This window comes from Diospyros lotus, chromosome 10 (assembly GCF_014633365.1).
Source record: "Diospyros lotus cultivar Yz01 chromosome 10, ASM1463336v1, whole genome shotgun sequence".
NCBI lineage: Eukaryota > Viridiplantae > Streptophyta > Magnoliopsida > Ericales > Ebenaceae > Diospyros > Diospyros lotus.
The window spans coordinates 23475855-23605933 of NC_068347.1; the positions used below are offsets into that span (position 1 = coordinate 23475855).

The 130079-nt window shown below is 36.8% G+C and overlaps 4 protein-coding genes and 1 pseudogene across 6 annotated transcripts; 2 read left to right on the top strand and 3 right to left on the bottom strand.

Annotated features, from left to right (window-relative positions):
- The window catches only part of LOC127810978 (WRKY transcription factor 6-like), a 2435-nt pseudogene extending 862 nt beyond the window's left edge, over positions 1–1573 (bottom strand).
- Positions 1574–28992: 27419 nt separating this feature from the next.
- On the bottom strand, positions 28993–36868 carry LOC127811427 (uncharacterized). Of its 3 annotated transcripts, XM_052351288.1 has the most exons (4): positions 36427–36868; positions 34708–34877; positions 33387–34199; positions 28993–30632 (listed from the first exon to the last, which is right to left on the bottom strand). In XM_052351288.1, exons 1-4 carry the CDS (start codon positions 36725–36727, stop codon positions 29169–29171), a joined length of 2748 nt encoding a protein of 915 aa, XP_052207248.1. In that variant the 5' UTR covers positions 36728–36868; the 3' UTR covers positions 28993–29168. The 3 variants fall into 3 exon arrangements, with proteins under 3 accessions (XP_052207248.1, XP_052207250.1, XP_052207249.1); XM_052351290.1 differs by having other exon boundaries at positions 33387–34549; positions 34708–36864; XM_052351289.1 differs by having other exon boundaries at positions 33387–34556; positions 34708–36864.
- Positions 36869–39934: 3066 nt separating this feature from the next.
- Positions 39935–105510, bottom strand: LOC127811403 (uncharacterized). Its single transcript, XM_052351228.1, has 23 exons — positions 105279–105510; positions 91784–91996; positions 90369–90399; positions 89981–90165; positions 88192–88351; positions 87558–87654; positions 85707–85876; positions 69379–69545; positions 68226–68414; positions 68021–68110; positions 65581–65661; positions 57342–57485; positions 57086–57168; positions 50391–50529; positions 50215–50298; positions 49730–49891; positions 49557–49644; positions 48478–48555; positions 43308–43371; positions 43131–43230; positions 41878–41994; positions 41740–41796; positions 39935–40267 (listed from the first exon to the last, which is right to left on the bottom strand). The coding sequence occupies exons 1-23, from the start codon at positions 105384–105386 to the stop codon at positions 40139–40141; spliced, it is 2736 nt and encodes a 911-aa protein (XP_052207188.1). The 5' UTR covers positions 105387–105510; the 3' UTR covers positions 39935–40138.
- A 4580-nt stretch (positions 105511–110090) lies between these two features.
- LOC127811188 (uncharacterized) lies at positions 110091–113683 on the top strand. Its single transcript, XM_052350894.1, has 3 exons — positions 110091–110787; positions 113298–113400; positions 113485–113683. The coding sequence occupies exons 1-3, from the start codon at positions 110091–110093 to the stop codon at positions 113681–113683; spliced, it is 999 nt and encodes a 332-aa protein (XP_052206854.1).
- A 153-nt stretch (positions 113684–113836) lies between these two features.
- On the top strand, positions 113837–115553 carry LOC127811189 (uncharacterized). The gene is made up of 3 exons (XM_052350895.1): positions 113837–114909; positions 115006–115248; positions 115337–115553. Exons 1-3 carry the CDS (start codon positions 113837–113839, stop codon positions 115551–115553), a joined length of 1533 nt encoding a protein of 510 aa, XP_052206855.1.
- Positions 115554–130079: the final 14526 nt, after the last annotated feature.

Sequence of the window (130079 nt, forward strand, 5' to 3'; positions counted from 1 at the left end):
TATCTTCCCTTCCAAACCTTTGGCCATCTCTACGTTCACCTTTATACGGATCAAATGGCAAAATTTCAGTCGATTTAGGAGAGTGTTCTTGAGCTCTTCCATCTGATATTGAAGTTTGGGCTGGCTCTGGATGGTCTTCTGATGTGGCGGCTCGCCCGAGATCCATCAACTGCAGCCTAGGAGCCGTGGCTAATGTTCCATCCAACACCTAAACAATCCATCCATCAATACATCGTACATGTAGTTAATTAGAAACAATTAATGCACATATCGAACTGTCTTAGATCATAAAGTCATGAGCCAGTTTTGTCAGCCGACACTGTGTAAATGACATTTTTATTTTTTTACTCCTGCTGTTAAAAAGGATATATATTTATATATATGGGCGGAGGGCTGCTTTTTCGTGTTTTACTTTTCATTATTCTTCTTAATTTTTAAAAATAAAAATGAAAACAATTTTTCAACAATAAAAACAAAATTGAGATCAATTCTCTGATCTGATCTAAGTTAAGATCAACTTTCAATTTAATAATCATGATTATGTAAACGGATTTTTTTTTTGGTTAATAACAATGAGAACTCACAACAACTAACAGAAGGGGTTGTTTTGGCTGAGAAAAAGGAGAAGTACCTGGTGTTTTTGGGGCAGCATGAGCTCTGAAATATGCATCTGCAAGGCATGGTAGTTGGAGTTCACTTGATTCAGCATACTTCTCAACCGCTGATTCTCTGTGTTCATCCTGCCAAGCTCAGCCTGCAGGATTTCTAGCTGCACCAATTAATTCAAATAAAACAACAAAATCATTTCAATTAATCTAGATCAAGAGCTAGCAAATTTCTAAATTAAAAAAAAAAAAAAAAAGGAAACCCAAATCATCATCATCATCATCGTCGTCATCATCATCAACTAATGAAAACTTTATTCTAATCAAATCTTACCTTGCTTTTGATTTGCTTCCTTTTGAAGTTAGGTGAAGCTTCATCATCAACCACGGACTTATCACTGTCAGTGTTCACCGATACCAGATTCAACCCGGCCTGCAGTAAATCAAATCAGATTCATCAGAAACGATCAAAATTCAATAAAAAAGAAAAAAAACAGAAACCCAAGATCCAAACTTAATTACATCAAGCTTCAAGCCAGCTGCTGAAGTCTCCTCCTCTTTCTTAACATCAAACCTGGAACTTTTCTGGGGATTACAGTGCTTGTTTCGGTCATCGGCGGCGGCAAAGAAATCCATCTCGCTGACGACTCGCTTCTGGCCGGAGACGGCGGCCGGAGAACGGAGATGGAGATGATGGTCGTGATCGTCCCATGCAGTACTAGAACTGTCCATGATCATTCGTTAGTTTACAAACCAAACTGGAAGAGGGTTAAATTTTTAAGAGGCTGAGAGCTAGATGAGCTTTTAATTCAAATCAGTCCCTCTCCTTGCTTGACCATGAAGATGATAATTCTCAAGCTTTTAGAGAGAGAGAGAGAGAGAGAGAGAGAAAGACTTTGCATTAATAAAGGGTAAGGGTCATTGACTAAATGGCAAGGAGTGATATCACGGAAAATGAGAAGGAAAATGAAGGAAAATGAGATTAGAGACGAAGGGAAAGCTGATGTTTGAGGAAGAAATCAGTGGCCTCTAGAAACCAGTTTTTTTTAATTATATTAAAATATATGTCATTGTTATATATATATATATATATAGAGAGAGAGAGAGAGAGAGAGAGTTTTGTAATTACTGAAATGTTTGGGTAAATTTTCTTCATTTTACCATGAAAAGTTTGGGATTTTCATTGTGCATTACAATGATATATAAATAAAAATATTAATAAAAAATAAGATAAAAATGTTAACACTAAATATGTGTTAAAGATTACATCAAATTAGTTGAAGTTTAAATTAATTAGATTATATTTCGCCTTTTGAATTAGGATAAGATTGATCTCGATCCTTGAATATCTTTTAGAATTTAAACTCTGCTATAGATTGAGTTAATTAAGATTACTTTTATTTTGGTTTACTTATAAATACTTTGTATTAATAATCGCATCATTCATTCAATTTTATTATTTTAGATCATGTGTCTTTCTCTACTATCAGAACTCGATTTATCAATGTTCTGAATATCATGTTTATTAACGAGATGCATGTTATCGAGCAAAAATTATGAAATAAGAAATAAGATCATACATAACAATATTGAAGTTTCACCGACACCTATTGAAGATTAAAAAAAAGTCATGATTCAAAAGATTTGTATGCATGAGAAGAAAATCAATAGAAGCGCTATGAGATATGTGCATGAAATAAAAACAAATTGGTATATATAGTAAAGAGGAATTACAAAGACCAAAAATAAAAATTAATGAAAAATCTTTAAATGCGGTATAATATATAATAACATTATAAATTATAGATATTTGAAGATCTAAAAATCATTCACATTATTGAAGAAGAATTTATAAAACAACATCCCATGCATTATGCATGTGAGCAATATGCCCAAAAGTTGTTTGCATTTTGTACAACAAATAATTCATCTAGCTTAAATAAGTCTACATTTTGGGATGATCGCCCTTTGCGCAACTCCTGTCATTCATGCTCTCGATTTCGGCATGAGAAATAAATTACAGGTGTAAGACTTTATCTTATTGCGCAAGGTAAGAATCGAATTAACTCACGACCCACATGTGTAAACCTGATATATCACTTATCCGATTGCTTGACCTATGTCTTGAGAACTAAATAAGTTTACATCTTGGTATATAGTTATGCTATTTTGTTAGAAAAATGGATGTCCGTTATTTATAATGACAATTTTTCCTAACTTACACACAATGTGAGATTGTTTTTAGTTAAGAAGATTTATGCCGATAGGTAAAAGTGTTCATTTGATCTAGATTCATCGAATTGAATTAGGATTAGACTGGATCGATATTGAGATATCGGAATTCTTAAAATTCCCAAATCGAAGATTGGACAAGCTAGGGACAAAACTAAACCAATCCAGAATATTATTTTTTTTGTTAAAATAAAAATATTTCATACAATATGCCGTCAAACTTTGACCATATTGTTGAGGCCCTTCACTTCAAAGAAGGTTGGTGAGAGTTGTAAATTTGTAGTAGTATTCTATTCTAAGACTATTTCTATGACTTAAAAACTTATAGATCTCATAATCACAAGATGGAGCAATTTTATTGCTATTTAAATAAATCATAATAATATTTATAAAATATTTTTTTTGAAAATATAAGTTATATTTGATATTTAATTTAACTTATAAAAATAGTACGTAAAAGATGGATTTTGGGTCACAGCCAGACTGTAGATGGGGGTTTCAAAATTGAGGTGTTTGAAAAGGCGATAGGGAGGGAAGAAAGTCAACGGTGTGAGAAGAGGGTTTGACTGCCGGAGGAGCGGAGTGGCCCGATTGGCCCGGCGCATCCCACGTGAGAACCACACCCCTAAGGTCAACCTAATTGACGGCAGGCGCCCCCTTTTCAACTCCTTCTGGGCCCCACACCAGAGATGATGCTTTGACCGTTCTCTCTGCTGCCTGCCTTGCCTTCTGCCCTATGACAGCGATGGTCTTTCGCCTAATTTGTTTTGGAAAAAATGTTGTTTATAAAATTTTAAAATTAAGTGTTTAAATTTTATTTTTGATTTCTTTGTAATAAATAAACTAAGTGATGGGGGTAGGGCCCGCTATTATAAACTCTAATCGCCCGTATCATATGGTGTGGGGGTAGGGGCCCCACTATTATATACGTTGTTGGAACTAAATAATAGGGTTTCATTTTCTTCGTAGTAGTTAAAAGAAGTTTCCAAAATATTTAAATATCTCTTTCTCTTAGCTATCTTTCTTTCTCAATTCATATCTTTACTAACGTAACTTCTTCTTTCCCAATTCTTACTCTCTTGTTTTTTAATTTAAAAAAAGCGATAATTGATGACCATCGAGACCTAGATTTAAAACTTGATATTTCTATTAGGATTCAATTAATATCGATGGTGGTTGGTCGCAACCATTTTTTATTTTTTTTATATTTTAAGAGATGAGAGAAAAAAAAAGAAATAAAATGATCATTTTATATTTTTTAACGATATCATAATTCCTTAAAAGGAAAATAATTCTCCATAATTTAGCCAAATAAAAATAAAGGTTTGTCTCAAGTTGTTGACAACCGACTCAAAATTTAATGGATAAATATTTAATAAAATTGATAAAAACATATTTTTATATGATTTAATATAAAATTTGTGTACAATACATATATATCATATTAAATTCATTTTTCATCACATGCACACCTTTTTTCTAAAACAAAATTTAATTTTTAAAACTCTTATTCTAAGTTAGAAATTTGTCATGCTCGTAATATTAAGGCAAAGGTAACGAGTCGGGTAATAATATCACCTGACGATTTTAATCTGTAACATAGGCATTAAATGAAAAACGAGTTTTGTGGGTCTCAAGCACACTCATAATTACTATTTGGTTAATAAATATTAACTAAGTGATTAAATTTTATTTATTAAGAAAATAAAATTAAGGGTTAGTGATGAGTGATGAAATTGAAATTTATTTTAAATCCAAATCTGAAAAAAATTAGTACATAATAAACAAACACATAACAATCATGGGTTATATTTTATAGCCAATTCAAATTATTATATATATATATATATATATATATGCTTATGTTTGGCCCGTGAGTCTGTGAGATTGAAACATTAATTGGCTTTATAATGGGAAGAGCGATGTTCCACCAAACTAATACTGACTTGGTATAATCCAATCTTGGGCCCTATTAATTTAACAAGAAATAAACCAAAGATCAACAAATAGCTTAATTTACGGTTACACTTAAAGATAACGTTTGTTAAAATGAGTAAGATAATGTTAAAATATTTTTCGGATCAAGATATAGAATGGTCAATATCAGATTCGAAAATATTTTAAGATCTTTATTAAACTGTTTATTAATTTTTTAAATGTATTGAATGACGTATATATTATTTTTTCTTATCTGTAAGATTCAAGATATATTTATCTGGAATGAAAGAGAGATAAAGCATGTCTAAAAAATATCAAATAAGAAGTCATGTGATTTCTTTTTTAAGAATTGTAAATAAATTTAATAAATATATTGAAAAGGATAAAAGTTTGGAATACTTTTCATATTTTATTTTTTTTTAATATATATTTTGATTAATAAACACTAATTGAATAAATATTTTGGGTTTTATAAATTTAGCATTAATGTTTTCTACCAACGATAAAGGGTTGAAAGAGGGGGATATGGGAGAATCTGTTGGTATTGGGCCACTGCCGTTGCCCATTGGAAAGAGAGAAAGTGAGATTTAGGAGGGCATTTTAAAAAACATTGGTAAGTGAGAGGGGCAAACTGATATAATTTTTAAATTTTAAAAATACTAAGTGCAATATTTGAAAGTTAGCAACTCAGCCTTAATTACCCTTACTAGTATATTTTACCTTCTAAAATATATAAAATTAGAAGGTAAAATATATATGGGTTAATTAATCATATTAATGAGTTAATCAGACATTTAAGAAACACCAAAATATTTATACATGTATATATATAATGACAACTGGACTAAGATTTAAAAATATTGACTCTAATTGCCCCTAAGACATAGCTTTGTTGGCAAAGTAAATACACTTTGGAGTGTTGCTTTTTTTGGTCTCCTAGTTCAGTGTTCGAGCCCTAACTAAGAAGGAATCTCAGTAATCAGAATAATCTTAAAAGTTAAAAATTATCTGTCGTTCTTACGTTTGTGATGAAACTAGGGATCGAACTGGCCGTTGAGTCCTATGATTTACTTCTCCTATTGATATCGTGGGGCCGAACAGTGGGGCGCTCGTGATGGTGCATTAATAAAAAAAATAAAAAATAACTCTAACAAAATAAAAATTTAAATAACTTATAAATCTTAATAATCGACCCCTCAACTTTAACTAATTAACAACGCCAACGTTATTATAACTCGTGATTAATCTTATAATTCAATATGTACAGGAAAATTTATTTCATCGATAATCATTTCATCTCTATCAAATAGCCATTTCTCTTAACCATTTTGGACAATTTATATCATTGTTCAATCTTTTCTTCTTCTTTTGTTTTGTTTTATTATTATTATTATTCATTTTCATTCTCCATTCCGGTTTGCCCGGCAAGCAAGAACACGAAGCCGTAACTTTCCTTTACTTTTCACTTTGATTTCCCTTGTTGCCAAACAAATTGTCAGTGTTCATAGACGTCTTCTCAACCCATTTATATATATATAGATATAGACTTAGCGGAGGCAGTGGCGTGTCCGCGGGGGTTTAGCTCTAAGAGCACGACAAAATTAGGGGTTCAAACGAACAAAAGGAACAAAAAAAAGTTGATTGATGCCTGCATGCGTTTTGACTCCGTTTAAAAGCTCAAGCTCTCTACAACACTCTACTCTACTCTACTCTACTCTATGCTGCTCTACACACTCTACACTATTCCCTCCCACTTTGATATTAACAACGCTATGAAAATGAAAGCATAATGGGTTAAGGCTTTGTTTTTCGATTAATTTGTTGATTGAGCCCGATGTGCATGGGTTCACTGCTTCAGACTGCATGGTAATGCCAGGGCAGGGCAGCCAAAAGTTTTATAGCCAGCCCAATATCAATATAATGTCTGGCTAATTTGGGTTTAGATAGAAAAAGCAACAAAGTTGGGACAACCAATATGAATTGCTGCTACTAAATTAGGTCTAAATTGAAAGACGTGGGGTTACATAATCAATCATGATATATCATGGGGTACGTATATATATATAGAAGATGTGTTGGTGCTGCTTGCTTGGACTGGTCCAACAGAGGAAACTACATTAAGGGAGCATTGATGTCGTATGCATCATTTTGTCATTTATGCCTAACCCCAGCCAGTAGACACACAACACAACATTGTAAAAGTCAGGCTTGTGTGGGTGCGTGTCGTGTCCGTGTGAAAATTTGAACAGATTCAAGAGGGGGGACCATAGGCATCATCACCCCCCCCCCCCCCCCCCCACAAGTCTCAAACTGAGGCGTTCCCTAATTGACAATTGCTCACCCTCAGTTGAATTCATTCTTTGGTTTGGAGTGAAGTTGTCAAAAACAAAATTCATTCTCTTTTTTACCAAATACATGCACACACAATTAATGTTCTTTCAATCAAAGATTCCTTCCTATTATGCCTACCACCACTTTATTCTGTACGAGCTAAAAATAATAATAATAATAATGATTTATGTATCTCATTTACAGTGGGATCAACTCGATGAACAATTGTGAGTCATAGGGATATTTAATGAGACGAGACCTCCAAAACATAAGGGATTGCCTCTCTTGTTATTCTATATATATATATATATATATTTGTTCCCTTCAAGTCTCTTCATTTAAAGTATTCCACTGTTTACTTACTTACGTGTGCATAGAACAATCAATCTTCTCATTTAAAGAAAATTACATGAATTTTAACATTTTGATGTTTAGCAATTATATATGTCATAGTCTAAGTCAGGAAATAACTATTTTAATTGTTCCGTCTTCTTCTAACAAAATGTATAAAACCCATTTCGAAGAATCAAGAAGGTGGCAAGACTTTGTAACATTATTAATTAAACCTAATGATTAATCAATTAAATCATTTAAATAACAAGATTAAATATTAAGATTTTTTCTTTTTTAAAACCATAATAACATCCATCCTGCAGGATGGGTGAATTAAAGGTAGCAACTGATTTGGTCATTGAAAGTTGACAATCATATTCCGATCTTGTTGCAAATTAATCAAAGTAAAAGAGGTTTAGAAAGTTCAGCATGGCAAATTAGCAATGGCGTTGGGAAGAGAGAGGTTATAAGGTTACAATCAAGGAGTTGGGAGCAGCGGCGGCTACGGCTGCCGCTACGGCTACGCTGCCTTAGGATTGGACGTCTAGCAACTACCCTCACAAATCTCACGCGCTGCTGCCTTAGTTAGTCAATGGTGTGATGTTGTGACAGAAAAGCCAGTCGACGGGAATCGCTTTCGGTTTGGGTGTGGACTAGTAAAGGACGGAGCAATTCAACCGACTGAGTTACCCCGTCGCTACGGAAATCCATAGTCTTCTAGCTTGGAATTCTACAAGGATGATTGGAATATCAGAAGCTTCCACATTATAATATTAATTATGAGGTCATTAACGCACGAGACAGACAGGTTTGGAATTGGAAATACAGATTTATACTTCAACTTAATTACTTGACATATAAGTTAGAATATTTTGTGATTTTTCATAAGAAATAGAGAGAGAGAGAGAGAGTGAGTGAGTGAGACAACCCTTGAAAGGGGTACCCAACAACCCCCCCAGGTATGGATCAACTTCACCTAGCTAGGGATGGTCTGTCTTTCCACCTTATCTTTGTCTTTGCTTTCGTCTTTGTTTGTTTGTTTTTTGTTTTTGTATTTTTATCTCTTTCCCCGGCCCCCTTGTGGTATAATCCATTTATTTTCTTTCTCATTTATGCTTCTGATAGGTGACAAGTCTTGATTGGAATATTCTTTACTAAATTAATTTATTTAAAATTTTAAATTGATTCTTTTTTGAAAAGTATTTTATGTTCTTAATTATGTTTTTTAATCGCCATTTAGATGTTTCACATCTTAAGTTAATATTATATTAAAAAAAACACACACACAATAATAAAGCTTTAGTTTTGTTTTTTGAAAAATCTTCGAGGGTTAAAAAATAAAACTAAATATACACTCAAGCTAAGCCTAAGCCTATTTTTGTTAAAGAACACAAAACACTCAACGAATTTCGTATATACCATTACTACTAAACTGTATTTGTGATATTTTTTCTATTGAACTGTTAGAGTGAGTGAAATTATATCGATTTTCATGTTTCCACACCTTGTTAAATATTATTGGATGGATTATGATGATGGATGACACCCCTTGCTTATGTCCATTTTGAACTCAACAACTAACTTTGGATGTTGAAATTTGTTTCCAATTTGAGGAAAATGTTTAAAGTCCTAAGAAGCTATCAGATGAAGTTTAATCCGCTCAAGTGCGTCTTTGGAGTAGTCCTCTGAAAATTTCTCGAGTTTATGATAAATAACAGAGGCATTGAAAGCCAATCCGGACAAAATAAGAGTTTTGCTCAACATGAGGTCGCCCGTAAGGAAAAAAAAGTACAAAGCCTCAATGGACAAGTCGCAGCCCTGAGCCGTTTCATTTCTAAGGAAACTGATAAGTGTGCCCCGTTCTTTGAGCTCCTAACAAAAAGGCGCAAGACTTCAAATGGAAAGAAGAATGCGAGTCCGCATTCCAGCAACTGAAGGAATATATGGGACGAGCCCCATTGCTCGCCATGCCCAAAGAAGAAGAATAATGAAAAAAACTACAACTCTGGAAGAAGAATTAGGGTACGGTAGTGGAATAGGCATCGTTTCGGCCGAACCACGAAAAATTCCTTGTGTCGACTCATATCCGTTATCTTTGTTTTCTTCTTCTTAGCATTTTTGGATTCACTCACTGCGGCCCAAAATGAATCACAGTCGACCAGAATTGAACGTCGACATTTTGGCTCTAGAGGAAGGAGGCCGCTTTGATCAGTAGCCATGGCAAGAGGAAGGAATACACAAAGCTCCGACGCGGTGGCCGACGCACCAAGAAGTCACCGCGATCAACTTCGAGATCTTCCACCAAATGGGAGGCCCATCGATCCGACAATGGATATCCCTTTGCCACAACCAACCGGGAACACTTTCGGCATGCCCCCGCGGGCTACCGTCCAACCCATTGCTCCAACCACCGAGATAGAGGTGATCCAAGACTGGTAGCGACGCCATGAGGTGTTGGAAAGTACAGTAATACAGCTTGCTGACGCGGTCAGGGCCTTGGCCCAGTCTCAAGCGTGGGCTGTCCTCGATCCACCAGCTTCGCCTCGAAGGGTTCATCAACTGCGAGAAGAAAGACCCCCACTAGCGGACGAAGATATCGGAGATAATTACCTGTTCTCAAATCACCATTCTCCGGATCAGGAAAGAAGTAGGCGATCACAGGCCCAACGATCTGCGGACCCGGACTCGACCGTGGAGGAATTATATCAAAGAGTCCGGTAGCTAGAAGCATAACAAGGAGTCCGCAGCCAAAATAATGGCCGAGGGGATAGGACGTCATTCACGAGAAAAGTTGAGCTCGAACCCCTCCCCCAAAGATTCAAAGTCCTGAGCATGCCACAGTACAATGGGGACAACGACCCCTATGATTACCTAGATGCATACAATGTTCAAATGGATTTGCAAATGACCAGTTCGATGGTAAAATGTCGCGCTTTCCTAGCGACCTTGGGCGATATCCCCCAAGCTTGGTTTAGGAGCCTTCCACCTCGCAGCATTGGCAGCTGGGATGAATTCCAACGTAGATTCCTCAATCAATATCTAGCGCTGAAAAGGCAACTCGCCCCACCATGTCACCTCGCCACAGTGTTCTAGAGAGCAAACGAGTCCTTGAAGGACTATATCGCCAGATTTAGACGTGAGGTAAGCAACGTCGATGATCCCTCCGACAAAAATGTCCTGACCGTGATCTCCGTGGGACTATGCAAAAATGGGAAGCTCTATGAGAGCATCTACAGGACCCCAGTTAAAGACTTAGGAAAATTCTACGGATGAGCTACTAGGGAGGTCCGATGGGAAGAGGCCTTTGGTTCAAAAAAGACCACCAAACCGAAAGAAGAAGCTGGGGTTTCCAACCAGAATAAGAAAAGAAATAATGGAGACGTCAGAAGGGAAGCTCGAGCAGAGCGTTTAAACAATGAGGTCTCCAAGTGAGCTCACAAGGCAGAGAAGGAAGAGCGACCAACGTGGTCGCGGCGTTTTGACAGCTACTGTGCCTTGTCTGATACCCAAGAGAGAATCTTTGCCAAGGAGAGAAACAAAGAGGAGTTTGGGAAGCTCCAACCCACTAATAACTCCCAATAAATTCAGAAACAAGGAAAAATTCTATACATACCATAACGAGACGGGCCACAACACCTCTGAATGCTGAGCCTTAAGGGACGCAATAGAAGACCTAATTAGAAGAGGTCAGCTGAAGGATTACATGGTACGACTAGCCAATCAGCCGAACCAACAGCCAACACAGCTACTGTCTCCCTTCGACGATGAACACTCGCCGGCAATACGAACGATCTACACAATTCATGGCGGACCCCACCTCGCTGGAACCTCTCACAAGTCTCATGACAAATATGTGCGCGAGGCCAACCATGTCTTTTTGACAAGGTCGAATGAATAGTTTCGCCCCTGCAAAAAGAGCCGGGGGAAACGCGGTCACGAAAAAGATCATTTTCTCGGAAGAAGAGGCCAGAAATGTCCATTGGCCACACAATGATGCACTTGTCATACGGGCCCAGATCGCAATTCCGATTCCGATGTACAACATGGTAATCAGTCAGGACAAATGTACAGAGCAAAAATGTAATGTACAACATGCTTTGATCAAATGCAGAGGAGCTCGTCCCCTTGAGATTATGGATTCACCACAGTGATGCAGTGGTCTGTCAAATGGATCAATCTTCCCTTTACTATTGGGGTTACGGATGGGGACGCGGATCGCCGGAATTCCTATTTATGATTGCTAAAGGGTTGAACGTTGGTACAACGTCGAACTCTAATGGGCTGAAGATCTAGATCTGGTCATCGACAGGTCGGTAAGGCCTAACGGCCAACCCCCCGACCCAACGGTAGGGTGCGTTGAGGTGAGCAACACCTCGCAAAACTTGCTATGAAGATGCCAAATGATGTAAAAATGGGGGCAATGAAAGAAAGTAAATGTCATCGAAAATAACCCTCGACTGATCAAAAAAAAAAACACGAATTTGGATCCCGCGAGGAAGAGTGTAAGGGCCAACTGGGTAAAAAGGTCAGTAATCTCAGAAGCGATCGAGACGAGGAAAGGTAGGAAGCTAGAAAAAATCTAGCCCCCGAGGTAAAATCCTAACTTACCGATTTCCTTAAAGCTAATCTCGATGTATTCACATAGAACCATGAGGATATGGTAGGAATAGCCCCCAGAGGTTATGATGCACAGGCTTAACGTAGATTCCAACTACAAGCCAATGCGCCAGAAAAAGAGTCCAATGACCCCCGAGCGTTATGCTGCTCTTAAGGAAGAAGTGGATAAACACCTGGAAAACAAGTTCATTACAGAGGCCCACTACCCAGTCTGGGTGGCTAACCCGATCTTGGTGAAAAAGAAAAATAGGAAGTTGAGGACGTGTCGACTTCAGACCTGAACAAGGCTTGCCCTAAAGACAGTTTTCCTTTCCCAAGAATCGATGAGCTCGTGGATGCAACAGCAAGCCACCAGCTTCTCAGTTTCATGGATGCCTATTCAGGCTACAATCAAATCCCATGAACCCCTCCGACGAGGAGCATACCTCATTCATTACCGACCGGGGGCTTTATTGTTATAAGGTTAATGCCTTTTGGATTGAAAAATGCTAGTGCGACCTACCGAAGATTGGCCAATACGATGTTTGAAGCATTAATCTGTAGAACCATGGAAGTATACATTAACGACATGCTGGTAAAGTCAGAACGAGTAGCGGACCATGTTTCTGATCTGAGGGAAATGTTTAAAGTCCTCAAGAGTTATCAGATGAAGCTAAATCCGCTCAAATACGCTTTTGGGGGTAGCCTCTGAAAAATTTCTCAGGTTTATGGTAAATAACAGAGGCATCGAAGCCAATCCAGACAAAATAAGGGCTTTGCTTGACATGAGATCGCCCGTAAGGAAAAAAGAGGTACAAAGTCTCAATGGATAGGTCGCAACCCTGAGCTGTTTCATTTCTAAGGCAACTGATAAGTGTGCACCGTTCTTTGAGCTCCTAAAAAAGGTGCAAGACTTCAAATAAACAGAAGAATGCGAGTCCGTATTCTAGCAGCTGAAGGAATATATGGGACGAGCCCCACTGCTCACCAAGCCCAGAGAAAGAGAATAATGGAAAAATTGCAACTCGGGAAGAAGAATCAGGATACGATCGTGGAGTTGGCATCGTTCTGGCCGAATCACAAGAAAATTCCTTGTGTTGACTCATATCCATTATCTTTGTTTTCTTCCTCTTGACATTTTCGGATTCACTCACTACGGCCCAAAACGAATCACAGTCGACCGAAATTGAGCGTCGACAAAGTTAATAAGAAATATCAGCAACAAACATGTGGTGATATTATGAGTTAAATTTAGATATTTTATCTATAGTATTCTTATCTTTCATATAGACATAGCGAAACATGATATTTAATGTTGTCTTTGAGATTTTCAAACTTGGTAATAAAGGGTTTATGAAGAATTTTTCAAACTAGATTTGGATAATGACAAATTTATCGAATTGTTTGACATTGATACTTGAGAGTTGACTCCGTTAACCTTTCTTTTGGATCTAAGTCAGATGTAGGATCACATAATATTTCTCTATTAATTATCAATAAAAACACATGGTGAGATTCAAAAGAAAACTCAGTCGGATGCAGGATCACATAATATTTCTCTATTAATTATCAATATATCTCTGAAAAACAATGAATCTCGCTATGTGTTTTTCCGACTTTTCCGACTTAAACACATGGCGAGATTCAAAAAAAAAACTTAGTAATTTCATTTTTTTTAAGTGTTTTCTGATCACTTGCCCCCACTCCACCATTGAGAAATCTATTCAATTTAGGAAGTGGTACAGTAGATTATTTTTTAGCTTGCTACTCAAGCCGTTTCTCTTCCCATGGTTGCATAATAATTAACCTTCCCAGGGTGTCTTTTCGATTCACGATCATAACAGTGCGTACATTTAACAGTAGAGCAATTGCCCTTGTCGACATATACAAGGCCTTGTCCTACCTTTGGGTTTTTTACTTGTCTTCTCTTCTTCCCGCACTCTAGTGGCTGCTTGATCATCAAGCGCGCAAGGATATGTCTCTTTAGCTCGGTTAGTATTCTTTCTGCTTGCTCGATTTTTATTATTTTTTACTCTCTTACTCAGTTAAGGGTTTATGGTCTTTTCCTTGCTCCCTCCCTTGTTCGATACTGAGTGCCTTTTGCTAAATCATCTTAGGTCTCCCCCCCCCCCCCCCCCCCCCCCCTCCTTCCTTCCTTCACTTGCCAAGCTTGGCTTCTCCTTTCCTAGTATTAATTATCATGTCTTCATTTGAGTCTGATTCGCAAAATCCTAGCTAGTTCTAGCTCGATTAGCCGCGAAAACTCCAGCACTTGGTCCAACTCGACCTTTGGTTCTTCTGTCCGGCCTTTAAAGAGATCAAGGGTGGAAGGCATGGAAAAGAAGCTGGTTTTCCTAGCCCATTAAGCTTAGGGATACAACGTTCGAGCTCAGTGAATGCGAGGGATCGATCTGAGCTGACCCTAGGAAGGAAATTGAGAGCCCATCAAGAACTTTCAGGTGGCATGGCGGAGTATGATCATGCACTGTGGGCCAGGTTAAGGTTCTCTTCAGTGGAACTTGTGGCTTAAGTCTTATCTTTAATTGGCCTATGTGTCTCCCAGCTTGCCCTGAATGAGTGGAGGAGTTTAGTTTCTTTCATTCTTTCTTGTCAAGTTAGGGGCATCATTCCTAGTACTCGGCTCTTTTTTAAGATGCTTAAGGTGTCCGCTATTGATAAGACTAAGTTAAGGGCATCAGTGGTCATTGTTAATAATTCAACACCCAAACTCTAATAAATCTTCAAATAGAAAGACTCCCAATGAACAATGCCCATTTTCCTACTCGATTAGAGATGGATGAATTCCACACCTTAGCCTTTAAACCAAAAATAAATGAAGCAGTGTTTTAAAATGTGCTAGACGTCGGACTAGAGCCTAGCACCTAGGTGTCGTCTAAAAAATCCTAAAATCCTATCAAAACACATTTCTTGAGAAGAGTTGCAAAAATCAAAACTTCTTTAAAAGAATTGCAAAAATGGTGAAGGAAGTTCTAAGCCTAGAAAGAGCTAAAAATCGAAACTTTTTGATGAAAGAAGCTAAACAAATTATGAAAGAGTTGAAAATCGAAGCTAGGCCTCAGATCGTACCAGAAAAAGAAGAACGAGAACCGACAGAGAGATAGGCAGCGAGAACGTGGCTGAGAAGGATAATTGGCGGGACAATGAAAGAGAGAAAGCAATGAGACAATTGGCGACGGAGTGGCTGAACCGACAGGGATATAGGCAGCGAGAACGTGATTGAGAAGGATGATTGGAACTAGCGACGACGAGAGACAGAAATTGACGAGTCCACCAAAGACAAACCCAAACCACGGCAAGAGGATATAAAAGGGAAAGGGGAAATCCAAACGTGTTTGGGAGACCTAAGGGGTGCCTCCACAAGTCCACCAGAGACCAACCCAAACCACTGTGAAATGATATAAAAGGGGAAATTTAAATGCGTTTGGGCAACCCAGGTGGTTAGGCACCGCTTGGGTCGTCTAGGTGTTGACTGTGCCTAGTTAATCGGGCTCAATGTTCAGGAGTGTCGATTTACAAGAAATCGCGATGCTCAAGAGCAACCTAACGCCTCAACGATCGCCTAAGCCACATTTTAGAATACTAAAATGGAGTAAGGAAGAAAGATATGCATGCCACCCAATGTTTGTTTATTGAATGGGGGATATTCTCAAGAATCCGAGTCCAGATCCAGAATACATGTCATCATCTACCTTCTCTACAACACCACTGATTGGCCCTCCAATTTAGTATACTTAACATTAAAATACACTTATATTAAGTGAGTAAATCTAAAAATAAAATACACTCCTCACTCATTCTTCTCACTAAGACATGTAAATTATGGGAGGAAAAACCAAAAGGGGTTGACGATTGACTGGGATTGTGATGACATCAGGCAGAATCATTGCCAGCGCACAATGTGGAAAAATTAGTTTGGTTTAGGTTTGCGGTTCGACCAGATCAGGTTGGTTGAGTCTTCAAGAATGGCAACTGACTTTGTAGATAGGGTATGCTTATTCTATAGGAGGATTGAATGTGACACTTTGGAAGCATCCTAAACCATAATTATATAGAGGGAAATACAACAACTTGCACATTTTGATTACGGAAAATAACTCAAATTATAAAATATCCTCACTTAATTTGTAAAATTATAAAAGCCTCTCCTTTGTTCTTTCTCTCTCTCCTCTCTTCTCTCATATTGCAATTCCATCCGTTGCCTTCACCTCGCCTCTCTCATGTTATCGTCGTTGCATCCTCAGCGATGGTCGACACACAAGAGACAATGGCAATGACGGACGATTGCTGGAGGTAACCATGAGAAAGAAAGGGGAAGAGGAAGAGGAGGTGACCATTTGTCGTTGGGTGAGAGGAAGTAAATTTGTAGAAAAAAAAAAAGAATATTTTCGTCATTTTGACATGTGTTTAACCCTTTCTGTAGCCCCTATGCATACATGTAACATGATCCAATTATAGATTAGATTATATATTAGTACTACATGATGTCCGACTGATTGTCTCTACCGCGTAGTTTAGTAAAATTCAATTGCCATTTAAATCAATATCACTTGCTAAGACTCCATTTTACACCTCCCCATTTTATTTTCTATTGTTGGGTATATACTGTATTTTGTTGTTCTGATTTTTCTTTCTATTCCATTTTCCATAACTTCATATTACCCTATTTCGTATTTGAGAGTGTTACATTCTTTTCATAAATAAAAAAAGGTTTAAGTTGGCCCCCACAAGCATGACGCAACGTTAAATCACTATAACATGATGTCCGACTGATTGTCTCTACCACGTAGTTTAGTAAAATTCAATTGCCATTTAAATCAATATCACTTGCTAAGACTCCATTTTACATCTCCCCATTTTATTTTCTATTGTTGGGTATATACTGTATTTTGTTGTTCTGATGTTTTCTTTCTATTCCATTTTCCATAACTTCATATTACCCTATTTCGTATTTGAGAGTGTTACATTCTTTTCCTAAATAAAAAAAGGTTTAAGTTGGCCCCCACAAGCATGACGCAACGTTAAATCACTATAAGATGTTAAAATAAATATTAGAAGTTCGAATCTTTGTGGAGGTAATCTTAGTGCATCCTATCGTCCTTTCGAGAGTTTCATCCACATAATGTAAAGAGAGATCTACAAAAAGGGTAACTACTTCCCGAATATCTATTTCAAGTGTGTATAAATTATTACTACATTTGAATTTATTTAAAGAGCGAATTAGAAAAGAAAATTGCTCTCTCCCAAAATTAGTTGGATGAAGTTCAAAACCTTGATTATAAAAAAAAAAAAATTTCAACCCGAATCTAGTCCATAATAGCTCGAGCCAATTTCGAACCAAACGGAAAATGACTTACCAATCACACAACAATCCTCTTACTCAATTTTTATAAAAAAAAGCCCATTAAGACATTGAATAAACCCTATTAACTTTTGATAAAAAAAATATTATTAACTCATTCACTCTTTAAACTTGATAAACTCTCCTAGTGTGTGAAACCATGTGAAAACCCCAAACTCGAAGCACTTCAACCTATCACTCAACAATTTGGGCAAGAAAAGAAAAGGAAAAAAAATAATAATAATAATTAAAAACAAAATTAAGTTATCAAATATATTAAATTCGCACTTGTAAAATTGAAAGCCAAAACTGAAATTAAAACTAGACCGAGAGAGGAATAGGGTCACATTTTCTGAATTGTTCCTCAATTTTTATACAGATCTTGTGTAGAAATGAAAAAAAAAAAAAAGAGCTAATTTCTCCTTGATTAGTGGGAATTATCTTTAATCTTTGTAATTGATACCCCAAATCACTTTTTTGATTGATAAAGTATATTGTAGGAATATTATATATATTTTTCTTTCCCTTGTACCCTTCCTATGTAAGAAAGAGAGCAATCAGTGTAAATCAATTCCTTGATTGATAAAATATATCCTAGGAATATTATATATATTCTTCTTTTCTTTTCCTCCTTTCCTATTATGTTATATTTTTTCTCTATAAAAAAGAGAGGAATTAATGTATTTGATATACAAAGAATTGAGAATTTATTTTTTTCCATATCCTTTAGTTATGACCTTTAGTTTATATGATATTAGAACACTGATTAAATCATAGTTATTCACTATGAAACCCTAGACAACCATACCTTCATCCCTCCGTTATTGCCCAAACACTGACTGCCACCTCACTATCGGCCGTTGTCATCACTCAGATCCAACCATCATCTAGCCTTAGGCCATTGTCGATCCTCAACAGTTGATGCCATTAAATCCGCGACAATTGCTGACACATCTAGATTTAGTCATCGATTAGTCTTAGGTTGTACCCATATCTAGTTTCCATCGACCATTGTCATTCTTCTCCAGATTTGATTGCCATCTACCATCTAATGTCGATCAACCTTTGTAATAAAGCCATCCAATGCAACATTGAACGTTGAGACTACTGTTATTAAAGGCACTAAGGTGCAAAAGGATACCTAAGGCGCAAGACCAGACGTGCACCTAATAAAAGTAAGCACATGCTAATTAAAATATATATATATATCATATTTGAAAAATAAGGTGTAAAATACGTCTTAACATATTTACAAATATGTTATCCAAAAAATTAAAAAAATTCAACATATGCTAATAAAAAGAATAATAAAAAATGTCAAAAGATGCAATCTAAAAGTCTTTAAATTAACTTAAATTAAATCTTAAAATAATTTATAAATCTTAAATCTTAGTCTAGATTAACTAATTATGTATTTTAAATAATCTAAAAATCATCATCATCATCAAGATCAAACATTTCTATATTTTGATCATTAAAAGCATATCTCTAATATCTTTTTCCACATCATCTCTGTAACGCCCCATAAATGCCAATTTAATTTAATTTTAGGATAATTTAAATTAAAAGAAATATCAAAATATCTTGTTGATATTAATAATAATAAGAAGTATATTAAAAGGGGAGTAATAATATATTAATAATAATATTTAACAATAGTTAATATTAAAAGGGGACCACGGCTAATATCTAATTAATATGTAAGGAATTGAGAGGGTTAATTTATAAGTTCTGGAATGTCAATTTGCTGGAATGTCAATGTGCTTGGAATTAATTAATAAGAAGTATAAAGCAAGCAGCAAACGGCCACTTTAATTTTAAGTGATAAGCTGAAGCAAATTAGCATTGAAGGCACAAGTGAACCTTTAATTCCCAACATTTGAAGCCAAAGCGGCGTCGTTTCCTTAAAGAGGCGGTGGCCTCCAAAGCTGGTCCAAGCAGCTGCCACGCGGCTGCTTCCCATCCATTCCTTTTGCTTATATTTAAGCCCAAATTCGGGCACATTTAACTGCAACAGAACAGCCAACAATTGGAGAAAAAGAGCAGCGTGCGCGGGAGGAAAATTGGAAAAATTGGTGAAGAAATCAAGATTTAAAAAGTTTAATTCAAGTTTTGATTAGCCAAGTATGTAGACAAGCTAGTAATAAATATTCTGTACGGTCAAAATTTCTTTTAGAACCCAATTTTATTAATTTTGGCAAATAATTAGGATATTGCAGTTTGTATAATTTTGACCGTGTTTAGTCAAAACGAGCCTAAGGATATCTTTGTTAAGGCAAGTTCTTTTCACCCACCTCGTCGTTACTTTCGTTGTCAATTTATTTGACCCCCCCTTCATTTGATTCGACTGTTAATAAATTATAGGAATTTAAACGGTGTGTTTTAAAAATTTAGTTTATTAACCGGGTCTCGAGGGTTTTATTCATTGATTTCCTACGGGGTTTGTACCACCCCCAGATCTATGGGAATGATGTCGTACTCACTCGGGGCTAGGTTCTTAGCTGTTGGGTATTATTATTGAATTTTTGGTTATTTATTGGCTAGAGCAATTGTGCAGTGGGGGCAGGGATTGGCTATTCGGTGTAGGTGTGACTGTCGTACGGTCTGTCTTAAGCCGTCAGATGGTCTCTCCTAGTCACTGACCGCTGACCGGTGCCAGGCACTGCCGACTAGCTCTGTCGTTATGTGATTATAGCATGCCTGTCTATATTTTATTCTTGTACATGGTTTGGTGTGCACATGGGTGCGGGCTGCATGTTGGGATTATCATGATTTGGCTATGCTTGGTCACGGACATTCTAGTTGGTTAGGTTGCATCCAGCACGGGCATATGCATCGTGTGTAATTTACTATGTGGGCAGAGCATGGCCTGATGCCTGGATGTATGGGCGCCTTGTATCATGTTGATGCTCATTACGCCATTGCATTTTATGTGCATTGCATGGATACTGGTAGTATTTAGTTCTCAGACGAGAGTACCGTTCCAAGGGAGCCTTTGGCTCGACTGTCGGGAGTACCGGCAGGGATACGGGTGACGGGAGTACCGACCCAAGACAGTGCGCACAGGCTTATGGACATATATGTTGCCTTTCAAGGCAGCGGCAGGTTGGTATGGGACTTGGGTGCCAGGTGTCTTATGTGAACCCCAAGGACCGGTATGTGCTTTTTTTTCGCGGCACTATTGTTTGGTTGCGTCACATGGCTTGTGTGTACATGTGGGTTTGTATTTGGGGTGATCTCTTCTTCGATTCATGTTATAGCCTTCCTTTTCATATAAACTTGCTGAGTCTTGCGACTCACCTTGCTATTATGTTATACAAAGAATTGAGAATTTATTTTTCTCCATATCTTTTAGTTATGGCCTTTAGTTTATATGATATTAAAACACTGATTAAATCATAGTTATTCACTATGAAACCCTAGACAACCATACCTTCATCCCTCTGTCATTGCCCAAACACCGACTGCCACCTCACTATCGGCCGTTGTCATCACTCAGATCCGACCATCATCTAGCCTTAGGCCATCGTCGATCCTCAACAGTTGATGCCATTAGATCCACGACGACTGCTGACACACCCAGATCTAGTTGCCATTGACCATTGTTATTCTTCTCCAGATTTGATTGCCATCTACCATCTAACGTCGATCAACCTTTGTAATAGAGCCATCCAATACAGCATCGAACGTTGAGACTAGTGTTATTAAAGGCACTAAGGTGCAAAAGGATACCTAAGGCGCAAGACGAGGCATGCACCTAATAAAAGTAAGCGCATGCTAATTAAAATATATATATATATCCTATTTGAAAAATAAGATATAAAATACGTCTTAACATATTTACAAATATGTTATCCAAAAAATTAAAAAAATTCAACATATGCTAATAAAAAGAATAATAAAAAATGTCAAAAGATGCAATCTAAAAGTCTTTAAATTAACTTAAATTAAATCTTAAAATAATTTATAAATCTTAAATCTTAGTCTAGATTAATTAATTATGTATTTTAAATAATCTAAAAATCATCATCATCATCAAGATCAAACATTTCCATATTTTGATCATTAAAAGCATCATCTCTAATATCTTCTTCCACATCATCTCCCTCTCCACCTTCATCTAATTCAAATTCAATTGGAACATTTAAAGTAATAATCCTCTTATTCATGTAGTTGAAGCAATATATTTAAACCCTAAATAATAAAAAAATAAATAAAGTAATAAAAAATAAAATAAAACCCTAAAAATAGTTTAAAAAGCCCAAGCACACCTTGATGGTCTGCGCTACTTCCAAGCACCCAAGGTGCGCCTTGCGCCTAGGCGCACCTTTAATAACACTGGTCGAGACCTCTATGATCTACCACTAGTGTTGTCTCTATTGCCACTTCATCCACCATGTCCGACACTACATCTACTACCACTCCAACCCATCAACCTCAGGCAGATCCTATTCAGTTCTGAATCCCTCATGTCTCCTCCAATTCACACCCAGTACATATTCGTATTGTTATGCCTGACAAAATATTGTAGCACCACGAAAATAAATCAAAAAATAAGCAAGAGAAAGAAACGTCATGTGGCGACCTGAAGATGCACCACGTGGTAGTTGGTGCAGCCCCAAGTGCCTTGGGTAGGGGTTACTTAGGGGTGGCAGAAGGCCGCACCCTCGAGTGCATCACACGGCCAAGCGTGGCCCTCACGCCTGGCCTCGCCACGCATCGACAAGGTGAGGGGCTATCCCCCTACATGGCCATATAGTTGCACCCCTGAGTGGGGTCACTCGAGGGTGAGGCACCCTCAAGTGAAGGCCACTCGAGGGTGGTCGCGCTTTAGCGAGCAGTCGCACGCTTGCAGGCATCCCCTTGCGCGTTCGCCCACCTACGCCCTTGTCCGCTCACACTCATGTTCGCCTGTGCTCAAGTCCACATTTGCCTATGCCCATGTTTGCACATGCCATGAGGGTTACTCGAGAGTACCACAATTGCATCTGTGCGCCCACACACTTGCACACCAACGCCTCTAAGAGACTCGGTCAAAACTACCCTCGTTAGACCCAGTTAAAACCTCATCCAAGGTTCTCGCCAAGAAGATCGGGTCACCAAACACTTGATAGCCTCTTCCATCACTATAAATAGGGAGGTCATCCCCCTCCTATACAGTACTCAAACTCTCACACTCATACTTACTTCTTGCCTTCAAGCATTTCATTTATATGATAAGCTACTTAAACCCCCTCCTATACAGTACGCAAACTCTTACACTCATACTTACTTCTTACCTTCAAGCATTCCATTTCTATGATAAGCTGATTTAAGCATCGAAGGGTTCGTGCGGGAACTCTTACCCGCGCCTCTAATAGATTTTATTTCCAAACAAGTCATCCATTGCTCGAATAAGTCATTCATCCCTCAGAGGAGCCACCCATTGCTCGGATAAGCTACACGTGAGTCACCATTCGACGATTTTTCGTCTATAAAATCATTGATGTAGTTGAGCAACGACAATTGACGCCATCTATGTGAAACCAACAAAAGGTTACGAAGCAACTCACTCGTCATGACATAGACCCGAAGTAGTTGTCAGACCTTCTCTTGTAGTGCTCAATCACCCCAATGAAAAACACTCTCTTGTGTAAAAGATCAACATCGATCCACCCATGAGTGCCAACTACTCCCCACTCATTAGTCCTCCCGTGAGGGTCAGCTACCCCTCATCCGCCAACCACCCCTCATCCATCAGTCTTCCTATGAGAGCCAACCACCCTTCACCCATCAATCCCCTCGTGAGAGTTATCCATCCCTCGCTCATCAGCAACCGCTCTTTCTGGGACCTCACCCATTGGGGATTAACTTCAACCGTCGCCCTTTAACACCTCGCATGCCATTCCAGGACTATTTTTTAGGTCACATTGGCTCAAGTATGCATGCCCCATCTATGGTTCCTTAGGCTGAGAACAAAGCATTACGGCAATAGCACGCCGAGAGGGTATAAGCACTTCATGAAATGGTTGAGATTCTGCAAAGCTTGATTCCTCATAGATCAATCCCACTCACCTTGAGAAAGTTTATATTCTTCTTTTCTTTTCTTTTTTCCTCCTTTCCTATTATGTTATATTTTTTCTCTAACAAAAAGAAAGGAATAAGTGTATTTGATATACAAAAAATTGAGAATTTATTTTTCTCTATATCCTTTAGTTATAGCCTTTAGTTTATATGATATTAGAACACTGATTAAATCATAGCTATTCACTATGAAATCCTAGACAACCATACATTCATCCCTCCGTCATTGCCCAAACACCGACTGCCACCTCACTATTGGCCATTGTCATCACTCAAATCCGACCATCATCTAGCCTTGGGCCGCTGTCAATCCTCAACAGTTGATACCATCAGATCCACGACTGCTGACACACCCAAATCTAGTCATCGATTAGTCTTAGGTTGTACCCATACCTGGTTGCCATCGACCATTGTCATTCTTCTCTAGATTCGATTGCCATCTACCATCTAACGTTGATCGACCTTTGTAATAGAGCCATCCAATGCAACATCGAACGTTGAGACTAGTGTGTTATTAAAGGCACTAAGGTGCAAAAGATACCTAAGGCGCAAGACCGAGGTGCGCACTTGATAAAAGTAAGCGCATGCTAATTAAAATATATATATATATATATCCTATTTGAAAAATAAGGTATAAAATACGTCTTAATATGTTTACAAATATGTTATCCAAAAAATTAAAAAAATTCAACATATACTAATAAAAATAATAATAATAAATGCCAAAAGATGCAATCTAAAAGTCTTTAAATTAACTTAATTAAATTTTAAAATAATTTATAAATCTTAAATCTTAGTCTAGATTAACTAATTATGTATTTTAAATAATCTAAAAATCATCATCATCATCAAGATCAAACATTTTCATATTTTGACAATTAAAAGCATCATCTCTAATATCTTTTTCCACATCATCTCCCTCTCCACCTTCATCTAATTCAAATTCAATTGGAGCATTTAAAGTAGTAGTCCTCTTACTCATGTAGTTGAAGCAATATATTTGAACCCTGAATAATAAAAAAATAAATAAAGTAATAAAAAATAAAATAAAAACCCTAAAAATAGTTAAAAAAGCCCAAGCGTGCCTTGATGGTCTGTGCTACTTCCAGGCACCCAAGGTGCGCCTTGCGCCTAGGCGCACTTTTAATAACACTGGTCGAGACCTCCATGATCTACCACCGATGCTGTCTCAATTTGCCACTTCATCCACCATGTCCGACACTACATCTACTACCACTCCAACCCATCAACCTCAGGCAGATCCCATTTAGTTTTGAATCCCTCATGTCTCCTCCAACTCACACCTAGTACATATTAGTATTGTTATGCCTGACAAAATATTGTAGCACCACGAAAATAAATCAAAAAATAGGCAAGAGAAAAAAACGCCACGTGGCAACCTGAAGATGCACCACGTGGCAGTTGGCACAGCCCCAAGTGCCCTGGGTGGGGGTTACTCAGGGGTGGCAGAAGGCCGCACCCCCGAGTGACATGCACTCGGGGGTCGTGCGACCAAGCGTGGCCCTCACGCCTGGCCTCGCCATGCATCGACAAGGTGAGGGGCTATCCCCCCACATGGCCATATAGCCGCAGCCCTGAGTGAGGTCACTCGAGGGTGAGGCACCCTTAAGTGAAGGCCACTCGGGGGTGTCGTGCTTTAGCGAGCGATCAAACGCCTGCAGGCGTCCCCTTGCGCATTCGCACACCTACGCCCTTGTCCACCCACACTCGTGTTTGCCTGTGCCTGGGTCCACATTTGCCTATGCCCATGCTTGCACATGCCAATACCACCAACACCCTCAAGTGAGGGTTACCCAAGAGTACCACGATCACGTCCGTGCACCCACACACTCGCACACTGCCTCTAAGAGACTCGATCAAAACTACCCTCGCTAGACCCGATTAAAACCTCATCCAAGGTTCTCGCAGAGAAGATCGAGTCACCCGACACTTGATAGCCTTTTCCATCGCTATTAATAGGGGGTCCTCCCCCTCCTATACAGTACACAAACTCTCACACTCATACTTACTTCTTGCCTTCAAGCATTTCATTTCTATGATAAGTTGATTTAAGCATCGAAGGGTCTGCGCAAGAATTCTTACCCGCGCCTCTAACAGATTTTATTTCCAAACAAGTCATCGATTGCTCGAATAAGTCATTCATCCCTTGGAGGAGTCACCCATCGCTCAGATAAGCTGCACGTGAGTCACCATTCGGCGATTTTTCGTCTATAAAATTATTGTTGTAGTTTAGCAACAACAATTGACACCATCTATGGGAAACCAGCAAAAGATCACGGAGCAACTCACTCGTCATGACATAGACCCGAAGCAATCGTCAGACCTTCTCTTGTAGTGCTCAATCACCCCAATGAAAAACACTCTCTTGTGTAAAAGATCAACATCGATCCACCCATGAGTGCTAACTACTCCCGACTCATTAGTCCTCCCGTGAGGGTTAGCTACCCTTCATCCATCAAGGCCAACCACCCCTCATCCATCAGTCCTCCTATGAGAGTCAACCACCCCTCACCCATCAGTCCCCTCGTGAGAGTTATCCATCCCTTGCTCATCAACAACCGCTCTTTCTGGGACCTCACCCATTGGGGATTCAACTTCAAACACCGCGCTTTAACACCTCACATGCCATTCCAGAACTATTTTCCAAGTCACATTGGCTCAAGTATGCATGCCCCATCTATGGTTCCTTGGGTTGAGAACGAAGCATTATGGCAACAGCACGCCAAGAGGGTATAAGCTCTTCATGAAATGGTTGGGATTCTGCAAGGCTTGATTCCTCATAGATCAATCCCACTCACCTTGAGAAAGTTTATACTGAAAACAACTCCGTCTAATAGGGCTTATTAGGAGGTACCAGGAAACGACTCCTATTGGGAGGCCACCCTCGAGACTCATGTTCAATCTGCCCCTCCTCGAAACAATCAACCAAGGTCTTCTATGAGAATGACTCATACTCAAGCTTCTTCCCATCAAGGAAATCAAGGAGGGACTGATCGTTGAAAGGTAGATAAGTGAACCCTCAAAAGGGGAGATACTTCAAAACAATGACCAGCACCCCCACGGAAAGAGGTTGAAATTCTCCTAAACCAGTAATAAGGTGAAATGATGAGTTTGAAAACCCTATTCCCTTTAGTGCTCGAGAGGCAATGGACATGAAGAAAATGATTGAGCGAGTGTTGTAATAAAATAAGTTATTACCAGTTCCAGATGAATAATCCCGAGGGAGACTACCATTTGTGGTGGAGGTAATAGAAAACTCCTTGCCAAGAAAGTTTAAGATGCCTCACATAACCCCTTATTCAAGCAAGGACGACATTTATGATCGTATATAAAATTATGAGTCTTTGATGATGCTCCATGGATAGGACAATGAGATAATGTGTACGGCCTTCCCACTAACCCTAGCTAGGCATTCTCAGGCTTGATTTAACGGTTTACTCGAAACATCTATTTCCTCATTTGGCTAATTAAAAACGGAGTTTATTAAAACGTTCATTATTAACAGTCAGAGAAAAAAATACACAACATATCTCCTTAGCATTTGACAAGGGAGCAAAGAGACTCTACGCCACTACGTGGATAGGTTTCGGAATGCCACGCTTGAGATTTGTAATTTATCGATCAAAATGGCAGTATTCGCTATGTTCCAAGGGACGATACTAACTTCCTTGCAAGAGTCTGTCTCTAGACCCTCCGAAATCTCTGGCAGACTTGTTTTTCAGAGCAAATAAATACATATTCCATAAAGAAGTAATGAGGACCGTAGGAGAAAATGAAGATAGGGAGAGAAAAAGAAAGAAACGAGATAGTGAAGAGGGCTCAAGTTAGCAAAATGAACTCGTGCCAGGAAATTGGATATAGTAGGACCCCAATTCAATCATTACGCTAGACTCAATCAATCTCGATTAGTTATATTAGCGATCGTAAAAGGATCAAGCCTCCTCCAACTTTCGAAAAATGTTGACCAGCCTATGGAGAAAATCAAGAGGAGTACTATAGATATTACCAAACACATGGCCACTCTACTAATTAGTGTAGGGAGTTGAAAAACTAGATTGAGGCTCTCATCCGAGAAGGTCACCTACAAAGGTTTGCAAGGGGTGAAAGAAGAAACGACTGAAAACGTTAGAGAAGGAAAGAAAGGCTCGAGGGTCAAGACAAACGAAACCCACGACAAAATGAGAGAAGAATGGATGACAGATTAGCAGTTTCCCCAAATAATGAGCCTACGCATCAGACCATTCATGTTATCTCTGGCAATGAGACCTTAGCCAGGGATATCTTTTTTTCTCAAAAAGCTTATGCCCGACAAACTTATCAGGTGAACTCTGTGATGGAGGTGCAAGACAATGAAGAGTCAATTATTTTCACTCCACACCTCATGATGATCCAATAGTAATTTCAACTGCTATTGCGAAACACTCTATCAGGAGAACCTTAGTTGATAATGGCAGTTCAAACATGTGCATATTTCCCCTGATCGGTTGAGAAAAGTTTAATTCATGTTGTACAGTTTCATTGGGGAGATAGTGTATGTTGCTAGTTCGATTCAGTTGCCATTCACACTAGGTTCTAATCCACTAAACGTGACTCATCAAGCGAACTTCATGGTAGTAAAAGCTTCTTCAGCTGTCTATAATGTGATCTTGGGGCGCCCCTTACTCAATGATATAGAGGCAGTGGTGTTATCATGTTACTTGTTGATGAAGTTCCCACACCCCAAGGGATGGGCCAAGTCTGTGGGGACCAAAAAAAACCCACACTTGTTATGTCTCTTCCATAAAAGTGACGAATAAGAGAAGACCTTGTCAATCGATGAGCAAGTCATACATAAATCTCTCGTTGGGCAGATCTCCACTTACTTATCAACTAAGGTTTTCTGTAACAAAATTGTGATTTTCATTGCCCACAATCCAGTACTCCATGACATAATGAAATATATAAAAGGGGATAAGCATTTTATCAAGCAAAAAAAATAACAATGACATAATTTAAATATCTTATATTTTAACAATTGATCAAGTTGTCGATGTTCTCACAAAAGATTTAAAAAAAATTAATTTAAAAAATTAGTGAGTAAACTTGCCATGAAAAATATTTTCAAACTAGCTTGAGGGGAAATATAGCAATGGAAAGGAGTTTATTTCCCCTTAATTTATGGAAATTATCTCCATTCCGCGTAATTGACAACCCCAAATCACTTCCTTGATTAATAGAGTATATAATATAAATATTATGTATATTCTTCTTTCTTTCTTTTTCTCCTTTCCTAACATGTACTCTCTATAAGAAAGAGAGGAATCAATGTATTTGATATACAAAAAAATAGAGAATTTATTTTTCTCCATATCCTTTAGTTTTGGGCCTTTAGTTTATATCTTGTAAAAGATAAGGAAAAATCTGTCCATTTTGGATTAGCAGCCTAATGGTGGCTTCCCAAATGAAGCTAATCCAAATGATGGCTTCCTAAGGGAAGAAAGGCTTTTCATTTCTCCCACGGCAACTGTAACTGAATTTAATGAGCAAACCAACAACTAATTGTGCTTATATAAAATGGGGAGAGAGAGCACCAGTAAGAAGAGTCTGGAAATATGATCCACAAGAGGGGACAAACTGAAACAAAATGCAGACTTTGATTACAGTATAGCAAACTCACAGTGTTGCCATCAGCATAGCTCGGATCTTGGCTCTTAGATCATCAGAAACTTCGGTACCTCTGGATGGCTCAGAGGAGCTCTCGCACTTTGATCTGAACTCCTTACATCCTTGGAAGCTTCTTGACCAGCATCCAAGATTTTGGAACTGATCTCCCCTTCCTCTAGCTCTTCTTCTGAGTGAGAAGCCCTCTTAAGCTTGTCAGAACTACTGCGATGAAGATGCTCATCATCAGATGATTTCTCATGCCTTCTGCTATGTCGGGATTCCCTTTTTTTAGACGAATGCCGGTCTTTGTGCCTATGCCTTTCCCTACTATGATGTGAAGAGCGATGAGATTTGTGCTTCTTCCTAGAGCGCTTGTGATGCCTTTCCTCTTTATAATCTTCTTCCTCATCCTCATCCTCATCCTCATGCTCATGTGATGAATGATAAGACCGGTGCTTTTTCCGAGAGCGCTCGTGATCCCTTCTGTCTTCACCTTCACCCTTGCCTTCTTCAAGTGAAGAACGATGAGAGCGGTGTTTTTTTCTTGCATGCCTGTGATCCTGGTCCTCCATATCTTCTTCTTTGCCTTCATCGCGAGAAGATCGATGAGACTGGTGCTTCTTCCTGACGTGTTTGTGGTCTTCATCTTCTTCCTCATCATCTTCATTTTCTTCTTCATGTCTGCTAGACCTTGATCGGTATTTCCTCCTGGATCTTCGTTCATGATATTCATCATCAGAACATTTCTTCTCAGATTTCTCTTTTTTATCCAAAGTACCAACATCTAGAGGAATGGAGCTGCTGTCTTGTTCTTTTCCAGCGAGATTATCAACCACATCACCAGAACCAGAAACTGCACTGTCTTGTGGTTCTACTGATAAGCTACGCGGGGTGGTATCAGATTTGGAAGGCACAGCTCCAGTCTTTAGCATGGCCACAAACATTTTTGCCCGTTTTAGCCTCTCAGCTCTCAGCTTCTGCTCTTTACTCATTTGAGCTTCAGGGGAGTCAGCCTGATCTGCAGCCTCAGGATATCCGGTCTTTGCGGCAGCTATCCCAGCTGAGATAGGAACACCCGGATCTCCTTTTTGCATAGGCTTTTGGATGATATTTTCTGGATGAGGGGAAAGGTGGCAGCCTGAGATCGAGGCCTGCTCACCCTCACTGTTACGGCTGCGTTTTTCACCATTCCATAATGTGCCCGAAAGAAGTCCCAAATTAGGATTCTTAATTCCCCTAGTGGCGGCCTGAAGAATAGCAGCTGCTGCTGCTGCATCAACACTAACTCCAAACTGTGGCTGGTTGGTTTTAGAAGGTGGGTCCTGTCCATCCTTCTTCGACTTTCCAATTACCATCCTGAACTTCTCTTTCTTGTCAGAATCACATGGTATATCAGAACCAGCAGACCCTAAGGACAAATTACTTTCTTTCAATTGGGTAGATTTCTTGTCTTGCCTCCGCAACGTCAAATCATCCTTCTCGAAATTGAAACTCTTGAAGGTTAACTTTGACTGCAAAAAAAATATGAAAACATTAACAAGAGTGTGGAAATGAGGGAATTATGCTTTTCTATTCAATTCATAAAAGGTCAACCATCAATTCACCAAATATGCACAAAAGGAGATACCTGCAGTCTAGATGTTACTTGCAAAATTACACACCAAAAGAGTATCAGAATGGAAATATATTCAGTTGGTTGCTGCCAGAAATGGATAGATCATTTCCTACTGGGGTTATGTCTAGCTGGGCTGGGTTATCCCAGACCTAGGAAGAGCTATAGCAAAGTCTGATATATCCCAGCCATCAATCCAATTACCAAAGTCAGACCCCTTTGCTGAATCCCCACCCCCCCAACCCCCACAAAACACCTTCCTCTCCTTCTCTTGGCTCACCTCTCATAGATCTATAGAAATATGCAGTGTTCTAAAACGCACTAGGCACTAGTCGGGCGCTAGGCTGGGGCCTAGCACCTAGGCGGGGCATAAAAAAATAATTTAAATAAATTTTATATTATCCTAAATACACATATATTCATATATATATATATAAACAAATCATATATATAGAGGTTATATATATAAATCTATCTCTATTTATATATATATCTATAAAATTATAAACACATCATATATATGATATACCTATATATTAATAGAATTATTAATTATATATATAATATTGTGTACATATAAACCAAAGGGGCAAGAGAGAGCAAAGGTTGAGACTCAGAGAGAGAGAGAGAGAGAGAGAGAGCAATCAGAGAGAGCAAATCTTCCTGCAAGCGGCGATGGCAACGTCGATGGTAGCTACAACTAGAGAGAGCAAGTGGCGACGGCGAGACAAGAGAGATAATGGGTAAGGGGGAAAAAACCCTAAATCAACTTATACTAAACTTAATGTGCAGTCGAGGCAATTCATGGGGCTAGGCGGCCCATGCGGCTAGGCAACCACCGTGGCCGATTAGGCGCCGCTCGGCACCGATTAGCCAGACCGACGCCTAAGGGGGCCAATGAGGCCAAAATCATGGCGGCCAAGGGCCGCCCAGCGCCTAGGCTGATTTTTAGAACACTGAAAATATGAGTTCATCTTGACGAAACAAAGAATCAGAGAAAGCAAATCTAAGCTGAAGCCTTTTGACAAATTAAAAAAAAAAGGTTACCAGAAGGCTGAAACTCTAGACAATTGACAACATCAACTGAACTGTTTCTGTGAAGCTCTGGTTGACAATTGATGAGGGTTATTATTTATTTCAGTCAACTAGGCAAGGTTCAGTTTGTTTTATGTTTTAATGACTTGACCCCAAACAAAAGAGGCTTATATCTTTTATCTACAAGGCGCATGATGCACATGATGCAGGCGCCTGCAAGGGCACCTCACCTCACTTTATCAACAGCGCACAGAGTTGCTCCTAGGAGAATCTCCTTTGACAAATATGGTTAGTTCAGTTTAACTCAGCATATTCCGCACAATGACGAGATGCCAAAAATATGGGCTTTGTCTCCAGTTCAACCTGCCTGATTTCCATCCTAATATTTCCAGCTTATCCAAACATTTGTTTCAAACAAGTGCAAGTATGTGTGGCTTTGTTTCTTTTCTTTGCGCACAGTGGGGAGCCTATGACAATAAGCAACATCAGGATAGAAAGAAAAAACCCCTATATTCAAATTGATTGACATGAATAAATATGGAGATAAAGAAGGCTGCTGAGAGTGTCCTTGGTAAACCCCAAAAAGAAAAGCTCATATGGTAAATTTCTAAATTGTGCTCATTTGGAAGGAAAAAAAAATTGAACAAAGAAAACAACAAGAAGTCAATCATTTTTTAATCAGACAGGGCTAATTCAGTGTACAAACCACGAGTTCACATTTGAATGCAAGCAAACCTTGCAATTATAACATGAATCTTTAGCTTTAACGATGTCATGCAGCAAAGCTGGTAAAAAAAACCTTAAGCTCAAGATTATTATTTATAAATGCAAGCTATCTGTGGGACTTGAACATGAACTTTTAGCTTTAAAGGATGTTATTAAGAAACAACACAAGCAAAATCCACTTTGATGTCTAGGAAGTTAACAATATGTTTAACAGCAATAAATAAGACAGACAGACCGCCTTCTGTGTTTAGACAGACCAATATAATAATTTAGAAAGCAAGAAAAGCTTTGATATAGCATAATTCAGGTACAGACTTCTGTTAATAGAAGATATGGGGTTGTTTGGTTGTGGCAAACAGCCACCACAAGATTACTCAAAAGAAACCAGAAAATGAGAAAACTAGTTCAAATACAAAAATTTTCCAAATAGAAAATGGTGATCTTGAAATGTGGTTTTCCACAATTGAACTAAAATTGGAAAACACCTAAAATGAGTTTTCTAAGTTTCCTTATTAATTTGGAGACTTGAAAAATGCAGTTCTCCAAGAATTTTGCACAAATCATCTCTATCTCCTTCTCCAACACAAGTTACACAAAATAAAATAAAACATCTATCATTTTTTAATACATGTTCCAATATTCTATATTGAAATTTAGTTTTCTATATTTCTAACATTTTAACGTGTTTTTAAAATTTTGTATGGAAAATGAAAACTAGAGATATTATGAAAATTTGAGATAGAAAACTGAAAATAATTTTCTATAACTAAACAGCCCTATATGTTCCTAACACCCAAAATTTAGTTTTAGAAACTATTTGCAATACCAGGAATGTCGGGCAGATATCAGCAGAAAATAAACATAGCACAACAAGGTACATGAAGAAAAGCACCTCTTGAGCTTTCTGGAGAACTTTTAGATAGTAAGGATGATATTGGTTAGATGACAGAAGGAATGGAAATCTCCCATGTTTGCTGTCTTGTTCAATAAGCACTGCCTCAAACTGCCTTCCATTTTTTAAAATGAACTCAACTATCCTATCAATCAATCTCTTTAACTCCGATGGAGGCTCCACAATCAATAGTTCAACCTTAGACACATTCTGTGTACCAGAAGACAGTGACTTGTCCAGAGGGATAGAAGGTAAACCAAGAGAATCACCTTCTTTTTTCACACCATTTGAACTTCCAGACTTAAATGCACTCGTGAAAGAATTTCTTTTTAATACTTGAACCTTTTCTTTTGGAGGGCTTGGACGATTGGCAATTGCCTCATCTTTTTGATCTCCACTCCTGGAAGATTCTGTTTTCTCAGCATCAAAAGTTGCACCACTAGCATCAAGGGTTTTCGCAGGCACATCTTTAGATTCTGGTGGGTCATTACCAACTGCACCATCCTCCTCCTCCCCGTACCCATAAACAGATCCCAGCAAGGACAGTGCTCCGGTCTCAACACCATCTGTCTGATTGTACTCAGAATCAATTTTCTTCTCATTTTCAGATTTTCCATCAATGCCAGGCTGCAAGAGCTCCTGATGATCAACAAGAAACCTGAAGTAGGCATGAAGGTGATGATCAGGCATCAAGAAGCCAAATGTTGGATTATCCCCCTGTTTCACCCTCAGAACAATTTCCGACTGTCCACCATGTTTACCAACAAATAAAGCAGTCCTTGCAATTATCAGATGTGCTTTCTCAGTCGGAGGCTGAAAAAACAGACAAAAAGGAAGGCGCATTTTTTCAACAATGTGAAATTTCATATAATATCAACGTACCAGTTATATAACATAAAAGGCAAAGCTTACTAGTAATACCAAGATAAACCCAATGAGTCTTACATATATCTGGACACCATAATGATCAAGCAACAAACTCTATGAAGACATGTTTCATCCAATTTGCTCTCAGGCAGTTAATGTTTTGCCGGTTAAAGTAAAGAAAAATTCTATATACCCTAATCCCACCTGCACAGCCCTTTGTCATGACATCAAAAGGAAACAAGGTGCCCACGAATGGCAACCTTAGATCACAAGAACTCGATCCCTGCTCCGAGCATCTGAAAACTTAAGACATGGTAAGCCTTAGAATAACACATGCACATTACAATTATCACTTGGCCACACTGGGTAAGTATGTTTAACAAATAAATAATAACATTATACAGGTGCAAAGGAAATGCACAGGGTAATAGAAAATCGATGATGTTTTACTTACTAGGCAATGAACTAAGCTTTCAGGCACAGGAAAGGGTGGACGATAGCCAGAATTCCCCACTCCAGCATCATGATTCTTTTGATCAGTAGACTCATCAATATTTCCATATGAAAAGGCAACAGCACGGTAACTGCCTGTATCAGCAGCCAGTTCTGCACCAGCATTTGATTCTATAGATAAGAAGGAAGATATCCAAATCAGTTTATAAGTGGCAGGTCAGCATTAACAGTTTCACAAGAATTACAACTTAACTAACCATTAGAAGATCACCATAGATATAAAAAAGGATCCAAAACAATATACCAGAGCAAGGTAAAGATAATCTTACTCATCCCCAAGAGGTGCAAGTGTAGCAAATTAGATTCCCCCCTGCAAACTTCAGAGACGTATAAAAAAGAAATATATTACCATTGCCAACTAGAGTCTAGATTCCAATTACTTGGTCCCATGGATCAATTCAGAACATAAAAATAGATAATGCCCTTCAAACAACTATAATTCCACCATAATTCCCCCATTACTCAACAAAATTTCATATGGGGTTTAGTCGTCAAACCGGTCATGCTGTTAATACCACTCAACATATTAGCTACTAACAAATCTACAAATATGCCAATATGTAACATTTGTATCAGTCAAAACACGTATAAAACCTATTAAAGGGGAAAAAGTTAAAAAGCAATTAATAGGTTTCATTTAATCGCAATTAGGATGGCATGCATAAAACTTTCTGCAGAAAACAAACTACAACAACTTTTTTTTCACAATTTTTATAAAATAAATAACAGCTCTATCCCAGACAAACTCATCTGTTGAATGAAAATAAGAATAGATATTCCAACGCCTATAAGCTAGATGCATGCAGCTTGGCATATGTGACAGAATAATGCAATGCAGAACTGGACACTTAAGCCACATACTTAAAGACAGTTATAGTATATTCACCATACACCATAAATGTCATGAATGGAAGATCCTCATATTTTTCTCTTACTGCACTTAATCAATTACCCACTTGCCTTATATGTACAATCCTCCTCACAAAATAAACCTAAAACTTCTAACACCTGTAACTCAATTCCTGAGCTCCAACGATGTCACTGCCATATTGAATACTTTTATTATAAAAAGGCAATGCCCTCTGATGCCAAAAAAAAATTTTAAAAAATAAAAAGAATATTAGGATCAAACTTATATGAAAAACTACAAATAAATGCATTAACACCATAAAACTAATACTAAGTCTGGAACTGGGTTTTTTCAGGCCAAGGCAAAATCAAAGAGAAACAAAATTTTTTATGCAAACACTCCCTGTAGATATTCATACGGAAAGATGAGTTAAACGTGAATTTAGCTTTTATAATAAACATTACTCCTCATTTACCAACCTAACAAAAAAATTAGGCAAAAAAAGCTTCAATCCTTAATTTGCGTTTCCATCTTTTCCTTCCGCTAGACCTAATAGTTTCAAACATAGTGAAAGTTTTCCAGGGAATATACTTCCATCAAAGGTTTATCAATTAAATAATTAAACAAATACTTTTCAACCTCTTCTGCTATCTTACACGGAAAACACCATTAAATGGATAAATCCCGTGCTTTTTTCCAGGAAACACTCATAATACCATTTCTACCAGTACAAGTTTACAATAAATTGTTTCCTACCAAACCAAACTACGACCCAATATCCGGAATTCCTATAAGGAAAAGCGAATTTACCTTGCTCATGGGACTCCGGCGGCAGATCGAGATATCGCTCATGATCTAGCTCGGACTCGAGGGAAGAGGCGACGGAAGGAGAGTGCACCCGCTGAGGGTTCCGCCGAACCCGCGGCGGCGGAGGACCAGAGAGAAGGTTGCGAACGTCGTAGCGGTCGATGCTGAGAGTGTTCCACTCGACGAGGGCATCGCCGGAGTTCACAAAGGACGCCGCAGCGTCGTCGTCGAAGAGGAGCGCATGGCGCCCCACCACCTCCAGATCCATTGCTTCTTGGAAGACTGATCGGTTGATTTTGCTCATTGAAACCCTAATGCGCTGCGCTCAATATTTGAAGAAACCCCGGAGAGAAAGAGGGGAAGGCATCGTGCTGTGGATTTTGCATCGAAGTCCTCTTACTTTGATTTATTAACATACTTCGCTCCTTGTTTCCTCGTAAGCCATTGCAATTTGGATCTTCTCCATCACACGCCTATGGTTTATTCTTTAAATCTCAGTCTCAACTACCTTTTCTGTTTTGTTCAGGACGCATTTCAATAAGCTTACCGATAAGCTTATTGAAACGGGGGCAAAAAGATCATTTTGTCCCATGCCTGCTCTCTTTTTTCATGGATTTCTCTTCTTTTTTTATGGATTCCTCCTCTATTATGCGCGTCTCCCCTACAATGGTCGTCGATCGCCTCTCCGTCACACTTCGCTGCAGTCGCCTAGTCTCGTCTCTGTCACCTCTCTACCATTCTCGCCTCGCTGACAATCTCTACATCGATTGTCGGCGAGACGATGGAGACGAGGCCAGGCGACTGAAGCGAGGCGTAGCAAAAAGGCGAACGGTGACCATGGTAGATGAGACGCACAGGGGGGCAGTGGCCCGCTTTGCAAATTTGCAAAGTGGGCAGGAGCAAAATCGTCTTTTTATCCCCTTTATGAGCCACTCTGTAGGCCCGTCAGGCCTTGTAGAATGACTCATTTTTAAATTTCTATAAATATTAGATTGAAAATCTATTTGATATAACTTTTTTAAAAAAATTGAAAAAATAGCATTTTTTAATTTTATTTTTAATTAATTTTTCCACAAAAATATTTTTATGAGAATTAGAAATCTTAGATTTCCATGACCTAGGAAATTTTTTTAACAAGACTAAAACACCCTCAATCTTTTTGCGATTATCTTTACCATAATTTATTTTTTGTTGTGGTTCTCACATGCGGCAGCCCTTATAACTTTTTTCGTTATATATTTATAGGACCATATTAATTGTACATTAAGGGTTATACTTTGGATTACACACACACAAATGACTAAAATAACTCTCGTGCCTCATCGTCTTGAGTAAGATATATTTTTATCATTTTAGTTATATTGTGTAGCCCAAAGAGTACAAATAACATTATATATATATATGAAAAATGTTATTGGTACATCATTATGTACACTTTGGGTGTACACAATGATGTACTAATGTCTACATAATATGTAAAAAAAATGATATTTTTTTAAAAAAAAAAAGGTTGTAGGTCCCAATATTTTATATGATAAAAATAATTTATTATTTTTAAATAAAAAAATCAAATAAAGGTAATTTTGAAAAAATAACATAAATTCTCATAAATGTTATATTTAAATCAAATATAAGAATTTAAGATTTCCAAAATGGAATACCTAACATTCCTGATAATCAAACATAAAATTACATAAATATTGAGAATTAAAGATTTTCAAAAATATTCTTAAGAATCATGAATTTCAGAAATTTAATTTTTTTTTTATTAATTTTAAACAAAAGATCAAAAAAGATAATTTTAAAAAAGTAACATAGATTCCCATAAATGTTACATTTAAACTAAATATAAGAATGTAAGATTTCCATAAACAAATACCTTATATTTTTTTATAATATTTAAAATTAATCAAATATAAAATTATATAAATTCTGTAAATCAAAAATTCTCAATAGCATTATCAAAAAAACATAAATTTAAAGAATTTAAAATTTTCTCCTATACAAAACGTCTCCTTGGTATGATTTATGTTCAAACATTAAGTTTAATCATAAATTTATGAATATTTTTTTAAAAGTCAACTCATAAAATGTCATTAGAATATTTCATTTATTAATGTAAAAAGTTAGTTTTAAAAAAGCTTAAAAAACAAAAGTTGAATAAACAAAGATCCATTTTATTAAAAAAATAATAAATTTAAAAAAATGATATATCATCGTTAACTGAAGTGAATTAAAATAACAAAGATCTATCAAAACAGAATCAATAATAAGAAGGTTTTAGTACAAATTTAAAATATTTTAGTAAATACAATTATTTTAATAAACATCCATTTTTATTTTATAATAATGGGAATTTCACAGATGAAATAATTCATTTTTTGGGGCTGAAATAATCATATATTTCAATCAATTTAATTAATTAATTTATTTAGTTAAAAATTAAAATACTAATATTAACAGCTAAATTAGGAATTTTTTAAAGCCAAAACCCAACCAAATCAAATTAAATAAATTAACCAAAAATTTAAGACAAGAAAGAAAAATAAAAGATACAAAAACAAAGATAGGAATAAAATAAAACCACATTGGGTCTAAACCTAACTCATTTTCATTCCCAACTACTATCTATCTTGCTCTTGTTAACGACCTTAATTAATTATCCTTTTTGAGTTCATTAACTTAAATAAAATATCAAACTCATAATCTCTAACTCTATCTCCTTAAAGATTTTTTAAAGAATCATGCTACTTGTACATCAAAAACTACATCTTAAACTACACATGTGCACAAATGACTAAAATATTTCTCGCACCTCACTATCTTAAATGAAAGATATTTTTGTCATTTTAACTGTATTATCTAATCCAAATAGTACAAATAGCATTTTCTTTTTTAAAATACTCATACGCTTGTTTGGGTGGTTAAACTTCTTAAATTCTTGTCATAACATTCATTTTTTTTATTAAACTTAATAAAATCAAATCATATCATATTATTAATCAACCTAAAATTTTGACCATAGTGAAAAATTTCAAAAAATAAATCATTTCAAAAGTTTTAAATATTTAAAATTATCTTTTATAATTAATTTTTTTAATACCTAAAACCCCTTAAATATTTTTTTTGTAGACTTTATATAGGGGTCGCAGGGTTACCAAAACACCCGCAAAACCGAGAAGAAGATATTGGCAACAACTGATTTTATTATGGAACAACTCACGAAACTTGGAAAATATATTGCCTATTTCTATAAAAAAAAAAAAAAAAAGGCAGTCACAAGTTAACAAATTATTGACTTTATTTTTCTTCTCACTCTTTAGGTGTTTTGCTAATTAATTGTGACTTATTTTTTCCCTTGTAATAACCAATAAGAAGTAAATAAAAAGACTGCTCTTGCCCTCATCATAATCTTCCTGTGAGAAAATGAAAAAAAAAAAGGAAATGTTAGTAATGGAATGGGATTATGGGAAGGTATTAAAGCACAAGTAATGCATTGAGCATTAACTGAGACCCTAAAAGAATTTATTTTAAGAAACAACAACAATAAGAATTACAAGCCTTAATTCTACTCAGTAGAGTTGACTAACAATAAAAGGATTTTAAAGATGAAGGTAACTTCATCATCAACACAAAAGCTAATTGAATTAGACAGCAACAAATCACATCTGATCTGAAGCTGCATTTGGAACTGGGTATCTTCTTCCCCCCTTCTTCAAGTGTCTTTCTGCAAGAATTTCTCTGCAAATTTCATGGTTGACTGCAAATATTTGTCATTGGAGCTTAAACATGTTTTTGCAGTTTCCATCAGCTTGGAGAAGAATGGCAATACTTCATCACTTGGCTGCCAAAATACAACCGCATCAAGACCTAACAATTAGGGAACTGAAGGAAAGCAATGGCTAATGCTGCTAACATAAAGAGTAAATTGCACTGGACCCTATGGTTTCACTAAATTACTGCATGTACCCTCACGTATTGGAAATTATACTAACTTAAACGGACGTTGAGAAATCTATGTAAGTATAAAAAACTTAATGTGGTACCCATGTAAAGCAAATCAAACGGTAGGAGAAGGGGGTGGGGGGTCATCTGATTCAAGTTCCTGAACAGTAAGGGTAGTCAATGTAACTTCCAAAATGCAAGGACTATTCCTTGTATTTATATCAAACTTCAAAGGTGCACGGCACATTTTACCTTAAAATAAAAGTGTTTGTTCTAGTCGAGCACAACATGATGCTAACTTTCTTTCCATGAAACTGAAGAGGAAATTACTGTCGGTATATGAGAAGGATTCATGAATGAAATTAGTGTGCAATTGATCTTAAAAAAAAAAAAAAAAAAAGCAAGCTTAGCCATTTCTAAAGCTTTAGAATCTTCAATTTGACAGCAGGCATAGAGGATTTATATGAAAATTCATGGTTGAAAACAGAAAATAGCAGATGAGCTGAAGAAAAAAAAAAACTGCAAGCAAAATCGATCCTTTCCAATGGTAGTTGGCAAAAACGATCAATCTGGCTTTGATCAAGGTAGGTAAATTTCCATGTCACACCAAGAAATATTGATCTCTGTCAGAACAAAATGATAAATTGATTTTGTATTTAATGCCATACTTCTGGAAACAATGAATGTTCATTAATGTAATGACTGAGATAACTCTTGTATGGTAAATCTCCAATGAGGTCATTGGAGATTCAAGAAAAGATGAGGTCACACGTAATAAAGTTGGAAGTGACTCCTATTCAAGAAAAGAAGCAGGAGTCATGATTGAGACAATTTGAACAAGTGAGAAGATGATTAATAGAATCTTCAATGAGGTGAGTGGATGAAATAGAGGAACTTTGTAGCAAAAAGAGGATAAGCAAAGAAAACTCGGTGGGGGAACTTTTAGACATAACAAAGCCCTTGGCCTAGCTCAACTCGGACGGTTAGCAGACCCAACTCCCCCCTGCTGCATATATGCAGCAAAATATTAAAAAAATAAAAAATGTATAAAAAAGGACTTGGTGGGCCCGCCCAACTGTGCTGTGACATCTATACATACGATATAATGGCCTCAGAGGATAGAAACAAAAGTTTTGAATTCATGTAATTGACTCAACTTAGTGGGATTAAGGCTTGACATTGTTGTTATGTGTTGGGCAAACCATGTTGACAATGATCTCATGTGCCATCCATTCAAGGAAGATTAGATCATGTCTAAAACCTCTCCATTCTCTTTCAATGTTTAAGAATTACAAGATGAGTTTGGTCAAATGAAATATGCTACTCTTATAGGCACAAAGCAAGTCTACTAAAACAGGTATTGCCACTTACATTGAAAGATGATGCTATACAGTTACAAGCCTCAAGAGCCATGGTTCCACGAGCAACCTTGGTGCCATTATTAATAGTCAGCATAGTTGTAATCAGTCAAAAAATGCAAAAGCAGCAGGTAGTAAAATCCAAACTTACCTGAGAAGGCTCCTGCATAACATAATCAACAAGGTTTTGAAGAATAAATGCAGAAAAGGACAGAAGCTCTTGTAGATAGGTTGGATCGCCAAAGAACAAACGGTCATTGCCCAGAAGCTGAATATAAAAACACAGAATATTTCAACTGCGATGAGATAACAGCAAAATAGCACATTCATATTCGGCCATTTGATTTTAGGAGCATCAAGGAATAATATTCTTCTATATGAAGCCCATTTGTTATATGGATTGAATTGGCAAGTAAAAACCATGTTATAGTTGAAGGCTTATGCAGACGAACAAAATGCACCCCTTCTGTCCCAACCAAAAAAAAATTTGAACAATGATCTGGACTTTTATCAATCACCCCACTCCCCAATCCCCACGTGGAAGAGTGTATCATGTTCACAGATCTTCTCAGGCCATTTTTGCTGAAATTCTTGTTCAAGGTTGGAAGGCATGGTGTACATTTTAAGGTAACTATAGTAGGATAAAGGTTTCGTATGTTTGTGATTCTTGTTTTATCAAAAAAACAATATCAATAGTTTAATTTTCTTAGTACTTAGAGGGGGGGCTGTTGCAATGCACGTGCAAATGAAAAAAAATAAAAATTTCAAATGGAGGTCCATTGGGTGTTGCTGCTTAACAATTGTAGTTTAGTTTTTTTTTTTTTTTTTCTTTTTTTGCCAAAAGTTTTAACAAAATAAGCCTTCATGTAGTGGTAGAATTGTTCGCAAATTCATTTTAATTCCGAGTGGTTATAAGTTCAAATCTTGTTTACATAAATGATTTTTGTTTCTCAAGTGAGATATTGGAGGGTAGTTTTAGAATAAGAAAGTTCAATAGGGCTTCACACACCAAATTTGAAGTTTGCATATTTAATAGAATAAATATAGTACATAATTGTGTATAACTGTATTAATACGAGAGCATTTATGTAAATTCATGTACTCATATGATAGATTTACTTGCACCTTCCTACATGGTATCAAAGCCATACAACCCCAAAAACAAAGATGACTAGAAAAGTATAAATACCCTCATACTTGTATATTTATATACAGCTCCTATATACTATATACTAACAAATTTGATTCATATCATGTAAGTAGCATTTTGATCACTTAACAGCCTCAACCGAGTCTCAAAAATGAAACTTCAAAATAGTCTTTTCTTTTTCAAACTTCGAATTTGCTTCACATTGACGAGTTGAAACGAGAAACTGCAACATAACAGGTGAGTAAACATTATACCTGCTCTAGATTTGCATGGTACGGAAGCTTTAATTGAGATAAGGTTGCAGCCAAAGAAACAATTGCACACAACACCCTTATCCTCATTCTTGATGTCATCCTACACCATTGTATTAGAACATCAAACCAGAAGGATAAAATGAAGGAAAGCTTTCAATTTGAAGAGCAAAATCTCACCATGGTTGGGAACTAATGAAGGTCAGCAAGCTCCTTGGAACATGAGTGACTCCTTGAGGATTACCTAAATTTGGAAACATGGCATCAAATATGGATAATCAGAGGACAGTGTTATGAAGCTACTTCCAATATAGAGTAATCCAGGGTTTCAATGTCTAGTACAGTAGGACCCTAAATCACTTTTGAGTCTAAAATAATGGCACCATTGACCATACACCAAATGGTAGATTGAGTTCATAGGATTATTACCTGCCCAAGCTATAATTGCATCACTTAAAATTTTCTGGACATCTTACAACTCAATTCAGTTTTCTTCAGCCACATTTGACGTAAAACTTCAACTTCAAAGTACCTTTAAACTTCACCCCGCTCCAAATGAATTTTCCAGTTGTGAAGAAGTTATAACTAGAACCACATCCAATAGTCAAAACAATTTTTTTTTTTTAAACTCTAGATTATTGGCTATATTCAAATAAAAAGGCCTAAGTAGTCCAGATTGATGGTCATATCCTGATAGTGTTTGAAGTTCTTATCCAACGCTTGTTTGCCACTGATCACTTACAATTTTTGTCTTCTTATGGTTTAAAAGCCCAGGGTAATTTAATAATTTCAGATTTGCTGGCAACTATAGTGTGAGCATGAGTTCTATTTTGGATCAGGCTCAGATGTAGTGTCATCATATGTGGTCTACATAACAAAAGAATATCATAAGTAGCTAAAAGGGCCTAGTTGAGTTGAGTACAGTAGCCAAGTTTCTTAATTCCTAATCTTTGAGTTCCAGGCCAAATAGAGTTAGGACAAGCCTGGCAGCCAAAGTGAGTATGAAACCATTCTATCAAATAACATATTAGTTTCATAAAATCAGGATTTGTTGTTGGATTTGGTGTCTTCATCTTCTTCTTTGCAAACTATCAAACACCAATCGATGATATTCTTCACAACCAGGAACAATTTCCCATCAATGCCAAAATTATCATGGTTTTCCTATCTTTTCCTCATTGGCAAATCATCCTATCCAAACATTAACAAACTGCAACCACTTCCCCTGTCCTTCACATCTAATTGCTCTGTAAAATCCTTAGGCCATGTTTAGTAGAATGGAATAACAAGTAGAAAGGAATGGAAGGTAGAAAAGAACAGCAAACAATTTCCCTTGTCTGCCTGCTGAATGGCATGGGAACAGAATGACATCCACAAAATGGTTAAAACTAATGTATTCCAATTCAAGATTGAAGGCTAGGTCATAACAATCAGGAAATGGCCTATGTAGGTCCGAAAGGAGTACCCTTGTTAGCATTTGGAGTTCTTCTCTACTGTTAGCTTGTCAAGGGTCACTAGCAAGCTTTGTTAGGGTTTTTGCGCCAAAGCCCACCTATGGATTCCTATCTAGTACAGTCCTGAGCCCAAAAATCCCATATAGATCAATGTAACCCAAGTCAGATTTCACAGACTTTCTATCCCTCAACCACATGGTAGTGGTCTTGGGTTAGCTATAATACCACTTGGTACCACTGTGAGATTGGGTTGTGACAAATTCCTCCTTTAATACATAGCGTCCTCACCAGGTTAAAAATCTCATATCAATCAACCTAACCAAAGTTAGATTCAGGACACTTCCCTAGCCCACACCCACACTATAGCGGCTTGGGTTGGCTTTGATACCACTATAGCACCACGAGTCCACACCTATAAGTGCTTACTAAAGGTGACTTACGGGCTCATGGAACTAAGGAATATACCCAAGACCTTCCTGGTAGACCATTAATGTGGGATTAGGTCATGACATATTTTCATTCCATTCATCGCTAAATCTCTCCAAAACATCTCCTTGTCTTGTGCTAACAAATTCAATATTTATAAGTTTACCTTTAATCTCATGGTAGTTCTAATACCCCAAAACTAGTATTTCCCAACAAACATATCTCAAGGGTTTAACAAGCTATGATACATGGTCATGCTTTTGTTTGATACACATGCTAAAGTGCCCATGTAGGAAAAACTAGAGATGGTTAACACTGTAGTTGTGACTTCCTTGACACTATGTTGCATATAACCAAAAACCTCAAGGATTGGAAGAGCTAAAGCAACTGACTTGATAACATATAAACATCATTCCTACTGTAAGTGCATATATGTTACAAGTCTTGTGACTTCATATAGGCTAAGCTAACCTCCAGTATGAGACATGCAAATTAATAAGAATGCCCCATAAAATTCTCACATGGTAAATGACTTCAGTGCAAAGTTCTGGTCAAGCATAATCATTTCCTTATTCTTCATGGTCAAGCAATTGTTCATAACCTAAGCATCTTTAGAATAGTGATATGCATTAACTCCATGACTAAACACAATGTCATGGATCTAGGGTTTAACCTAGGGTTTTAAGAGGAAAATTGGAAGAGATCGAGGAAGGTAGAACAGAAAGAGAGAGATAACAGACATAATTGAGAGAGAAACAGAATAAGAAGAGAGAATTAGAGAGGGAAATCAGAGGAGGTGAGAGAGGAAGAACTCGGAAGAAGAGAAGCTGAGAGAGGTCAGATCTGAGAGGGAGAGAACCTGGAGAGAGAAAATATGAAATCTGAATTTGATATATTTCACATAATCCTTTATTTACAGCTTTGGTAGCTTTATATAGCGACTTCTCCTATGTAGGAAATTCTGTTACAGAGTAAAACAAAAAATACAAATACCAAAATAACTACTGCTAACTACTATACTTACTTCATCTATTATATTTACTATTATATCCTTGGGGTCATGACAATTCCCCTCTCCTTGAGATATTTCTCGTCCCCAAGAAATTATAGCAACTAACCACCACTGTTTTATTCATCCAATCCCTGCTTTCACTATTTGTTTTATCCTTCTTTCTTTCTCTCTCCTTCTAGGCCTATTCCTCTTCGCTATTATGTTCTCACGATCAGATCCAGACACAAGTTGATCCATAACTTCAATAAAAGTAGCTTCACTGAATTCAAGCCCAATATAGCCACCTCCTGCAATAGCTATCCAATTAAGATTGAACTCCAATTTAAGAACATGATTGCTGGTACTCATGATTTGAGGACCTAGTATAGTGCCAAAACCTGTTAATATGTCCACGCCAAGTGCCTTTAATGAATTCCTTAAATTTTTACTAATTTTTGAAGTAAGATTACTGGCATGATCAACCACTCCTTGTCTGTCATAGTTAGTAGCTGAAACCTTTGATGCTGGTTGTTTGAGCCTAGAGGATCGTTAGCTACAGTAGAAAAATCCCAAACAGGCAAACTGCCTTCCTTTGGTACTCGCAGTGCCACATCAATTTTCATTTGTTGCAATAACTTCCATCTCCAGTAGTCAACAAACTCTAGCTTTTTCAAAGCACATTTTTCTTCCTGTTTGTCGGCGTACATCAAAGATTCACTTTCAATAGTTTCTCCACTAGTGGAGCCTCAATAACTTCTCTGGCAACTGCCATTCCCTTCTTGTCATCCTGAATTGCCTAATCCAATTCAAATATTTCCTCATTTCCTGCAACTACCATTCCTAGCCTTAGGAATCATTCTAACGACCAGTTTCTCTGGAGCCATTATAAGATTCTTCAGGTCCGAATTGCCTAATCAAAACTTATTTGTCTGTATGTGGAGCGTTAAAGACTTGATCAAGCCTAGAATAGATGCCTAGGGCACACTACTCATCAGAGGCATGAAAGATCTCTTCATCACCGCAGTATTGAGTTACAACCGATTGGTCCGCTGCAGATTGTTCCTCAGATTCCTGCAAACCATAAGTATGAGGAATGTTCCAGGCGATGTAATTGGACCTTCAATGAATTTAGAGATTTCTTTTATCTCTGAAAGCTGATTCCACAGTAGGGCAGTGTATGGATCTCCAACTGACGTCGACACTGGTCACTTTCTTTGGATAATTGGATCTGAATAATCCATAGAAAGTAATTCAGCTGGAAGACTAACCTGAAACTGTTTGACCATCATAATCATGATTTTGTCCATCTTTTGGTTGAAGTTAGCGCATGTTTCTTTGAGTCTTGTGTTCATTGCTCGCTCCCGAAATATCTCTGAATTGCTACTAACAATCGCTTAGGTCTAAATTCAGTAATCTTGACCCTCCTTGATCAATATATGGAATAGAGAAATCAACAATTGCCTATGAAACTGCCTCCAGCAAGTCGCCTAATTCACAATTCAGTAGCCTTGAAACAGAGGATCAATTAACAGCCTCTAGGAATCAGAGAACCGATTAGATCTTTCTTAGAACACAATCCTTAGACTCGCCTGGATCTGCCTCAATTAACAGCCAAGAATCAACCTCCTGTGACTCGATTAGTTCCGTTATAGCCTCCTGATACTGCTTGCTGAATTAGCTTCATTGAATTGCTGCTAAGATGCACCTGAATGTTAGTCGAGAACTGCTTTGCTCTGCTTCACCTTCAAAGGATCAGCTACTCTACTTGGTTACTATCTGTCTTTGATGTCTTCAAGTCGGATTGGAATTACATCCAAGAATCGTTGGCTTTGATACCATTTATCATGGACCTAGGGTTTAACTTAGGGTTTTAAGAGGAAAATTGGAAGAGATCGAGAAAGGTAGAACAAAAAGAGATAACAGACAGAATTGAGAGAGAAACAAAATCCTCCGAAGAGAGAAAGAGATCGAGAGGGACATTAGAGGAGGCGATAGGGGAAGAACTCAGAGGAAAGGAGAAAGAGAAGAAGAGAAGTTGAGGGAGGGAAGAGTAGTCAAATCCGAGAGGGAGAAAACCTGGAGAGAGAAAATATGCAGTCTGAATTTGATGTATTTCACATAATCCTTTCTTTACGGCTCTAGTAGCTTTATATAACTACTTTTCCTATGTAGGAAATTTTGTTACAGAGCAAAACAGAAAATACAACTAAAATACCAAAATAACTACTGCTAACTACTATATTTACTTCATCTACTATATTTACTGTTATATCCTTGGGGTCATGAGACACAAGTACAGCACCCACCTATTCTTTTAATAAAGAGATGTGTTGTTCACACCAGTCAAATACATATTCATGCAAATTTTCACTCAACATGAAACGAATGCAGAAAAACAGCCTAAAGCACAGAAGAGTTATAATCCAAAATTAGCAAACAAACTGAAAACATTCTGAGAAACTGGAAAATTTTCAATGACCTGGAACCAAAACCAAGATGCTGCATAGCTTTTGAATTAAGCAGAGGATCCCATCAGCATCATTTGATATTCTAGAGCCTACAAAGAACCAAAGTGATTCAGTATTCAATTCAATACCAAACACAAGCAGATCTGGCACAATGTACACAATGAGGAGGGAATTCTTTAAAAGCTTTGTTGATGCCTAGAGGCAAAAGTAGAAAAAGGAGAAGCAAAGATAAAGGCAACTCTTGACTGCAGAGTCTCAAAATGAAATAGCAAGAAGACTTTAAGATGGAAAATTATGTAAATTGTTGCAGCACAAATCATAGGTACTATTTTGAAGGGCTCAGATGTTTTCATTCAATAATCCTGTGTGCATGAGAGGATCAATGAAATTTCTTCCTTCTTCTAGAACCTCATTGCCTTCCGGTTGTCTTTCAATCCTTGAAGAAATAAACCAAATAGTGTATAACACAACGTCGACAAATGAACAGAAAAATAGAGTCTACTTCCAAAGAAGAAATTCTACAATATTAAGACAAACTAACTTGTATTATATAATATAATATTTGCAACCAGTAACAAGACTACATGCTAAAACTGCAGCTCCCCACAACTTTTTTTGTCAACACATATAAGACCATAAAATGCTTCCATACATGCTCAATAAAGTTGTCTTCGAAATTTCTTGTGATAAGGAATGACCTTACTATCAAATGTCTAAATGCAAGTATTTCCCTAGAGATTGCCACATGTAATCTCCTAACAACATCCTCCATGACGGAATCACATGTAAAATCTCATAAGATTAAATGTGAACCATCAGAATAGGTGCTAGATAATAGACAGCTCAAATTCCACAGTCCAGCACTGTCTCAAAATAGTTCCCAACATTATATAAATAAGATTGTTAGAATTTCAAGAAATGTTACCGTAACTTCCCAGGGCAATCAAACTTAGTTTGCCAAATCAAATAATGAAGAAATATATGGAATTATACTACACATATAAAATTTTATGTGTTCAGAACTCACTAAATAATTCTGATGCAACTATCAATCTCTTAAGAGTGTCAAATAACAAAGTAATGAACTAACCATCCATCGGATCCGAAGTTTGAAGACATTTGATAGCTGAATCTAGAAGTCCATCTGAATGAGAAACTAAGCCACCCACCAAAGCAACCTGCCATGTAGGCACAGGGGAATCAGCAAAGAATGCCATTAAGTTTATTTTATAAATAATTTACATAAAAGAAATAATAGACTACCTCAGCAGTTTCAAGATAAAGATTAAACTGCTTAACAACAGATGGAACAGAGGGAATTGTAACTTCACTAAATGCTATACAAGATTTGACAAAATTAAGATGCTTTTGCCCATCTTTTATTGCTTTAACTGCTAAACAGTTGCTGGAGAGAACAAGAGTTTCCTGCAAGTAAAATAGAACACTTAGATATTTGCTGGTGAGAAAACACACCTGCAGTCAGCTCTAACAATATTCAAATGCATCACGGATTAAAATGCAGCCTTTTCTTTCATTGTCTGGTTTTTCAAAATAATAACTGCTCGAAAGGGCAGACTGTTTGAGCTTCTGTAGAGAAGCCATTTTAGCGAAGAATGTAAGTGGTATCACAAAATATTTGAACAAAATGATTGTACAAACTAAGATGCCCAATTTTAATGTTCAGAATATGCACCTTTCTGTTAAAAATGTAAGAAAAAACAATCATAGAATTAAATACAAATACAAACCTTAAGTTCATTTATGCAGCCAAAAGCTCCACGGCAATCAATCAAGAAGACCAAATGGCGTTCCAACTCAGGCCCATAGTCGACCTAAAATGATCGGTCTAATTCATTACTACAAAAATTACTTACACAGAACCTAGTTCCAAGAAATATAAAACATCTGATAGTTGAAAAGTTACCGCATTTACAAAACAAGTTATCAGGTGTGCAGATTGTTGATTATCATCATCTCTCAGGCAGTAATCTATACCATTGTGCAGAGACTGAGAAACTTCAAAAAGGAACTGTATAATTCTTGGATCATAAATGCAACAATTCCTGTTCAGTACAATTGCCAAGTATAAATAATTACTGCTCCATTATACTTCCAGAGAAAAAATTTCTTGTCATAAATTGGCAAGTAGAAATTATCTAGATGCATTAAGGTACTGAAACCTTCCAATATTTGTGTGACTGTTACGGCTGCTAAAAGAATAATCAATAATGTCATAAAACATGTTAAATCCAGTGGCAGAGGGAGGGGGGTTTGCCCCCTCAATGTTTGACACTTGTATAGGTTTCATTCACAATTACATAAAAATGGTAAAATTATTGGATATGGCCACGCTAAAATTCCAAAAAATATATATATATACCTAGAAATAAAATACAACTTACTAAATTAAAATACTTTAGGAGTCAATGTTTATTGGATGAATGATAATTTGATCATATACATTGAGAAAGCAGTGTTCAAAAATGTTGGCAATTAGGCAATCATGCAATGATTCTAGATTATTAAGACTCGTTGAGGACAATTGAGCAAGATTTCTTAATTTCTTTTAAGAATCTTTATAATATTTTTTATTCAATGTCGTTGAGTTCACTTAAAAATTTTGGTTTCATATGATATAGTTGGAAATTCTTATGAAATTGTTTTGTCAACATACTTGTAATATATTCACAAACATATAGGCCCCTTCACCTTATCCCTCACCAAGAAAATCTTGCTCCCCCAACTCAAAATCCTGACTCCACCACTGGTTAAATCCTAGTTTCGATTGAACAATGGACCAATCTAACAGTTTCAACATAGGCTAATAATTGGTCAAATTATCTTGCAAGGCATGGCTAGGTGATGGTAAAAATTTTGAAACAAGAAGATGACTGAGCACTGCAAGGAGTATATGCAAATTTTTTACACAACTTAAAAATCTGACCAACAAACGAACAATATGTCTTAACAACATACATTGTCTCTGGTTCTTGAACCCTCCAAAAGTAAATTATGAGATAGATTTCACAAAGCCAAATAGAAGGGACCTTATTTAATATTATAAGTATCAAGATCAAATACATAGTCACTGCATACAGTTTAGAGTCTCCTTTCCACCTATGAGTTGAAATGATAATACAAAGTGTTGGAATGAACAGAACATTGATAACCCAGAAGCTAGGGTATCTCTTCTCTTTCAGACTTATTCCCACGGCTTTACGCGGTGTCCATGGATAAAGGGAAGAAGGTGGCAGAGTTAGGGTTTTGGGTGAATAACAAATGGTTTTGGTGCCTTGATTGGAGAAGGCCCCTTCTTGAAAGAGAAGAATCTATCCAGGCTGAGCTGCTGAGGGTTATTTCCAAAGTCCATTTGGAAAGTGGAAGGGGGGATCAGGTATGTTGGTCATTTGAAGGGGCTGGTTCTTTTTCGTCAGGCTCATTTAATGAGATACTTTGTTCATTGATGTTTGGATCCAACGTTCCCCAAATTAATTCTGTGGCAGCTTGTGTTTGGGGCAGTTTTGCTCCTCCAAAAGTGGAGCTGTTTGTGTGGCATGTCATTTGGGGCAAAAATAACACAAAGGACAATTTGGGTAGGAAAGAGATTCTACAAGGGGATGATCTACTTTGTGTCTTTTGTAGCTCTATCCCGGAGTTTGTGGACCACCTCTTCATTCACTGTGAGACTATCTTGTGCTTATGGCGGCAGATTTTTAGACGGTGGGGCTATAAGTGGGTTTGTCCAAGATCGGTTGGGGGACTATTCGACCAATGGGATTATTTTGCTTGGGGTAAAGGGCAAAGGAAGGTATGGATGTCTTTTCTTTATGCAACACTATGGACGGTGTGACTAGAAGAGAATAGGTTAGTTTTCAAGGATCGGGGGTTAGGTGCGGTTGATATCTTTAACTTGGTGCTTGTCAAGTTAGTGGCATGGCTTAGGGCTGTGGAGTCATCTTTCCCTTACTCTGTGGACCAGGTCATCATGTTTGTTTCTGCTCTTGGCCGTTAAGTTTTTCTCTCTCTTCTAGGCTAGTTGGCTATGAAGTCAATTTTGGGTGGTCATGGTCTCCCTAATTGCTAGTGTGGGGGCAACACCCCGGGGGGGGGGGGGGGGGGGGCTGATCGTTTGTATGGATTTCTCCTGTTTCGGACCATTGGTTAGTGAGGCCTGTGTTTTCTAAGAATTGCTGTATTTCTCTTATGATTTATATTAATATCATATATGTGCTCACTTATTTAAAAAAAAAAAAAAGGGAAGGAAAAGGGGGGAAAAATAACAAAGCATGTTCATAGAGTTTTTCATTACAAAACCAGTTGATTGCATTTTGCTAGTCCCCAAAAATATCAGAAATCATATAGCATGGAACATTCAATCTTGTAAATTTTGAATGAAAAGATGTCCTTTGCAAGGACCAAGACACCATGGAACTATCCAGACTTCTCACTGTCATAAACCAATCAGAATTACTAGAAACAAAATTAATTGAATAACTAGAAACTAAATCAATTGAATAGAATGCAAATTCAATTGACTAAGCCTCGAAGCAAATGGTTGTCCATGCATCCCTAACACTGAAGACTTGAAAATTACTCACATGGCATGTGCCAACAACAAGAACCATTGCGGCAGAAGAATGGTTAAGGACAAGAAATAGAAGCAATAGAATTGCTGAGGGTATTGAACAAATATTCTTGGAAGAAATTCCTTGATTTTTCTACCTCAAACAATCGGTTGTACAAAATATATATACAAGGGATCTTTCTATTCTAAGCTATACAAGAATATGAAACTACCAAAAACTAAAACAGAAAGTTGACCTAAGATAATTCCTCCAATTCAAGAATTTAATCCTTTCAATTATTCCCTCTAAATCAGGGAGTGGTTTCCTGATTCCAATACTCCCCCTCAACCTGGTGAATAGATATAAATCATTCCAATGTGCTTACAAATTCTTCAAAACCCAGTTTTGATAGTGCCTTAGTAAGAACATCAGCTTCTTGTGTCTTAGTAGGGATGTAGGATAGGATAATAGCTCCACTCTCAGTCTCTGTTTTGATAAAGTTTCAGTCAATTATCACATGTTTCATTATGTCATGCTAGATTGGATTATGAACTATATTGATAGTTAATTTGCGGTTATTATACAATTTCATAGGTCCTGTCCATGTAACTCTTAGATTCTATAATAATCTTCCTAGCCATATCAAGTCACAAATCCCTTGAGCAGTTGTTCTATACTCGGCCTCAACAGTGTTTCTTGCCATGACTATCTACTTTTACTCCTCCAAGTGACCAAGTCACAACAGTGCTATATCAAGTCACAAATCCCTTGAGCAGTTGTTCTATACTCGGCCTCAACAGTGTTTCTTGCCATGACTGTCTACTTTTACTCCTCCAAGTGACCAAGTCACAACAGTGCTATATCAAGTCACAAATCCCTTGAGCAGTTGTTCTATACTCGGCCTCAACAGTGTTTCTTGCCATGATTGTCTACTTTTACTCCTCCAAGTGACCAAGTTACCCCATAGTTTAGTATAGTAGCCAGTTGTGGACTTGTTATCCCCAATTGAACCTGCCAAATCTACATCTTTAAAGTGTTCAACTCCCCTATGATCATTCTTCCAAAACAAAAGCTCTTTTCCAAGGGTCCCTTTAAGATATCGAAGAATCTGGTTTACAGCCTCTAGGTGTCTTTGTGTAGGTGAGTGCATAAATTGAATCACAATACTTACACTATAGGAAATATCAGGTCTGGTAAGAGAAAGGTATATCAACTTTCCTGCTATGCGTTGGTATCTTTCCTTATCCACAGAAGAGTCATTTTTTGTGACCTTTTGTTTCCAATTTCGTTCTAATGGGGTACCAACAGGTCAACAAGTCTACAACCAAGTTTTCTAGTCTCATTCAAGAGATCAAGTGTGTATTTTCTTTGGGTTATGAAAATACCTTGTTTACTCCTTGCTATTTCCATGCCAAGGAAGTATTTACCTGTACCGAGATCTTTGACCATAAATTCATCCTGTAGCCAATTTTTTAGTCCATTTATCTCTTTAGTGTCATCACCTGTTATCACCATATCATCCACATACACTATCAAAATTGATATTTTCCATTTTCAGCTTGTTTAATGAAGAGAGTATGGTTAACCTGTCCTTGTTGATATCCAAATAGAGTCATAGCTACACAACCTTGTGAGCCATGCCTTGGGTGATTGCTTGAGACCAAAGAGAGACTTCTTTAATTTACAAACCTTACCTAAGACTTCAATGGATTCAAAACTAGGTGGAAACCTCATATAGACTTCCTCCTCTAGCTTCCCATTCAAAAAGGCATTCTTAACGTCCATTTGATAAAGTTCCTAGTCTAGGTTGGCAACTAGGCGTTCCTTAAGGCGTTCAACCTTCCCATCAGGACCAACTTTCACAGTATAGACCCAGTGGCAGCCAACAGTAGATTTACCAAGAGGAAGAGAAATCAATTCCCAAGTGTCACTAAAATGTAGAGCATCCATCTCATCAACCATAGCCTGGCGCCACCTTGGATCTGAAAATGTTTCACTGGTAGTTTTAGAAATAGTAATAGAAGATAAAGTAAACACAAAAGCACAATAGGGGGAAGCCAAGTGATGATAGCTAAGGAAGGTGTATATGGGGTGAAGGTTGCAAGTAGAGCATATACCTTCTCGAGTGGCAATGGGTTCAGGAGAAGGGTCAACAACTGGCTGGTCCGAGGCAGGTGAAAATGTCGAAGAATGAGGTGAGTTATTAGGTTCTTCGTCAGCAGCTACAGGAGGATGTGGACGATGATGATAAACCTGAAGGGGACGTTTAGGGACAGTAAGAGCAGTATCAAAGGAAGGAGAACAAAGATAAGGAGTGGGAAGAATCTCAAAAACTGGACGGTGAACGGTGACGGCGGTCGCAGGCTGTGGCACTTATAGTAGGAATGTACAATAATTAAGGCTAAAATTACTCCTAAAATTAAGGCCTAGTTGTCTACCTGTCTACTAATCATAGCTAGTCTAATAGCTAATTGACAACTAATCCAACATAATCTATTCCTATAAAATAGGAGAATAGTTAGGAGAAAAGTTAGCAGGCTTTTTCGCAAGTTTTTCAGTGGGGTTTTCCCTTAATTCTTCTACCTAGTTTCTTCAATAATAAAGTGGATTGAGTGTTACCTTGTTGAGCAACTGGGGATGTGCTAGTTGGAGGGGTAGGTTTAGTTTCCTTAGGCAGTTTAGACTGGTTCAACAATTGTCTAAAAGTTCCATCTGTTCCACTATAAAAGAAGCATCCAATTTTTCAAAAATGATGTTTGAGTCAATTATGTAGGCTAACTTATGTTGTGCTTGTTAACTTCTTGGCTTCCAATTTGCAAGCTTGCCATGAAGTTTCTGGCATGTCCCTAGTATGATGGGGTTTGTTGCAATACTCACACCAAAATTGTTTATCCTTGTGTTTCTAATTCTTTGAATGACATGTACTACGATGGACTGCCAAGGCAAAACTCTAGGAGCCCAAATTAGAGGACTAGTTGGAAGGGTTGCTAAGCATAACTTGTTTGCGGCTTCCCTCACGTCTAATTTCAGCAATGGCTTCTCTGATGGAGGAAAAGGGTTTGGTACCAAAGAGACAATCATGAACTTCATCAAGATCTTTGTTGAGGCCATGTAGGAAATCAAATATCCTTTCCTTCTCCAGCATTTTATTGTACTTAGCACCATCCTCAAGACAATGCCAACTAATATCATAGAAAAGATTCATCTACTGCCACAGTTTAGTTAAAATATTGTAGTATTCGAAGACAGACATATTACCTTGTCTAGTGGTATGAAGGGCATAATGATTTCAAAGCATTGGGCCGTGTTTTTAAGATTTGAGTAAATTTCTTGAACAACATCCCATATCTCCTTTGCAATTTTGTAGAAGAGGTAGGTTCACCCTATCTTAGGCTCCATAGAATTGATTAGCCAAGCCATGACAATAGAGTTTCTAGCATCCCAAGTTGAATAGTTATTGGCAGTTGGAGGTGGCATAGGAATAGCACTAGTGAGATAGCCAACTTTGTCCTTGCCTTTCATAACAAGCAACATAGATAGGAACCATTCACGAAAATTGGTTCCATTGAGTTTGTGTGTGGATGATTTGAAATTTTGAAGAGAAGGGAAATACAAGGTTGATGATAGGTTTGGCATGGGATTGGCTAAAGTGGTGGAAATAATAGGAGTGGTGGAAGAGTATGTTGAAGAAGAAATAGTTTCCGCCATAAGGAATTGACGTTGTGGTTCGGAAAAGACTGATGAGATGAAGGTCAAATTAGCATCAAACCTGGCTCTGATACCATGAACAAATATTCTTAGAAGAAATTCCTTGATTTTTCTACCTCAAACAATCAGCTGTACAGAATATATATACAAGAGATCTTTTTATTCTAGGATATACAAGACTAGGAAACTACCAAAAACTAAAACAGAAAGCTGTGATAATTCCTCCAATTCAGGAATTTAATCCTTTCAATCATTCCCTCTAAATCAAGGATTGATTTCTGGATTCCAACAGGTATGCCTACTCAAATTAGAAACTAGAATTTAGGCATTAATCCAAGAAACATACCTTGAGGCAATTTTAAGAATGTGCATATTGACCGTGTTTCGTGAGCTCCCATGCATTATATCTAAGATCTCAATGAAATAGGTCTGCAAAGTAATTGATGCAATACATTGACATTAGCAGTCCTGTTTAATGCTGTGTTGTGACTATACATTACAAAACTGAGAAACATGAAAATGGATAATATATAACAGGAAAAATCAATTTCAAGCTAAAGACATAGTACTATAGTAAACAGAAAAAAGACAAATATGCCTACCAGAGAAAATATGACTTCTATGTTATTGAAATGACCAAGAAGCTTTGACAGTATTGATTGCAAGCTGGTCAATTGAGTTTCACCAATCCCTTCATTGGATGCTCGCTTTATGATACCATCCATTATAACAACCAGCTGGCTATCCTGGAACAGAAGCGATTCATTTAGGAGGAAAAGATAGCAAATATAACACAGCTAGATCAGTTTCCAAACTGGAGACTATCATTGTTCACCCTCACATTCTTACATATCCTACGATGAAGCAAAAATGAAATAACCTTTGACTGCACTAAAAAATAAATCAACCTATATGAAATAACCATATAGGTTTCAGAATAGTTAAAACAAGAACTTGCATTAGATAAGGTCTGTTTTTCAGTAAGACATAGAGTAGGTCATTGCATACAAGCAAATTAATCTACACCATAGAACAATAAAGAAGCATCCCCATTGTACGAGACTCCGCGCTTGCAAATGTTGTTTTTGTATACAACCTTACCTTTGCTTTGCAAAGAGATTATTTCCACAACTTGAACATATGTTCCAGTCACAAAAAAGCAACCTTACAATTGTTAACAAGGCTCATCCTCTCCACTACAGAACAATAACTTTTGTGGAAACAGTAACAAAAAGCAGTTTGATCACCTACTAATATAAAATTTCATTTCACTCTTAAAATGACCTTATGCCACACACCCCCTCTACAGGTTGTGTGACCGACCATAAACCCTAAACCAAGACTTAAAGTTCACGAAACCTAAAAACTTGGCCAACAATATTCATAACTAATCCACTAAAATCCTTAAAAACTGAAATAACTAAAACAATAATCCACTAAAATCATCAAGATTTACATAACTGAATTAATCAAAAATAACTGAACACTTAAACTATCCAAAATTGAGTCCATTGGTAATCCCTCGATCTAAGCCCACGTCTAACCCCACTAATTCTACTCATCTAAAAAACATGTTAAGGCGAGTGGTGAGCTTAAAACCCAGTGAAGGTTATTACGTATGATATATCAATATTCAAAATTTTGATTTTGATACATATAATAAAGAAAATTCAATTTCAAAGTTTCACTAATATTCCCCTTGCAAAATGTACCACCAATAAAATCACATCTTACCATATGGTGTAGCTAAACATTTCCACAATCTATAAATGCCATTTATTCAAAGAAATCACAATAATATTCAATAATCAATTCAAACCCTAATAAATATCTTAGTGGGCAGTGTTAAAAGAAAGAACCAAACAGAATTCCAATCTCTTTATTCTGTAATCGTAGAGTACAGCATATATACATGTCAAGTAACCTTAATAGGCAGCTTTCTAATGAGAGAAAGCTTCCTAAACTACTGTAGGAAATATGAACAATAAGGAAAGATCTTACGAAGATAAAATACAATAAAATGCAAGGAAACAAATCAGAATAAAAACAGCATGTAATTAGCAGGAAAGTAAGTAGGAAAGAATCCACCATAGAAAAGAACAATCCATTCGTTGACTTCTAACACTCCCCCTCAAGATGGAGAGTGTATATCATGCATTCCCATCTTGCTTAATATTTTGGGAAAAACGGGACCCAATAAGCCTTTAGTTAGGACATTTGCTAATTGCCCTCCGGTAGGAACAAGGGGGGTGCAGATCAATCCGCTTTCAAGCTTCTCTCTGATAAAATGCCTATCAACCTCAACATGCTTGGTCCTATCATGTTGAACCGGGTTGTGAGTTATACTTATGGCAGATTTGTTGTCACAATAAAGTTTCATAGGTATTGCCCACTAAATTTTCAAATCTTTTAGAATGATCTTCAACCAAAGAAGTTCACAAATACCTAAGGCCATAGATTTGAACTCAGCTTCAGCACTTGACCTTGCCACCACACTCTATTTTTTGCTCCTCCAAGTAATCAGATTTTCACCCAATAATGTACAATAGCCTGAGGTGGATCTCCTATCTATAAGTGACCCAGCACAATCAGCATCCGTGAATACCTCTAAGGACAAGTTGCTAGCCCTTTTAAACAGCACACTCTTACCTGGCGATCCCTTAAGGTAGTGGAGAATTCTGTGCACAACCTTGAGGTGGTTTTCTCCAGGATCATGCATAAATTGGCTAGCCATACTCACATGATAGGCTATGTCGGGCCTAGTGTGAGACAAATAAATAAGCCTCCCTACCAGCTGTTGATAGGACCCCTTATCCATTGCCCCTACTTTAGAATCAGCCCCAATTCTATGGTTTGGTTCAATGGGTATCTCAGTTTCCCTGCTGCCAAGCATTTCTGTTTCAATTAAAAGGTTTAGCACATATTTATGCTGGGAAATAAAGATTCAAGCCTTAGACCGAGCTACCAAAATACCAAGAAAGTATTTTAACTTTCCTAACTCCTTGATCTCAAACTCTCTTTCCAAACAACCCCTCAAATGTTCCATTCCTTCTTTGTAGCCTAATCCAAGCATTACTTTAGCAAACCTTCCAAACTAGGCTCTAGGGGACTGTTTCATCCCATAGATAGCCTTTTTTAGCCTGCATACAATATTTTCCTCTCTTGTTTGCAACCCAAACCCGGGTGGAACTTCCATACAAATCTCTTCTTCCAACTCCCCACGTAAAAAAACATTTTTTACATCAAATTGGTACAATGGCCAGTCATACATAACTGCTAAAGACAACAACACTCGAACAGTGTTCATCTTAGCTATTGGAGCAAAGGTGTCCAAGTAGTCTACTCCATATGTTTGGGTATACCCCTTAGCCACTAGCTTTGCCTTGTACCTTTCTAGAGTCCCATCAGATTTGTACTTCACCGTAAACACCCACTTACATCCCACAGGCTGTTTCCCCTTTGGTAATTTAACCATGTCCCAAGTTTGGTTTTTTTCAAGGGCTTCCATCTCAACCATCATAGCATCCTTCCAACTCTCATTATTTAATGCTTCAAATAGGGTTTTTGGCATTGGAATGGAATGGAATTAAGGCTGGTCAAGAAAGTCTTATGGGTAGGAGATAAGTGAGAGTAGGTCATAAACAAATTAACAGGACGTTTTGTGCAGGTGCGAGTCCCCTTCCTGAGGGTAATAGGAATATCCAAGTCATTAGGCTTAGGTTCATCTTGAGTACAAGGAATTGAGTTAGGTTTGGGTGCAACCTAGTCGAGGGACAGAATAGGCTGAAAAGGGGATGAATCAGGTTTAGTGTTGAGGTTATAGGAATCTAGATTGGATGATTCAGCCTGCATTGGGTTATGAGCCATAGTCTTTCTCCTTGTATACACCTTTAGTGGACTGGTATAATGTTGGGGAGTTTCCCTATGTATCACATTTAGAGAATCTCTTAAGATGCTTTTCGACTGAGATGAAGAATCCTTTGAGGAAGGTTCGTAGAGAAGGGGAAGGAATACTTCTCTATTTGGTTCCTCCAAAAATTCAGTCTCCCCTTTAGGATAAGAATTACTAAAGTATGGATTTTCCTCCACAAAACTAACATCAATTGAGACAAGGAAACGTTTAGATGGAGGATGGAAACATTTATGTCATTTTTGGATGGAGGAATACCCAACAAAGATACACTCAAGGGCCCTAGAATCTAACTTACTTCTATGAGATGAGTGATTATGAACAAAAACCACATAACCAAACACTTTAGGACTGATTCCATTAGAAGGCTTGAAATCTAGAAAAGTTTTAGAAAGAAGCTGAATTGGACTATTGGAATTGAGACTCCTAGAGGAAGTCTATTAATAAAATAAGCTGCTATCAAGGCTGCTTCTCCCCCATGTCAGATCCTTGATCTGACAAGAGAAATTCTCTTTGATCCGAGAGGGAATTCGCAGGAATAAGGGAAGAAATATAGAATAGGGAGAGAGAAATAGAAAGAGAGAGAATGAACGAGAAGTGTTGGAGGGATAATTCAGATTCCAATTTCTCAAATCATGCCTTCACAATAAGTTGGGCCGATCTCTTATACGGCCTCAACTTGGGAATTGCGCTAAAACGGTTGCCAAGTCCCTTCTAGAACCAACCAAGTTGCCTAACTGTCTACTTACAACTTGCACTGCTTGGAACCTTCTACTAGCAAGCTAATTCCCTCCAAAAATTACAATAATAGCTATGAATAGCAACAAAGTAAAAGATAATAACAAAATAAAATGTCACAGCCTCGATACATGACATAATGTTTAGGAACATTATTGTGGAATAGCAAGGCCCTGGTAACAGCTAGTAAATGCCCATTTTTCCTCTCAGCTACCCCATTTTGCTGAGGGGTATACACACATGAAGACTCATGAATTATACCCTTTTGTTGAAAGAAACCATACAAAGTTTGATTGAAGAAATCCTTAGCGTTATCTATCTTTACTCTTTTGATTTCAGCCCCAAATTGAGTTTTGATCATATTAACAAAATTGGGAAAGATGGTGCACACTTGTGATTTGGACTTCAAAAGATAAATCCAAGTCACCCGTGTACAGTCATCAACAAACGCCACAAACTATTTAGTTCCAGATAAATTTGGGACTGGAGAGGGACCCCATATGTCATTATGGATCAAGTCAAAAGGATGAGAACTTTTATTATTAGTGAGAGGAAATGAAACCCTTTTGTGTTTAGCAAACTCACAAACATCACATTGGAAATTCCTAGCATTTACTCCCTTAAACAAAAAGGGATACATAACCTAGAGAACTTTAAAAGATGGATGTCCTAAACAAAAATGGTGAAGCCAAATTACATCCTTATTTGGTTTAGCTAAAAGTGATACAGTAGGAAAACACTGCTCCCTCTTACTATGCCCACCAAGATCTTCAAGATGATAGAGACCATCTTTTACCCTAGCACGCCCAATCATCTTCCTCGATTCCTTTTCTTGAAGCTCACAAAAGGAATGATAGAATATGACACGGCAATTAGCATCATGGATCAACTTTTGAATAGAAACCAGGTTTGTGCAAAGTTTAGGGACATGTAAGACATCTTTTAGAGTTAGGTTACTGTCAATGAGAATGTCCCCTTGGCCTGCCACGGTTGTTAGAGATCCATCAGCTAACACAATTTTCTTGATACTACGACATAGTTTATAGGATAAAAATTGAGTAGAAGAGGGTGTCAAATGGTCGGTTGCCCTGGAGTCAAGGACCCAAGAGTGTTCAAGAGCTATGTCTAAAGCATGTAAATTAAATGAGGTAGAAGTTATACCTATGAAGGCTAAGTTAGATGAACTTGGGCTTGCACCTGGTCCTTTTTCGAGACATCCCAACAAGCTCCTTAGCTTCTCTATTTCATCCTTATTCAGTTCCATTAGATCAGCCTGGTCTGCAGCCTCACCATCTGCACTTTGTTGGCTGCTTACTACATAAGCCTGCCCCTTTGATTGCCCTCCCTTAGTTGACTTACCATGAAGTTTCTAACACCTATCAACCGTATGTTTGGGCTTCTTGCAGTAGGTACACCATAGGTTGTCCTTATTGATGGTTTTAGCTAGATCTGGACTCTTTCTTTCCACCTTTGCCAATTTCTCCTAACCAAGACCCTTTAGAGTCAATAAGGCTGAGTTTTCCATAGGTTATACCTCCAACATTACTCCTTTTCTACCTTCCTCAGCCTTGACTATTGAAATTGTCCCATTTAATGAAGGCAACTCAGACTTACCAAGGATTTGGACCCTCACTGCATCGTATTCTACATTAAGGCCTGCAAGAAAGTCACAAGTTCTCTCATTTTTCACAAACTTCTTTTGAATGACAGCATCCTCAATACACTTCATTTGGATGCACTAATAGTAATCCAACTCTTGCCACAAAGTTTGCAATAGATTTGCATACTCGGTTATAGACCGAGTCCCTTATTTAGTGGCTGCCACTTTAGTCCTAATTTCATAAATTTGGGCAGCATCATTTACCTTAGAATATGTGATCTTCACAAATTCCCAGATCTCCTTAGCAGTGGAAAGAAAGATCACTGTGTCGCTGATTTCTGGAATCATCGAGGTTCCAGAGCCAAGATATTACCAGTGAGTCCTCCTCATCCCACGAGACATATGCTAGATCATCCTTCTTTGGTCCAGTTCCGAGCAAATGACTTAGTTTCCCCTTGCTTTTAAGGAATGCCCTAATTAGTTAAGACCACTTGAAATAATTTTTACCATTCAATCTGTATGCAACTTGTATATTCTGAAACTCCCCACTAGTGATTCCTCCAGTGACACCACCGCTACTGAAACTACCTGAGAAAGGAACCTCGTTCGTACTCCCAGATTGTCATGGCTCTAGGCTATGAGATAAGATTGGAATGAAGGATAAAGGAGATTTCGACTTTCAAATAACCGAGAAAGGATGAACTTGAATCAAAGAAAATTCTGATTTCAAGCAGTCGAAAAAAATGATAGGACCGTGTTATGGCTCTGATACCATGTTAAAAGAAAGAACCAAACAGAATTTCAATCTCATTATTCTGTAATCGTAAAGTACAACATATATACATGTCAAGTAACCTTAATAGGCAGCTTTCTAATGAGAGAAAGCTTCCTAAACTACTGTAGGAAATATGAACAATAAGGAAAGATCTTACAAAGATAAAATACAATAAAATACAAGGAAACAAATCAAAGCAAGAATACAAGGAAACAAATCAGAATAAAAACAGCTTGTAATCAGCAGAAAAGCAAGTAGGAAAGAATCCACCATAGGAAAGAACAATCCATTCGTAGACTTCTAATAGGTAGTATAGCCCTGGATTCAATTAATGTACAAGGGAACCCAACAATTCCCCTGGGATCTACCTCCAAGTACCTGGTGGAGCATGATTAGAATAATCAGATCATCTCCTCCCCATGAGAAACTAAAATTCCCATAGCACTACATAGCAAGTTAAATTTCAATTGCCAGAGTAACCCATGGACTTTTCCCCAATGGTTCAACGACATTTTATAACAACATGCTAACATCATTAATAATCTTTTCAAAATGATTTGATAAATCCCTATTCTCAATTTGTTTTTAAATCAACAATTCAAGCATATACATATCTATATATATCAAGTAACAAAATTGAGAACATATGTTTGTCAAAATAATTTTTCAACATGCATGGGATTAATTTTCAAAGCATACTAGTGCAAGAATAACCACTTACCTAACCCCTTTGTAGAGAAAATCCATAAATATCCAGCAGTTTACTTCTCACTCACACCCATATCTTAGTTTGATGATTTAATCCTCCTCTAAGCTTGTATTTATAACCCCCTTAGGTTTTATCTAGATCCCTTTCAGTTTCGAATTTGATTTCCCCTTTTATTTCCAATTCCCCAATTAATTATAATCCTTATCAAATCCTAACCGGCTAATATAAAGGTTTTTCTTGTTATTTATCCTTAAAATTTACATCTTTAATCCTAATCCCTCTTCAACAAGGAATTGGGTTGTTCCCAATTCTTTAATAAATCATAATTCTCATCAAATTCTCTTCCAATAATATATATCTGATTTTTCCCTACTTATCCTGAACATAATCAACTTTATCCTCAATTTAAATTTCCAGCCCAATCTAAATCTCTCCACAACTATGATGATCCCTCTCATCTCAATCACCATTTAGAATCTGAACTCAATTCCCAATTTCTTCAATATTATGATTAGATTATCCTAATCTACAACTGCTTCAAAAATCCTATTTTCTCTTGGATTTATCTCTTTCCAAAAAATTTGGGTGCTTCACCTTACTAGCAATGCAATCCATAATACAACTATACAAAACACATACATTAGAATAATTTTTTTGGTGTACAGATTTTACCAAATTCATAAATTTCCATTACATTTATAACAGAATTTCAATTTTATATAAATATCATTGAGATAAAATGGTAGTTGAATGTACCAATATCACTCTGAATTTAAAATACCAATGCATTTTACACAACTAGAGCTGTACTGAAACCTTCAATTGAAGACATTCCATAACAGCTATGTATTTATCAAAAATATTTGACAGCTACATAAAAGGATGAGGCCTGTAAAGACAATAAAAGATCTTGTCATAAATTTGACAAGTCAACATTTACAGGATTAAGAACTGATTCACAGCTTCAGAATATAAGAAGAGATCACTAATAAAGGGAGTTGGAGTGAAACCAGGAATTCAAATAGCCAAATCAGTGGTCCCCCTGCCCCGGCCCCCAACTCCTCAGAAGAATAATATATTAATAAAACACCACAAGGTATTCAACTTACCATCTGATTGTGAAGAATGATATCCATGTAAGCTTCCACAACCTTCAAGTACTTATCAAGGCTATTGTATTCAGAAGCAACCTGAAATTATTGAAACATCTAAGAAAAATTTTACAAGGGTCACATGACAATGAGGCAAACTCATCGAGTAATTTGATTGATAATCTATCACAACAACAATAATCACAAGCCCATCCCACAAGGTAGGTTAGCAATTGGCTACATGAATTCTAGATCCCCAACTATGTCTATCTATGGCCATAACCTTTATAAGACAATTAAATTCCATGTCATGTTCCCATAGAGTTTTCTTTGGCTTCCTCTTCCTATTTTACTACAAACCTCCTCCATTTCATTCACTTGTCTCATTGGTGAGCCCAATGTTTTAAAAACCAGATGGAAAGCAGCTGGTCAATCAGACTAGTAAAATCGGGAACTGATCATGGACTAGTTTGGTCAAACACCAAAAAATTGGCTAGCAAAAACCGGCCAATTTTTTTCCTAACTGGGCAAACCAGCTCAGTTCAACCACCATTTCCCCCCAAACCGGCAGAATGAAGTGAAGAAATGATAGGCCAAAGCACAGTAGCCATGACACACACACACGCACACACACACACACACACACAGAGGAGACAGTATTGAACAACAACAGTGAGAATCACTTCACCGTTGGCAATTCCATCTGCAGCCTCATCATCAGAGGTATCTCCAAAGGTAGCCATCACACACACACACACACCCAGTGTTGCAAAATGGCCTTTTGGTTGTGACGGTAGATATGGCTTCTCACTTTCTGTAAGAGTTTGGCATAGAGCATTTATCAAGGAGGTGGATGTGAGTTTTCATTTCTGCAAGGGTGGATTATGACAGAAAACTATGATGTGGCGAGGTATAGCAGTCGGGGTGGTTTGATGGGGTTAAGGAAGGGAAATAAAAATAAATTTTAGTGAGAAAAATTTGAAAAATAATATTTAAAAGTTAAAACTAAATATTTAAGTTCTATATTTTATAATAATAACAATCATAAAATTAGTGATAATATTTCTACTATTTTCAATAACAGAATATGATATAGTTTTTAAATACCATTTTCAAGATAATTGAATATCTAAACTAACAAATAATGTAAACAGTACATGTTTTAATTATTATATATTTATTTGATAAAATTACATCTCGCTTCGACTTGGTCCAACCATTGACCTTTGACCTTATCCCTTTTCCAGTTCAATACCCTAGTCTAATTATTACAACATTGGATGAATCTATTGATTTTGCTCACATGCTTAAATCATCTCAATCACGTCTAGTGCGTTTTTTCTTCAATAGGTGCTAAACTAATCTTATTGTACACAATCTCATTTTTTATTTTGTCTTTTCTTTTTTGCCACAAAGATAGTCTTATAATCATCAAATATAACATCCCCTTTTGCTTTAAAGACATTCAATGATTGAATAAAATGTTGGACACACTTCTTCACTTTAACATCTGCATTGATTCTGAGAGTAACATGCTAACATCCTCCAGAATCTCTCCTTCATTCTGAACAATTGATAACCTACCATTATAAATAAATTCCTGAGATATTAAATGAGAAATCAATTATAGGATGTACTTTTATTAGCCACACATCCAGCATAACACAGTGCAACCAATTCTAGAATGCCATGAGTGAAAAAATAAAAATAAAAAAGCAAAGAAAATCTCAATTTCCGAAGCAACTAGACAAACTTGCAATAAAAAAGTGGGGGATGAGAATAGGAAAAATGTCAAATAGACACGATGATGACTTTGGAGTCACTACAAAGGGAATAATGGATCAGGCACAGTCACTGATCACCTTAAATAACTAGTCCATTACCAAGTCTATCACAATGTTCCATGAAACAATTAAAAAGTAAGAGATTAAACCATCCATTTCCTTTCTATTAATCCCTCATACCAACATTTTTTTCCTTCTTTTTCTTGGAAAGGATACCAGTATGCAGTTCAACCAGATAGATACTAGATTGCACGATTATTCCTCAATTGGTCTAGCAATATTCTTAAAGAAAATCTACTTTTGCCTAGTTTCAAGAAGATCTACAGCAACTATGTCCACAAACAAGCATATGCAAGTCACAAGACTCACAACTCTACCTCCCCTGCCATGGAGAAAATGGACAACTCCATCTCCAAAAATTCTTCACCTTCACCAAAATTGCCCAAAGAAAGAAAGAACCATATAAAATAGCACGGAAAACATGAATGTGTTAGAAAAACCTTTCAAAAGCATTCAAAAAATAACAGAAAATTATTCTACATAGAAAGAGGTTAAGAGTGTGTACAAGGAAAGTCTTGAATCCCATCAGAAAGACCTAAAGAAGGAACTGGCAATGAAAAGAAACTACTCAAGATCAGCGCAAAAGTAAACAAGAATCACAAAATTCTGAATACCTGAATGACTTTATCTACTACTAGATTGATTGTATCCAATTGAGCTCCCCCTTCAGAAAGCCTAAACCCAAGCAGCCTGTAATTTAAGCACTGCATCTTTTATAAGTTAAAACTGGTTATAGTTCATAGTTTAAAGTCTGTAAAGGGCAACACACACTCTAGCACAATGGAAGTGCTATAGCATAAGGATCCCACATAAGAATACCTGATCAGAGGAATAATCTTTGCAGCCATCAATGAGTTCAAGAATCTCCACAGCATTAGAACTGACTAGTTCATTGGGAAGCTCCTTGAGTAGATGATGAAGAATAATTGATATAAAAGTAAGTCTGTGGAACAACTCATACTGATTCCTCCCTGATCCAAGCACCACCAATACATTGCCAGCTTGTGCCTTCCAATAAATATTTGGTGTTGTAAAGTTAGCTAGCATAAAAAACACTTACTCATCAACAGTAATATCCATAATGATGTAAATACATATTTCTCTTTTTCTTGAATAATGTGATGACTTCATTGATATAACACATGGTTTTCCCAAAGTAATTACCTCCTGGGTAAGACAAATTTGAAGCTGTCATTCCCTGATCCAGAGGCCAAAAGTTTCTAGAAAATAATGCAAAACAAGTCCTACTCAATTTTCAAAGAGAAGTAGTTACTCCTACTCTCAGCACCCTTTTTGAGAAATTCATGATCAACTCTCCATTTTAACTTTTGTCCATTAAGAGCATGATCATTCCCCTTCAATTCAGATAGAGTTTCCAGAGTCAAAACATAATGATTAGCAACCAGCTGTAATAAATTCACAGCCATCATGCCCAGTTCTACACTTCATTAATCATGACATGAGGCAGAACATTAGTTCACAACCATGAACTCAACATGCTGCAACCTCCAAACATTTTTCTCTTACATTAGAAGCAGAATCTGGGGATAATGCTCAACAATATGGTTGAAAAAAATCTAGGCATGAAGGTGTACTAAGGAATAATGCCTAATTACATTATGTACACATATCGCTGATGTATCAATCACAGGAAGAGCAATTGGTAATTCCAGCCATACAGTACAGTGGAAACTCAGTCCTGAAATTAGCACTAATTTGGAAAAGGTTTTTATGCTATTGCTATATTGTTGAAATGTGATCTTTAATCCTGAATTTTAGCCTCCTCTACACAAATTATGTTATTCAAATAGTCATACATTGAACTACTGATATATAAAATTACTGCATATATCCTTATCACAAAGATCGCATAACAGATGATCCCATTTAAAGGCAGGATATTAACAAATTTGCCTGCATAGAAATGCTATTACAGGAGGAGTATGATACCACATGATGTCTGATCACTTACCTGACATGAATCCTTAATTATACATTTTATAATATACTCAATCGTTGGTTCCATCAAACTGATAAGCAACCTGCTCTTTTCTGCTATCTTTTCATGTGTGGCTTCTTTTGCTGATAGCAACCGCGTAAATAGAATTTTTAAGTCATTAATGCAAATTATTAGATATCCTGTAACAGAATAATCAAACAATACATAAAATCAGTTTCTGAAATGAAGGGATATTAACAGCCATTTAGAACAGTTTTTCAAAGAACAGGCAAATGCTGCAACATGTTCAGTATGAACCAGATCAAATAACATAAAATCCAAAGCAGAGGCATGGCCAGTTCCATGACCAACTTTAAAGACTAGCCAATCAAGTCTCTTGAAGTACTGACCAAAGAAGGAAGCCAAAGATTTTGGAAGAGAGGAAAACCCACAATTCATAAATAAGAAAGAACTGTTGGAAAGAGGAAAATTATCAATAAGAAAGAAATTTGTTTTTAATCATCTATCAAAGAGCGAAATTGCCTCAATACTTACCCAGGGAGCCTGTTGAAGGAATTAAGGCTTGTTGACATCTTTGTTTGTATTCTGTTAAGTGTTGGTTTCAGTTGTTTGGTTAGAGCTTAGTTCATGTGTTGTAAGCTGTTATGTTTTAAGTGTTATTAGGAGGTTAAGCTTGTCATATAAATAGGCTTAACCTCTCTGTTTTGAATTCAATTGAACGAGGCATTATTTCAGAATTCTTTTTCTTCTCTCATCATTTCTCTCGAATCCTTTATCAACTTTACATGGTATCAGAGAGCCTTGCGACTAACGTCCATGGCTTCAAATCGTGATTCCAGTGCCTCGTCTTTGCCTCGATCAAATTATTCTTCTGATTCGCAAATCGATTTTCCGTCGGTTGCAAAATCTCTTAATTTTGTTCCGATCAAGCTTGACACCAGTAACTACTTGTTCTGGAAAGCTAAACTGCTAGCTACCATCTGAGCTTTTGATCTTGTTTCCTTCATTAACAAGTCTCAATCGCCTCCAAAATATGTTCAGATCTGAAAACTAGTGTAGATGTTTTGGATCAGACGATTGTGAATCCAGTGTACTTGACGTGGATTCGTTCTAACCAGCTTCTTCTTGGCTGGTTGTTCTCGACGATGGACAAAGAAGTCCTTGCACAAGTGATTCACTGTGAATCGTCGAATGAGGTATGGTCTTCACTTGAGACTCTATATTCGCAACAAACTGTTGCCAAATCTTTTTAACTGAAACAACAGCTAAGGTCAGTTAAGAAACACTCACTTTCAGTGAATGATTTCATTTTGTGTATCAAGACTATTGTGCATGCTTTAACTGCGATTGGTGAACCCCTAGGTGATAAAGATTTGTTGTTAGCCATTTTAAATGGATTGGATCATGATTATGACACTGTAGTGAGTCTAATTACCTATCAGATGGACGAGATCAATTTAGAGAAAGTGCAGTATCTCCTTCTTATGCATGAGCAATGTCTTGTTTCTAAGAATTCTGTTGACTCCTCATTTGTGAATTTTGATTCTGCTATTAATGTGAATGCTGCGACACATGGTGGTAGATCTAGTAATGGTTTTGTCAATAACTCTAGAGGATGATACATGTCTCGTGGAGGAGCTTTTGTGAGTCGAGGTGGTAGAGGTAGAGGCCGGTTTGGTGGTCGACGAATTTATTGTCAGTTGTGTGGCAAACCTGGCCACTTCGTTGAAAAGTGCTATCATCGGTTCGATAGAAATTTTCAGCATCCTTCTGGTCAAGGATTTGGTCAATCTGGTCGAGGAGGTGGAAGTGGTTTTCAGAATCAAATAGAGCCATATGCATTTTTGACTAGTCCTAGTGAATCTAACGAAGTTTTTATGGCTGATCTAGGTTCCACTTCCTCCTATAATTCTCAAACTTCTTATCCAGCATCAATTAGTCCTTATCAGCCTTCATCATCCAACTCTCCTTGGTTTGTTGATTCTGGCGCCACAAATCATATCACTACCAGTCTTAACAACTTATCTTTGTCGTCTCCTTATCAAGGCACTGATAAGGTTACTACTGGTGATGCCTATTTCTCATATTGGTGTTGGTCATTTACATACTCAATCTAATTCTCGATCGGTTCTTTCTTTACCTCATATTTTTCATGTTCCTCATATGAAGAAGAGTCTTCTTAGTGTCTCTCAACTCACAAGAGATAATAATGTTGTTGCTGAGTTTAACCCTACCTCTTGTTTGATTAAGAACAAGGACTCCAGGGCTGGTATTACTCCGAGGAACCCTTAGAGATGGTGTGTATCAGTTGGTGTCAACTTTTGACTTTGTTGTGCCTACATCATCTCAGACCATAACTTCTTTCAAGACCCCTGACATTGCTGTCAATAATTGTTTCAAGACCTCAGATGTTGTTTCTTCTTTTCCTAATAACAATTGTATACAGCAGAGTCTAATTTTACCACATCTGTCTTTGAATGCCAATATAGCTCAAGCAAATTGTATAGGACAGCAGTGGCATGCCAAATTAGGGCACCTTGCTTTTCATGTATTGAAGCATGTTTTGAATAAAATTCAAGTTTCTTGTCCACAATCTAATGTTTCTTTTTGTGATTCATGTAAGGTTGGGAAGTCACATCAACTTCCATTTTCTAATTATCCTATTTCAGCTAAACATCCTTTGGAGTTAGTTTATTCGAATGTTTGGAGTCCTACACCTATTGCCTCTGTTGAGGGTTATCGTTACTACATTGTTTTTGTTGATGCCTATACCCGAAGCTCATGGCTTTATCCTTTAAAATTAAAGTCTGATTCACTCCAAACTTTTATCAATTTTCATAAGCTTGCTAAGCTGCAGTATAGCTCTAAATTGAAAGCCCTTCATACTGATAATGGGGGTGAATTTAAAGCCTTTTTATCTCATCTACATTCCTATGGCATTTAGCCTCGTTTTTCTTGTCCTCACACACCCCAACAAAATGGTGTTGCAGACAGAAACCATCGTCACATTGCTAAAATGGGTCTAACCTTACTTGCTCATGCTCCCATGCCTTTGTCCTTTAGGGCTTAAGCTTTCCAAACTGTTGTTTACCTCATTAATCTTTTGCCTTCCGTTGTTCTTCATTTTCGTTGTCCCTTCGAGCTACTTTATCATAAACAACCAAACTATTTTACTCTTCAACCTTTTGGCTGCACCTGTTTTCCCGCTCTTAGACCTTACAATCGACACAAATTTGATTTTCATTCTTCTAAGTGTTTTTATTGGATATAGTCATGGTGATGCGGGTTATAAATGTTTGCATCCATCGGGTAGAATTTATGTTTCCAAACATGTTCAATTTAACCTTGATGAGTTTCCCTATCCTTCCTTGTTTCAGTCCTTTGGGAAATCTTCATCTGTGCTCCATCCTTCCGGACCTTCAACTATACTTTTTCATTCTCTTCCCTCATTTTCTTCCAGTGTTCCTCGGGTGCCTCAGTCAGTTGTCCCTCCTTTATCAAACTCTGATTCTGTTGCCTCAGCAAACAGCTCTCCAGTGTCTTTTAAGAACCCTGCCTTCTCTCCACACTCTTCTTCTTCTTCCTTTTCGTCCTCTAGTTCTCCTTCTAGTCCTTCTTCAGTTCAGCCTCCTCAACCTCCTCGTATACCTAAATACCGACTTCCTCCTGTACCATCGGTTCATCCTAATGCTTACTCAGTCTCAAGCTAGGAAGTCTATGGCCTCTTCTCCTCATGTTCTCTTGACTACCGTAGAACCTAGCTCAGTTCATGAAGCTCTCCTAGATCCTCACTGGACTAAGGCTATGCAAGAGGAGTTCATTGCTTTGCAGTCCAATCACACTTGGGATTTGGTTCCATTCTCCTCTGATATGAATCTCATTGGGTGCAAATGGGTATTTCGTGTTAAGTATAAATCTGATGGCTCCATTCTTAGACACAAGGCTCGTCTGGTAGTTAAAGGTTTCTTACAAACATCAGGCATTGATTATGGAGAGACTTTTAGCCCGGTTGTTAAGGCTCCCACCATCCGAGTTCTGTTTTCCTTGGTTGTTAGTTTTGGATGGGATATTCAGCAAGTTGACATAAATAATGCCTTCTTAAATGGAGACTTGACCGAGGATGTATACATGATACAACCAGAAGGTTTTACTGATTCACAGTTTCCTTCTTATGTTTGTAAACTTCGGAAGTCTCTTTATGGACACAAGCAAGCTCCAAGAGCTTGGTATACTAAGCTGCAGCAAGCTTTACATGGTTGGGGTTTTGTTCGGTGTGTCTCTGATAGCATCCTTGTTCATTAAACGGACTGCTAAGGCTGTGTTATTTCTCTTGGTGTATGTAGATGATATTCTTGTCATCGGATCTGATTCTTCTGCCCTTAAAGACTGCATACATGATTTGGATACCTACTTTGCTCTCAAAACTCTAGGGTCGGTTAACTATTTTCTTGGTTTTGAAGTGTTTCGGAATGAGACTGGATTATATCTCACTCAGTCCAAGTATACATTGGACTTGTTGCATAAAGCTGGCATGCAAGATTGCAAGCTGTGTGAGACACCAGTGGTTTTGGGGGTATCCTTTACTGATGAAGGTGATAATTTCTTGGATCCATCTCTCTATAGAACCATTATTGGTTATCTTCAATACTTGACCCATACCAGGCCAGATATCTCCTTTGTGGTGAATCGTCTTAGTCAATTTTTGTCTGCTCCTAAAGAGCAGCACTAGACAGCTTGTAAACAATTGCTTGGATATTTGAAAGGTTCTATTGGTTTAGGGTTGTTGTTTACACCTGCCACCTCTAATTCGACCTTGATAGTGTTCACAAATGCAGACCATGCTGGCTACAAGGTAACTAGAAAATCCACCAGTGGTCTTTGTGTTTTTCTTGGTTCTAATTTGCTAGTATGGAGTTCAAGGAAATAGTCGGTTGTCGCTCGGTCAGTAGGAGAAGCCAAGTATCGTGCCATGGCCCAAGGTGTCACAGAAGTTATGTGGTTGCAGTCTTTGTTTACTGAGTTAGGATATTCTTTGTCTCAAGTTCCTGTTCTATGGTGTGACAACCTAGCAGCAAGAGCACAGTCGAGAATCCAGTGTTCCATTCTCGTACAAAGCATATTGAGATAGATGTTCGTTTTGTTACAGAGAAAGTTGAGAATGGTGAGATTGATATTCGGTATGTGCCTACTATGTACCAGGTCGCAGATATTTTTACTAAAGGGTTGTCAGGGGACAAGTTTTCCTTTCTTTGCAATAAGCTAGGGCTTTGTTGGTCTCCTGTTCACTCTATTATGCCTGATGTGGATGAAGCTCCTCAGTTGGGATCTGCCACCACCAGGAGGTCTATATTCAGGGGGAATGTTGAAAGAATTAAGGCTTGTTGACATCTTTGTTTGTATTCTGTTAAGTGTTGGTTTCAGTTGTTTGGTTAGAGCTTAGTTCATGTGTTGTAAGATATTATGTTTTAAGTGTTATTAGGATGTTAAGCCTGTCATATAAATAGGCTTAACCTCTCTATTTTGAATTCAATTGAACGAGGCATTATTTCAGAATTCTTTTTCTTCTCTCATCATTTCTCTCGAATCCTTAATCAACTTTACAGAGCCATTGTACCATGCTCCTCCACATACAAATTTGTATTTAGTAAACAGAAAAAGGATATTTCTGATGAATCATTTCCTTCTAATAAATTTCAGGAAGAGTGGAAGTCAAGTTCATTATATGAAACAGAGAAGGTGAAGGAACACACAAGACACAACATTCTAAAACATAAAATCATGTTAAAAGTAGGTGCATGTGAGGGAAACAGTGAGATGCTGTTGAAGATTGTTGAAGACTTCTTAGGATTTATTCCTAAATATCTCCTTTCCTAAATATGTTGGAGATTTACCTTTCCTGTTTTAGGAAATAGAAGATTTCCTGTTTTTCTTTCTTTCTTTTTTGTCTTTCTTTCCCTTTTGCATATTGTCTTTCTTTCCCTTTCTATATATATATTGTACAGCATATACTCAGTTCAAGATACAGAAGAGTCATTCCTTTCTTCATGGTATCAGAGCCTTTTATGATTGTCCACTGTTATCCTGTCAGCCTTCATTGCTGACCTTTGTTCTTCCTGTCATTTCTTGTTGGCCTTCATCACATCACCTTCGCTGATTTGGCCTTCATTACCATTCTTGTTCCCTTCAATCTCCTTCATTGTTTTCTGGTTATTCCATGAGGAGATGTCTGAGACTTCCGAGAACGTGACATCCAATCCTGGAGCTGTTTTTGATTCCCCGTTGACTGGTTCAAGTGGAGAGCTTCAAAGCATGAGTGCTGTTTATCGCTTAAATGGGAAGAATTATCTGCAATGGTCGCAGATTGTGAGGACACTCTTGAAGGGAAAAGGGAAGATTAGCCACTTAGATGGGACTGGTCTGAGTAGTGATGACCCCAAGTTCCAAGAATGGGATGAGGAGGATTTGGTGTACTGGATATGGAATTCAATGCAGCTAGAGATCAGTAGAAATCTAATGTTCCTTCCTACAATGCGAGATATTTGGGAGACGCTTCAAAAAACCTACTCCATGAAGCAAGATGTTGCAATGATTTACGAACTGAGAACCAAAGTTTCATCTGCAGTACAAGGCACTCTCTCTATTACTAAATATTATAGCTATTTGAATGGTCTTTGGCTTGAAATAGATCATTATCAAGATCTTAAGATGGAGTGTGCTGAAGATACTAAAGTCCTACTTGAATTTCTTGAAAGGGATAGGATTTTTGGGTTTCCAGCAGGACTAAATATGGAATATGATTAAGAGTGCAAATGTTGGGAAAGGATCAGCTACCACCCCTTAGTGAGGTTTTCTCCATCATTTGAGCAGAGGAAACTAGGAGAAATGTTATGCTTGGGACACAACCAACCAAAGGTTCCACCATGATGTCCAAGATAGGTACAGAGGATGGAGGAAATAAGCCATATAATCTAGGACAAGGACAAAACAAGGTTGATTCCTCTAAACAGTCCAACCGAGATGGATTGTGGTGTTCCTACTGCAAAAAGCCTCGACATACAAGGGATAACTACTTCAAGCTTCATGGGAAGGCTCAAGTATAGGCTATGAATGGTAGATTCAAAGGACAAAAGCAAAGCAAAGCCAATCTTGCTAATAAGGAGGATACTTCTCAAGAGGAATTAGCTGTCAGTGGAGAAGAATTCAGCAAAAAGGACATTGAAAGGTTGAAAGGTTTGCTGAACTGCCTCACCAAGACTTCTGGTACATGTTCATTGGCTCAGAATGGTAAGTGTCTCATTTCTGATTTCTCTAAAGCTTCTGACATCTTCCATTCCCACTCATGGGTCATAGACTCTAGTTCTACCGATCATATGACTCACTACCCAAATAAATTTGACAATTATGTGCTTCTCCCTAGAAACAAAAAGATCCTTATAGCTGATGGATCAGCTATTCCAATTGCTGGTCATGGCAACATTAGAGTTACCCCTCTCCTTTCCTTACCTAATGTCCTACATGTTCCCAAACTGTTAACCAATCTTCTCTCCATCTCCAAAATCACCAAAGACCAGAATTGTACAATCAAATTCTTGATTCTCATTGTGTTTTTCAGGATTGGGCCACGGCAAAGACAATTGGATTTGCTAAGGAAAGGAACAGTCTGTACTATTTTGAAGGGACTAAAGGTGACTTAGACAGAATTAGTTGTATTTTGTATATCAGTTGTAGCATATGATTTCTGCAAAGGATAAGTTACAGGTTATAACTGATTTGTAACTGTTGATTGGTAAAGCTAACCAACATGTTTGGGGAGTCAATCAAGTACTGAAGTCAGTTTCTCATTTCTCTCTCAATTTTCTCTCTATTTTCCTCCACTTTCTCTGTGTTCTCTCTCCATTTCTTTCTTCCATTCTTCCTTCTCAATTCCATTCTAAAAAACCCTAGATTCAAGGCTAAGTCTTAACAAGCATGCACTCACACAGCCTACACACACACTTGAACTTCCTAATACCAGAGAACTCTCAAAATCCAAGTCATTCAAACCAGAACCACCTCAACTAGAACTAAAATCTCAAAATGCCACTCAGGAATAGCAGCAATCACAATTGAATCAAGCATCCAAAAAATTGAAAGTTTAATTGAAGACGTGTACAACACAATCCAGATCAAAGACAGATCAATGACTCTAAACCAAGTCTAGGTATTGAAATAACACTCTCTCTCTCTCATCTATTAGTAAGCAATTTGAACTTGATCTTTGCTAGAAAAATGCCGAGATTCCCATTATATTCAAGGATTATATTTGCTTGAGTTGTATTTCTATATTTCCTTTCTATTCCTCTCCCTAATCTTGACTGTATCTTCTAAATCTTTCCTATTTTCAGAAATAACTAGATTAGGAAACTGTCGAATGTAGAAGACTATTAGCCTTTACCAACTATATATAATCTTGTAAACCCTGCAATGAGGAATAAGATTGGTTTTTTCTCGGCTACTTTTGACATGGTATCAAAACCCTAGGTTCATATTCCTGGAGCCGACCATTATGTTTTCTGGTTGACTATAGCCGACATTGATATCTAGCCCACTTTCATAGCTATCAAAACCCTATAACCATGACAGATTCAATGGAATCCAGTGGTACAACGGAGGTACCCTTTCTGGAAATAATGGCATTGCTTCAAGTGGAGAACTACAGAATATTCAGGCTGCTTATAGACTGAATGGCAGGAACGACTTGAAGTGGTCCCAATTGATTCGGACATTTCTAAAGGGTAAGGGAAGCTTAGCCATCTACTTGGGACAGGACCTAAGAAGGAGGATCCTGCATACGCAGCTTGGGATGAAGAAGATCCATTGATCATGTCTTGGCTCTGGAATTCCATGCTGCCAGAGATCAATGACACGGTGATGTTTCTAAACTCTACTAAGGAGATTTGGGATGCTGTGAAGCTAATATACTCTAAAGTTCATGATGTTGCACAAATTTATGACATAAGGACAAAGGTGGCAGCCATCGAGCAAGGATCTAGGTCAATCACCGAGTATGCCAACCTCTTGCAGACCTTGTGACAAGAGTTGGATCATTATCAATGTATCCAAATGATGATGCAACTTTACAGAAAAGGTTTGTTGAAAATGAGAGAATATATGATCTTCTTGTTGGGCTAAACTTAGAGTTTGATGTAGTTAGAGTTCAAATTCTTGGAAAGGAGGATATGTCGTCTCTAAATGAGACGATCTCAATTGAGCGGGCAGAAGAAGGACAGAGAGGAGTGATGCATGAGACTTTGTCTACAAAAAGTTCAACAGTTGTGATGGTTGATAAGTGTCATTTATACACTTATTTAGGCATATAAACTTAGCATTTATTTATTTAATGGGCATGATTGCTAGTTAATTTGGTTTAATATTTGATTATGTAGGTGCAACTCTCATGTTAAATGAACTTGGAGCAAAAATGATGATTTTAGTGCATGATGGGAGTTGAACCAGGCATTGAAACCATGGTTGGATACCTTTGAGGGTCAATGTTGGTGATTTCATAAAGCGTCAGGAGCAAAACGTAAAAGTTGAAGAATTGAGAGTCGAGAAAAAAATGGCTCACGGCCTACCACAGCATGCATACTACGATAGGACCGCGATGGGAGAAGGTCACTGAAGCTCACGGTCTTACTACGGTATGCATACCGCAGTAGGACTGCGAGTGGAAACTTTTGCTGGAGCTCACGATCCTGTCGCGGTAGGACCGTGATAGGGCATAGAGCTTTGTCTAAAAGTGAGTTTCGGGCCTGTTTTCTTCCAAATTGATCAGTGATGAACGTCTTTCTGGTGCACGACTCTGAAACCCTAAAAAACACTATATAAAAACTCATTCTTCACAACTCAAGGGGAAACACGGACGGAATTGGACACAATCAACTTGAAGGAAGAAGGAGACTTTTCTGAAGAAAACTCAAGAGCTGGGTTGTATTTCTCTGTTCTTTCTCATATCCCAGATCATAATTTCCATATTTGTTATTCTTTTATCTGTTGAAATCATGTCTGGTTAAGTGTTTTGTAACTAGGGTGAATGATGAAACCTCGTATATTATTGGTTTAGTTTGACATTGTTCGTTTTTGCTATATTCTTGCCTTCTAGGTTGATTGTTTATTATACTCTTAACTTTGTTTTGATGTTTGATCACCATTAAAACATGTTTGTGATTTATATTGTTTTCGAAAGATTCAATATGAATTTAGCACATGGTAATAAGCAACATAAGGTCCTATAATAGATAGATATACTATTATGCCTTGTGAATTCATATTGGGATGATCATTGAGATTGAATGCATGTTTATATATTCCTAGGGTGATTAGAGATAATTAATCTCATATATATATATATATATGCATAGAATCAGATGACTATCAAGAAAGGCTTTCGGTTGACATAGGATCATTGATTTTCAACTCAGGACAAGAAGTAGCAAATTCGAGTAATGAAGGATTAAATCATATTAAGAACAATGGTGGATTCATGAACTCTAGTGTCGTAGATTATTGAGTTTGAAATCTAAAGAATTGTTTATGTGTCTATAGTTTGTTAATTAGTTCTAGTTAGTATAGAACCAACTGTTAATTATCCTATAATTGTGTGTATCTTGTTGAAGTTAAGTGTGGTTAAAGTGGAAATCAATAGCCAATTCTCGTAGATACGACACTCTACTTATCATTATATTACTTGTCACGACTCGTCCACTTGCGGGATAGATTTGATGGACAATAGTAAAGGGGTTCCAGCTTAGAAAAGCAGCCTAAGGAGGAAAGGAAGGTGTTTGATTCATCAAAAGTAATTAACAAAGACTCCTTATGGTGTAGCTACTACAAGAAGCCTCGGCACACCATAGAAAAGTGTTGGAAACTTCATGGTAAACCCCCTAAAGGTGGACAATTAAGGGGCCAAGGGAAAGCTCAGGTGGCTAGTAGCCAGCAATCTACTAAGGGAAAGGGCCAAGACCGAGTAGATACGATGGAGCTCAATAGGGAAGAAATTGAGAAACTGAGAAGCCTGTTGGGGTCCTTGGAAAAGAAACCCAGGATAGGTACTTGCACTCTAGCTTTCACAGGTATATCTTCCTCTTCTCTTGCATTTCATGCTTCGAACACAACCCTTCTAAATACATGGATTCTTGACTCTGGAGCCATAGATCATATGACTTGCTCCTCCCACCAGTTTATAACCTATACACCATGCCCTAGCACAAGGAAAATAACCATGGCTGATGGGCCATTAACAACTGCTGCTAGATAAGGAGATGTTTTACAGTCATCTCACCCTAAAAAATGTCCTACATGTTCCTCAACTTTTCACAAACCTTGTGTCTATTCAGAAGCTTACTATAGATTCTAACTGTAATGTCATTTTTTATTCCTCTTTTTTGTGAATTCAAGAACAGGACATGAGGACGATAATTAGGCATGCTAGGGAGAGAGATGGACTGTGCTACCTTGAAAACCTTAGTGGACAAGTTTAGAAAAGGAAAGTTTCTCCTTTATCATTCCTACTTAAGTCCAATAAAGATTAGTTGTGGCTTCATCACTTTCGTCTTAGTCATCAATCTTTTAGGGTCCTTAAGTTGTTTCCTTTGTTGTTCAAAGGCTTAGATGTTGCGGATTTTCATTGTGATGTGCGTGAACTTGCAAAACATAAAAGAGTCTCATTTCCTCCTACTAATAAAAGCTCTCTTCCATTCACACTGACTCACAATGATAAATGGGGCCCCTCCACTGTTCCTAACATTTCAGGAGCTCGGTGGTTTGTTTCCTTTGTTGATGATTGTACTCTTGTGGTTTGGTTATACCTTTTAAAGATAAATCTGAAGTATGCACTCTTTTTCCAATCTTCTATAACATGGTCAAAACTCAATTTGGTGTTGAAATAAAGAGGTTTTGGTTTGATAATGCCAAAGACTACTTCAATCAGTCTTTATCTTATTTCTTCCATGAAAAGGGCATAATACAGGAATCTTCTTGTGTCCATACTCCTCAACAAATGGGGTGGCTAAGAGAAATAATGGTCATCTTTTGGCTGTTACAAAAGCTCTTATCTTCCAAAATAATGTTCCAAAACAATATTGCAGAAAAGCAAAGTAGTCTTAACAGCCACATATCTTATTAATAGACTTCCCTCAAGAAGTCTTGATTCTCATAGTCCAATTCATCTTCCTGAAAAATTTTGTCCCGAGATCAATGTCTCAAATAATCTTACTCCTAAAGTCTTTGGATGCCTATCTTTTGTTCATATTCATAGTCCTCATCGCAGAAAATTTGATCCTCGTGCCTTAAAATGTATCTTTGTTGGGTATTCTTCCACTTGAAAGGGATATAAGTGCTATCATCCCCTACCAAGAAGGTGCTTATCTTGGCTGATGTTACTTTTCTGAAAGATACTTCTTATTTTGATCGTCCTTATCTTCAAGGGGAGATTGCCTTCTTGGAAGACAAGGAAAGGGATATGTTTCTACTTGATTTCTCTTCTTCTCTAAATCCTTCTTCTCCTCCATTAGTCTCTAAGGGCATGATACAAGGAGAGCAAATACCCAATTCTTCTTGTCCACTACAGGTATATTCAAGGAGAAAGGCACCAGCTCCTCCACCTATGCAGGTACCATCATTTGAACCAAGTCTTGACCCTGATATTCCTAGTCCCGGACCAGAACTTGCCACTTAACCTACAACTAACCCTGACCCAAGTGACTATGACAAACCAAACACCAGTAACCTTGACCTTCCTACTGCTATCAGGAAAAGAACAAGGACTTGTGCCCAACACCCTCTGCATTTATTCTTGTCCTATTCAAATATGTCTCCTAAGCACAAAGCTTTCCTTACCAGCCTAAACTCAATCCCCATACCAAGAACCTTCTCTGAAGCAATAGGCAATGAGAATTGGAAGAGTGCCATGGAAGTAGAGATGGCAATACTGGAAAAGAATCAAACTTGGGAGTTGATGAAGTTACCAGAGGGAAAGAACCTAGTGGTATGTAAATGGGTGCACACTGTAAAATATAGATTAGATGGATCCCTAGAAAGGTACAAAGCAAGATTGGTTGTGTTGTGCACGAAAATATTTCAATAAAGAGATCTTTTAGAAGTTTCCAAATCTGAAATAGGATATTTCCTAATTCAGACTTAGGAAACTTTCCTAAGTCTGTTCATATGTATCTTTTCTTTTTTGTAATTAGATTAGCTTCCTTATAGTTAGTTTCCTTATGTTGTATCTCTTTTCCTTTATAAGAGGATGTCACCGTGTACATTCAAGATATACGAGAATTATCCTGATTTCCTACAGGTTGCTAAGAGATATCCTATTAGACCAAAGACAGGAGAAAATGTAGTATGCAGACTGACAAAGCTTTATATGGACTGAAACAGTCACCAAGGGCATGGTTTGGCCGATTCACCAAAGTAATGCTTCATATGGGATACAAACAAAGTTAGGGTGATCACACCTTGTTTATACATCACTCAGTTACAAGAGAAGTGACTACATTACTTGTTTATGTGGATGATATCATTGTAACAGGTAATGATATGGCAGGAATGGAAATGTTGAGAGGCTACTTGATCAAGGAATTTGAGATTAAGGAGTTGGACAGATTAAAATATTTTTTAGGTATTAAGGTAGCTCATTCTAAGCAAGGAATCTTTATCTCTCAACAGAAAGATATACTTGACTTGTTGACTAAAACTGGGATGCTGGGAAGTAGGATTGTTGACACACCAATTAAACCTAATCACAAGCTAGGAGATGTTCCAAAGGATGCCACAATGGATAAAGGTTCTTATCAGAGGATAATGGGAAGGCTCATTTACCTCTCACACACCCGGCCAGACATTGCTTATGCAGTGAGTGTGGCTAGTCAATTCATGCATAATCCTAAGGAAACCCACCTAAAAGCAATATATAGGATCATACGTTATTTAAAGGGAACACCAAGTAAAGGTATATTGTTCAATAAGAGGGAAGAGTTGTCCATTGAATCCTATACCAATTGTCAAGAAGGAAGAGGAAAAATCAATCTTATTCATTCACATAGCCTTAGCCACATATATACATGCCTATCAGTTGAATTGGCATTAGTTTCCTAAGTCTAATTAGGAAGTTCCCTAATTAGATACCTTCCTAAACTAGTTTAGGAAATATGTACAGAAAGAGAAATGAACAGAAAAGGAAACTACAGCTACTACATACAATCAAATCAAATAAAGAAATAAGCATATAAGGCAATACACGATACAAACAATAAATAAAGGAAATCAGCATATAAAGAAGGTGGCACATAGGGAAATTTGTCGTCTTCTAACACTCCCCCTCAAGATTGTGAGTGTATATCATGCATTCCCATCTTGCTCAAGATCTTGTGATACACAGGACCCGATAGGCCTTTAGTTAAGACATCCACCAGCTTCTCTCCTGTAGGAACAAAAAGGGTGCAGATCAAGCCACTCTTTAGTTTTTCTTTATCGAAATGCCTATCAACTTCAACATATTTGGTCCTATCATGCTGAACTAGGTTATAAGCAATGTCGATTGCTGATTTATTATCACCAATAAAGCCTCATAGGAGCTGACCAGCTGATCTTTAAATCCTCCAAAACAATTTTCAGCCATAGTAATTCACATATACTTAGGGCCATAGACCTAAATTCAGCTTCAACACTGAATCTTGCCACCACATTCTGTTTTTTACTTCTCTAAGTGACAAGATTTCCATATAAGAATGTACAATATCCTGAAGTAAACCTCCTATCAACAAGAGATCTTGCATAATCAGCATCAATGTATGCTTCCAAAGACACTTCTCCCCCTTTTTTAAACAAAAATACCTTTACTGAGAGTCCCCTTAAGGTAACGAAGAATCCTGTGCATAGCCTTTAGATGGCTTTCCTTAGGGCTATGCATGAATTGGTTGGCCACTCTCACTGCATAAGCAATGTTTTGCCGTGTCTGAGACAAATAAATGAGTTTTCCTACTAGCCTTTGATAGAATTCTTTATCAACTGCAACCTCTTCAGTATTAACACCAATTTTATGATTTTGCTCAATGGGTGTGTCAAGGGCCTTGCTACCCAGCATACCAGTATTTGTCAAAAGGTCCAGCACATATTTGTATTGGGAAATGAATATCATCAACATACACTAACAATACAGTCAGTTTCCCGTTATTGAATGATGCATAAAGAGAGTGTGATCCCCTTGACATTGCTTATATCCCAAACCAAGCATCACCCATGTAAACCTCCCAAACCAGCTCTTGGTGACTGTTTCAGTCCATAGAGAGCCTTTCTTAACTGGCATACCACATTTTCCTCTTTATTTTGCAATCCAAACCCATGAGGAACTTCCACATAAATTTCCTCTTCTAAATCTCCATGTAAAAAAGCATTTTTTACATCAAATTGGTATAGAGGCCAATCAGACATAGCTGCTAATGATAGTAATATTCTGACAGTGTTCATCTTTGCTACGAGAGCAAAGGTTTCAAGATAGTCCAATCTATACATTTGGGTATAACCCTTAGCAACCAACCTAACTTTATATCTTTCTAGGGATCCATTAGGCTTGTATTTCACTGTAAACACCCATTTACACCCTACCGGTTGCTTCCCCTTGGGCAACTTAACCAATTCCCAAGTTTGGTTCTTCTCAAGAGCTGCCATCTCAACCCTCATGGCATCCTTCCAACTCTTATTACTTAATGCTTCAGACAAAGTCTTTGGGATAGGGATAGAATTAATGCTGGTTAGGAAGGCTTTGCGGGCAGAAGACAAATTTGAGTAGGTTATGAACAGATACAAGGGATGTTTAGTACAGGCACGAGTTCCCTTTCTAAGGGCAATTGGAATGTCAAGGTCATCAAGATCAGGTTCAGGCTGTTGATGGTCTCACTGGAAACAGGTTCTGGAATATCTGCATCAGAATCACTCATAGGCTGGATGGGGTTTGAGATAGGTTCAGATTCTGGACTATAAGGTTCTGGACTTGGTTTAGACAATTCAGCATGCTTAGGTTGATGACCTGGGACCTTTCTCCTTGAATATACCTTTAGTGGACATTTTCTCTAGGAACCATATTTAGAGAATCCCGTATCTTTTCCTTCCAAGAATTCAGTCTCCCCCTGAGGATAGGAATTATTGAAATAAGAACTTTCCTCCACAAAACTCACATCAGCTGAGACAAAACTCACAAACATTTGAATCACATCATTTTTTATTCAGCCGAGACGGATCTGTATTTGGTCAACCATTTGAATCACATCATTTTTATGTCACAAAATGTGAAAGATATGTACCTACATCCCGCTGAGGCAATTTTTGTGCACAATAAGCCATATATAAGCGACAATAGGCGGATGCTAATGGATCTGCAATCCCTCTCATCATCATAACCAAGCGCTGTAAAACATCCACAGGACGATCAACTAGGAAACGCCAACAAGGCAATATTGCCAGCTCCAGATAACTGAGGTAGAGAATGAAATTAATGGTCAGTAGAAAACATTCTCATAAAAAAAGGTACATTTCCAACTGTAACTTTGGATTATGTGCCTATGCCAAAGGACAAACCAGCATAATAAAAATAAAACAATGAATCACAAATATCTGGCACAATACAAAATTTACCCATAAATAAAATTCATGAAATCAGCCACAAGTAGTGGGGAAGCATTTTTTGAGCTGACACAAGGACAGGATAAGAGCTGAGAAGCACATGCACTATTAATAACGCATTGAGTCTAAATTGAACAAATGCTAGTCAATGACACTCATTTAATACTCCTCAACACGTTTCTGACACATCCAAAGTGTCCAATCATTTTTCTAATACTTGTGACTAAACACTTTCTGGAAACGTGGAGGACAAATTAGTCCATCAGGAGACACATGTCCATTCCCTATGCACATATAATATGCTTTACAAATTTGGAGAGAATTGCTCAGAATCTAGAAACAATTTAAATATGTTACTTTACAACTAAAAGTCCTCCTTATTTAAACATTTGATTATTTTTAAGAAATTTAAAACCAAAAATTTTGGCATGTTTATAAACGCAGCTCTTAGCCTGCTGCATAACAATTTTGAAAAAAAGCCCAACTTAACAGGGTAGAGCCAGAAAGACAATTATAATTTTTCATATTTTTATTCATATAATCTTATAACATCCACACATCATGTAATAAACAATTTTCTTGTTTAAAGGTGCAGGTCTTTCATTTGGTTTATTTTCATTTTCAGTTTGCTTGGGGTCTTACTCGTTCTTTTTGCTGCATGTCAGAAAAGACCATTGAAAGACCCATGAAGCCCTACCCAAAGGTAACAACATTTCACAGGATAAACAAAAAGAAGGGACAGACATCTATCACTTTCTCTTGAGTATAAAATGGAGGAGAGAACATGATGCAGGATTGCAATAGAAGTTGTAGAAAATTAGAAAAGAGGAGAAGATCAGGGAGGGGAGAAAAAAATCTGTGGAAGAAAGGAGGGCAGAGGGAGGGAGGGAGAGAGAGAGAGAGATCAATAATTAATATTACTCCAAATCAATAACTTATCAATAATATTATTCTAAATCAATAATATTTTTCCAAACCAACAATTTTCTTCTGATTACATCACTAATGCTATTTATAGGCGGAAGTTCAACTAGCAAAAACATGAGTGCACAAAGCTGAAATTCCAATTCTTAAGCACCAAAGACATTGTTGAGCATGGGTGGCTGATAGCCTAATTAAAGCAAATATGGATACAGAAAAAGTGTGCATTACACTACAACATGTGTTCAAGTCACAAAATCTTCAAATTAAAAAATGGAACTTGTAAAATATATTCTACTACTAGTTTTACCTAACCTACTGTTAAGCACGCACATGTGCATCTGTACCAGCACTATACAAGTCAAGGCCCAATCAAAACTGAAACATGGTTCAAGTCAAAATCTCAAATTAAACACGGAACTTGTAAAAAGTATTCTACCTCTAGTTTTACCTAACCAACTGTTATGCATGGACTCGTGCATATGGCCAGCACTATAAAAGAGGGTGATATTTCATACTATATAATGATCATTGAAATAATCAATATTGAACAAATAAATAATATTCTAGAAGAATAAGGCGAATGAAAGAAAAGAAAACAAGGATTTCACATGCGTGGGAGAAGCTCGGAGATAGAACCAATTTTGAAGAACCAGTTATTGCAGGTTTCTTTGGCATCGGAGCAGATATCCTTTGCTCCAAAGTGCTCTGTCACAAAACATTATCATGTTAAGAGAATGCAAAACATAACCAGCAATCTATTGCTACCACCGCAAGGTTCCATAAAGTTGGAAACTAGTAAATTTGACATGATGATGCAGAGCAGATATGACCTTTTCAGCATGTAAAATTCATCAATTAGCATGCAGCAAACCCATTATAAATATTTTTTGTTCTGCAAGATGTCGTATTCATCCATTTTGACGTATTTACTCTCCCAATATTATCAGTTAAGTGATAGAAGCACCAATTACAGGCCCATGCACATGTCAGTCTAACATTATAATTTAATTGAACTGGTTTGACATGTTTTCTACTTTCTAAGATATAGAAATTAGCAGAATTCAGATGTCATCTAAATCAATGAGAGAAGCAGCTACAACCATGTCTCAGCCAAACATTGTTATCTAGTGATTTACTTGAGCCTCTTAGCCAACATGCATAAAATAAAATGAAAACAATAGGCACATGCGCACACACAAATGAGACTCATAGATAGATCTGAACTTATAAAAGATATAAAACCTGGCAAGGAGCAGATTACATTTCCATCTTCAGAAAATTCAGCTTTCTGCTTGATTCGTTTCCATACCATATCACCAAGCATATCCATTACATCTGTGGCTAGAACAAACAAAGTTGGATAAAATTGTAGCACAGATGTGTCCATCAGAAGCCTGGCAACCTGCAGAATAGGGGTATTGATTTTATTTTTTAGAAAAAATTTCCTTAGAAATATTTTTAAGTAAAATTTTCTCTTCATCCAAACCCTTCTCTTCTCTTACTAGACCGGACATTGCTTTGGGTGTGAGTATTGTTAGTTAGTTTTGTCATGACCCTAGGGTTCTAGGGTTTGAATAGGAATTTGAAGAAGAAAGAACAGAATTGGAGGGAGAAAACAGAACAGACAGAAGGAGAATTTGAGAAGAGAAGTGAAGGGTTGGGATGAAGAGAGAGAGAGAGAGAAATGACAGTGAGGGGATAGACTGATTTCATTCAATTCATTGATGATTCTCCTATTACTGTTGTAGATCTCTTTATAAAGCCTCTAGCAACAACCATAACAGCAACAACACCCCTAACTAACATAACATCAAGGCAGTACTAGCTAACTCCCTAACCCCCAACTAGATAACAACTAACGACTACTATCAACCCCTTTACTGATTTATCTTTGGGTCGTGACAAGTTTATGCATGCTGCCACTAAAAGACACTAGGATGCAGTGAATCAGATTTTGAGATACCTCAAGGGAAGTCCAGGTAAAGAGCTACTATTCAAGAAAATAGAGGACAGGGATATAGTTGGATGCTCAATGCAGATTGGGCAGGAGCTACTGAAGACAGCAAGTCTACAACTGGATATTGCACTAAGGTCTGGGGGAATCTGGTTAATGGAGAAGTAAAAAACAATCTATAGTAGCCCATAACAGTGCAAAAGCTGAGTACAGAGCCATAGCACAAGGAATGTGTGAGCTTATCTTGGTACGAAGGTTGATGTCTGATTTAAATCTACCGTTAATTGGTCCTATGAAGCTGTTCAGTGATAGTAATTCAGCAATAAGTATAGTCCACAACCCAGTTCAACATGACAGGAAGAAACATGTGAGAATTGACAGAAATTTTATTAAGTTTGAAGTAGAAAGTGGGGCTATCACCCTTTACTATATCTCTACCAAGTCCAAGAGGCAGATGTCCTTATAAAAGCTTTGTCTAAACCAAGTTTTGATCTATGTGTGAGCAAATTGGGAATGATTGATATCTATTCACTAGATTGAGGGGGAGTGTTAGAAAGATTAAAAGGAATTTCCAATTTTCTCTCTTATAGCTGGAAATAAGGGGATAAAGAGATGAGAGAAATTTAAAAGATGGAGTGATAAGGCTGTTAGAGGTAAGGAGATAAGACAGATAAGATAATACCAGCAACTCTAGCAGTCTAAAATTCCTAATTCAAATAAGTATATCTGTACCTATAGTTTAGGAGATAGATGTTCCTATTTTTCAGGAGATATCTTGTATAGCAGTGTGTGTGTATGTATCTCTCTAGTTGCAGAAACAAATCAGAGCTTTCATTTAATCGAGTGAAGTATTGTACTCAAGAAAAACCTCTTTTCAATTCTTATACTATTTGAGTGATTTTTGTTTGGTACTCGAGTAAGTTCCCTTCATCTTTGGTAGATTATTGGTTCAGTTATAAGACTCTAACTTATGAGTCCCTTGCCTATTGTGCTGCATGCAGCAACTTTGGTAACATTGAACGTGAAAAGCAAATTGTTACATATAGACAAACATAAAATTAAGGTCGTAAAACTCACCTTGATTGACAACCTCAAAGACGTAACACGATCATCAGCCTGCCAAGCACGGGTAATCTCATCTTTCAGTTCATGCAACCGTGAGACATACTCCTTCTGGCTGATAACTTTGTTCCCATCTTCAGCAAACTTTTCAGGATCATCCAGTTCTTCTAAATGCATAGCTGTTGATGCTTTCTCATGTACTGCAAATTGGCATCATGTTGTCCCATGATTATGACAAAAAAAGACATTACAAGCCCCTAAAAAAGCATCTCAATGACCACCAAGTAGCAGTTTAATGTTAGAACTCTCCTCTTTTTTTCCTTTCTTCTCCATCCCAAGCAAAGGAATGCCACTAGAAATTGAATAGGAAATAATAAAACAAGAAAATAGAAGTATACCATACCCTTGCCACTATTCATGATTACATGGGACATCTGCAAAAAAAAGGCTAGAAGTCACAATTTAGAATAGGGAAGATACATATATTCAATGGGTCAATCACAGAATCTCATAGCTTTCATAAAAAAGCCACTAAGCCCTTGACTTGGTGGTGGTCTGACAAATTCAGGTTGGCACCTGATATGGAAGGATAGAGTGAAGCTCCTACTCTATTTGCATGAAACTGTTAAGACAGAAGCTCAAACCCTTGTTTTCATGCAAATGGTTAAAATACCCACAAACCAAGCAGTAGCCCTCAAAACCAGAATAAGAGTTTTTACAAAAAAGATAACATGCTAATTAGCTTTTATAAACACATGATACTTCATCTAACATCAATTGGCTTTGCAGTTTAAACTGTACCTGACTTGGGCTCTTATATTTGAAGTGGTTCAATTGGTGAATAATTTTTTATGTGACAAAAGAAAGATACTGGTGGACAAACATATGTTAGGACTAGTGAAGGAGATACTGAGGTTTTTACAATTACAATTGGATTACAGCAAGGATCCACACTAAGCCCTTATCTTTTTTTTTTGTGACAGATGAACTTACAAAGCAAATCCAAGAAGAGGTGCTTTGGTACATGCTATTTGCAAAAAATATTGTTTTCGGTGGGTGAGACAAAAAAAGGTGCAAATGCCAAACTCAAATTGTAGAGGGCTACTGCTTGGTTTCAAGTTGAGTATTTCAAAAACAGAATACATAGAATGAGAAAGTTTTTAAAATAAGTGTGACTAATGTCAAGATGAGATGTAAAAATCAAGTTACCCCGAGAAAGGATCAATCTAAACATCTTGGGTTAATTGTTCAAAAATAATGGAAGATTATGAAGATGTTACTCATAATGGAAAATTATGAAGATTATCAAGATAATGAAGATTACAGCAAGGGTTTTCTACCATGTCTATAATGGAGAAAACCCTTGCTGTAATCAAAAATAATGGAGAAAACCCTTGTCATTACAGCAAGAGTGGCAGGGTTGCTCCTTTGTAAACTGGAATGTCACTGGTTAAAATTTTGGAAACAGCTTCTTTGCAAATCAAGGGTAGAGTAGTGTACAAAAGCAACCCTTGCAAAGCAGGGAACCTCATGTACTAGAGAGTAGGGATGCTCCTTTTTAGTTTTCGAATTAAGAACCTATTGTAGAAACAAAAATGAAGATGCAAAACACCCAAATAAAAGTCTAAGTTCGATAGTCAACATGTTAGAAATGTGAAACATGGTTTGATACCACAAGCACTGCAACTACAAGTAGTCAACAAGCTTTGTTTGGCATTTGAACACTGTCATTAAAATCCTTGAAATTTCTTTCCAATCCTAATATCACGCAGCAAAAAATTTTAGATAATAAAAAATTCAAAAGGTTAGCATTCTTACCGTAGAAATTGAAATCATTTTAGATCCAGAAAATCTCTGCATTAAGAATTTCTTGAAAGAGGTCCATTCTTTTGCTGGAAGTTGAACATCAGCTTTATTTACAGCAACACTACTCTCTTCGTCTTGTAATTTTTCCATTGGGACAGCTATATTCACATCTGAAGCCCTTAGAGGGTCATAAAAGTCATACTTTTCTTGATCCATAACATCAACCTAGAATTAGACATTATCAAACTATCAAAAATACTGTAATTGCAGGCCATAATTATGTGCGAAGTAAACAACTTTTTATAAAATGAATTGCTCTCGAAAATTCACGAACTGCAACCAAGTTTACATGCATGCAAATGTGCGCGCGCACACATACATATTGTAGAAGTTATTAACTTCTTGAAAATTGATAATGATTGCCCTCGATGTTATTGACCTAGTCTCCACAGGTTGACTAAATACAAATCTCATTCAGTGATTTGCTATGCAATGAGTAGTGAGTAAAAGTGACCTGTGGAAGAGATTGTGTTGACATAGTATAGTTGTTATTGCTATACAATACTCTTGTGTAATCTCTTATGTTGTTATTGGTTGACTGTACTACTAGTTTGTATTTGTAGCTGTAGAGGATTAAGTTTATTTTAAACGCTGATGTATAAGATGTGTAAGAGGCGGTAAAGGCTAGTATATAATCTAGCCTCAATTCTGTTTGTTATTGAGGTTGAATTCATTTAGTAATATTTCTCAGAAATTCTCTCTGTTTTTCGACTTTTCTCCTTCCGTTTCATGGTATCAGAGCCTCGACTAGGGTCCATGGCTTATCGCGATTCAACCTCATCCTCTTCATAGTCCTCTACATCCTTGTCTGATTTTTCTTCAATTGCTAAGAATCTTAGTTTCGTTCCTACAAAACTAGATTCAAGCAACTATTTGTATTGGAAGGCGCAAGTCCTAGCCACAATTAGGGCTTTTGATATGTTGTCATTTATCAACAAGACAGATGTTCGATCGAAATATATCTCTTCTGAGAATGACGAGCCTATTGTTAATCCAGAATTCCTAAATTGGATCGGATCTAATTAGCTCTTATTAGGATGGCTATTTTCGACGATAGACAAGGAGGTTCTTGGTCAGGTAATACATTGTGAGTCAACAGCTAAGGTATAGACTACTCTTGAAAGTCTTTATTCTCAACAAACAGTCACTAGATCTTTTCAGTTAAAACAACTTAGATCTATTAAGAAACACGATATGTCAGTGAATGATTATATCTTGAAGATCAAAACTATTAAATCATTCTCTAGCAGTGGAGAACCTTTAAATGAAAAGGACCTGTTAATGTCCCCCCTTTTTTTTTTTTGATCGAATCGGTAAATATGTATAAATGATCAAATGTACAAACAATGACTGGGCATACCCAGGAACCATGGATAACATCCAAAAACTATAGGCCTATGGCTAGGTTATCAAAAGGACCAAAACATGAGGATACATAGTAAACATTACTTTGTATACAAAGGTTTTAATCCTATGAATGAGCCCCTCCACATAAGGCTGAACATTATCAAAAATAAGGCAATTCCTTGCTGCCCATATTTGATAGACCGAACAAGCAAGGGCAATTTTCTTAGCATTACATATCCAAGAGGATCCTTTGGCATCTTTCTTCAACCATTTGAGGGCACTAGGGATCGAAGTCATGGCTCTAGAAATGCCAAACCACGTTCTTATATGCTCCCAGACTGCCGAACTGACCGAGCAACGGAAAAATAGATGGCCGACAAATACCTCAGCCCCATTACACAAGGAGCAGGTGCGGTCAATGTCCAAAAATAAGAGTTTGTCACAAGTTAGGATGTTGGACCTAACACATAACCATAACATGAAGGCATGCTTAGGAACAAGGCAGGGATACCAAACTGTCTTCACCCAAACCTTGACATGCCGCTTCGGCCAAGAGAACTCATAGGCAGCATGAACATCAAAAGTAGGACCATTGGCCCAGCTCTCAAGTAGGATCTTGGCAACCTCCGCTGACCCTCGCACTTCACACATGGCATCCCTAATAAGCATCATCCTTTTCATCAGAGGGGAGTCGTCATTCCGGATCTGCCTCTGCCAAATGGAAGCCGTATGCAAGAATTCCTTATGGATCCACTGAACCCACAAAGTGTCCTTTTTTCGATGAATGTCCCATAGGTTCTTGACAAGCAGCCCAGAATTCCAGCTTTTAAGATGCTTAAGGCCCAAGTTGCCCTCACATTTAGGCTTACAAACATCTTTCCAGGCGATAAGGGAGGCCTTGGAGTTCCAAAGGAAGCGTCTGCAAAGGCTATAAATCTACTCAATAACAATTGCAGGGACAGGGAAATGTCCATTTTGCATGGATTAGATGAGGATTATGATGTTGTGGTCAGTTTAATTACATATCAAATGGATGATATAAACTTTTAAAGCATTTGTTCTAGATTAGGGCTTGTAATAGTAGGGATATTTTCATGTAATGTTTCTGCTATATTTCTAGAAGGATTTTATTATTTTTCTAGGGCTGACCGAGGTTGTTGTGACTGCTCTTTCGGCAGTCGGTCAAGTTGAAGTCTCCCGCCTTATTTGCTTTTAAATAGAGGCCGAGGGGAAGACTTTATGTATGCTTTCTTTGTGAGTTAGCGAGCTGTCTTGGGATAAGATTAAGCAGTGAGAAAGAGTGTATATCTTTCTTGTATCAACTCTATATAGCTTTCAGGTTTTTTGGGCTAGGTGAGAGTTGAGTTTGAGTGCTTTGTAATCTTGTATTAACATTCAAGATAGTGGAGAAAGTAGGAGCGAAAGCCAAGCTGGATGTAGGTCTTCTTTAAGACCGAACCAGGGTAAATTCTTGTGTGTTGTGTGGTTCTTGATTGGTTCTTGATTTGTTTTTTGATTGCTGGTCATTTGCGAATTAAGGATAGATTTCATTTGAGTGTTTGAGTGATCATATAAGGGTGAGATCTAGGTTAACAACTTGGTATCAAAGCTGGTCACCTCTGGATTGGATCATTGCCTCAAGAATCTAAAGTCGTAGAAGGCAATCTCAGGAAAAACAAGAAATGGCGTCGATTGCTTCTCGGTCAAATATCGACAAGTTTGATGGGAGCAATGATTTCGGCCTATGGAGGATCAAGATGGAGGCACTGCTCTGCAGTCTCGGACTGGAAGAGGCGCTAGAACAAGAACAAGCAGAAAAGGGAGAATCAACCGGGAAAGAACTCCAAGCCCTAACCGCAGAACAGAGTGAGGCGCGGGTGCAGATTAAGAAGAAGGCCTATAGCCTTCTTATTCTGAGCCTTGGAGATAAAGTGCTCAGGGAGGTATCTAGGCTGAAGTCTGCGGCAGAAGTTTGGAAGAAGTTGGAGGATCTATACCTCAAGAAGACCCTCTCCAGCCGGTTATTTCTCAAAGCCAGGTCTTTTAATTTCAAGATGCATGAAAACCAGAAACTCCAGGATCATTTAGATGACTTTAACAAGCTATGTTTAGACCTAGAGAACATAGATGTTAAGTATGAAGAAGAAGACAAAGCCTTAGTTCTCCTATATTCTTTACCCAAGTCCTATGAGAATTTTGTAGATATCCTTCAGCATGGTAGGGATAAACTCTCTTTAGAAGATGTTATAGGGGCTTTAAACTCTAAAGATTTGAGGATAAAAATGGATAGCAAATCATCTCCAGCAGATGCATTAACTGCAAGGTCTAGAAATCCTAAGAAAGACTCTAAGAACAAAGGTAAATCAAGATCTAAATCTAAGAATGGAAAAGGGCCGATTAAGTGCTATTATTGTCAACAAGAGGATCACATTAAGAGGCATTGTCCTAAGAGGAAGAAGGACTACGCCGAAAAGGAAAAATTTGATGGTGGGGTAAATGTATGTGGTACCGGTTATGATAGTGCTGATGCACTAACTGTTAGTGACAATTATGACAGCCAAGATTGGGTCTTGGACTCAGGCTGCTCCTTCCATATGACTCCTAGAAAGCAATGGATCCAAAACTTCAAGGAAATTAATGGGGGAAAGGTTCTGTTAGAGAATGATTTTGAATGTAAGGTCCAAGGGGTAGGAGATGTAAAATTAAAGATGCATGATGGGACACATAGAACCCTCACTGCAGTAAGGTATGTCCCAGACCTTAAGAGAAACTTGGTTTCTCTTGGGGAATTGGATAGATGCGGATATAAGTACAAGGGTGAGGGTGGAGTAATTAAAATTCATAAAGGCTCCCTAGTATGCATGAAGGCTGCTTTAAGAAATGGAATATATTTTCTACAAGCAACCACTCTAAGTGGTGAAGCTGCTAGTGTAAGTTTTAATTCCCATGATAAGGCAAAGTTGTGGCATCTAAGGATGTCACACATTAGTGAGCAAGGGCTCAAGGAACTTGCCAAACAAGGGATATTAGAGATAGGTCAATCCCTAGACCTAGGAAAATGTGAATCATGCATTTATGGGAAGGCAGCTAAGATCAAATTTAGCAAAACAGCCATCCATTCATCAAAGGCACCCCTAGATTACATTCATTCAGACCTATGGGGCCCAGCTCAAACCATGACTCATGGGGGCTCCCGATTCTTCCTATCCATTATAGACGATTTCTCAAGAATGTTTTGGGTATATGTTCTAAAGTCTAAGGATAATACTTTTGAATCCTTTAAGTTTTGGAGGAAAATGGTAGAAAATCAAGTTGGCAGAAAAGTAAAAGTTATTAGGACTGATAATGGGCTAGAGTTTTGCAATAGGGATTTTGATCAAATGTGCAAGGAAGGAGGCATAGTTAGACATTTAACAGCCCCCGGAAACCCTAAGCAAAACGGGTTGGCTGAGAGGATGAACCGCACCTTGCTAGAGAGAGTAAGATGTATGCTCTTTCATGCAAGTTTGCCAAAAGCATTTTGGGGTGAGGCTGTGTCTACAGCAGCTCATATCATTAATAGATCACCCTCTGCAGCCATTAACTTCCAAACGCCATATGAAAGGTGGACAAGTCACAAACCTAGCTTATCACACCTTAAAATCTTTGGATGTTTAGCATACACCCATGTAAAACAAGGGAAACTAGAGTCTAGAGCCAAGAAATGCCTATTTTTAGGCTATCCCTCCGGGGTTAAGGGTTATAAGCTTTGGAATCTAGAATTAGATGGTCCTAGGACTATAGTCACGAGGGATGTGACATTTGATGAGTCTTCTACCATTAAGTTTAGCAACCTTAAATCTCAGCATTGTCAAGAAAAGGATAAAGAAGCTGTCCAAGTTGAAATCCCAGGTGTTAGCCCAGAAGATACCCCAGAACCATCCGAAACTGCATATGAGTTTAAGGAAAATAACCTTGAAAATGATCAGGCTATGGATCAAGCCCTAGAACCTTCCCATCATGATGAAGTTGAGGAAGACAGTGATGCAGATTCCAGCTTAGGTGATAAATCAAATTTGGACGGATATAGTGTTGTTAGGGATAGGCAACCTAGGGTCCGAAAACCTCCCAAGAGATTCGGTTATTCTGATCTGGTAGCTTATGCTTTTACCAGTGCAACCGAAATAGGAGGGGAAGAACCTCTCACATATGAAGAGGCAATGTCTTCTAAGGATGCTGGAAAATGGCAAGAAACCATGAAGTCTGAAATAGATTCTTTGAATAAGAATCAGACTTGGGAATTGGTTGAAAAACCAAAGGGGCAGCGCATTGTAGGCTGCAAGTGGCTATATAAAATCAAGGAAGGGGTAAGAATTAACCCTAAGCCTAGGTATAAGGCTAGGCTGGTTGCTAGGGGGTTTACCCAAGTTCAAGGCATTGATTTTAATGAAGTTTTCTCTCCTATTGTGAGGCATACATCTATAAGGGTTCTTTTAGCCATAACAGCCCACTTAAATCTGATTTTAGAGCAGATGGATATTACCACTGCTTTCCTCCATGGGGACTTAGAAGAGAAGATTCTAATGGATCAACCTAAGGGTTTTGAAGCTAAAGGAGAGGTGGAGAAGGTATGTTTGCTTAAGAAGTCCTTATATGGACTTAAGCAATCCCCAAGGCAATGGTACCGTAAATTTGACACGGTTATGATTAGCCAAGGGTATTTGAGAAGTTCCTATGATAGTTGTGTGTATTATAAGCATGTTTTCCCTAACATTTCAGTGTATTTACTCCTATATGTGGATGACATGCTCATTGCAAGTCAATCCCACCAAGAAATCCAACTTCTAAAACAAAGATTAAAAGCTGAATTTGAAATGAAAGAGTTAGGTGAAGCTAGGAAAATTCTAGGAATAGAAATTTCTAGAGACACTCAACATAGGAAGATATACCTATCTCAAAAGTCCTATTTAGCCAAGGTTTTATCCAAGTTTAAAATGTCAAATGCAAAGGCAATTGGTGTGCCTTTTGCACCTCATTTTAAATTATCTTTAGACCAGTCCCCTAAAAGTGAGGAAGATAGGAAGGAAATGAGTCATATCCCATACTCTAGTGCGGTAGGAAGCCTAATGTATAGCATGGTATGTTCTCGGCCAGATTTAGCTCATCCTATGAGTGTTGTGAGCCGATTTATGGCAAATCCAGGGAAAGTTCACTAGAATGCAGTGAAATTGATGCTTAAATATCTAGCTGGAACCCTAAATCATGTTCTAACATATGGTGGTGCTAAGATAGGAGTTCAACCTAGTATCCTAGGTTATTCAGATGCAGATTATGCAGCTGATATAGATAAGAGGAGGTCCACATCTGGTTGGATGTTTAGATTATAGAACTCTACAATTAGTTGGAAATCAAGTCTCCAACATGTTGTAGCTTTGTCTACAACCGAGGCATAATATATAGCCCTTTCGGAAGCTTTTAAAGAGGCTATATGGCTTAAAGGTTTAGTTAGTGAACTCCTAGGTTTAGATGTTAAAGCAACCTTGTTATGTGATAGTCAAAGTGCCATACATTTATCTAAAAATCAGGCTCACCATGAAAGGACAAAGCACATAGATGTTAGATTTCATTTTATAAGAGAAATGATTGAAAATAAATCTGTTTTCTTATCCAAAGTGGCAGGTGAAAATAATGCAGCAGATATGTTTACAAAATCAGTTCCAGCAGCCAAGCTTCACCATTGTTTGAAGATTATTCAGCTAGGGCTAGCAGGAATCTGAAGATTGCTGGATTCGGAAGAAGCCTAATCAAGTCAAATGGGTGGAGAATTTGTTAAAGCATTTGTTCTAGATTAGGGCTTGTAATAGTAGGGATATTTTCATGTAATGTTTTTGCTGTATTTCTAGAAGGATTTTATTATTTTTCTAGGGCTGACCGAGGTTGTTGTAACTGCTCTTTCGGCAGTCGGTCAGGTTGAAGTCTCCCGCCTTATTTGCTTTTAAATAGAGGCCGAGGGGAAGACTTTATGTATGCTTTCTTTGTGAGTTAGCGAGCTGTCTTGGGATAAGATTAAGCAGTGAGAAAGAGTGTATATCTTTCTTGTATCAACTCTATATAGCTTTCAGGTTTTTTGGGCTAGGTGAGAGTTGAGTTTGAGTGCTTTGTAATCTTGTATTAACATTCAAGATAGTGGAGAAAGTAGGGGCGAAAGCCAAGCTGGATGTAGGTCTTCTTTAAGACCGAACCAGGGTAAATTCTTGTGTGTTGTGTGGTTCTTGATTTGTTTTCTGATTGCTGGTCATTTGCGAATTAAGGAGAGATTTCATTTGAGTGTTTGAGTGATCATATAAGGGTGAGATCTAGGTTAACATAAACCTAGAAAACGTTCAATACCTGCTTTTGATGCACGAGCAACGGTTAGCTACGAAAAATGTAGCTAATCTGTCTTTTGTTCATAATTTTGATAATGCAACCATGAATGTCAACTTTGCCTCACAAGTAAATAGAGGTAATAATGGTAACACTGGTCAATGAGGTTTTCTTGGTAGGAATGGTGTCAATTCCCGAGGAAACGATTCTAGAGGAAGTAGAGGCAGAGGTCGATCTTATGGCAGAAGAGTTTATTGTCAACTGTGTGGGAAACTTCAACATCTTGTTGACAAATGCTACCATAGGTTTGACAAAAAATTTCAAAGAAATTCCTTTGGTAGAGGTGGAAGTGATTCTCAATCTCAGGCTTTGATGGCTTCTCATGAGGCTAATGGAGCTTTCTTAACAAAATTAGGGTTTGCACCAGAGACTCATTATGGTTTCTCCACCCAACCTTTGGACAATCAATCACAACTTTCTTCTTCATCCTATCAGCCTTCAACCTATCAACCTAGTGATAACTCCTGGTGTGTAGACTCTGGTGCTACAAACCATATCACCTCCAGTCTGAATAATCTCTCTCTTCATACTCCCTATGGTGGCAGTGATAAAGTGGCAATAGGCAATGGTAAGATGCTTCCTATTGCTAATGTTGGTCTTAGCAAAATGTTTACACAAACTGATCCAACCTTTGTAATCTCTTTACCTTGAGTTCTTCATGTTCCTAACATGACAAAGAATTTAATTAGTGTATCTCAACTCACTTATGATCATAATGTCATTGTTGAGTTTCACTCTAATTTTTGCTTGATTAAGGATAAGGATTTGGGCAAGGTGCTACTACGGGGAACTCTTAAAAATGGCCCCTCTATCAGCTGGCTCCAGCATTTGTGCATGCTGCATCATCAGTTGTTTCTGTTTCTTCTACTATTGTTTCCTCACCAAAATTTCCTAAATCATTTATAACTAGCCTGAACAATTGTAATAGACAAATTTTGTCTTCTTCCAATAAACCTAGCATGCAGTTAGCTTGTATTGATAGGGTCTGTCAACAATGGCATGCTAGGTTGGGACATCCTTCATTTCGAGTGTTACAACATGTTCTAAATAAAATCAACATTCCTTGTTCCTCTGCTGATCTTTCTTTTTGTGATTCTTGCAAATTGGAAAAGATGTATCAGTTTCCTTTTGCAAATTGTCAAATCACAGCTAAACATCCCTTGGAATTAGTATATTTAGATTTGTGGGGGCCTTCTCTTGTTCTTTCTGTTGGGGGTTATAGATATTACATTGTGTTTGTGGATGCTTTTATTAGATATGCATGGTTGTATCCAATGAAACTTAAATCCGAAGCCCAATCCATCTTTCAGACTTTTCATAAGTTTGCTGAATTGCAATATCAGTTCAAACTTAAGGCCCTTCAAACTGACAATGGTGGAGAATTTAAAGCCTTTTTACCCTATTTAGGCACCTGTGGCATTCAACCTCATTTTACCTGTCCCTATACACACCAGCAAAATGGTGTTGCTGAAAGAAAACATCGACATATAGCTGAAATGGGTCTAACCCTTTTAGCCCATGCTAATATGCCCTTAAAATTCTAGGTAGAGGCTTTTCAAACAGCTATCTACACTATAAATTTGTTACCAGCCTCACCACTTAAATTTCTTTCTCCCTTTAAGAAACTTTATAACAAATAGCCATGTTATATATAGTTGCAGCCATTTGGTTGTGCTTGTTTTCCCTACCTCAAACCCTACAACAAGCACAAGTTCAATTTTCATTCAACAAAATGTGTGTTTCTTGGTTACAACCATATACAGGCTGGATACAAATGTATGCATCCTTCGGGTAGAGTCTATGTGTCAAGACATGTTTGTTTTAATCCTAAGGAGTTTCCTTTTCCACATTTATTTTCTAAATCTCATACTCCTCAGTCAGTGTCTAGCATGGGCTTGCCCACTGCTATTTTGAATTCATTTTCTTCTTTAGCCAAATCTAGTCATTCACCTCAAGCAGCACCAACTGATTCCCTAGTCTCTTCTACCACCAGTTCTAATTCTGTTGTTCCTAAGCAACCTTCATCTTCTTCCTCTATTCTTGTTGCACCAATTCCTATATCACTTCCTGCATCTAACCCTACTTCAGCTAAGGCTGCTCCAGCACTATCTACTCATCCCATGCTTACTAGAGCTAAAGCACGACAGTTTTCCCTTACTTCTCCTCATGCCTTAGTGAGTTCTCTAGAGCTCAATTCTGTTCAAGAAGCTCTCTTAGACTCCAATTAGATTAAAGCCATGAAGGAGGAACATTCAGCTTTAAAAAGGAACAATACTTGGGATCTTGTTCCGTTTTCTTCATATATGAATCTTATTGATTGTAAGTGGTAGTTCCGAGTTAAGTATAAATCTTATGGTTCTATCCTAAAATACAAGGCTCGTCTAGTTGCAAAGGGATTTCTCCAAACACCAATAATAGATTTTGCTAAACTTTCAGTCCAGTAATCAAACCTCCTACGATTCGGGTGTTATTTTCTTTAGCTGTCACTTTTGCCTGGGATATCCAGCAAGTTGATGTGAATAATGCCTTCTTCAATGGAGATCTCAATGAGGCAGTTTTTATGATGCAGCCAGAGGGATTCGTTGATCAGTCTTTTCCTTCTCATGTATGTCGTTTAAAGAAATCTCTCTATGGCCTCAAGCAGGTTCCGAGAACATGGTATACTAAGTTGAGATCAGCTTTAAGGATTGGGATTTTGTGAGGGCAATTTTTTATGCTTCTTTATTCATCAAAAGAACTCCCAAGTTTGTGTTGTTTGTGTTGGTGTATGTTAATGATATTTTGATCACTAGATCAGATTTTGTTGCTTTACATGATTGTATTTGTGAGTTAGATACTCAATTTTTTCTAAAAACACTTGGTGCAGTGAACTATTTTCTAGGGTTCAGGCTTATCGGGATTTGACAGGCCTTAATTTGACTCAATCTAAATGCACCCTAGATTTACTGAAAAAGGCTGCAATGTCTGACTGCAAGCTGTGTGCTACTCCTATGAGTGCAACCACTTCTTTAACTGATGAAGGAAATTTGTTCTCTAATCCTTCTCTTTATCAAACCATTGTGAGTTCTCTTCAATATCTAACATACACCAGACCTAATGTAGCATTTGTTGTGAACAAATTAAGTCAAATTTTGGACTCTCCTAAGGATCAACATTGACTGGCTTGTAAGAGATTATTGTAGTATCTTAAAGAAACCATTGGCCTAGCTTTGGTTTTTACTCCATCCTCATCTGACTTGCCACTATATGTGTATACCGATGATGACCATGTAGGCTACAAGATCACAAGACGTTCCACTAGTGGTTTATGTGTTTTTCTTGGAAATAATCTACTTGTTTGGAGCTCTAAGAAACAAACAGTTGTTGCACGATCTATTGGTGAGGCTGAGTATCGCGTTTTAGCTCAAGGAGTGGCAGAAATTTTATGGTTGAAATCGCTCTTTTATGAGCTTGGGTTTTCATGTCTACATACTACTATTCTTTGATGTGACAACTTGGCAACAAAATGTATAGCTGAAAATCCTGTTTTCCACTCAAGAACCAAGCACATAGAAATTGATGTGCACTTTGTAAGAGAGAAGGTTGAAGGTGGTGCAGTTGAGATTAGATATATTCCTTCCTTACATCAAGTTGTTGATATATTCACAAAATGATTGCCTAAAGATAGGTTCTGATTTTTATATGATAAACTTGGTCTTAAAGTTCCCCCCACTCATCAACAATCAGCAGCTACAGATACTATCTCGGGGAAGTCCAAATTGAAGGGGCATGTGGAAGAGATTGTGCTGACATAGTATAGTTGTTATTGCTATACAATACTCTTGTGTAATCTCTTATGTTGTTATTGGTTGATTGTACTACTAGTTTGTATTTGTAGTTGTAGAGGATTAAGTTTATTTTTAAATGTTGATGTATAGATGTGTAAGAGGCAGTTATGGCTAGTATATAATCTAACTTCACTTCTATTTGTTATTGAGGTTGAATTCATTCAATAATATTTCTCAAAAATTCTCTCTCTGTTTTTCGACTTTTCTCCTTCCGTTTCATGACCAACATTTGAGAAATTAAAGCAACAATAGGAAAACTTGAATATCACAACTGCACTTACAGAGGTTGAAAAACTATAAAAAAAATATTTATAATCCAATAACAATACCAAAGTTCTCTGACCTAGTGATAAGAGACAAATAAAATTTCACATTAAACTAATAAGGAAAGGTCATCAATGTGAGTTTTATATATGTGTGTGTGTGTGTGTGTGTAAATATATATATGTGTGTGTTTATCTATGTATGTCCATACACCTTCGTGATTTTTCAAAAGTGTGGGCTTGTTTGCTTATGTTTTTTTATCAATGTTCAGAAAGCCATATGTGCGTATCAAACTGGAAAAGTAAGATGGTAAGGGGTCAATAGTCGGACTAGGGTCAAACTATAAAGTATTTTTATCAAATAAAGAAGTATATAATAATTGAAAATATGATAAATATCATCACATAATTTTACAATTAACTCCAAATTTTAGGTGAACCAGACCAAACACAAACTTTAAAAACAGATTAAAAAAATAATGCATACAAAATATTTCTCCAACCTCGGGATTTTCACTCCAATTCGACCATTCCTCTCTCCTATATCTCTTTTTCCATTGTCATCATTATTTACTGCCCCAATGTTGATTCATAAATGCACTAACACATTTATCTTCACTTGGAGATATTTCTTTCTTGCTTTTAGTTTGCAAACATCTCTATCTCTCTCTCAGTTTGCAAACCCCCTCCCTCCCAAGATATCTCTTTCTAGCTTTTAGGTTGCAAACATCTCTATCTCTCTCTTAGTTTGCAAACCTTCCTCCCTCTCTCCCTCCCATAAAATGCCTTGGCCTTGTCCTCACCTCCACCCCGCTGGCAAGCTCGCCATAGAGGAGTGTGACATTCTCTCTGTTGCCACAGGAACATCATCAGCTCCTTTTCGCTGCTTGGTGAGTCGTCTCTCCATTCCATCAAGTTGAAGGTATGCCGGGTGGGGGGGGATTCAGCAGTTGAACTGGGCTGGCTTTGTCAGGTCTCAGTTCAACTGGCCCGTTCAACAAAAAGCCAGCTGGTTTCTTGGTCAAACCAGACCAGTACTGCAACCAGTTCTTGGATTTTCTAGTTGAACCGGCTGGTAAAGTCCAGTTTTGAAAACGTTGATTTTTATGTTTTCATTTTCTTTGTTGTCGATGTCTTGGCAACCGAAGACAGTGAAACCCTCTAAGAGGGCACGGTTTTCAAATGATTTTGGGTGTTATACTGGAACAATTATAACATTCTATTTTACAACGGTTTTTTTGTTTTTGCTGGAAGAAATTGGGGGCTATTTTTTTACGACGGGGGTATTTTGATATGATTCTTTTGAAAACAGTTTCGGACCACAACTCCCCAGTTCACGATGCTCATAAACCACAATATAGATTTTGAAACCATAAACAAACCCTAACCATGGAAGTTCGCTGAGATCAATAGTAATGTGATGTAATCTCAGCTGAAATACTACAAACCAAATCCGATTCAGCAATTTGAATGCAGTATGCGGTGAATATAGAACCAAATAACAGTAACACTCGATAAAAGAAAGGAACAGCTAAGGATTTGAAAAAGAAGATGGCCAATTTAGGATATTCAAAGGTAAATGGCCAAAATAAGTTAAAATTTGACCTGGCGAAGCGACGGAGATGGGGCGGAGAGAGGATGAGAGTCGGCTTGCACGCGAGGCAAAGAGTAGGCTTCGTCTTCGGCGGCGTAGTTTCGGGGTCTGAACTCCATCGTACCAGTTTGAGCGCCTCCGGTTGCGGTTTTGGTTTGACTGTTGTTGACCCTGTTCGGAACTTCGGATGACAGGGAAAACCAGAGAAGAAGGAAGAAGGAACAGCGAGGATATAGCGTGGCATCTACTTGATTGGGCCGGATGGTGGCTATCCGGGTCGAGTTAGTTTGATCCCTGCCCCGCCCGGCCGAGCTATATCAGTTTTTTAATGAATACATTAGTCATGTCACGCCTTATTAAGGTGTTCATATATTATTATCTATTTTATTTAGCATCTTCTTTAATAAAAATGTGACACATAATTTATAATATCGTTATTAGTTATGACTCTTATTATTATTCTTTCTTAATTCTCATTTACGAGTATGAGTAACAAAATAATTCTATAGTTGAAGCTCATTGATTGAAAAATGAGGTAGAGATGAAATTTTTAGGCTCTCTCTAAATCTACTCTATATTTTAGTTTCTATTATATTATTATAAATAATTAATTTTATATTTTTTTATCTCATAAATTATAATTGCTCTACCTACACTCCCTATTATATTCTCTATATGATTCTCTAATTCATTTATTTATTAATAAACTTTAATTCTATTTTTTTATTTTACCTATCATTTTTGTTAATATAAAATTTTAATATTTAATTATAATTTAATAGTAAAATAAATATTACTGTATTACATTTTAATGTTATTTACTATATTTTAAAATTAATTTACTAATTTTTTTAAAAAAAAATTATTAAACAAAATCTTTTGAAATAATTCCATAATAATAAATTTAAAATTTCCAATCATATTCCAACGACCATATTCCAACAGTTTATAAATAAATAATACATTTAGTCAAAAATATTACAACTCATAAATCTAAAAGACAAACTTCTATATTGTCATCACCAACATTTAATAATCTCACATTAGTTACAATGTCCAACAATATCAGCATATTCATCTGAATGATCTATAAAGAACTTGAAGATGATGAAGATGGGGAGACTATTGCTAAGCTATAGTTAAACACTATTTATAGTCTACGAATCACAACTTTATATCAAGCCACATTAGATCTGTGATGAACCATCGTGTTATCAATTGTAATAGAGTTGAAGGTTATAAGAGGCTTTATCGTGATTATTTTGCTATACCCTTACATATCCACCACAATTATTTTGTAAAAAGTTTCACATACGTCGATCATTACTTATATGAATTAAAGCAGTAATTGAATCATATAATCAATACTTTGTTAAAATATTTGATGCCATTGGAGTTCTTGAATTTTCATCGCTCCAAAAAAAATTACAACTGCATTAAGGATGCTTGCAGATGTTATCGATAAATATGTAAGAATTGGCGAAAGTACAACAATACAAAATTTGAAGAAACTCGTGAAAGTAGTAATTGAAGTATTTGGTGAGCAATATTTAAGATAGCCAAATAATATTGAGATTGCAAGATTGATGATGGTGGTTGAGTAGCATATGTTTCTAGGAATGTTGGATGACATTGATTGTATGCATTAGAAGTGAATAAATTGAAAATTTTAATAAGTTAAAGATAATGTCAATAAAGATGACTATCAACATGATATTAGTAATAAAAGGATAATAAGTGAATTTATTTTATCTCATTTTATTGTTCCACTTTGATTTTTGTCATCCATTTGGCCATGGTATCATTGAATTTGCTTACTGCAAGTTAGATTGAAGACTAATGATGCATCAACAAATTGGGAGTTCAATCAGATTCAAGCTATTTATATTTATGTAAATAGACACGAACCATTTTCTATTACCTTTGTTTCGTTTGATCGTCACTATCTAGCATTTGTACTAATATTTAACTATGTTAAAACGAGCATCAAATCCTCTTGTATTGAGATTTTTTTTGTTCATATCTTTTTTTGGGTACTAATTTGGGATGAATCATATTAGGATAAACTGGTAACCACGTTCGCATACTTGCATCGAATATTTTAGTCATTGTTTGAGTAAATTTGTGTAATAATATTCATTATTATCTCTTTTCATAGCAAACAAAAGACAATTGGTCAACTTGCGTCAAAAATCACACAAAAAAAAAAACAAAAAGAAACAACTATTGAGAGATATTAAATCAACACTCTTATTAATTATAAGAAAAAAATCACACAAAAAATAAAAAAATTCAAGAACAAATTTAGTTAAATCAATGCTCAAACCCAATTCAAATTAAATGCAAAAACAATACACCAATAGCTCAAAATGAACTATAAATCAATACCGAAATCTAATTCAAATTAAACACAAAAATAAGACACTAATAAGCCAAATATTCTAAAAAACACAAATCATAAAAAAACATAAAGTGCAATAAAGAGTAGACAAAACACAAATTAGAAAAAAAAAATCCCAAACAATAAACAACACAATGAGCAACAAAGATAGATTAAACAAACACAAAACAAATTTAACAAAGATAGATCAAACAAAACACAAAATTAATAATAAAATACACAAATCAATTTGTTACCAATTTCTTAATCCAATAACTACTATTTCAAAGGCTAATTATTTGTGTTTTTTTTTTTTTATTATCTCACCCCATCAAATAATATGAGGATTTTTGTATGCATTTATTATTTCTCAAATGAAATCCTTTGTTACTTCAAATCACAACTAAATTTATTGTCAATCCTGCTCAGAAAAAAAAAAATCATCAAGTTTAATTTTTAGATTTTTCTTCAAATACACAAATCAATATTTAAATATACAAAACAATCAAATACATATACACAAAATCAATAATTAAATGCAAAAATATACAATATCACTTAATAAATACATAGATCAATAAAAAAAATTCCAAAATCAAATACACAAACCTCATCACTGGCGAAACTGTCGTTGCAACCGTTCACCTTTCGTCGCCGCGAATGCTCACCTTCCGCCTCTAAGTGATTGTCTTCTCTGACCACGAGCCTCTTTTAATCATCGTCTCCGACCACCAGGATCATCTGTCTCCAAATTGATTGTAACCGCGAGCCTCTTTCGACGACAAATCTGCTGACACCAGCAATGGCGACAACTGCAACGATGATCATTGTGAAGGCACCAGCTATTTCAATGGTCATTGTGGGGAGAAAATGCGAGAGTTGCTTAGACGAGCTGGATCACCAAACTATCGTGGCAATTTGAGTTCACTATCAATTTGGTGATGGTGAGCAACATTGGATATGTGAAATCAGCTTGCCTCCTTAAAAATCTGGCTTGGCAAAGATTTTGGCTAATCGTTGAAGACAACCTTAGTCTTGCCCCATCTCGTCTTTGTATGTTGCATTTAAATTATATTTATATAATTATATTTTATCTAATATATATATAATATTATATATTATTTAATCTTGTTAACTCATTGAGTTAATCTCATGTCAAGAATAAAATTCAAAACAAAACACATTAATTAAATTATTAAAATATATAGAATTAAGTGATTTTAGACTTGTACTTTAAAGAATAATAAGTTTTTCAATGTCAACATTTAATCCTCGTGTCACTTTATCTCCAATTGTTAATATTCATTATAATAATTGTTTTTACGATAGGTTGGAAAAAATTACACTTGAGATTTAAAATAATTAAAAAATATTTATATTTTAGAAAATAGAATGAGCATCCCATAAATTTAATACTATGTTCTTATGTGCTGTTTAGCCAATTACAATAATTCATATTTAGGTTGGTAAACAATTGTCTTAGGATGCTTATTTGGGCTTTGAAGTGTATTCCTAATTTTGGGAAATTAACAATTATCTATTCGTGATCTCATGTTAGTGATAAATTGAATCAATTTGATTACTCAATATGGATATAATGTATTATTTAAAATTGAATTTTTTATTGCATTTAATTTATTTGTTCAATCTCTACAGATGGCATGGATTATTATACGAAAAAAACAAATGCCTCTACCCTGACAAGTGATGGTTTATTTTCAAAAAGTTTGGATTCATCTTCGAAATTGCCTCTAAGTGATATTACAAATGGTATTAGTTTAGTTACTTTTCTTTTTTCTTTTTTATTTTTTGCACATATATTCATTTATTTATAGTTTTAATTAGAGGTTATTTAATAAAAATTAGTTATATTGTCGAAGCAGTGGGGCTGAGTCGATTAACTACCAATGTGACTTCCAAAAGGATCGGAGTGAAAAATAGTTTTGTCGACGAATGTTTAAACACTCCAACTAGCTTGACAACCACTATTGTACCATTGTCTAATCACTCAACCCTAAGTGGTTCAACATCAACAATTCAAAATCATCTCAGTACTGTAACTAATAGCAGCCGTAACAATAGGGATTACTCACTCCAGATTTGCAATTCCACTAAATTCGAATGAAGATTCAACCTCAACATTAAACAGGGAAGTCCTCTTGCAGAGTTAATAATCAGAAGTAGTCTTATCATTTGGGACGAGTCTCCTATGATGAATAAATATTGTTTTGAGGGTTTGGATAAGAGCATGCGAGATATTCTAAGATTCAGTAACCCAATGAGTTATGAATTACCATTTGGAGGAAAGGTAGTAGTTCTCGGAAGGGACTTTCGACAAATATAACCTGTGATTCCAAGAGGTACTAGACAAGATATCGTGCTTGCAACCATCAATTCATTGTACCTATGGAGAAATTGTAAGGTATTGAGATGGACAAAGAACATGAGGCTCCAAAATGTTGAATCTAATGAAGACTTAATCAACTTAAAGTCTTTTTTTGAATGGATAGCAAGCATAGGGGATGGAACAATTGGCGGTCCGAATGATGATAATGCGGTTATTGATATACCGGATGACCTGTTGTTGAATGCATTAGATGATCCTGTCGCCTCAATCGTGAACAACACGTATCCAAACTTTACTTCTAATGTCAATGAAACTGAATATCTTCAAGGCAGAGCTATACTAGCACCGACTCTTGATGTTGTGGAGACTGTCAATGAGTACATGATTTCACTTAACGCAACTGAGGCAAATACATACTTAAGTTCAGACACAACTTGCAGATCAGATTGTAATGTTGATCTTTTACAAGATCTTCACACGCTTGAATTTTTAAATGCAATTAGGTGTTCTGGCGTGACGAACCATGAATTGAAGCTAAAGGTTGGCACTCCGGTTATGCTATTGAGAAACATAGATCATTCCGTGGGGTTATGCAATGGCACTAGGTTGGTTATCACAAGAATTGGAAACCATGTTCTTGAGCCAAAAATTATGACAGGCAGCAATGCTGGACATAAGGTTCTTATTCCAAGGATGACATTTACCCCATCTGACCCTAGGCTGCCCTTCAGACTACGAAGGAGGCAATTCCCTCTTATTGTGTCATACGCAATGACAATCAACAAAAGTCAAGGTCAATCACTGTCGTATATTGGATTGTACTTGAAGAAACCAGTTTTCAGTCACGGACAATTATACGTAGTTGTTTCTAGAGTTACAAATCGCAAAGGATTGAAAATTTTGATTTGTGACAAAAATGGGAGCTAGACAAATTCAACGACAAATGTAGTTTTTAAAGAGGTTTTTCAAAATTTATAGTAGTTCTCTCGAGATGTATTAACTTTTTAAACAGATGTATCACATTACTATATTCACTTCTTAAGTTTTTATTATTGTCGTATTTATTTATACATACAAAAATTATGATTGTCTATTTTAAATAAATTTAATACATATGAACTTCCGTGCATCGCACGGGTGATTAACTAGTTTAATACTATATTATCAGTTAACCTCATTCACTTTAAAAAAATAATCAAAACATCTTTATATTTAAAGACTTTTATCTCATTTTTTATTTTTTTTCTATATTATAAAGTCTCTCAATTAATTTCATTTTTGTCATTTAGTTGAAAAAAATAGTAACAACAACGATAACAATAATCGAGCGATAGGAATCCCATATCTAGAAATTTTAAATGGCATAAATGCTTGCAACACAAATCTAGATTTATAATAATCCAAATCTAAATGGCATAATAATCCAATGTTCAGGTAAGTCTTTATTTTTCTATGATAAACACAAATCTAGTTTGAGTTCGCCATACTTTCAAATATAAACAATCGTTCTAGATCTATAATAATCAAAATTTTTAAATAGTTGGACAGAGGTGATAGTTCACTAAAAACACAATGATAGTTAAATAAATACTACGATGATAGGTGATTGAGTTCATTGTTTAGACTCATCATCTATTTTTCTATCTTATGTGATAAATCTGATGAACCCAAACCGTATAAGTTAATCCGTGATGAATCCAATCCATTGTAGATTCGTTATTATATATATCTATCTTTATCTTTCTTTTATGTGATAAATCTAGGTTTCTCCGCAATAAATCTAAACCAACTTCTATTCATTATCATCTCTCTCTTGTAATGAATATGGGTTCATTTCCAATGAAGATAGACAGTATTGGTTCATCATGATTAACTCATATCTGATATAAATTAATCCCCAATCTCTTTATTCAAAGGGCTGAATTCACATTTGACCAAAGTCAAATGTATAAAATCGTTTTTGTACTTTTCATAGAAAAAAAACGTTTTTAACTATTCAAACAAACTAATTACACTCTATATCCACTTTTATGTAAGATACCAAAAATACTCTTAATGAAATTTTAAAATAGAAAACCCTACTGTTCTTAGTCTCATTTACCAAAATACCCTTATCTCTTTCATATAACCTTTCTTCTCTCTTTTCTTCCAAAATTCATGTTACTCTCTATCTTTCCATTGTCAAACTATCCAAACTTAGTCATTCTTCATACATTCAATTTTTTTGCTTGTTGGGTCATTCAATCTTCTTTATCAATTACAGCGACCTCACTGAAGTCCCATTCAACAAGTTTCTTTCTCTCCAAACCCAATCTCAAGGTATTTATTCGATTTGTATTTATTTAATTTTTTAAAATAATTTTTGTGTTCACATTGCTTATTAAGGTTGTGTAGAATGATTGTAGTTGTTGGCAGAACATATTTTGATAGATATCATTCCAAATCTGCACTAATTTGGGTGGAAAAAAAAAAATCAAAACTACACATCGTTAACGAGTTTTGTGGGCGATAACAGTTGATCGGGCTTAGTGGGGGAACAAAGCCCGATGGGTCTTAGTGGGGGAACAAAACCCGATCGGGCTTTGTTCCCAAACTAAGCCCGATAGGGCTTTGTTTCCCCACTAAGCCCGATAGGGCTTTGTTTCCCCACTAAGCCCGATAGGGCTTTGTTACCCACACTAAGCCCGATTATGATTTTTGTAGCCCACAAGCACGATTATATATATATTTTTTAAAATAATATGAATATTTTGTTAAATAATTTAATATTATATATGAGTGTAAAATAATATAATTTAATATAATATATTTAATTTTATCATATTATTTAACAAAATTTCACTTCTTAAGCATTTGTGCCTAAATGTGTTATGTTAAAATCCTCCAATATTTTTCATAAAATTTTTAAATATTTTTCTTAAACTACATATGAAAAATTATCATGACTTGGTTGTTGGTTTATAAGTCAAAAATCATATTTAATTGTACAAATCAACTCTTTAGAAAAAGAAAATAAAATACAAATCTCAAAAAGCAAATAAACTTACTTACTTATAGTTATGACTTGGTTTAATGAGGAAATTAACCCGATTTGGGTGTGTGTGAATCCGTTACATCCATGGTAATAGTGAGACTAATTTTTTCCTCCTTTCAATCTTACAGCAATGGATTTAGTGTAGTTGGTTATCGTGTGGAACGGGGAATAGAATGATAATAAGTATATTGGGGGTAATAGGATTTGTGCGGGAATTTACAAAAATACGACTTTTACTCAATTGGTTGAGATTGTGTACACGGTGACAGGAATTGATAAAATAAAGTACGACATCACCATTCATTTTGTAACAGAACACTCAAGCGAACTTCCAGCTACCAAGTTCCCGATCAAGGACGACTACGGTGTCAGGTTTATTATGTGCGATGACAGAAAATATAAAGTGATGTATGTTGATATGATTTGTAAAGATGTTGTAGTTTGTAACCTACGTAGTGGTGGTAATCAAGATTCAGGTGCCGTTCCATTTACATCCGCACATAGTCCACTACAAAATGATGATTTTGGTACATATGGTATGGACAGTTTGTCAGATGATGCTCCAGACACGAATGATGATTGTGATAATGAAACTGATGATAATAGTGACGATAGCGATGGTGATAATAGTGATAGTGGTGGTGGTGAAAGATGAGTGAGTCCGGAGTACTCAGAAGTAAGATTTTTAGGTTCACAATTTGAGGACAACCATTTACAAAGAAACTGGATCGTTCCTGGTGTAGAAAATTATGCAATTGAGGAAACAAGACCCGAAGTGTCAATTCCATACCAGGGTGATCTTTTTCACATGGGTGCACTCTTTAGAAGTAAACAAGAACTAATTTTGGCATTTGGACAATATTGTGTTGATGTGAAGATGGACTATCGAATCAGACGTTCGTGCACAATTCGATTTGAGGCTGGTTGCAAGGATGTGAACTGCAAATTTATGCTTCGTGCAAGATGCAGACCTGGTTGTTCGTTTTGGCATGTGGTGAAATTTATGCCGAGTCACACGTGTACTCCTGATGTCTACGATTCACATTTTCGAAGTGTGAAGGCTATTGTCATCGGAAGTTTGTTCTCTGAAAGTGTGACGAGTAGTGAATATACACCTAGAATGCTAATGGGGGAGTTGTTGGAGCAACATGGTGTGCAGATTATGTACACTAAAGCTTGGAGGTCTTTACAACATGCAAAGATACTTACTTATGGTAATGCGGATGAATCATATCAGCAACTACCCTCATATTTTCACATGTTAAAAGAAACAAATCCTGACAGCATCACGGTAATAGAGACAGATGAAAATAATTGTTTTTTATATTCATTTTTTGCACTCGGAGCTTGGCTTCATGGTTTCCAGTCTTACATAAGACCGGTTGTTGCCGTTGATGCCACACATTTGAAAGGTGAACACAAAGGGGTGATATTCGTTGCCACTTGCAAAGATGGGGAGGGAATGATTTATCCCATCGCTTTTGGATTTGGAGATGGTGAGTCTGACAGATCATGGATATGGTTTTTGACGAAATTGAGAGAGGCTATCGGAGTGCGAGAAGATTTAGTCATTGTTTCTGATCGTCACCAAAGCATTGCGAATGCGATGAGTTGTGTCTTCCCTTCTGTCCCACATGTCTTTTGTTTCTTCCACCTTAAGCAAAACTTGAAGAAACGTTGTAGACAACGAAAAGATGTGATGACTGCATTCTACCTTGCAACATACAGCTACACCACAATAGAGTGTGATACATACTTGGCAGAAATACAATCGATGCATCCTCAGACTCACCTGACATTTATGGAAGCAAGACCGAAAAAGTGGTCACGAGCATATTGTCCAAGAATAAGATATTCCATGATGACCACCAACATTGCCGAGTCTGTCAATAAATGCATGATGAAAGCACGTCGGTTGCCTATAACAAGTGCATATGAATTTTTGAGACATATGCTTCAGAAATGGTTTAATGATAGGCGTGCTGCAGCTGCCAGACTCGAAACCATTGTGACCTCCGCTGCAGTGGCACATGTCAATTTGGCGAATGCCGAAACATTAGACCGAGGATGTCGTGTAGTTCCTGTAATACAAGGGAACAAATATCTCGTGCAACATGCAAAGGAAGGCGATGGGATAGTTGACATTGTTGCGAGTACATGTAGTTGTTGCAAGTGGGACATTGATCAAATGCCATGTCTTCATGCAATTGCTGTTAGCAGGTATCATGGTTTGACTTTTATTTGCGTCTTATGTTCGTAATTTAGTGTGATATGTTAACACTATGTGTTTCTTTGCCTTATGCGACAGTTTCATGAGGGTGCACTACCATATGCTTTGCCATTCATATTACACCGCAGATTGGGTCAGACGTGCATATGCACCTCCCATCAATCCTCTCCCTAACAAGGCTGCTTGGATTCTTCCAACGTACGTCAGACAGATGGTTATACTCCCACCTGTGCAAAGAAGACAACCGGGTAGACCGAGAAATGGTCGGATTCCTTCCATGGGGGAAGCTCGTTGAAGAAAAAAATGTGGAAAATGCGGTGAACTAGGACACAATAGTCTTGGTTGCCCTAATGAATGGACTTCCTCCATTGGAGAGTCGAGCATAGCCACTACTCCAGAATCCAGGGGTGCTGCTAGGGCCTCTGCAAGGGCAAGCCGGAAATGCAGCATTTGCAAAGAGACTGGACACACTCGTCGCCGGTGCCCTGTACAGTTGTCAATTCCAGGTGATGATAATATTATCAATGAAGAAAACAATCAATAGGCATTAACTCATTCAGGTATGATATAATGTTATCACAAATGTTATCACATATGTTATCAATAGTTGTTAGATCGTTTGTGAAAAAAAAAAAAAAACATGTTTTTTACTCGCAAAGTGTTAATGGAATTTTTTCTGACCATGTATCTTTTGTGTTTCAGCAATGCTCAAAAATCACTGGCATGATACAAAAAGGATGACAACATCAATCAAATCTCTTTTTGTTGTGAGTTCAGTAATGAATATTATTTTTTACATTAATATTTGAAATTGGAATTTATTCATATTCGTAATCTTTCAGTTTCCTTCATCTAAACTCATAATTAATGATTGACAGCTTGTGTTGTAGTATATTGTTGAGTAGAGAACTGAGTATATAATGCAGTTTCAATGGCCTAGAAACAAGGGACACTTTGCTAAAATTTTTTGATATATGAATTACTAACAACATTGGACCAAGATGATGCAATGATAATACTAAAAAATTAGAGTGTAATTTCTTAACAATCACTATTATTTGAGACTACTACTGGGAATCTTCAAAAAAAAATTCAATTTAAAAAAAAAAATCGGCCATTGGGTTTTGTGGGCCACAAAACCCGGCCATCGGGCTTTGTGGCCCACCAAGTCCGAAAATGAAATTTTTTAATTTTCTTGATTTTTCTTCAAATTAGTATGTTCCATTAGCACTAAAATGATGTCTTTTAATGTTATTTGGGTAAGCCAGAATGTATATATCACAACAACGTCATTATTTTTCACTTTGTGTGAGGATGTCCATCTACCATCAACACAACCAACACATGATCACAATTGGTACTAATAATTGGACAAATCAAGATAATAATGCTATGATAATAAAGTTGCTCAAAAATTAGAGTGTATCTTCTTAACAATCATTATTATTTGAGGCAAATAGTGGGAAACTACAAAAAAAAAAAAAATTCAATCGAAAAAAAAAATCGGGCTTTGTGGGCCACGAAACCCGGCCATCGGGTTTTGTGGGCCACAAAACCCAGCCATCGGGCTTTGTAGCCCACGAAACCCGGCCATCGGGCTTTGTGGCCCACCAAGCCCGAAAATAAAATTTTTTAATTTTTCTTCAAATTAGTATGTTCCATTAGCACTAAAATGATGTCTTTTAATGTTATTTGAGTAAGTCAGAATGTATATATCACAACAACGTCATTATTTTTTACTTTGTATGAGGATATCCATCTACCATCAACACAACCAACACATGATCACAATTGGTACTAATAATTGGACAAATCAAGATAATAATGCTATGATAATAAACTTGCTCAAAAATTAAAGTGTATCTTCTTAATAATCATTATTATTTGAGGCAAATAGTGGGAAACTACAAAAAAAAAAAATAATAAATCGAAAAAAAAATCGGGCTTTGTGGGCCTCGAAACCCGGCCATCGGGTTTTGTGGGCCACAAAACCCGGCTATCGGGCTTTGTGGCCCACCAAGCCCGAAAATGAAATTTTTTAATTTTCTTGATTTTTCTTCAAATTAGTATGTTCCATTAGCACTAAAATGATGTATTTTAATGTTATTTGAGTACGCCAGAATGTATATATCACAACAACGTCATTATTTTTCACTTTGTGTGAGGATGTCCATCTACCATCAACCCAACCAACACATGATCACAATTGGTACTAATAATTGGACAAATCAATATAATAATGCTATGATAATAAACTTGCTCAAAAATTAGAGTGTATTGTCTTAACAATCATTATTATTTGAGGCAAATAGTGGGAAACTACAAAAAAAAATAAAATTCAATCGAAAAAAAAAATTGGGCTTTGTGGGCCACGAAACCCGGCCATCGGGTTTTGTGGGCCACGAAACCCGGCTATCGGGCTTTGTGGCCCACCAAGCCCGAAAATGAAATTTTTTAATTTTTCTTGATTTTTCTTCAAATTAGTAAGTTCCATTAGCACTAAAATGATGTCTTTTAATGTTATTTGAGTAAGCCAGAATGTATATATCACAACAACATCATTATTTTTCACTTTGTGTGAGGATGTCCATCTACCATCAACCCAACCAACACATGATTACAATTGGTACTAATAATTGGACAAATCAAGATAATAATGCTATGATAATAAACTTGCTCAAAAATTAGAGTGTATTGTCTTAACAATCATTATTATTTGAGGCAAATAGTGGGAAACTACAAAAAAAAAAAAAAAACAATTCAATCGAAAAAAAAATCGGGCTTTGTGGGCCACGAAACCCGGCCATCAGGTTTTGTGGGCCACAAAACCCAGCCATCGGGCTTTGTAGCCCACGAAACCCGGCCATCGGGCTTTGTGGCCCACCAAGCTCGAAAATGAAATTTTTTAATTTTTCTTGATTTTTTTTCAAATTAGTATGTTCCATTAGCACTAAAATGATGTCTTTTAATATTATTTGGGTAAGCCCGAATGTATATATCACAACAACGTCATTATTTTTCACTTTGTGTGAGGAACAACTTCAAAATTTCTTTTGTCATTTTCAAGTTTTTTTTTTTTTCCTCTCAATCTATGGTTTCCACTAACACTAAAATGATCTCTTGTTACGTTGTTTGGGTTAATTGAAGGTAGAATGCACAACAAATACATGATGAATTGTTCTAAGTACTAACATTTGACCAATATGATGTAATGATCTTCAAATTACCCAACAAGTGTGATTTAAAAATTTCGACAGAGTCTCCCTTGTTTCTTGGTCATCCTACCTGCATTAGAGACTCAGTCTCTATGTCCAACAACGGAATAACATGACAACATCACAACATTAGAGATTCAGTCTCTCTTCCCAACAACATACTGCCACCACAACCACCTATCCCTTACCCTCAACAACACCACAAACCACATTTCATCAAGTGAACAATACATAATTTGCTATTTGCTATACCTATACAAAAATATATACAACATTTAAACTAGATGAAAATAAAAACACAAAATGAAGAATCTTCTAATCTATTAATCTACAAGTATACTACCGTACTATCGTACTATGTCTATACAAAAATATTTCAATCTGTCTCCGGAGGGTACGGACATCCACAGTCGGGTGCATCTGCCAGTGATCCTCATTATGCCTCAGTATGTCCTCGACATATTTGGTAACGTAGAACCCGCAGCTGGCCCTGTATTAGACATAACACACATTGGTAGCATAACCATATTTTCATGAAAATTGACTATGTAATATAATTTAAATTAATTTACCCATCCGGTTGTTGAGGCAACTTCTGAGGATCAGTGTTCTCCACTTCCCAATCTCTGCCTAGCGTCGCAGTTGTGGTTACATGTTCATAATATGCAGCTTTCTTTAGTAGAATGGGTAAGAGGCTCACAAGTGGTTGTATAGCTTCGACCCTGCTCCTACGACTGTCTTCATTCATGGCATTGGAGTCATATATGACAATTCTTCTATCTTTCAAGCAAATCCTTAAGAGAAACCAGTGAGAATTCGCTACATTACAAGGGAGCAACACCTGTATTTTATTTTAATACGTCAGTAGTACGGAAATAAATAAATAAATCATTAAATGGAATGAATTAAGACTTACATAATCGACCGTCCACCAAGGGAGACTCCTGTCAGTGCGCCCGTCGATGAAACCGGCCCACTTTTCCGGGATAGATGCGATAGAAGGCGCAAAAAACCTCCTGTTGCCCCCATACTCCTGTTCCCAAAATCTTACTATGAATGCCTGAAAAATAAAATAAAAATATTGGTCATAGACTAAATTAAATGAAAAAAAAATAAAAAAATAAATAAATAGTGCAAACTCACAAAAAGCGAGGTTAACATGATTGTGTCATATTGACGCCGAGACTGTATACGTCTCAAGCAACACATGTAACTATCAATATGGTAACCCTACAACTAGTTGGCCTCATTCTCTATGTTTCGGAGATCATCCGGTGTTAGGTTGAGAATGAAACCAGTGTGAAGACTACAATAACCAAGAAAAATAAAAGTAAGAATATATTGTTGATGCAAATAGAAAAAATATAAATATTGTTACTTACCTAATATTTTCATTGGAACCTATGAACTCAATATAGCCCTCAGGGGGCACTGTCTCTATGTCCGGCAGGATTAGGTCTAGTACCGGTGGCGTCGAGTCCACATCCGACCCCTCCAAAGCGGCATCCTTCTTTCTCCTTTTATAATTTGTTGGATCGGTGAAGGGTGGACGACGAAATTGCGATGGATATCTATCTCGCATAGGTCGTCTGTCGACCCTAACCAGTTCCTCCTCCTGTAGCTGAACAAAACCTAACTGTTACAAAATAGTATTTTAGAATGAAGTAAAACATATAAAAGTAAATTTGGAACTTACTCTAGATGTAGATGCCTGCTCCTCATCGTGATGATCAAGATCTACCTGATCACCACCTTGGGACTGCTCATGAGCATGATCGCTGCGATCTAGGGAAATATGTGGGATACTTAGATGAGCTCATAGTGCTGCCTGCCCCCTCTCTAGTGATTCTTGCGCCCTCTCTAGTCTCAACAATTGTGTCCTCACCTGACCCATTTCCCCATTTATTCTCGCAACATATCTAGAGTCTGTTTCAGCATCTCGGTGATCTACAAAAGGCAAACAAAAAATATATAAATAATTACAAAAATATAAAACCATTATTATAATAAAAATCATACCCCTGCCTCGTATTGTCTGTGATGTGAACTGTCAGGGAACCTTGCCTCCTCATTATCCTTCTTCTCATTTCCCTCTTGTAAAAAATATATAAACAATTACAAAAAATATAAATTAAAATCATTATTATAATAAAAATCATACCCCTGTCTCGTATTGTCCGTGGTGCGAACTATCAGGGAATCTTGTCTCCTCCTTATCATTCTCCTCCCTATTCTTTTCCTTTCCCTCCCTCCTCATCTAAATGTATCATACCCGCCTCGTCCTCATCCCCGCCCTCGTCCTCATCCCCGTCATTCTCTTCCTCCTTTTCACCCCCCGCCCCCAAATTTATAGACGTCGACCCCAACCGAGTGTTGAGGGTTAAAAGATCTCCAAAAATTCGTTTCCCTTTCATCATCAGTGGGTTCAAGAGTCGGACTCGATTCTCGTGCTTGCAAAATTGTATTATATAGATAGATATGATTTAAAAATAAACTAAATTTAGAGGTAAGTTGCACACTTACTTCTTTCCTAAGACAGTCGTCGTAATTTTTTATCTGTAGCCTTTTTTTGGATAGCCATTTTCTGCATCTTGGAATGTCTGCATCGGACAGTCTGATGGCTCATTTATTCTGAATCCATGGGAACGTTTCGATCAACCACCACTGTAGAAAGCAAAAAAAAAAAAAAAATTAAAAAACAAAACAAACATTTAGTTACTATAGACAAATCATATACATTAAGGAGTGAGTATGACAAATCATCTACAATAAGGAGAGAGTACCTGAAACGCCCATACAAAACCATAAAGGTTGATTTTCTTCCCACCTTCACCAGTCAATTTTCTTTCTTTCGTGGCCAACCGAATGTAATGTTGACTCTTACTGTAGACATATATACCCCAAGGGAACATCTCTAATGCTTGTAAATCCTCGGCCATAGTCCACAAGAAATCATCCACATGCCCACGTTCATCCTGGCCCAACAAAAACATGTCGACCACAGCAATGTAAATCAGTTTCAGAGCATCCTCTGAAACCATGTCCTCTTTGGTACTAATAAGTAATTCAAGGTCGTCTCCAGTCACCCCCTTCTTATGTTGTGGAAATAGTCGAGCACGTAAACTCTCCGGCTCAATAGGTTTCGGTTCAAGGCTTTTCCTATCAATAACCCCAAATCGGAGTCCACTAATAAGTATGAACTCCTGCCTCCCGTACCTGTATGGTGTGCCGCCAATCTTGAACCACATCTCATCGTGGTGGGCACTCGAAAACGTCACCTCCCTAAGTAGAACATGATATATCAACTGTGGTGCAGTCAAATGGAGGGACAAAGGCATCTTCAAGAAATGTCTTAATGGGCCCTGTAGGAATCTATCCAATAAGTTGTATCGGTCTAGAGCACGACGCATCACCTCAAGGTGTTTGATCCCACAATGAGTAGTAACTCGCATTCCGGGGGGTAATATTCGGTGAGCATGAACATAAGTAAATTTTGTAGTTTGTTGTTCAGCCATCTGTAAGAAAAAAAATACAAAAACAACAATTGTCTTAGCACATGTAAAAGCACAAGTAAAAGAAGAAGAAGCCCAATTGTCCCAACCCTATCATCGCAACCCAAACTTGATTGGGCTTTGTTGGGCAGCGATAATCGGGTTGTGTCATAACCAACAGTCGGGGGAGCCCAATTGGGTGTGGGGCTTAGTCGTGCCCGATCGGGCTTCGTCTGCAATCGAAGCCCGATCGGGCTTCGATTGAAGACCCAAGGAAGCTCGATCGGAAGAGAGGGGGCTTCGTTGCAGACGAAGCCCGATCGGGCTTCGTCTGCAACGAAGCCATTGACGAAGCCCGTCGGGCTTCTACCCAGCGGGCTTCGTCGCGAACGAAGCCCGACCATGGGGCTTCGTTCGCGACGAAGCCCAGTCGATCTCCATGGTCGCCGACGACGAAGCTTCATCGGCGATCATTTCCAGCATCTAACTAGTAAAATGAACATTTTCTTACCTTTTTAGCCAAGATGAGATCGATGTCGACGGGTCAAGTGGCTGTTACAGCGGCGGCGGCGAGTGGCATCACGGCGGCGGCAAGTGGCTGTCACTGCGGCGACGGGCAGTTGCTTTGTGAGGGAGAAGAAGTGGGTGGGTGAAACGGGTAATGGGGGGGGTTGAGGGGTATTTTAGTATTTTACTTTTATTGTGTTTATTTTTTTTTTAATTTTTTAAATAAATAATGGTCAAATCTGACAAAGTGGCTATTTCATGTAATTAGTTTGTTTGAAAGTACATAAACGTTTTTTTTAAAAAAAGGGGATAGAAACGAATTTTACATTTAAATAGTGGTTATTTTTTGCCATTTCCACTTATTCAAATGGTCAATGGCCATCGGTAAACTTCAATTACTTTTTTTATTTTTATTTTTTTTAAAATAAGATGAGATAATAAAAATGAGAGAGATAAATGGTAAAATAATTTTTAATCTTTTTGTTTAATAATATAAGTAATTATTATTATTTCTCAAACATTAAGAGTAATTATTGCAATTTTGCGAAACCTCATAAGTGTTTTTTTTTGCAATTTACTTTATTTATTATATTTCTTTGTTTATTTTTGTTAATAATGAGAATCCATACCCTATTCTTATTAATCCCATTGGTGTAAAAATGAGGGTTAAATTTTTTTGTCATGTCAACTACGAGGAGAACAAACTCAACCTCACCCTTCGCCGTTGCTATTATTATTTGAGGTAGATTGAATGAAATGGAATTGGATATATTTAAATATTAAATAAGTTATTAGTTTTCTTTTATATTTTGTAAAATATTTAATTTTCATTTTTATATAAAATTTGGAATGATAAATTGTTTGTACACCCGATTTAGTCATAGTCTTTTGTCCAAATACCTAGTAGTTTATTTTTAGTCAAATTAATCAATAAACTTGACTTAAATCACTATAACACCTCTTATATTACAAGCAATGATAATTAAGATGTAATCTATTTAATTAAATTGAATCTATTTAACTACAAAAATAAAAATACCAAACAAAACCAAAACAGTAGAAAAATAAATGGCTAGGCCAAACCCATTCGAGTTTCAGCCTATCATTGGAACCCACTCATGGGTTTTGGTGCATCCTTGAAATCAAATTATTATAAGCTCGAGAATTAGAATTCATTCGGTTATAAGGGTGTCTATTTATTATGGAATATTGAGTTCAAATATATTATAATGCTTAATAATAGGGGTGTCTATAAATTTGAGAACTTAACCAAATCAAAGTAGTCTAAAAATTGAACTCAATTCAATTGGTTCCGTTGTTAGTCCTCACCTTTTAATACTTGACTCAAATTTGACAAAGACGAGACTCATAATTTGATCGTAATTATGATTTTAATTTTAATTGTGATTATGATATCGCTAAATTTGATTTTAAATTAAATTTATCTCATTCGAAGGAATATTCACATAAATTATCTTCTTATCAAGATATAGTTTGTAAGCACCCCGCCCGAATATCCCAACCACCTGGTCTATCCGAACGAAAACGCTTACAAAAGAGAAGAGAAATAAACATAAGACAAAAATACCCTGGCATGCATATATAAGAAAAATATAACAGCGGAAGCAAAACGATATACATGCATGTCCACAAGTACCCCGCTGGAACAACAGTCAAGGAGTATATAAAAATATACAGACACCTGTGCCAACAAATAAAAGATACAAGGAACAACCCGGCATAGTAAAAAATAAGAAACAAAAATCCTATCAAACTATCAGAGATAATGGGGGCAAGCTAAATGCTAAGTTGCACTGAAACGAAAACGGGAAACGTTTCCGATAGGAAACGAAAACGTAAAAATGGCATTTTCCTAGAAAAGTAAGAAACATAAACGTGGGGTAAACTGTAAATTTAAAAAATATAGGGAGTTTTTTGCAAATATAATTTTTAATGTAAAAAATAAAAAATACTCAAATATAAACAATAAATTTAAATTCTATAATGTATTCAAATAAATATAAATATAAAGTTCACAATACATTCAAATAACCATCAATAATATTTAAAAAGTTCTATTATAGTAATTAAAAACAAATTATTATATATACTATCAACAATATATAAACTAATAATATGAACTAACATATATATTTTTGTATATATATAACTGTTAACTTATATATACTATTAACTTATATATATTTTTACATATATATATATTGATACGCATACTGTTAAGTGTTTAACTGTTAACATATATATATTTTCGCATATATATGCATAAATATGTAAAATGTTAAGTGTTAAACATATATATTTTCATATATATATATAACTGTTAACTTATATATATTATTAACTTTTATATATATATATATATACAGAGAGAGAAAGGGGAGTGGGTTACTTACAGATATAGGAAGGCAAGAACAACAGTGGCAGCGGGAGAGCCGGGAAAGAACGATCAGCGGCTGGAAAAATTTGAAGGACGATGGAGCACCGAAGTAGCTGGCTGGGCAATCGCTGAAACGCGTTTCTGGGTTGGAAACGCGTTTCAGGTGAGTTATTAAAATTTTGAAACGGCCTGAACATTTTCAAAAATTACACAAATGGCCTGAAAAACGTTTCGGGCCGTTTTTCCCATTTCCGAAACGGGAAACGGTTCGGAAACGCCGAAACGGCGTTGCCGAGCCGTTTCTGTACTTCACTGGCTAAATGTACACCCTACCAACACGGCTAGCTGCTAGGTGGAACGATCCTCGCCAGGGCCTTCGCTTTACCCTTATCCGGAATGATAGAAAGTAAGGTGAGTCGCAGGACTCAACAAGTTATAAGAAAAGGAAGGCTATAAATTAAACAGAAGAGGAGATCACCCCCAACACAGCCCCGTACGTACACACAAGTCATGAGACACAACAATACAATAGTGCAGCATAATAAAAGCATATACCGGTCCTTGGGGACCACATAAGACACCTGGCACCCAAATCCATACCAACATACCGTTGCCCTGAAAGGCAACATAGATCTCCAACAAACCTGCGCGCACTATCCCGGGTCGGTACTCCCGTCACCCTTTATCCATGTCGATACTCCCGACACCCGAGCCATAGGCTCTCTCGGAATGGTACTCTTGTCCGAGAACTAAATACTACCAGTAACCATGCAATGCACATAAAAATGCAATGGCGTATTGAGCATCAACGTGATACATTGGCGCCCATACATCCAGGCATCAGGCCATGCTCTGCCCATATAGTAAACCACACGCGATGCATATGCCCGTGCTGGATGCATCATAACCAAGCTAGGATGTCCGTGACCAAGCATAACTAGATCATGAAAACCCTAACATGCAGCCCGTACCCATGTGCACATCAAAACATGCAACAAGAAATAAATGACACCAGTTATGCTATAATCACGTAACGGTAGAGGCAGTCAACAGTGCTTGGCACTGATCAACGGTCAATGGATGGGAGAGACCAATCGACGGCCTAAGATAGACCATACGACAGTTATTCCGTCACCGAACAGCCGAGCCTTGCCCCCACTGCCCAACCGCTCTAGCTGATTAGTGGTTAATTTTATAAAAATTTTGTTATAATTATACCCTTCTTTTGATCTTAAAAATAGTTTAAATTAGATATTAATATATATTTTATGGTTATATGCAAGTTTAAATTGAAAAATGAATGAAATGAAATTTTAAAGTAAAATTTAATAATAATAATAATAATAATATATAAAATTATATATAATACATATACATCATTATATGTATGCATGTAATATATATATAATATAATATAATATATATATATGTGCCATGTGTAATACATATATATAATATATAATTTATTAATAACATTAAATTATTTTTATTTTTTTTAGGCATGAAGAATTCAAGCCCATGAAGACTTAAAGTCCATGAAGAATTCAAGTCCATGAAGAAATCAAACCCATGGAGAAATCAAGCCCATGAAGAATTCAAGTCCATGAAGAAATCAAGCACATGAAAAATTAAAGTCCATGAAGAATTCAAGCCCATGAAGAATTAAGGCCCAATTTGAGTAACCCATGGAAGATATTATTTGGAGAAGGCCCAAGAATTATTTTTAATCCTAATAAAGATTAAAAACCAATTTATAGAAATCTATTTTTATTTTTTATGTGAGAGCTTTATTAGGTGTGTTTTTTAACTAAAATCCATTTAACTATTAGGTGGATATTATAGCTAAAATCCATTTAACTTTATGAATGCTTTATTAGGTATGTATTTTAGCTAAAATCCATTTAATATTAGGTGTGTATTATAGCTAAAATCCATTTAACTTTAAGTGTGTGAGTGCCCATTAGATATAATTATGTCTAGTTGAATAATTGAAATTGTGTGGTTTGTATTGCATCTTGTGGCCTATAAATAGATCACTTGATTGCATTTGTAAGTGTGATTATTATTCTTGAATCAAAGTTTAGTTGTTTCCTTATAATTCTCTCTTTGAGAATTGTTCTTGTTCTTTCCCATTTTCTTTAGTATTCTCTCTTGTGATCTTACTTCATTCCTTTCTTCTTTTAAATTCTTATGTCATTTATTATTACTTTATTATTCACCGCCTAAATAGCCGGTTAATTTGTGCCTTTAAATTTCTGCAATTTTAATTCTTGTCATTTAATTATTCACCGCCTAAATGGACGGTTAGTTTATGCCTTTAAATTTCTGCAATTTTAATTCTTGTTATTTAATTATCCACCACCTAAATGGCCGGTTAGTTTATGCCTTTAAAATTTCTTGTCATTTAAATTCTGTTATTTAAATTACGTCGTTTAAATTCATGTCAATTAACTTTTAAATGGAAATGAGTAGCTAAATCTAATCTTGGGTTAAGGCAAGGACAATGTCCAACGCCAATGATTCCCAAAGAAAGCTGCGCTTTAAATAAGTAACATTAATTTAAATTTCAGTATGAGTGTATCTTCATTATTGAGAAATCACTAGGTTTGGATTGGAGCGTAAGCCTAACTTAGAGCTTTCATGCCATGTATGAGAGTTACTAGAACTGGAAACGCTATCATACTCAAACCCGGATGATTAATTTAGTTATTTTGTGTATTAATTACAATTGAATTTATGGTGGTTGCTTAAATTAGAATCCCGCATATCATGTATGGGGATTGCTTAACCTAGAACTATCATCATCTCTAATTGCATTTAATAACAAACCCTCATATCTGAAATTAAATTAATGTTGCTAATCTTTTATGCTAAAATTTGGGAATCAACGGGTTAGCACTGAAATTGTCTTAACTCAAGTACTATCCAATTTTATATTCTCACTTAAAGTATTTATTTCAATTACTGCCTTAATTTATTTCCTAGTATCTGTTGTTTAAAAAACCATAAAAAACTTTGTTGCCAATTTATCCAAATGCGTGTGTGCTTGTGTGACATTCTTTTTATTTTGCCATAAATAAATCTCTCAGTGGACGACCTGGACTCATTCAGAAAATATAAATTTAAATTTGGACTACAACTGCACTCGTACACTGACGAGTATAAACCTCTCACCTAAACAAAGAAAAAAATATAAAATTTTTATTGTGTTTTGTTTTGTGTTTTAATTGCAGGGTGGGAGTGCAGTCACTAGCCTATAAACAACCAAAATCCATAATAATGCCCGAACAGCTAAGAACCTAGCCCCGAGTGAGTATGGTATCATTCCCACAGGCTTGGGGGTGGCGCAAACCCCCGTAGGCAGCCAACGAATAAAATTCTTGAGACCAGTTTAATAAATTAAATTTTAAAACAAACCATTTAAAATTCCATAATTTATTAATAGTCGAAACAAACGAAGAGATGTCAAATAAATTGACAACGAAAGAATCGACGAGGAGGGTATAAAGAACTTGCCTTTACGAAAATATCCTTAGGCTTGATTTGACCCAACACGATAAAATTTATACAAACTGTAACATCCAAATTATTTGCCAAAATTAACAAATTTGGACTCTAATTAATTACTAGCTTCTCTACATACATGAAAAATTAAATCTTGAATTAAACTTGATTTAATATGAATTTTAGCCCCAAAATCTCCCAATTTCCGGCCTCGCCCACGTTGTTCTTCTTCCTCAATTTGCTGCTGATTCTGCTGCATTAAAAATGCCCGATTTGGGCTTTAAATTCATGTAAAAAGAAGTGGACGAGAGGGGGCCACGTGGCAGCTGCGGGCCAGCTGCTGAGAGGCCACCGCCTCAACCAAAACAGCGTCGTTTCGGACACCCATAGCTGATTAAAAATCAGCAAAATCCCCTGCCTCTCGCGCGCACCCGCGGCCACTCGAACCTGCGACCTTGCCCTCGCCCGCGTGCCCGCGCCACACGTTGCCTTCATACATATACCATACTGCATTAAATTTAAAGGGGTCTTCAGTCCCTTTTCCGAAATCACGCCAGCCCCCTCCAACTTCCATTATTTACACATACCCCCCTTAATTAATTACACTAACGCCCAAAACTTCTAAAAATCCCACAATTTCATTTATTTCAATTTTTTTCTTATTCCAGAAATATTATAAAATAATTAATTAATTACCCTAATTTCTTATTTTCTTAAAATCACATAATCTATTATTATTTATAACAACAAATTAATTTAATATTCCTTTTAACTTAGATTAACACAATAACTCAATAATTAAATTAATTTGCTATTTACGGGTCGCTACATAGTTTCTTATGTACATCTATAACTGATTTTAGATTTATAAATAGGTGTCTAATGTTCTGAAATTAGTTGCAGGTATATAACTTTTATATTATCAATATTTAGTTAGTGATATTTTGATCTTTTTACCAGTGATTTTTTTATTTAGATTTTTCACGTAAATTATGTGTTTGTGTGTGGTTGATTGGTTTCATTGTGATTTGATGTCAATCCAACTTCGTAACAATTTATATATATATATATATATATATTTAAATATATAATTTAAATACATAAACATTTGATGTTAATTTGGCATATTTTATGAATTTATTAGTTATTTGAAATGGGTTATTTATCAGAAGTCAAAATAAATTATTAATTATTTTGTAGTGTGTTTGGGTACAAATTAGTTGTCGAATATTTATATTATTTTATTAAAAATTATCTAAGAAAATTTGAATTAGCAAATTATTATATGTAATTGGAACTAAGTACCTTGTAGAACCAACAAAACTTTATTGGATTAGATTTATTCAGTTATATGGAAAATTTGGTACAATTAAGGGTCCAAATTTATAAACTCACATTGTGATTGAGAGATATTGATTAATGAAATGAATTATAAAGGGATGGAATGTAAATAAAAAAATGGAATGAAATATTATTTATGTTTATTTGGGATATGATAGAATAAATATCAATAGAATTGGATGGAAATTATGGATACATAAGTCTCTTTCAAAATGTTTTCATTCAATTATTAACTATCTTCCTAAACAAATAATTTGTTTCCATATGTTGTATGTATTTTACGCATCACTCATTATGGGCCGGGCAAATCGCCCAGAGTTTAGAAGGTTCAGGTGACCTCGTCAAAGAAATCCCATACACCATCG

Excerpts from the sequence above, each read along its gene's own strand:
- LOC127811188 (XM_052350894.1), top strand. The coding sequence starts at position 110,091 with ATGAGGCTCCAAAATGTTGAATCTAATGAAGACTTAATCAACTTAAAG. Across the intron at positions 110,788-113,297 it reads GACAATCAACAAAAGTCAAG|GAATTGATAAAATAAAGTAC; the intron begins GTCAATCACTGT and ends ACACGGTGACAG. Across the intron at positions 113,401-113,484 it reads AAGGACGACTACGGTGTCAG|TGGTGGTAATCAAGATTCAG; the intron begins GTTTATTATGTG and ends TAACCTACGTAG.
- LOC127811403 (XM_052351228.1), bottom strand. The coding sequence starts at position 105,386 with ATGGAGTTCAGACCCCGAAACTACGCCGCCGAAGACGAAGCCTACTCT. Across the intron at positions 88,352-89,980 it reads CTTTGAGGTTGTCAATCAAG|GTTGCCAGGCTTCTGATGGA; the intron begins GTGAGTTTTACG and ends CCTATTCTGCAG. Across the intron at positions 49,645-49,729 it reads TTTATCTTGAAACTGCTGAG|GTTGCTTTGGTGGGTGGCTT; the intron begins GTAGTCTATTAT and ends CCTACATGGCAG.
- LOC127811427 (XM_052351288.1), bottom strand. The coding sequence starts at position 36,727 with ATGAGCAAAATCAACCGATCAGTCTTCCAAGAAGCAATGGATCTGGAG. Across the intron at positions 34,878-36,426 it reads GCCGGAGTCCCATGAGCAAG|AATCAAATGCTGGTGCAGAA; the intron begins GTAAATTCGCTT and ends TCTTATCTATAG. Across the intron at positions 34,200-34,707 it reads AAAGCTTAGTTCATTGCCTA|CCTCCGACTGAGAAAGCACA; the intron begins GTAAGTAAAACA and ends CTGTTTTTTCAG.
- LOC127811189 (XM_052350895.1), top strand. The coding sequence starts at position 113,837 with ATGGGTGCACTCTTTAGAAGTAAACAAGAACTAATTTTGGCATTTGGA. Across the intron at positions 114,910-115,005 it reads ATGACCACCAACATTGCCGA|GCGTGCTGCAGCTGCCAGAC; the intron begins GTCTGTCAATAA and ends GTTTAATGATAG. Across the intron at positions 115,249-115,336 it reads CATGCAATTGCTGTTAGCAG|TTTCATGAGGGTGCACTACC; the intron begins GTATCATGGTTT and ends CTTATGCGACAG.